The sequence below is a fragment of the Jaculus jaculus genome, chromosome 1, assembly GCF_020740685.1.
Source record: "Jaculus jaculus isolate mJacJac1 chromosome 1, mJacJac1.mat.Y.cur, whole genome shotgun sequence".
In the NCBI taxonomy this organism is placed as follows: Eukaryota; Metazoa; Chordata; class Mammalia; order Rodentia; family Dipodidae; genus Jaculus; species Jaculus jaculus.
In genome coordinates, this window is record NC_059102.1 from 191,537,316 (window position 1) to 191,681,494 (window position 144,179).

General features: G+C 40.3%; 2 protein-coding genes and 1 pseudogene across 3 annotated transcripts; 1 reads left to right on the forward strand and 2 right to left on the reverse strand.

The window, feature by feature from the left end:
- Positions 1-763: 763 nt before the first annotated feature.
- Positions 764-21,755, reverse strand: Scrg1 (stimulator of chondrogenesis 1). Its single transcript, XM_004657132.2, has 3 exons — positions 21,617-21,755; positions 3,735-3,986; positions 764-984 (listed from the first exon to the last, which is right to left on the reverse strand). The coding sequence occupies exons 2-3, from the start codon at positions 3,971-3,973 to the stop codon at positions 930-932; spliced, it is 294 nt and encodes a 97-aa protein (XP_004657189.1). The 5' UTR covers positions 3,974-3,986; positions 21,617-21,755; the 3' UTR covers positions 764-929.
- A 3,252-nt stretch (positions 21,756-25,007) lies between these two features.
- On the forward strand, positions 25,008-99,459 carry LOC123457658 (annotated as a pseudogene).
- On the reverse strand, positions 27,910-28,533 carry LOC101612754 (synaptosomal-associated protein 23-like). Of its 2 annotated transcripts, XM_004657131.2 has the most exons (2): positions 28,282-28,533; positions 27,910-28,122 (listed from the first exon to the last, which is right to left on the reverse strand). In XM_004657131.2, the coding sequence occupies exons 1-2, from the start codon at positions 28,531-28,533 to the stop codon at positions 27,910-27,912; spliced, it is 465 nt and encodes a 154-aa protein (XP_004657188.2). The 2 variants fall into 2 exon arrangements, with proteins under 2 accessions (XP_004657188.2, XP_004657187.2); XM_004657130.2 differs by having other exon boundaries at positions 27,910-28,533.
- Positions 99,460-144,179: the final 44,720 nt, after the last annotated feature.

Consider the following 144,179-nt stretch of genomic DNA (forward strand, 5'->3'; position numbering starts at 1 on the left):
AAGATTAATCCAGGTTGGAGAGATGGCTCATCTGTCAAAAGTATCCACAGGAAGCCAGATGGAGAAAGTTGCACATGCATCTGGAGTTTGTTTGCAGGGCCAGGAGACCCTGGACACCCATTCTCATTCTCCCTCTCACTCTCTCAGGTTGTTGATCCGGCCTTGATTTCCCTGCTATGATGGACTGTATTCTGGAACTGTAAGCTAAAATATACTCCTTCTATATGCTGCTTCTGCTCTTGTATTTTGTCCCAGTGACAAAAAAGTAGGAACTAAAAATGCTATCTTAAAAGATTTTGCAGCCAGACATGGTGGTACACACCTTTAATCCCAGAACTTGGGAGGCAGAAGTAGGAGGATCTCTGAGAGTTCAAGGCCACCCTGAGACTACATAGTGAATTCCAGGTCAGCCTTGACTAGAGTGATTATCTACCTCAAAAAACAAACAACAAAAAAAGATTTTGCAAAACTGTAAAATAAATAGTACTAAAATTACTTGGCACACATAAAACACACTTAATAATTGGTTCTTTTCCTTTGTAGAAAGTTCCTAGTTTTCCTTCCAAAATGTTCCATTTGTACCTAGTCCTTCTCAGTAACTTTGTATAGTTAAAGCCTGTCAACCAACAAGTGTAAGCATTTTCTGTCTTTGAGGCAGGATTGTGACTATCCAAGAGGGGATGGTATTCCTTTATTCAGTATGGCAAATACCCCCTAAATAAAAATTCTCTAAGCAATAATATTAATCAGTATTGACATTGTCCACAGTGAAAAACTGAATTAACTTTTATTACTGCTTGCTAAGCACAGGCTTACTTATCCTACACAAAGCTATAGAATCTGCTTTCTTGCACTGTATAGAAATGAGAAATACAGTTTAATTATACTGATAGTTTGTAGGAAGCAAGGGGGTCACATTCTCCAGATTCTCAGTGGTTGTTGCAAGGGATTACAAAAGAGATCTTCGGTCCAAAGAAGACATCTCTGAAAGAAAGTAGAACATCATTTAATTCAGCTGGAGATAGGACATATGTGTCTTCATCTGGGTTAAAAATGGGTACAAGTCATTCCCATGATTTCCAATATGAGTATAGTTTACATACAGAAAGGAGAAATGTTTATCGAATAATGTGTATAGGAAAAATTATTTCATGGGATTAGTGACATAAATTCTTGGTATCATCATTTAGTAGTGATTCTGAAACTTCATCATGCATCAGAACCTGGAAGGTTTGTTAAATAGAATGAGGCCCAAGGAGAGACAGGCATTTTTAGCAGGAACTCAGGTGACTCTGGAGCTCCTGTTCTAGAAGCTGCACTTGGTCTATCTAGTGAGTTGTAGACCAGCTTTACCCAACTATAGTTGAGACCTTATCTCACTTAAAAAAAAAAAAACAGAAAAAAAATTAAAACAAGAGATTATAATTGTAACTGATGAGTCTATTGTGAGGATGAAATTTTAATGCCTATAAAGGTTTTACTATAGGCACCAGCACATAATAAACATTCAGTAAATGTTACATTTCTATAATATTCAAAATACCTCAGTGGTTAAGGTGCTTGCCTATAAAACCTAACAACCAAAGTTTGATTCCCCAGTGCCTATGTAAAGCCAGATGCACAGTGACATATGCATCTGGAGTTCATTTGCAATTGCTGGAAACTCTGGTGCATCCATTCTCCCCGCCTCCCTTTCTCTCTCTCTCTCTCTTTCTCTCTCCGTATCTCTCTGCTGGGCATTGTGGTGCATGCTTTTAATCCCAGCATTTAGGAAACTGAGGTAGGAGGATTGCTGTGAGTTCAAGAATAATTACTAAGAATATTTCCAGGTCTGCTTGGGTTAAAGTGAACCCTTACCTCAAAAAAACGAAAACAAGGACTGGAGAGATGGCTTAGCAGTTAAGCACTTGCCTGTGAAGCCTAAGGACCCCGGTTCAAGGCTCCATTCCCTAGGACCCACGTTAGCTAGATGCATCAGAGTATGCACGCATCTGGAGTTCATTTGCAGTGGCTGGAGGCCCTGGTGTGCCCATTCTCTCTCTCTCTCTCTCTCTATCTGCCTCCTTCTCTCTCTGTTACTCTCAACTAAATAAATAAAAATGAACAAAAAAAAAAACAATAACAACAACAACAAACAGACAAACAAACAAACAAAAGCCAAATAATGTATCTCTGGTACACTTATATCATGCTAAATAAAAATATGTAATAGAACTTCATAGGTGAATATGAAAAATGTAAAAATATGTTAAGTATTGCTGGAGAAATAGCTCAATTGGTAAAGTGCTTGTCTTGTAAGCATAAGGAACTGAGTTCAATCCCCAAGAACCGCTCCCCCAAAAAAGGAAAAAAAAAACAGGCAAGGAGTGGTGGTACCCACTTGAAATCCCAGTGCTGGAGAAGAGATAGGCATATCCTTGGGCTCACTGGCCAGCCAAAGTACTTAGTAAATTCCAGGCCAGTGAGTGAGCTTATCTCAAAATAGGTGGACAGAGCCTGAGGAGCAACACTCGAGCTTGTCCTCTGACCTCCATATGCATGCAAACACACATGCTACTGCTCACACGTAAGGATGCATACATGCACATATATAGACAAAAATAGGTTAAGTAAAAAACACCAATTGGGGTAAGGCTGGGAAGATGGCTTACCAACTGACAGCACTTGCCACGTGGGCATGAGGGACTGAGAGAGTTTGAGACTGCCCAAGTTCGATTCCCCAGAACCCACATAAATCTGGGCATGGCCCCACACATTTGTGACCCAAGTCCTGCAGGGGCAGAGACCAGGGAGTCACTGGGGCTCATGTATTGAAAATGCCTCACTCAAGGAGAAAGGAATGATGGACTTTATCTCAAGGAAATACATGGACAGACAGAAGAGGACACAGACCTGTGTACATCACACACAGCAGACTCATACATACTGTACACACTCACATACACACATATAAAATAAGAGCAGGCTGGAGAGATTGCTCAGTGGTTAAGGTACTTGCTTGCAAAACCTAATGACCTGGGTTCAATAACCCTGTGACAACATAAAGCCCGATGCACAAAATGATGCATGTGTCTGGAGTTCATTTGCAGTGGCTAGAGGCCCTATCATACCCATTCTCTCCTACCCCCATTTGCTTGAAAACTAATAAATAAATAAAATATTTAAAAAAGGAAACAAAGGGCTTAGGGAGATTTCCTAGCAGTTAAGTGCTTGCCTGAAAAGTCAAAGGACCTAGGTTCAACTTCCCAGGACCCACGTAAGCCAGATTTACAAGGTGGCACATGTGTCTGGAATTTGTTTGCAGTGGCTGGAGGCCCTAGTGTGCCCATTCTCTCTCTCTCAAATTAATTAATTAAAGCATTTTAAAAAAAGATAAAAAAGAAAGCTAGACATGACATATGCAGCATAAATATGTATATATATAACATATATATACACCATATATATATATATATATGTATATATATATATATATATATATATATATATATATTTGTGTAAATTTTTGATCTATATTTTGAAAATTTGTGTAGGCAAATAAATAGATTGAGAAATTTATCTTTATACTAATACTTCCTGGAGTAGATATCTAATTAAAAAGTATCACTTTGGAAATCATAGCAAATAAAGAGCACCAAGTACTAAAAGAAAAGAAAAATTTCAAGGCTTATTCCACATACATTTCATCTTTTTTTTTTAACATTTCATCTTAATACATTTTGTAGTTTCCTTACTTTGGGCAACAGAGCAACTCGCTGAAATTGCAGTAACAAATCATCTCACATCCCTTCCCATCCCAGAAATGATCCTGGACATTTTCATCAATCTGCGTAAGATGGGCTGCTCCCTCTGGAAGGCTGTGACAGTTGCGATCTTTTAGTATCTTTCTGTAGCAAGAAAGGCGATTTGAAGGCATGGCATGGGTTCCCAGCAGCAAAGTTAAGCTGACAGCAACAAGTACCAAAAATTTCATTTTGGCTTTTGGCCTGTGAAATAATAATTAAAAAGTCAGTATAATCAGAAGAGAATAATCAATTTTTTTTTCAAGGTAGGGTCTCACTCTATCACAGGCTGACCTGGAATTAACTACTCAGGGTGGCCTTAAACTCACAGCAATCCTCGGACCTTTGCCTTCTAAGTGCTGGGATTAAAGGTCTGCATTGCCATGCCCCACGAGAATAACCACTTTTTTTGGTTGGTGTTGAGAATAACCACTTTTAAGATCATATAAGATTATAAAAATTTCTAGGACAGATATCACTTAACACAATGAACTTGACCTTGAATTACTTTATTATTTATGTGTTGCCTGTGTGTGTGTGTGTGTGTGTGTGTGTGTGTATGTATGTATGTATATGGTAGGTATGTGAATGTTTGGGTGCACACAAAGAAGTCAAACAACCTGGGGTGTTTGTCCTTTCTTTCCACCTTTTTTTTTTTTTTTGGTTTTTGGGGGTAGGGTTTCACCCTAATCTAGGCTGATCTGGAATTCACTATGTAGTCTCAGGGTGGGCTCAAACTCATGGTGATCCGCCTATCTTTGCCTCCTGAGTGCTGGGATTAAAGGTGTGCACCATCATGCCCAGCTCCACCTTTTTGAGACAATGTCTCCCTTTTTGTTTTTGCCCCTGAACATGTGCCTGCAGGCCTTGTGTGTTTATCATCATCAACACAGCATTCTTAAAGAACTTAGGACCCACCCTGACAGAAACAAAAAACAAACATGCTAATGTTAACTAGTAATATCATCTGAATATATTTGTAGTTTGATTAAGTATTTGCCTGGGTAGTATTATGATTCTAGGATCATTCTTAGGACCCATTCTTATTACAATTTTCTTATCTTTTTCCTTTTTTATCCACATAGAATACTTCATCTTAGTTGCAGTTGAAAATGGTGGTTTGAATGCTCCCTTACATTCACCTAGCCTGGCTTCAAACACCTTCTAGGATAGAAAACTCACTATAGACTGAGTCAACATACTCCATTGATATACTTCTAATGTTTTTCTTATTGAAAAATATTTTTTCCTTAGCTTTACTCATCGGTGCTGGTTTGAACCAACATGTTATTCCTACCATGGAAGGAGGGAAAGTCATTTGAAGAGTACTCTTTGCTTATTATACATTTTTATATATGTTTGTATATGTATGTATGTATATGTTTATTTGTGTGTGGGTTTGAGTACATGTGCATGTGTGCGTGGGGGACAGAGGTTGATGTCTTTCTACTTTATTGTTTATTTTTAAAACTTTTATTGGGAACTTAATATTTGAACATATTATACATTGGTCATATTCCCATAGGATTATCCTCTTACAGCCCCATTCCACTGAGGACCCTCCTTAGTGAGGGTAATGGTAGTCACTGTGGGATAATGGATATACCAGTCAGTTCCTGAGAAGAGGGTAATGTCTCCCAGTACACCTCACCTTGTGGTGCTTATATTTTTTCCACTCACTATTCCTCAGTGTTCCCTGAGCCATAGAGGGCATGATAAAAATCTATTTTTTCACTGTTTTTTAAATAATTTTTTTTGTTTTTACTTTTATTTATTTATTTGAGAGTGACACAGAGAGAGAGAGAGAGACAGAAAGAGGCAGATATATATATATGGAGAGAGTGGGCAAGCCAGGGCCTCCAGCCACTGCAAACAAACTCCAGATGCATGCACCACATTGTCCATCTGGCTTACGTGGGTCCTGAGGAATCGAGCCTTGAACTGGGGTCCTTAGGCTTCACAGGCAAGCGCTTAACTGCTAAGCCATCTCACCAGCTCTCTCTTTGTATTTTTCAAGGAAGGGTTTCACTCTTGTCCAGGCTGACCTGGAATTCACTATGTAGTCTCAGGGTTGCCTCAAACTCACAGCGCTCCTCCTATCTCTGCCTCCTGAGTGCTGGGATTAAAGGTGTGTGCCACACCTATTTTAGTGTTGAGTTCTTAGCAGTCTCTAATTTTCTGCTTTGTTGAGTTTTGAGTCTCCTCAGCGTCTACCACTATTTTTCTGGAGAGGATTCTCTGGCTAGCCATGAAAACAGCACTCATATTTAATCTAACATACCCTCTTAACTCTCTACCTTATGTTTTGAGACAGGTTTCTCACTGAATCCAGAGCTCATTGATTGGGTTAGACAAGCTGCATAGTAAACCTAAAGATCCTCTTGTCTACCTCCCCAGCACTGAGAGAATACATGGGAGCCACCATGCCTAGCATTTTTATGTGGGTGCTGGGAGTCTGAACTCAGATTCTTATGCTTGCATGGCAAGCATCATACCTACTAAGCCATTCCCATGAAACCATGAAAATCAAGATATTAAGCATATTATTGTCCCTAAATTGAGTTGTTTATGCTTTACTCCTAAGAGTTTAAGTTATCATTAAAAATTAACCCACGTTTAGATGAATGACTTGCAAATATTTTTTTGTTGGTTCATTTTTTTAAGTGGTTTTTATGGTTCGAATGTGACATTACCCCATAGGCTCATGTGCTAAGTAGTTGAGTTTCAGATGATGGGGCTATTTTGAGAGGTTCTGGAAACTTTTAAGAGGTGGGGCCTAGTTGGAGTTATACTTTTGAAGGTTGTGCCTGTTCCCTTCCTCTTTCTCTGTTTCCCGTCTGCCAGAGGACTAACAGTTTTTTTTTTTTTCCTTCACACACTTCTATTGCCTTGATGTTCTGTTCAAATACATTAGACCAAGTAACCATGGATGGAACCCTCTATAATCACAAAGTGAAATAAATTCTTTTCCTCCAGAGCTGTTTTGTAAGGTGCTCTGTTCTAGTGACAAGAAAAGTAACTCATAAGTTGCCTCTTTAGTCTAGTGACATTTTATATGCAGAAGCCGTTTACTTTGATATAGTCCCACTAGTCTATAGTACATTTATTGCCTATGTTTTTGGCATCACATCCATTGTCAAGATCAATGTCAAGAAGCTATTCTCCTATAGTTTGTTTTAGGATTATTATTTTTAGTATTACATCTAAACCATTTTTGTGCTGATTTTTTAAAATTTTATTTGGGAGGAGAGAGAGAGAGAGAATGAATGAATGCCAGGCCCTCTTACAGTTACAAACTCCAGATGCATGCACCACTTTGTGCATCTGGATTTGTGTGAGTACTGGGTAATGCAACCTAGGTCAGCTGGCTTTGTAGGCAAATACTTTTAACTGCTGGACCAACTTTCCAGCCCCTAAGTTGATTTTTGTGATGGCATGGAGTTACAATTTCATTCTTCTGAGTGTAGACATCTAGTTTTCTCAGCCCATTTGTTGTTCCTCATTGCATATTTTTGGCAACTTTGTTGAATATCAGTTTGTGATGTATACCTGGATTTATGCTGTTCCACACTGATTTATAAGTCTGTCTTTATTTATTTTTTAAAGATCTATTTTTATTTATTTATTTATTTGAGACAGAGAGAGAAAGAGAGAGGGAGAGAATGGGCACACCAGGGCCTCTAGCCACTACAAACAAACTCCAGATGCATGCATCACATTGTACATCTGGCTTATGTGGAAACTGGAGAATTGAACCAGGGTACTTAGGCTTCATAAGCAAGTGCCTTAACTGCTAAGCCATCTCTCCAGCCCTCTGTCTTTATTTATTTACAAGGAGAAGAAAAGGGAGAGAGAGAGAGAGAAAATAAAAATGGGCATGTGAGGGCCTCTAGCCACTGTAAATGAACTCCTGACAAATGTGCCACTTTGTGCAACTGCTTTTATGTGGAAACTGTGGAATTGAACCCAGGCCTTTGTGCTTTACAAGCAAGTGTCTTAACAGCTGAGCTGTCTTTTAAGCTCCTTAAATGTGTCATTATGCCATTACCACATGATTATTAAAATTGTTATTTATTTGCATGGGGAGGAGGGACATGGAAAGGTCCTATCTGAGTTCCTATCTGAGCCTGTCACAGGGTTCCATGGGAAGTGAAGTCAGGATAGTCCATGAGAGGCACCAGCTCGCTCTTCATGAGACCACAATGAATGCTAGAATGCTGCTTAAGTAGGATGGGGGAAGTGTGCTCTTCACCTTACTTTGTAAGACAGGTTCTCTCACAGAGCCTAGAGTTCATCAATTTAGCTAAAATAGATGGCCAGAAAGTCCCAGGCATCCCCTGTCTCTGCCTCCCCAGTCTAGGACTACAGGTACTTGTGGCTACATTGAGCTTTTATATGGGTGCTGGGGATCTGGGTTCAGGTCATCATGTTTGGGTAGCAAGCACTTTACCAACTGAGTTATCTCGCCAGACTTTTTAAAATTTTAATTTGAATTTTATGTCTTTGATTTACTTTGTTCATTTCACCATTGGATTAGCAGCAATCCTCTTGTCTCAGCCTCCCAAATGCTGGGATTACTAGTACCACCTACCTGGATGGTTTTTTTTTTTTTTCTTTCTTTTTTTGTAACATCTGTAGAAACTTCTTTATGGTTACTATGCAACTTACAAAATATTTAAAAAAATTTTAGAGTTGTGTATTTTAAGGCTATAATTTCATATCAATTGCACATAAAAAAGGTCAACATGTTCTAGGGTTTTTTTTTTTCTCTTGAAACTGAGTTTTACTGTGTAGTTCAAGTTGGTCTCACGCTTGAAATCCTCCTGCCTCAGCCTCTTTAGTGCTTGGACTACAAACATGAAATAATGCTTGGCTAAAAATTCTACATGTTTAAAGGGATAGAGATAATATTTTCTGGTTAAGGTACATGCTTGCAAGGCCTAAGGACCAAGGTTCAATTCTCTAGTACTTATGTAAGCCTGATGCACAAGGTGGCACATACATCTGGAATTCGTTTGCAGTGGCTAGAGGCCCTGGTGTGCCCATTCTCTCTCCCCATCTCTCTTTCTCCCCCACTCTTTCTATGTAAATAAATTAATAATATGTATTTTTAAAAATTAATAAAAATTCTACATGTTTAATTTCTTCCATATTCTACTTATTATTGATGCCATAATGTGTATCTATTTACATTACATAGACATAAACTTTTTTAGTTATATTGATTTTTTTTTTTTTTGGATTTTCAAGGTAGGGTCTCACTTTAGCTCAGACTGAGCTGGAATTCACTATGTAGTATCAGGGTGGCCTTGAACTCATGGTGATCCTCTTACCTCTGCCTTAGTTATATTGATTTTTAATAATATTATCTTTGAACTTCCTTGCTGAAGTTAAAAGGTATTTACCTACCACTATTATAGCAGTACAGTATTCCATATGTGTCTATACATCTACTTTTATCAATGCCTATTGTATTTTCATATGGTAGCCTTTCATATTAACTTGAGCAACTCCATTTCCTGAAAGGCAGATGTAGAAGTGAGGAATTCCCTTTTGTTGCCTAAGAGAGTCTTCATCTGTCATTTTGAAGGACAGTATGAGAAACTATATTTGTAATTTTGGTTGCCAACTCTTCTATCCTCATCCTTTCAGTACTTTGAATATGTCATCCCATGTACTTGGGGTTTGTAAGGATCCTGTTGGAAAAAATTATGATAGTTATAAAATTTTCTTTATTTGTAACAAATATTCATATTGCTTTAAAATTCTTTGTGAAACTCTTGACAATTTGATTATAATGTATCTCATATATTTCTTCAAGTTCATCTTATTTTGAGGTCCTCTTGGACTTCTTGGTTCTGGCTGTCCATTTCTTTTTCCAACTTTAGCAAGTTTTCATGTTATTCTTTCTTTTAGTAAGATTTCTAGCCCTTTCTCGTTCTTTTCCTGTGACTTCCACTATGCATGTTTGATTATCTAGATGGTTTCCTATAAGCCTTTCAATCTATTGATTTTGGATCTGCGGGGAGTCCAGGAAAGTTCCTGAATCTCAAACCCTGAGTTTGTGTTTGAACTTAACCAAAGAATAGAACAATGAAGCTGAGAAGTATAGTTATTAAATTATTGTATTTATTCAGGGAAATCCAAGACCAAAGGAAGGAAAATTGATACATCCATGTGGTCTGAGAGCCCATGTGGTAGGCCTGGAAGAAATGTAAAAAGAGGTTTAGAGAAAAAAAAGAAAAGAAAGTGCAGAGAGCTCTGCCATGTGGAGGGCAGGAGGGAGTGGAGAACGATCAATGGGATTCCACCCTCCTCTTGGCCCATGGAGGGGAAGAGTTACAAGAACTGAATGTACACCCAAGAGACAGAAGCTTGTTACCTGGCACACATCTATTTATAACCTTATTGTTGTGAGTTTCATCTTCTGGCTCAGGTGAGGCAGAAAGATAGCTGATTGGTCTGGGCTAGGGGCTGGCTCATGAAGAGGCCAACCATGACACCAAATTCTGGGGGATGAACTTGACCAACCACAATGTCAGGATTAGATTTAAATTCTAGGAGAGGGAACTCTCCCTCCCAGGAGGGGGCTCTGGTTGTTTGTGGGAAAACAGAGCTTGGAACTTCTTTAGATAAGAGGTAAAGAGAAGCCAGCTTCTCTGATCTGTAGCAAAGTGGAGACGGCAAGACCAGACATTCTTGCCTTTATTTTTGGTGTCCATTCACCCTAAACTATCTAACAAAGCTACCTGACTCCCTCTCACTATCTTCACTCTTTATATTTCTTCCTTATTTTTCTCTGAGTGGAGGATTTCCAACAACCTTTCTTTGAGTATCCCTATTCTCCTATTTGCTCTCATCTATAGTTGTCTTTTATTGAATTTTCAGAACAATCATTATGTCCTTCAGGTTCAAGATTTATGTGTTTGGCTATTCTTACATTTTTCTATCTTTCTGGTGAAATTATTTATACTTTGTTATGAACTCAGAGGTTTGTTTTGTTTTGTTTGTTTGCTTGGTTTTTGTTTTTCAAGGTAAGATCTTACTCTTAATCAGGCTGACTTGAAATTCACTGTGTTGTCTCAGGGTGGCCTCAACCTCATGGTGATCCTCCTACCTTTGCCTCCCAAGTGCTGGGATCAAATGCTTGTGCCATCACACATGGCATCTCAGAGTATTTTTACTGTGGTTACTTTTCATTCTCTGTCAGAGAATTTACATATCTCCATATCATTATTGTTGCAGTTACATTTACATTGCTGGGACAAACACCTGACCAAAAGCAGCTTATGAGAAGAAAGTGTTTATTTTGGCTTACAGACTGCAGGGGAAACTCCATGATGGCAGGGAAAATGTGGCATGTGCAGAGGCTGGACATCATCTCCTGGCCAATATCAGGTAGGCAACAGCAGCAGGAGAGTGTGCTAGACAGTGGCATGGGGAAATGGCCTATAATATCCATAAGACTTCCTCCAATAACCCATCTCCAGCAAGACTCCAATTCCCAAGTTGCCACCAGCAGGAGACCTAATATTCAGAACACATAGTTTATGAGGGACACCTGACTCTAACCACTACATTCTGTCCCTGGCTCCCTTATAGATGACCATCCACAGTGTAAAATGCAGTGCATTCAGTTCAACTTTAAAAGTTCCCATAGTTTTTTTTTTTTTTTCAGTTCCAGTACTATTCAAACATCCCTATGTACAAGGTCTCTTAACTGAGCTGTAAAACTAAAATAAAAACATGTTGGCATAGAATAAACATTCATACTACAAAAGATGGCATTGGGCATAGCATGGAAAGACAGAACCAATACCAAATCTAAAAATATCAGGGCAAACAATCAAATTCCATAGCTCCAAGTCCAATATCTCTAACCAGTGATAAAGTCTTGAGGCCCAATTCTGCCCCTCAAGCTGGCTGCTTACAACCTGAGGAACAATCATTCTAAGCCTGCAGCACTCCTTGAGGACCTTCTCACAGTCCTGGATTTCCATTGCAATCCATGATTCAGCCTCATATCTCCATCAGGTCTCCATGTAGGGACTTCAACATCCCTGCCATACATTGCTTATGACCATTTCCAAAAAACAAAACTGCATTGCTAACCCAATGACCCTCTGTTTTCTGCATTTGTTATATGCCAGAATATCAGATGGGTTAACAAATTTGTCAATCCAAGGGGAAAAAAGCCCTCTTTGAAGAGAAAAACTCCTTCATCATTCAAACTATTACTTTCAAAAGAGTCCATGTTTTTCCTACTGTTCCAATGCAGAACAGCTGGCCCAATCTCAATGGTTATTATCTCTTAAACAATTGCAGCTGAACTAAGCTGCTGTCTTTACCCAGACCTTCATTTCTTTCTGTGCTATATCCATCTGCTCATACCAGCCCATTTCTATGTAATGCAACACTGCACAAGTTCTCAGGACACAGGCAGGCAAAACACAGCAAACCTCTCACCTAAAATGCTTCTAGCCAAGTTCCTAAAACATTGTTTCTTCTCCTCATAAACCAAATCTCACAGTCCATAGTTCCTACTGTATTCAGGTCTTTTAACTCTAGTCAAAATGGTCCATGAAATTGTTACACTACAAGGCATCTCTTGGACCAAGGATCTTAATCCTTCCATATTCCTTCAACAAATCAGTTCCTCAAGGCCAAAAGCCACACAGTTAGGTTTTTAGCAGCAACAACCTCAATTTTTTTTTTTTTTTTTTTTTTTACGTAGGGTTTCACTCTAGCCCAGGCTGACATGGAATTCACTATGTATTCTCAGAGTAGCCTAAACTCATGGTGATCCTCCTACCTCTGCCTCTTGAGTACTGGGATTAAAGGCATGTGCCATCATGCCCAGTTTAACAACCTCACTTCTTGGTACCAGTTTTCTGTTACAGTTACCTTTGCAGTGCTGGGACAAACACCTGACCAAAAGCAGCTTGTTGGAGGAAAGGGTTTATTTTAGTTTATAGACTTTAGGGGAAACTCCATTATGGCAGGGGAAAGCATGGCAGGACCTGTGGCTGGACATCACCTCCTGGTTAACATCTAGTAGACAACAGCAGCAGAAGAGCATGCCAAACACTGGCAAGGAGAAACTGGCTATAACACCCCTAAACCCACCCCCCAACAACACACATTCTCCAGCAAGGTTTCAAGTCTCAAAGCCACCAGCTGGGGACCTAGAATGCAGAACACATGAGTTTATGAGGGGCACCTGACTCAAACCACCACATCTGTGGTCAACTTTCATAGTTTGATCTTATTCTTTTATTTGGATGGTACTTCCTTGTTTCTCTCTCTCTCTCTCTCTCTCTCTCTGTGTGTGTGTGTGTGTGTGTGTGTTTGTGTATCTGCACAATAGAAGAAAACAAAAAAACTACTGCCTTTGTCAGGAAAAAAAATAAAAAAAGTCCTTGATTACAGGGTCCCAGTTTTGTGCTAGTTTAACCCACTATCTTTGGTCTTAGCTATCCCCAGGTATCATCCATATTCCTGTCAGTGCAAGACAGGTACAAAAGAAACCAATCTCCTTAGTGGCTCCTAGCAAAAGTAGGGTATTGGATATATCACCCAACTCTTTCTTCTTCAGGAAGAAACTCAGTGATAGATTTTTTAAAAAATTTATTTATTTGAGAGCTACAGACACAGAGAGAAAGACACATAGAGGGAGAGAGAGAATGGGCGCACTAGGGCCTCCAGCCACTGCAAACGAACTCCAGACTCATGCGCCCCTTGTGCATCTGGCTAACGTGGGACCTGGGGAACCGAGCCTCAAACCGGGGTCCTTAGGCTTCACAGGCAAGCGCTTAACCGCTAAGCCATCTCTCCAGCCTGATTTTTTTTTCACTTACTTTTTGTGTTGATCTGGGAATAGGAGCTGTTTTGATGCACTCTTGTTTCAATTTCTACTTTGATCTTTGTAGTCATAAATGTAGAATATGACAAGTTCTGTCAGTGCTCAAAGACCAGCAAAACAAAAATCAGCCAGTCCATTAGGTAGCACCAAGGAAAAATGAAATGTTAATTAGGTGGCCTGACTCCTGTGCTCTCAGTTTACTTCCTGTTTTCTCCGTGCTGAATTGGAAGGAGCTATAATGGCTGACTTTATGTTAGCACAGACTGGTGCTTTGTTCTCTGTAGTCCCTAGAACGCTTGTGCATGCTGGCTGTCTGAGGCAAGCATGATAGAAGCCAGTCCCTGTGTAGCATCTGGGAAAGTTAGGATACTAGATTAATGGTGCAACACCTTCCTTCACCCATCAATAAACAGCTCAGCTGAAATTCCCTCTGTGTGTGTGTGCGTGTGTGTGTGTGTGTGTGTGCCTGCACATGCACATGTGAACATATATTTATGGTATTTTATAAAGTCTACGTTAGGGTTAAAATGAACATTAGGGTTAAAACAACAAGGTCAGGAATACTGGGAAAGGTAAATAAGAGAGTTTGCAGCCATGATGAGAAAGTCTAGCTAACTAGACGCGTGAAATGACATTGCTGTAGAAAAACAATGAAGCCAGTTTCCCCAGATTCTGTACTTCTCCCATAAAACCCTTCTTGAAGGCTGGAGAGATGGCTTAGTGGTTAAGCGCTTGCCTGTGAAGCCTAAGGACCCCGGTTCGAGGCTCGGTTCCCCAGGTCCCACGTTAGCCAGATGCACAAGGGGGCGCACGCGTCTGGAGTTCGTTTGCAGAGGCTGGAAGCCCTGGCGCGCCCATTCTCTCTCTCTCCCTCTATCTGTCTTTCTCTCTGTGTCTGTCGCTCTCAAATAAATAAAGAAATAAATAAAATTTAAAAAAATTTTTTTATTTATTTAGAGAGAATGGGCGCGCCAGGGCTTCCAGCCTCTGCAAACGAACTCCAGACGCGTGCGCCCCCTTGTGCATCTGGCTAACGTGGGACCTGGGGAACCGAGCCTCGAACCGGGGTCCTTAGGCTTCACAGGCAAGCGCTTAACCACTAAGCCATCTCTCCAGCCCTAAATAAAAATTTAAAAAAAAAAAAGAAAAAAAAAAACCTTCTTGAGAAACATGCTCAAGATACCATCACCCTTTCCCTTGGTAAACTTGTAAGTTGATGAGTTTGTTGTACCTCTGTATATATTCTTGCTTCTAATTGTAACATACTGAATTGTGGTTTATAAAAAGGGCTTACAAGAAAACTTTTGCCTATTCCAAGAAAAGAACTACCCCAGACCACCCCAGAGATGGGCAAGTGGAGTGAAAATGGTAGCTCAAGACTTGTAAGTCCTGATACTAGATGTAGCCTTTTGCTGTTGCCCTTAGCCTAGTATTCCCTTCATTATGGATTGAATGCTATCTATCTATTTTTGCTTTTTGCTAACATAAACCTTGATGATGTGCTTGTCTACATGTGCTCTGTTGTGAATTCTTCTCTTCAGGAGCACAAGAACTAAGAGTATTGCTGTGAATAGGATGGAAGGGAACATGGAAGAAGACATAATCCCCTCTCCATTACTGCCTATGGTATGCTGTCATTTTTGTTTAGCCAGTTATATTTTAGAGATTTCAATAGTGAATGTGTGTGTATGTGTGTGTGCGCAATAATTTCAATTTCCAGTGCTTTTTCTTGCTCTGTGTTGATCCATAGTTTCATCTTCCCCTATAGCTAAAGACTACCATTTAATGTTTTTTTTTTTAAAGTTTCAAAAAATGTTTTTCTTTATTTGCAAGGAGATAAAGAGAGGCAGAAGGGGGAATAGGGAGATAATGGGAGTGTCATGGCCTCTTACTGCTGCAAATGGCAAATAGGTGTATGTGGATACTATAGAATTGAACCCAGGTTATCAGGTTTTTCAAGCAAGGATCTAAATTGCTGCCATCTCTCCAGCCCTCACCCTTTAATGTTTGTATAGTATAAGTTTGCTACTGATTAGTTCTTTTAACTTTTGTATGCGTGAAAATATCCAGCCTCTCTGCTCAGAGTCCAGCAGACTCCCTGACTTAAGAAAATGGAGCTGAGATCCAGGAGACCAAGATGGGTAGAATTTATAGAGCAAAGTACTAAAGAGTAGACAAGCAAGGAAGGAGCACTCTGGAGTTGTTATAGCTCCACTTCGACATTCAGCAGAAAACTGCTCTGCATATGTAAATTCTAGAAAATTTATCAGTATATATTACAGCAAATGAGAAAACTAAGGTTAAGGGAAAACTTTCAAACTTTCAAAAGTATTAGAAAATAGAGTGTGTCACAACTCACATGGGGTACTGAGAAGAATACTCAGGCATGTTTGGATTCAGTAATGAGGAATAATTAATCCTAGACTGAATCCTATCTCTGGAACCATCTACCAAATCATAAAAGGCAAAATTGTTTAGTTGTTCCCCTGAACAAAATATAGGTTTATAAGAATATAAAGATATATGGCCGGGTGTGGTGATATATGCTTTTAATCCTAGCACTCAGGAAGGAGAAGTAGGAGGCCTGTGAGTTCCAGGCCAGGCTGAGACTACATAGTGAATTCCAGGTCAGCCTGGGATGGAGCAAGAACCTCCCTTGAAAAAAAAAAATATATATATATTATCCAGTAAGATAAAATCTTTCATACTTATTTATGCAGCAAGTGCTTTAACCATTGAACCATTTCCCCAGCCCTTCTTGTATTAATTTTATAAATTAATTTATATTTTATTAGAAGATAGCCCATCTTAGAGCCATTTAAATTTGCAATACAGATTTGTAGAGCATTTTCTGGTATTAAAAAAATAAATCTTGGGGTTGGAGAGACAGCTTGTCAGTTAAGGCATTGGCCTACAAAGCCAAAGGATCCTGGTTTTGTTTGATTCTTCAGGACCCATGTAAGCCAGATGCACAAGGAGGCACATGTATCTGTAATTAATTTGCAGTGGTTAAAGGCCATGGCATGCCCATTCTCTCTCTTAAATAAATGAATAAATAAATAAATATTTTAAAGAAGAACTCTTTCTTCTCTCATTATGATATTTCTATGTGTTGCTCCCTCTGTCAGCAATGCTCTTTCCCAGTTTGGCTTCTGGGCTCTGGGGTCTCTGTTTTAATATGAAACCTTCAAGCCAAGCATGGTGGCATACTCCTTTAATACCAGCACTAAAAAGACAGAGGTCAGAGGGTCTCCATGAGTTTGAGGCTACCCTGAAAGTACATAGTGAATTCCAGATCAGCCTGAGCTAGAGTGAGACCCTAATTCTCTCTCTCTCTGCATAAATATATATATATGTCATCTTCCAAGGTCTTTCAGCATAATAAAATTTAAATGTGATTCTTTCTGAGTGCACTTTACTTTCTTTTGTCACTAATCACTTTCTTTGACTATTATTTTTAACTTATTATTGACCACTTCCATACATATAGAGAATATATCATGACCGTAAGCCCCTCCCACGACCAGCCATTTTCCCCCTTCTGGTCATTCCCCCCCCACACACTGAATCCCTTATTCTCTCCAAGTCTCCTATTTTGATGTTATCATTTTTTCCCTCTTATTATGCAGATCTTGTGGAGGTAACATCAGCTACTGTGAGGCCTTGAATATCATGGCCACTTCATGCCTGGAAAATAGCATTCTTCCCTTTCCTTTGGCTGTTACATTCTTTCTGCCACCTCTTCCACAATGGACCCTGAGCCTTGAAGGGTGTTATAGAGATGTCTCATTTAGTGGCATTATGATGGCACTTTAATGGCAGTTATGAGAATGTAAATTACATATTTGTGAACTTACTTGTATTTGTTATTCCTATTACACTTAAAGCTCTGAGAGCAGTCTGCTTTGTTTATCACTGAATACCCAGTGCTGATATAAAGTTTAGGTCATATTTATTGAACTGAATGAATGATTCTCCAAAATCACATTTTTATCATGGGTAGGGTCCCAGAGAGGTTTCCTGTTATCTGAAAGACTGTATGAATATCTTAGGTCAATCCTAAAAGCTTCCTTCTACTTGTCTACACCTATCATCCATTACTGTTGAGATAGCTCAAAGTATGGCCAGTCACCTCTGTAATCCTATACAAGTGTTTTAGAATTGTTATTTGTGCTTACCTTTCTCTTTCTTTGATGTTACTTTATCATAAAGCATCCACTAAAGAAAAGCCTCATAGTCTTCTAAAAAGCCTCTCTGATCCAGTTAGAACCCTTCTCATAGCTCCTTCTCTTTGTTTTCTTAGCCCTCGTGTTTAATCTATGTTATAAGAACTGTGAATTTGACTAGATGTGCTTCATTATCTCATTATTGTCAGCATGTTGCATAATCCATTTAACCATAGGAGGTCTTTATTTTGTTTTTCAGCATGAGAGATTGAACTCAGGACCTTGTGCATGATGGACATGCACTCTACCACTGAACTATACTTCCAACCATAGGAGAAAGTGGCTCTGATTGGTTATGAGCCATCAGGAACCAAATACTCATATAATAATTTGGTCATTCTGTTATTTTAATTATATGTAGAAAGAAAGATCTGGAACCATCAAGAGCTTTTCAAGATATTGTATAGCATTCAGATGGCTATTGAGGGCTGGAGAGATGGCTTAGCGGTTAAGCGCTTGCCTGTGAAGCCTAAGGACCCCGGTTCGAGGCTCGGTTCCCCAGGTCCCACGTTAGCCAGATGCACAAGGGGGGCGCATGCGTCTGGAGTTCGTTTGCAGAGGCTGGAAGCCCTGGCGCGCCCATTCTCTCTCTCTCTCCCTCTACCTGTCTTTCTCCCTGTGTCTGTCGCTCTCAAATAAATAAATAAAAAATATGAACAAAAAAAAATATTAAAAAAAAAAAAAACAGATGGCTATTGAGTATATTAGGAAAGTATTGGAAAGAATAGTGACATCATCTGATTTATAACTCAAAAAAATACCCAGAAAAATTTGGCTTGTGGTTGGGCAAGATTTGAGGTAGTAAATGTGAAGTTTTGTTGAGAACTGATGGAAAACATGAGGCAAAAAAGAAAGATTCAACGCTGATTCTTAGGTTATTGGTCTGAATGGTATTTCCACTTACTGAACAGGAAGAATTAGAAGAAGCCAATTTTAGAAACTTTTGGGGATAGTTAAGTTTAAGATGATAATTAGACATCTCAGTGAAGATGTTGAGTAACTCAGCAGTTGAACATGAGCTTGAAGGTCAGGACTGGAAATACAAATTTTAGAGTAATCAAGATGTTTATTGATTGTAGCTTTTCTATGGACCTGGTAGAACAGAGAGTATAGACCAAGAAAGGAAGAGGTGAAGGATGGAAGCCTAGAGGGGGCTGCCATTCAGAAAACAAGGATTTTTGGTTTTATTTTTAATCTCTCAGGACACCTGCCTCAATGCTGGGCTCATAGTAGGCTTTTGAAGACATTCACTGAAGGAATGAATAAATGCATCTCTGTGAAAGCATATGTTTCCCTACCATGTATGTCACATCCATACTGGAGCACAACACAGTGTTTCTGCCCAAGTCAGTCTCCAGCGATGGAGACTTCCACACCTGGCAAGTACCTATGGCAGTTTTTTTTTTTTTTAAACTTTATAAATTACACATTTTAACTGAAACATTCTCTTCTTCCTTTACTTAGGTTAAAGATAAATAGCTTTAACTCTCAGCAAATGGAAAAAAATGCCCAAACCAGTATGTTCCTGGGATTCAAAACAAAACAAAACAAAAAACAAACAAAAAAACCCACCAATTTTAATCCTTGGCAACCCATCAAAATTTTATGCTTTCAAAGCCATGTGTGGTGGCACATGCCTTTAATCCCAGCACTCAGGAGGCAGAGGTAGGAGGGTCACCACTGGGAGACTACATAGTGAATTCCAGGTCAGTCTGGGCTAGAATGAGACCCTACCTTGAAAAACAAAACAAAACAAAATTATGCTTTCAGGGCTGGAGAGATGGCTTAGTGGTTAAGTGCTTGCCTGTGAAGCCTAAGGACCCCGGTTCGAGGCTTGATTCTCTAGGACCCACGTTAGCCAGATGCACAAGGGGGCGCAGGCATCTGGAGTTTGTTTGCAGTGGCCAGAGGCCCTGCCATGCCTGTTTGTCTCTCTATCTGCCTCTTTCTCTCTCTCTGTCCATCGCTTTCAAATAAATAAAAATAAAAATAAATATGCTTTCAAATGCCAAGCACAGTGACTTTGGTCAATCAGAAGTAAATTTTCTCTCTCTCTCTCTCTCTCTCTTTTAGTTGAAGTACATGCACTTAAAATTCTCCCTGGAGTACATTCAAATTACAGACGAAAACAAAATAAAAAAACTGAAGATCTACAGAAAAAGTAAGAAAACCTTAATTGGGTTATACACCAGGGTTTTATAAATTCAATTTTGTGACATTAACCTTGCTCCTAATGTATAATACTATTCATATCCCTGCATTGTTATATTTTTGGGAATAAATCAATGCATACTTATGAGCAAGACATTTGTAAGTAAGCAATAAATCATTGACACTGTCATTCAGTAAGGAATTGCAAAGTTTGGTTCTGTCAGAGTCTTTGGCAAGCTTTTGAATGGCTGGAGTTAAATGAAGACTTAAAAGAAAAAAATAAGCGATTTAATGGCCAAAACTAACAGGTCCATGTAGCTTAAGTATTCGGACATTTATGGTACGGGGCTCATCCAGGCAGCTGATGCCAGTTCTGGGAACTGGACATAAGAGCAGTGGGATGAAACCGACTTAATGAGTTAGACAGAAGAGCCATCCATTTTCAGATTTCTCTCAACAAGCTCTAAGAGAAGAAAAGCTGGAAAACCAAATGAAAACTCCAGCCCCAAACCTGGCATTTGAAATATGAAAATTATACTTGGAAGAGATAAAAGTTGTTGCCCAGGCTGTATACCTTTCACCCATCTCTCTTAGAGGATGAAAAATCAATTATTTTTTAGAATTCCTTTCTTTACCTTGTTTTTTTTCCTTAAGCACCTTAGAGGAAGTTTGTATTAAAATGCCTGAAGTAAAATTTCTCAAATCATATATAAGGGAACATAAGTCATATGTGAATATGGATAAGCCTTTCAGAGATCTTTGTAACATAGCAGCCTGAATACTCAAGATACCTTCACCACATATTCACTAAAGGTGATCTGTCTTCAGGCCTCTCAGAGCATGCTACAAGATGATATTACCATCTAATCTTGAAATCATTTTAATAGTTTTCCTGGCCACAAGCAGTCATCATCACAGGAGTAAAGGACCAAGATGGGAGAGAGTTTCCACAGCCTGAGTAAGTAACAAAGTTAAGAAATTTTAAAGAGCCATTTTTCTAAGCCCCAGAGTGAACAAGTCTTCCCTTTATCTCAACGGTACAAGCTCTGTGTTGTGTTCCATGGTAAGAACACCAGGGATGAATTCAATGAATTCCCTCTTTGTGTCATGCACTTATACCAATTTCTTTTCAGGAATCAGTTTCTGAAAGCAAAGGCATTCATGCAGTTAACTTTTTTTTTTCTCTTGACATTGCAGTTAGCTTCATGTAGAGCATACCATAGCTCTCGCATTCAAAATAACCTTATGCATACTTCATCACCTACACGTAATTCCAAGGGGCAGGATAAATCCTGCTGCAGAGGACTAGATTCAGAGCTAATCTATACATGAGCTGAAGTGAGAAATATGTCTCTGCTTGAAAGTACAGGTAAGTGACTTTTCCAGTCAAAGGTTTACATTTTCTATCTTCTTAAGATTCTTTTGCTCTTATGTCTTTTTTCCAGGGAACACATCAATCTCCCTAGAGGATTTCTTTGTCTCTTTGTTTTTTCCCTGACTCAACACACATACATATTTTTGCTCTAATTTGTATAGCAATTTGGAGTAGAATAAGCAGCATAAAATGTATTCTTAAAGAGAAAAAAATTGCATACCCTTTTCCTTCCTTTGGTCTCACTGGCAGAAGAATCTTCTTAAATGCTCCAACTCACTGGGTAGTTGGAGCAAAAGAGAGGAGGTTCTGGTAGGATGCTCTTTACAAATGAACCTTTATGTGCCTGGTCTCCTGCCTAGGAGTGACAGACTGCCTGCTCCAGCCAGGACTGGAGGAGGAGAGGAGTGTAAGGAGACAGGGTTGTAGGGACTGCCTCCCATAGGCCCTTCCAAATTAGGCAAGAAAGAACGAAACATCTTCTTTACAGAGGGAAATAAATAGTCTGTATAAGGACCTCAGAGGACAGAGTCTTAGAAACCTGAAGGAGTTTTAAAAGGGAACAAGAAATGATTTTTATCTTAAAAGAAGTTTGTGGGAGAAGAGTGGAGGGAAGGAAGGAAAGCAAAGAAAGGGGATGGTTAATAAAGGGCTACACACCTCTTGTCCTTTCAGAATATCTTTGTGGTCTACCCTCCACCATCAGGTTTCCCTCACTATTTTCACATTTTAGAATATATATATATATTTTTTTTTTCGAGGTAGGGTCTCACTCTGGTCCAGGCTGACCTGTAATTAACTCTGTCATCTCAGGGTGGCCTTGAACTCATGGCAATCCTCCTACCTCTGCCTCCCGAGTGCTGGGATTAAAGGCGTGCGCCACCACGCCCGGCTTTAGAATATTTTTTAAAAAATTATTTTCAAGCAGACAGAGAGGGGAGAGAGAGACGAAGAGAGAGAGAGAGAGAGAGAGAGAGAGAGAGAGAGAGAGAGAAAGAGAGAAAAGAATGGGTGCACTAGGGCCTCTTGCCACTGCAGACTCATTCCCAGATGCATTTACCACTTTGTGCATCTGGCTTTACATGGGAACGGGAGAATTTAACCCAAGCTGTCATGCTTGGCAAGCAAATAAATGCCTTTAATCACTGAGCAATCTCTCCAACCTTAAAATATTTTATTTTATTATTTATTTATTTATTAGTTAGAGAAACAGGGAGAGAGAGAAAGAGAGAAAGAGGGAGGGAGGGAGAGAATGGGTGCATCAGGGCTTCCAGTCACTGCAAATGAACTCCAGACACGTGTGCCCCCTTGTGCAGCTGGCTAATGTGTGTTCTGGAGAATTCAACCAGGGTCCTTTGGCTTTGCAGACAAACACCTTAACTGCTATGCCATCCCTCCAGCCCTAAAATATTTTTATAGAATATATAACACAATCCATATTCCATTTCCCCAGCTTCTCAGATATTTAATCAATGGAAAGTAGAAGTAACTAAAGCCAAAATCTATTTTGGAGCTCAGAAATAAGTGCTCAAAAAAGGAATTTTACTCTGTATTGAGCAACCAGTATTAAATTCTAGCATTTGTATCTCTTTTAGGGTTTATTATTATTATTTTATTTATTTGAGAGAGAGGGAGGGAAAAAGAGAGAGAGAAGATGGGTGCACCAGGGCCTCCCAACACTGCCAACAAACTCCAGACACATGCACCACCTTGTGCATCTGGCTTACATGGATCCTGGGGAATTGAACCTGGGTCCTTAGGCTTTGTAGGCAAGCACCTTAACCACTAAACCATGTCTCCAGCCTTGGAGAACTTTCTTTTTTATAATAATTTTAATTTTTTATTGACAACTTTTATACTTATAGACAACAAACCATTATATTTCCCTCCCCTTTTCCACTTTCCCCTTCACAGTTCTGCTCTCCACCATATCCTCTCCCTCTCTCCATTAGTCTCTCTTTAAATTTGATCTCATCATCTTTTTCTTCTATTATGAGGGTCTTGTATAGGTATTGCTAGGCACTGAAAGGTCATGGATATTGAGGCCAATTTCCATCTGGATAATTGCATTGTAAGGAGTGGTACCCTTCCTTTGGCTCTTACATTCTTTCTGCCACCTCTTCCGCAATGGACCCTGAGCCTTGGAGGGCATGATAGAGATGTTTCCGTGGTGCACACTCCTCCATCCCTTCTTCTCAGCACTATGTTGCCTTTTGAGTCATCCCAGTGATCATTACCATCTGAAAAGAGAAGTTTCTCTGCCTAGAAGTGAGAGTAGCATTAATATATGAATATGAACATTAAGTGTGGTGCTTTCAGAGCAGTTTGGTGAGAATAACATATACATTTATCCAGACAAGAGCAGGCTTTATACCCCTAAGGCTCATGACCTCCTATGCCATAGGTTTTTGATTAGGTTTTCAGTATTAGGCATGTATTCCCTCCCAAAAGTGGGCCTTCAGTCCAATTAGAGAGCTGTTGGTTTCCCCCAGAGCAGACATGCTACTATTGCACTCGTTTGGTTGTTTGGCCTGTCTGGCCAAACTTGAGGCTTCCAGTGTCCACTGTTTTCACCACTGATGACTTCTGTCTCCCATAGGGCTGCACACACTGCAGCTTTTTCCAGCTTTCAGTTGGCTGATCTACAGGGAGAAGGTTTTCTGCTCAGTACCAGATTGATTTTTCAGTGACTTTGCCTCTCAGGCATGTGAAGTCTTTAGCAATAGGGTCTTCAGCTGTTTCTCAAGGGAAGCCAAGAGCCTTAGCAATAGCCTGTGATGTTTTGGAGGCAACAAGGACCTCCCTGGCCAACAACTCACTGGAAGGTATCATTTTAGGGTTTTTGTCTGTTTGTTTGCTTTTTTTTTTTTGGAGAGAGGGTCACACTATGTAATCCTGGTTGGCCTGGTATTTGCTACGTAGACCAAACTAGCCTGGAACTTGTGACACTCCTGCTTCATCCTCCTGAGTGCTGGGATTACAGGCAGATACTACACAGCCAGGTTTCTTTTAGAATTTTATAATTCAATTAGGAAGCCTGGTGGGGTGACTCATCCTTTAATCTCTGTACTTGAGAAGCTGAGTAATGAGTTCAAGGCCAACCTGGAATACAGAGTGAGATCTAAATCAGCATGGGCTAGAGTTAGATCCTGTCTAAAAACAAACAAAAAAGAAAACAGAAGAAGAAGGAGCAGGAGGAGGAAAGAAAAGAAAGAAAAAATTCATTTAGTTGTAGTGTTCTGGGAACTAGAAATATCATAGTAGATTAAGAGTTATTTAGACAGAATGGAAAAATGGATATCCCAGATTATATTAACAAAAACATGATAATGCAGGTAGCTTTTTCATGGCTAGATCTAGGCAATGAAATTAGAAAAACAGAAAGTAACAAGTGGACAAAATACCTTAAATGCCAATACTAAAGTGTTGGGAATGTTTTTTTTCTTTTTTCTGAGGTAGAGGCTTGCTTTCTAGTCCAGGCTGACCTGGGATTCATTATGTATTCTCATGGTGGCCTTGAACTCACAGCAATCCTCCTACCTCTGCCTCCAGAGTGCTGGGATTTTTATCCTGAAAGATAATACAAGCCTATTAATAAGAGTGAATCCAATTGCAGTATAAATGGATGATGATGTGAAGGGAAGACACTAACAGCAGGAATTGAAGAATTGGAATGGCCTCAATCCATAATCCAGAAGAGAAGATTTTAAGAAAGGCAAAACTGAAGGTACTCAATTTGACCCATCTCCTTTCCTATAGTCCACACCACTTGTTCCAACTTCAACAAAATGCAACTCAGGGAGATATGATCTCTCTCCCGCAGGATTAGTAACTGCTTCTAGTTTAGTGACCCTCCCTTTGCTTGACCTATCTCCATATCAGGGTGGGCGTGTAGTGTACAGCTTCCTTCAAACTATTCTCAGGTGCTTCCACTTATCTTCAGTGTTCATGAAATAGTCAGTCCCCCTTTGGCTTCTATCCATTCTAATTTTTCTACTTTTCTTTTGCTACTTCTGGTCCTTTCCTTCTCAGCTGTCTATCATTGAGAAGCTGGTAGTCCCTAAGATACTGATCCCAGCCCTACTCTTTCCTCTGTCATCTATTTATTATCTATTTATACCTATACTTATTTATTATCTATTTATACTTATTATAGCATAGGTGAAAAGCAAGGATGCTAGAAATTGCACTGGTCTTACTATTTTCTGGCCTTGTGCTTTTTTTTTTTTAAAGTTTTTATTTATTTATTTATTTGAGAGCAACAGACACAGAGAGAAAGACAGGTAGAGGGAGAGAGAATGGGCGCGCCAGGGCTTCCAGCCTCTGCAAACGAACTCCAGACACGTGTGCCCCCTTGTGCATCTGGCTAACATGGGACCTGGGGAACGGAGCCTCGAACCGGGGTCCTTAGGCTTCACAGGCAAGCACTTAACCGCTACGCCATCTCTCCAGCCCCTTGTGCTTTTTTAATTTGGAGCTCAAACCTGGCATGCTAAGTCACACCTGCAACTTTATCATTTGATAAACTGAGGTAAGAGGATCTGCAGTTTGAGGCAAGCTTGAGCTATGTAGTGAAATACTATCTCCAAATAAAAAAAATTAAGGGTCTAGGGAGATGGTTAAAGGCGCTTGATTGCAAAGCCTGTCAGCCTGGTGCAACTTCCAGCACACACATAAAGCCAGATGCAAAATGGCACATGCATCTGTGATCTTAAGGCACCTACAACAATGGGAGACAGAGATAGGAGAATCTGAAGCCTGTAGGCCAGTGAGTCTGACCTTTTTATACAGTCTGACTGTGGCAGCAAAGAACGCTGCAGAAGGTAGAGCACAGACATTTTGAAGTTGTCCTTTGACCACCGCGTGCACACTGTGGTATGCACACACACACATACACACACACACACACACACACACACTAAATAACATTTAAATCACTATTTGTTGCTTTATAAAAAAAGCATTAGGCATTTTATTTTTTTATTTTTATTTTTTTCATGGACATTTACTTTATTCAATTTGTTAAAAGCTGTTGGAATTATTGCCCACAAAATAAGTCATAGAAACAAGTTTCCTATTTGAAAGATTACAAAATTTAATAATGAGAATCAAGCAGTGGTTATTAGTCACAGCAAACTACTTTGATAACTCTGGCGTGTACAGATGCTAGTCTTTAAAGAAAGGTGACAAATACCAATTCAACTTTGATAACACTGTTCAGGATCTATATAAACCCAATTCTAGACATAGTTCATCACACAAGGCAAAGAGGATGACTGTAATAATCACCAATAATTAAGCCAAAGGCAGATTTTTTAAAAAAAATTAGTGACAATAAATTGTAGTTTCAAGTGTCTAATACTACATAAAAAAGTAATCTATTTTTCTACCTGAGACCAAAATTAAGTTTCCTTTTTCCTATCTAAATCTACTCTGTAGCATTGAGGTAAATCTGAATTCACGTGATATACTCTTCCAAAACTTCTTTAATCCTGCTTTAGAAATTCTCATGTTATACTCAGGAATTATTTACAGTTTTTCTTCAGATAATTTTATTAGGTTAACAGACCTATAATGGGGCCATAAAACTACTAATAATGTGAAAATAAAAAGGTACTCATTGTACAAAGTTCCTGAATGTGCAATATGTAATAGGATCACAGAATCTATGTGTGTGTGTGTGTGTGTGTGTATATATATATATATATATATATATATATATATCAATCACTGAGATTTAAGAAATTAAGTTTACTTTAAGAAAACCCATTCTATTCTCTTTGGAGCAGAGGTTGTAAAATAACAATGTATCACAAAAAATATTATGTATAAAAGCTCCAAAACACAAAGCATTAGCCTTACGTGACAAAAACTGTAACTTAATGTAAAAAATATCTGGGTGTAGTGATGCATGCCTTTAATTCCAGAACTCAGGAGGCCAAGGTAGAAGGATCGCTATGAGTTAGAGGCCAGCCCGAGACCACATAGGGAATTCCAGGTTAGCCTGGGCTAGAGTGAGACCTGACCTCAAAATAAAAATAAAAATAAAATAAAATAACCCAACTAGATCATTATTGTGACCATGTAACTTTGTGTTGGGGTGGGGGAGTGGGTTTTTGCTGAGGTGATAACCATCTCACTCCTTATTCTTGTCCTTTACCAAAGTAATCAGAAAGCCACTCCCAAAGCTGCCTTTCTTGTGGTTATCTTTGGCAATGCCTCCAAATCTCGAAAGCAAAAGAGCCCACTAAAGTGAAGAGGATGAAGACACTGTGCAGATGTACAGTAGCAGTCGAAGAGCGCATAACGAGAAAGAAAATAGTCTAACGACAGCTGAGCAGTAGTCTACCCTCAAAAGACACAGAAAATAAAAAGGTTCGGAGCACTCCTCTGGTGCTTCTTTCACACTGTCTTCCATTAGAAGACTGTGGGAACAAAATTTCAAACTCTGAAAAGTTGATGACAGGAAGAGAAGCAAGAAAACTGAAGAACTGGTAAACCAGTACAGCAGCAGCTTTAGTTGTCCATGAGTTTCTTTGCTCTTGTGTTGGCAATGTCTATACGATCTTTGTTGGTGTCGGCCTTTTCTGTGATCCACTGTATTTGTTGATTTTTAGCATCAATTTCATTGTCCATATCCAGAGCCATGTTCTTTAGATTTCCAAGGATACTGCCCACTTGAGTCAGGTTTTCTTCCATCTCATCTTCTTTAGCATCATTAGTTATGCGTTTAATGTATCCACCACTAGCTGCTCCTGTGGAGGTCTGCTGAGGTTGACCATTGGTTACTCGGCCTGGTTGCTTCCAAACAACACTGTTAGGTGAATTGCCTCCACCATCTCCCCACGTTGCCTTATAGGCCTTTCCAGACTCAAAGTTCTTTGTTCGATTACAAGGGCATAGGCAGAGTCCACAGCACTTGTTGAGTTCTGTCAAAGTCTTCACGGCCTCTCTCATGTCTTTATTTATTTGGTCCATGCGGTTTAATTGTTCCCCCTGCTCATGCAGTAGAGTGATGGTCTTGATTCCTGCATCCTGAGACTCAATGGCTAAACCCAGGATTCTCCTCGTACTTTCCAGAGACTCATCAGTAATTTGGTGAGCCCTCAGCTGATTTTCTTCTGGTAACAGATTATCCATGATGAATCAAAACTCTACCAGGCACAGAAGTGGAAATGTAGATGTTCCAGCGGTTTCTTCTGGTCACTGCTCTCCCGCCCGCCCGCCGCTCAGTCTCTCCCAGACCGCAGCCGACCTGGCCGCAGGGTGCTTGTTGCGCCTGCGCGCCACATTAGGCATTTTATTTTCTTCCTAATGAGCCTGTTTTCAGTTTTCTTGTTGAACCCTATTCATTTATTTAGTTAATTTTATCTTTTAAAAATAGTTATTTTGTTTTATTTATTTATGAGAGAGAGAGAGAGAGAGAGAGAGAGAGAGAGAGAGAGAGAGAGAGATGGGGCGGGGGGGCTCCAGCCACTGTAATCAAACTCCAGATGCATGAATCACCTTGTGTATCTGGCTTTATGTGGGCACACTGGGGAATTAAACCTGGGTCCTTTAGCTTTGCAGGCAAGCAATTGAACTGCTAAGCCATCTCCCCAGGCCCTTATTTATTTATTTATTATTTTCTAAAAAATATTTTCTTTATTTATTCATGAGAGAGAAAGAAATGCATAGAGAGAAAGAGAGAATGGGCATTCCAGGGCCACTGCATATGAACTCCAGATACATGTGCATCTGGCTTATATGGGTCCAGGGGAATGAAACCCGGGTTCTTAGGTTTCACAGGCAAAGGCTGTAACCACTAAGCCATTTCCCCAGTCCCCCCCCCCCCCCGCCCTTATTTAATTTTTGAAGTAGGCTGTCACTTTAGGACAGGCTGATCTGGAACTTACTCTGTAGGATGGTCTCAAACTCACAGTGATCCTCTTACCTCAGCCTTTCACTTTATGTTGTTCTGGAAATTGACCACCTGTCTTTGAGATAGTCACAGGAGAAACCTGCCAAAGTGAACATCTTTTTTTTTCTTAATTATTTTTAATTTATTTGTTTGAGAAAAAGAGAAAGCGATATCTCAGCTACAAATGATTTCAGCATCAGATATCTTAATTTTGTGAAAACAATGCAGCATACATAAACTCGTCCTCTAATTTCCACTTGGGAACTCACATGTATGCCCTGACTTAGAATCTGCTACTTCTCTGTTTCATAATTGACCCTTTTCTCTCATTTCCCTCAGGCTCAAGTCCTTCTGGAATCTCTGAGGTTGGCAACACAGGGGGACGCAGCAACTGGTTTTGGCCTTCACAGTTCAGAGTCTCCCAGGAGAAGGCAGGACTTAGGCTAGTACTCTTGACAAAGGAGTCCCAAAATTATTCCACAAATTGAAAATGAATTCACAATATGTTTCTTGAAATATAATGAGCTCTACAGATAAGATTACTTTTTTAAAGTACCTCATAATCTTTCATCATTTAAAAAGAAATATGCTGTATTAACTCAATTATTTTTCAACTCTGTACAAGAGTTTTCTTTTTGATTAAATCTATTTAAAAGTTTCCCTTAAGACTCCTGCAGAATCTGGAACATTTGTGCCGAGAATGATTTTTGCAACTGGGTTGAACAACATAACCTCTATTACTCAAACTTAGTTTCATGCCACTGAAGTAAAACTTATGCAAACAGACTGCCCTGAGGAGTCTCCAATGAGGCCCTAGAGGGGAGGCAGAATTACCAAGTAGTTGGTAAGGTCAGATGTTCAGCTGATGGTACTACAATATCAGGAGAGGACTGCTATCAAGAGAAAATTGTTTTGATATGTTTGCACCCAGGCATGTGTGTGGAGGCCAGAAGCTAATTTCAGGGTATTGGTTCTCTCCTTCTACCTTGTTTGACACAAGGTCTCTTTTGTTGTATTTTACCACTGGGAAGGCCAAACAAGATGGTCCATGAGTTTTAGGATTCTCCTGACTCTGCCTCTCATTGTCTTAGGTGTTTTGGGAGTGCAGACATGCACGCCATGGCACATAGAGCTTTACCTGGATGCTGGGGATGTGAACTCTGGTGGGCAGGCTGTGAAGACACCACCTGTAATCACTGAGCTATCTCCCCAGCCTTGGGATGCAATTTCAAAAGTGTAATATATTGGAAAGAGCCTGCCCCAGCTGTAATAGTAATAGTGGGAGAATCTTCCCAATCAAAGGCTATTATAATAGCAAGCATAAACTCCCTTTTGCCTGGGCAGAGAGACTTAGTAAGGCATCTTCTGGGAGGGATGGACTTTTCACAGAATTTATATTTATATGTCATGAGCATCTTGAGTAACATGATCTTTAAATGTAATGAGAAATAAAATCAGATAAATGACCATCCAGAGAGAAGCGTGCTGAGATAAACAATCTAATTTAGGAGCCCATGGAACATTTAGAATGAATGCTAGTGTGGGAATAAACTTTGGCAAAAGGCCCAAAAAGAAAGAAACTTGCAAATAATGCCTAATTTAGTTCCTCAGAGCTCTCCAAGGGTGCTCTGTAGCAGCAAATGAAATAATATTGCAGGTCCCAGCAATAAGTTTGTAGTTTGTTGGAGAAAATCCTATACACTTAACAAACCAGAAAAGATTAGGTGTTCTGTGATAAGCCCCAAATTATTGCCCTAATCTTTTTTTTTTTTTTTAAACAGATACAAGCATCTGCTTGGTTGATAATATTAATAACAACACCAGTAATGGTACTAGTAAAAATAATATTGTCATTGCCAAGTGTGGTAAACCAGTGATATGAGCATTTGATATATAAACCTCTGCTATGAATAACTTACTTTTTTGAGGTAACTTTCAGATAAAGAAGCTGCGGTTCAAAAGAATTGAGTGACTTGGCCAAGATCATACAGTTGTTGAGTCATGGAATTCAAACTAAAAATCAAAATGTAGGGCTGGAGAGATGACTTAGCTATTAAGGTGTTTAAAGCCAAAGGACCTAGATTCAATTCCCCAAGACTCACGTAAGCCAGATAAACAAGGTAGCACCTAAGTCTGGAGTTCGTTTGCAGTGGCTGGAGGCCCTGGTGCTTCCATTTTTTTTTCTCTCTCTCCCTCCATCTCTCTCTCTCTGCCTTTCCCTCTCTCAAATAAATAAATAAAACTTTAAAAGTCAAGATGAAGTTACGCTTTTAAGCCTATGTTCCTCGGTAAAGAGAAAAAGGAATAGAATAAGAAATTGAAGAGTATAAGATAGGGTTATTTTTTTTAAACTCTTAGCCCATAATTTAAATGTGAATGAACCACGAATGATCTCTGTGAACCACAGAACCAGCACTGTTACCAGTCCTTGATCAACCTACTTTCTGTTAATGCTTGCCTTGAAATGATCACTTAAATTAATTGAACAGTCTTCTGCAAGTCAGAAAAAGAAAATTGCTCAGGTGTCAGGTCTTTCTAAGTGATTATAATTCTAGGATTAAAATTATACTGCCAGACACTCAGTGTATATTTGTTAATGTAGATGATGGCATATCATCACTAAAGGAGGCCTAGCCAATGGCCACTACTTTTCTCCTAAGGTCCTCTCCAAAAAGTAAGTTACTTACTAGACATGACTATTAAACCCCATTTCAGTTTCCTTTCTGATAGAATATGAGATTAAAGAATTATTTTAAAATATTTTCATTGCCAGGCTTGGTGGCTCACACCTTTAATCCCAGCACCCAGGTGGCAGAGGTAGGTGGATCACCATAAATTCAAGTCCAGCCTGAGACTACATAGTAAATTTTAGGTTAGTTTGGGTTAGAGCAAGACTCCAAAAAAATTTTTTTTAACGTTTTTATTTATCTGTGCTGGGGAGAAAACGAATGAGCACCCAGGGCCTCTTGCACCTACCTGCAAAGGAACTCCAGATGTATGTGCCACTCTGCATGTGGTTTCTTGTGGGTACTGGGGAATTGAATCTCGGCTGGCAGGTTTTGCAAACAGGAGCCTTTAACCACTGAGCTATCTCCCAGCCCAAAAGAATCATTTTATAATCTTTTCCATTTCCTACTTTCTGTGATTACTTAATACTATATGTCTTATTTAACTGAATTCATTTACTTATTATTGTGTGTATGTGTGTGCACACAAGTATGCTCATGCTCATGTGCCAGAGTCTCTTGCCACTGCAAGCTTGCCCTACTTTATGTGGGTTGCTGGGGAATTGCACCCAGGCTGTTAGGTCTTACAAATATACATATACATACATACGTACATACATACATACATACATACATACATATATATATATATATATATATATTTAAACTTTATTTTATTTAAATCAGTTTAGATTTATAGCTGTCTCCTTTACCAAGCAGAAAGGCAACATCACAGCCTAATAGACAGCAGCAGTATGAAAGCATGTGGGACATGGGCAGCTGGAGCTTTCAAGAGGTGGCTGGGTATTATCAAATGAGGTCAACTTAATGCAATTTGCATTGACTGGCCAGCTTATTGAGGGCCAGCAGTGACTGGGGAGAAACCTCTGAACATCCCTGTACTCTGACTATGCAGAGGATCACTTCTGAGACAGCTCTGCCATGCCTCAGTGGCTGCATGGTGCCAATCTGACCGGCATGCTGATACCCAGTGCCTTAAGCTCTCAGGAACATTGCAGCCACTTATGTGGTGGAGTTCATGCAGAAGAAAGCATGAGTCCACACTCCAAAAGAGATATCCAATGGGTGTATCAACTATCCTTGGAAGGAAACACCTCAGGCCAAGGTGGCATACATGACAGCCTTGCTCCTGGACCAGTACAAGAAGAAGCCCTAACTGTTTTGAAAAATGTTCTCCATTGGGCAAGAATTTCCAATATGACAATCCCCAGGACATGCCTAGATTTTCAACTACCAGCAGCAATTTTACATCCTCATCCTCAGCGGCAAGCCTGAGGACATCTGGGACATCCACATGTACACCACTTCAGCATCTTCTATCAGTATTTTGATGTTCTGTACAAGAGGAGGGAGGTGGAGACAAGAGTTGCTTGTGCTAAGTGAGGATTTTTTTCCTTTGCCAGTCAAGAAGACCATTATTGGAAGATGTGGTAGTATGAATGTGAAGTGTCCTCCATAGCATCATATGTTTGTAATTAACCTTCACTTAATCCCCAGCTGGTAGAGCCTTTGGGAGGTGAAGTCTTACTGGAGGAGATGAGAAACTGGGAGCAGACCTTGTGATTTATTAGCCCAGCTTGCCAAGACTACCTAGCTCACTCACTCTTGCTACTACCTCACAGCTGATGTGACAAGGTGTGATGCCTAGCTGTGATGTCTGCCATGTCTTCCATGCCAATGTGAAACTTCCCCTCAAGTCGGTAAGCCAAAATAAGTTCTTTCCTTCCACCAGATGCTCTGGGTCGGATATTTTGTCCCAGAAATGAGAAGGTAACTACTAGAAAAGGTTGTTATACTTCCCAGCCTTTCTACAGGAAACCAAGTCCTAGAAGTCTACCTGTCTGATGATGAACAGTGAGGTTGGGGATAGAGATTCTGTACAGCCTGGCTGTGGCTTATGCCTCCTCTAAACTGGATGGTTAGTACCCAATGCCCTTCTGATTGAAATTCAGCGAGGCTCTTACAGGACCATAGTTTCACCAGTGGCATTGCTAAGGAGACAGTAGTGGTGGACTACAGGGTCAGGCTTCCTTTTGTACTCCTCTTCATCCTGAAGCAGGCCACTCTCTGGTGCTGGGGACAAGAAAATTTATCACTTTGACTCTGATGCCCCCTTCCTCCAAACAGGTGACACTTACTTTTAAATGATAATTTGCTACTAACCAGTGACCCAGTTGTGTTCCTCATCCATGTTTGTGATGCTTTTCAACTGCTTAAACAAAAGTGGCTCAGGCTGGGCATGGTGGCACACGCCTTTAATCCCAGCACTCAGGAGGCAGAGGTAGGAGGATCATCATGATTTCAAGGCCACCCTGAGATTCCATAGTGAATTCCAGATCAGCCTGGGCTAGAGTGAGATCCTACCTCAAAACACAAACAAACAAAAGTCTCAGTGGGGTGTCCCTGCTGGTCATCATACCCTGAGGACATGACCTTTTAAAGGAGAGTCAGCCTATGTATGTACAGAAGAGCATCTACAGGAGCTCTGCAAATTGTCTCTGGCATCTACCAGGCGTCTGTGTCCATCTGCCTGTCAGCACTAGGCCTAAATGGGCACCTGCATGGCCTGAAGCTATTCATCAGCGGGCATGAAGCATGCCCTGTCCACATCACTGACTTGAGCATTGTTGAGTCCACTATCAGTAATCACTAAAGGTAGGTCTGGTTCTCAGGCCTTACTAGGCTTTCCTGGAGCTTCTGAGGGGTGGATGAGGAACAGGAATAGCAGGTGGACATGAAGTTTTTTTTTTTTTAATATTTTTATATTATTTTTTGTTCATTATTTATTTATTTATTTGAGAGCAGCAGACACAGAGAGAAAGACAGAGGGAGAGAGAGAGAATGGGCGCGCCAGAGCTTCCAGCCACTGCAGACGAACTCCAGACACGTGCGCCCCCTTGTGCATCTGGCTAACGTGGGACCTGGGGAACCGAGCCTTGAACCGGGGTCCTTAGGCTTCACAGGCAAGCGCTTAACCACTAAGCCATCTCTCCAGCCCAGACATGAAGTTTTTTGTCTATGGTTTATACAAAGTTCCATACAAAGACAAGAGTGGGGCCTATCTCTTCTTGACTGATGGGGATTCCAAGTACCACACCCCCAGCTATGCTGAATCACTGAAGACCCTTTCTTCTCAGAGGTGGTGATTATATACCACAAGCATACTCACCAGGTGGTGCAACTTTACAACCTGCCCGGAGTGGAGAGGCTGTATTTGGATACATCATTCCTGGTGGACATCCAGGACTATGCCAACAGAAGCTAACTCTGCACATTCATACAGATATTGACATTCAACATGCTTTCTTCACAGACATCAAAAGAATTTGGGGCACATACAGCCCTAGAATTACCTAAGGAAGTTGTCCTTACAACCCAACTTCTATACCATTCCAGTCATGGCCTTTGTTCACAATGTGTAGAAAAGCCTCATGATACACGCTGTTCAGGCTGTGGTTATTTTAAACCTCAGACATGGCCAGCTGCAGGTGATCTTGGACCAGTAGCTAATGCTAGATGCTAACTGTGGCTTAGGCCAAGGGCTCAATGACAACATGGAACTGCTTTCATATCATGTTAGAATAGCAGACTATAGGCAGTCATTCTGGCCTTTTCTCCAAACTGGAAGTTATCACTAATAGCTCAGATCTTTCCCAGCTGTGGGATTAGGAACACAGAAGTCCAAGATGACTGTTCTGCTACTTATCTATCCCTTCTCAGCCACTTGACTTCCATGTACCAAATACCCCAGCTTGTGTCTGCCTACAGCCAAGAGGTAGCTACTAGACCATGGTCTGTGTTCATTTCATCCCCTAGTCTCTATACTACCCTGTGGTTTCCACCTGATTAAAACACCAACTTCCCTTTGCAGACACAGGGCTCATCTTACACTGCAAACATTTTGACTGTGGTCTTTAGTCCAAGAACTTGGGCTTCCAACTATACCACAAGCCAAAGTAAAGTAGCCCTGGAAAGTCTTTCACAAGGCCTTCACATGGGATTATTATAGCTGGCTTCCTTAATATTAAGACACTCTGGTAGAGCTTGGCTCATAGGTGAAAAGCACTTGCTGCACAAGCCTGACAATCAGAGTTTCCCATAACCTTCAAAAAGCCAGACATAAGTAGTGCACATCTCAATATGCTGAGTGCAATGAAAGGCAGAGTCAGGAGAATCCTGAAGCTCACAGGCCAGCTAGTTTGATGTTTGGAGAGCAAACAACATGAGAGAGACTGTCTCAAACAAGATGAATGTACGTTTGTATAGGTGCCATGGTGCTCATGTGGTGGTTAAACAACAACCTACAAATTGGTCCTCACTGACAATGAGGACCGACATTTGTAGTTTGTCCATGCATTCCCTCCGCCCCCCACCCCCCACAATACTCACTGGCTTCACTTTCAAAAGGCATCACTATTGATTTGGAGATTGCCAACTTTCACTTCAACTTCTGTTAGAGCTTCCTGTGGCCTGAAGAGAGAGTGCACCCACAGACAGCCTATTAGTCCTAAGGTTGGGCTAGACAAGCCACAGTGGGTATCCCCTTCAGATTTGTGGGTGATAGCTCTAGGGAATTCCTGTGGTGGTACAGAGACCCCAGGCCCTGGTGTGAGGAACAGGATCAGAGTGATTTTTAGAAGGAGAGGGATGGGGACCCACAGTTGACAATGAGGTTGAGGAATAGGAGGAATCTTTACTTCTTTCAAATTTTTTAAAAAACTTTTGTTTATTTATATGAGAGACAGAGGGGGGGAGACAGAGAGTGAGAATAGGTGCACCAGGGCCTCCAGTCACTGAAAGTTCCAGAGGCACGTGTCACCTTATACATCTGGCTTACGTGGATGGATACTGGGGAATTGAACCTGGGTCCGTAGGCTTCGCAGGCAAACACCTGAACCACTAAGCCCCTATTTTTTTTTGTAATTTCTCAAGTAGGGTTTCACTCTAGCTCAGGCTGACCTGGAATTCACTATGTAGTCTCCGGGTGGCCTCAAACTCATGGTGATTCTCCTACCTCTGCCACCCGAGTGCTGGGATTAAAGGTGTGCGCCACCGCACCCGGCCCTATTTTTGTTTTTATGAGAGAGAGGGGATTGGCATGCCGGGGTCTCCAGCCACTGCAATCCAATTCCAGACATGTGTACCACCTTGTGCATATATATGTGACCTTGTGTACTTGTGTCACCTGTGCATCTGGCCAATAAGCCTTCTTCCCCCGCCCCACTCACTTCTTTTAAGAGCCCAAAGGACTTGCTGTAGCTTTCTGTAATGATGCCTTTTCAAATGTTGCTTTGGCTGAATGCCCTGGCTAGGTTCTACAGGGTGGAAAGGAAGGATTTGCCAGAAACTGGCATGGCCAAATGTCACAATACACTTCAGATACCCCTTCCTCAATTTCAGATTGAGGGGAGTGTGTGTGTATGCATTGATTTGTAGAGTGGAGGCAGAGGTGGGTGGGATTCTTCTACCTTATCAGATACCAGATTTCTCTTTACTCCATGTACCATGTTTCCAGGAGCACCTTCCTATGCCAGCATATTTGATCCTTGTAATTTCCTGTACCTGGAAAGGTAGGAGAGCCTCCAAGACGCCTGTTCTTGACAAGGCATTCAGTCCTGTGGCCTTGATGCTGGACAATTGTTCCATGTACAGAAGTATGCCATCCCTGGCATCTGGGATGAGGATTATTCAGACTAAAGAAGAAGGCAGTGGGCTACTCAGGAACTTTCATTTCAGCTTTGATTAAAAGGAAAAAGTTTGTAATAGTCTCTATAGATGCTGAAAATGATATTTAGCAAAAGTTTAAATTCATCTTCTTATGAAAATTTGTAGTCAATTAAGACTAGAAAGAAATATCCTAATCTAGATAAAGGTCTCTTTCAGAAAACATCCATTGCATTTTAAAAAGTCAGACAGAAAAGGGATTTCCACAGGGTTCAGAAAGTAGCCCGGGTGTTCACCCTACTAATACCACTGTCCTGGCACTACTATCCCTGCTATCATAAAGTAGAGGGAAGTAATAAGGAAGAATTATAATTGCCCTTAATTGTAGATAAAAGTGTATCTTACCTGGGAAATCTGAAAGAAATAGCTGTAAGTTGTCCCAATCTGTACATGATCCTATAAAAATTTCTGTTCTCTTCAGTCGATAAATTCCATGTAATTATAATAAATAAAAATAAAGATGCTTGCCATCATTTGGATCTGAAATGTCTTCTAAAGGCCTGGGTATTAAAGGATTAGTACCCAGTCCACAGTGGTACTGGGAAGGCGTAAACCTTTAAGAGATGGGGCCTACTTGAAGGAAGTAAGGTCATTGGTGGCAAGTCCTTCAAGGGACATAATATGACCCATGGGCCTTCCTGTTTTGCTTCCTAACTGCAGTGCAGTGAGCTGGCCTCATCACACATTCCTGTTATGATGTTTGGCCCAAAGCAACAGAGCCAAACAATCTTAGTTTGAAACTATGACCCCAAATGAAACTTTTCTTTATGTTGGTTGAAGTATTTGTTACACTAGTGGAAAGCTGACTCCTGAATTCTTATAAACATCTGTGCATATGTTTTATGTGGACATACATTCTCAATAAAATTGTTAATATCTTCTGGATAATTATTTATTAAGTGGATTGAAGTTGTTGATTTATATGGTTTCTCAAATGTAGCTATTTAAATATAATACACATGTTAATTTAATAAATCCACTCAGAATGAAGCATAATTTTGTATAACAGGATAAGCAAAGAAATCAACTTGTTTTTGGAATAAGAGAACTTTAACTATAGGGTAATTTAGTATTATTTCCATTGCATGAACTTTAAAATGTGAGCAGACTGGTGGTCTGACAAGGTGATTTCTTTTACATTGCACATATGGAAATATATAAGCATCAAATTAGCTGCAAAATTGTGCCTTTACCATTCTCTCACTAGTGAAGCATATTACTTACATGTTATTTATCCTTAATGCTGAACCTAGATAAATAAATATTACATTAAAAAGCCCAAGCCAATTATCAAGAAAACACACGAGAAATGTTGGCAAGGATGCAGGGAGAGAAACCCTCATCCATTGGCAGGAGTGCAAACTAGTACAGTCATATGGAAATCAGTATGGAGAATGGATGTATCTCCAAAAGTCCGAGCTTCCCATAGGACCCAGCCATAACCACTTCTGGGCATGTGCCCTAAGGATTCCACACTCTACTACAGAGATACTTGCACATCCATGTTTATTGCAGCTCTACGTACAATAGCTAAGAATTGGAACAGCTACGAAGACTATCAGTAGATAAGTAGATAATGAAAATGTGGTGCACATACACAGTGGAATTTTACATTATAGCATGAAAAAATGAAATTTGTAGAAAAATAGATGGATTTTGAAAGAATCATATTAAGTGAAGTGACTCAAACTCAGAAAGATCAAAACCACATGATCTCTCTGCTATGCTGGTCTTAACATTTAACATTTATTAAGTATGTATATATAGGGAACAAATAAAAATTAAACCTATAAAGACAGAGCCATCACCAAAAGTGAATACAAAGAGGTGAGCTAGAAGAGAGAGTAGTGAAGGGCAAATGGATACATGTGATAAAGGGGAGAGGAGAATTGGAAGGAAGAGGTAGGAGAGCAGGAGGGTGAGGGGAATAAGTAACTACACTTGAAAATGCCAGACTATATGATACCTAAGTATCTCTATGTCAATTAAATATATATATATATATATATATATATATATATATATATATACATATGTGTGTGTGTGTGTGTGTGTGTGTGTGTGTGTGTGTGTGTGTGTGTATTCTGAAAGAGACCTTTATCTAGATTAGGATATTTCTTTCTAGTCTTAATTGACTAAGAATACACACACACACACACACACACACACACACACACACACACAAACTCCAAACTAGAAATCAGGGGAAGGAGGAGAAATCCAGGACTGGTGTAATGGCTGATGCCTTTGATCACAGCTTTAGAAGGCTGAGGTAAAAGGATCACAGTGAGTTTGAGGCCAGCCTAGGCTACAGAGTAAGTTCCAAGTCAACCTCGGTTAGAGTGAGACCCTGCCTCAAAAAATCCAAATAAGGGCTGGAGAGATGGCTTAGCAGTTAAGGTGTCCAGGCTAGATTCCCTAGGACCCATGTAAGCCAGATGCACACGAGGCACATGTGTGTGGAGTTCGTTTTCAGTGGCTAGAGGCCCTGGTATGCCCATTCTCTCTCTATCTGTCTCTCTTTTCTCTGTCTCTCTCTCTGCTTGCAAATAAATAAATAAAATTTTAAAAATCCAAATAAAAGCATTTGCATGTTGAAATAATAGGTTCAACAAAGCTAAAACTAGGTCTCTTTATGTACATACATATCAGAGAAGACATAAAACACAAATAAATAGTAAACAATGGAAGTATTTTCCCTAGATCATTCACCTCTAAATACATGATATGAATTACATGCAGTATACTCCTATTAAAACATATTTCTTAGAATGTGTATATGTGTTAGAGACGCAAATATGCCCCTAAAATCTAAAACACATTAACAATTCTCTAGAAATAAATAAAGGAAGGAGAGAAACTCTTGAGACAGGGTCTCATGTAGCTAAGGATAGCCTCATACTCCCTATGGTCTTGAACTCTAGATCCTCCTGCTTCCGCTTAGGTTATAGGTGAATGCTACCTTTTCTGGCTTAGAAAAACAAAATTGGGGATGAAAAGATGGCCTAGTGCTTAAAGTGCTTACCTGTAAAGCCATAGGACCCAGGTTCAATTCCCTGGTATCCACGTAAAGCCAGATGCACAAGGTGGTGCGTGTGTTTGGAGTTTGTTTGCAGTGGCTGGAGGTCCTGTTATCACTGTTATTCACTGTTATCTACCTCTGTCTCTATCTCTCTCTTTCTAAATAATGAAATAAAATATTAAACAAAAATAAAAATGAAACAAATCAATCAACCAAATGAATAAATACCCCTTCAAAGAAACAATCAAACAAAAAACCTATCTATAACACCTATCAAATGGCAAGTGTGTTTTCACCTTTAATAGTTCTATGGAAGTCTTCTTTTTAGGGGTTAAGTTAAAAAATTTGGCCCAGGTTGTGACTCATTTACAGAACTTTTGCTATATTGCTCCACTGTGGCTTGTGTTGTGTGGCTCAATCAGGCCCAAGTGTAAGAATCTCAGTATAAGAAAGCATTTAATAGCATCAAATGCTGGAGTTTGCATATTTATTAATTTTGTGTCTTGTGACTTATGTTTTAAATTAGTTGATGTAAAAGTCAGAGAAAATAAGAAGGTCAATTGTCAATGAGAATGAGGGCTTAAAAATATCATACTGGGCTGGAGAGATGGCTTAGCGGTTAAGCGCTTGCCTGTGAAGCCTAAGGATCCCGGTTCGAGGCTCGGTTCCCCAGGTCCCACGTTAGCCAGATGCACAAGGGGGCGCACGCGTCTGGAGTTCGTTTGCAGAGGCTGGAAGCCCTGGCGCACCCATTCTCTCTCTCTCCCTCTATCTGTCTTTCTCTCTGTGTCTGTCACTCTCAAATAAATAAATTAAAAAAAAAAACAGTTTAAAAGAATATCATACTAGCCAGGTGTGGTGGTACAATCCTTTAATCCCAGTAGCATTTGGGAGGCAAAGGTAGGAGGATTGCTGTGCATTCAAGGCCATCCTGGCGCTATAGAGTAAGTTCCAGGTCAGCCCTGGGCTCAATGCATTTCTCCTTTTTGTGGAAATCATGACCTTTTAGTGTCTGGAAGTTAGTAAATTTAAAACCATTTCATCCAATGCTGATAATTATTTTCCCTGACGTAAAAGGTCCTAAGAGGATGGGAGAGATGGCTCAATAGTTAAAAGCACTTGCTGTGCAGGCATGAGGGTCTGAGGAAGTCTGAGAGATGGCTTGATCCCCATGAGCCATATAAACAGCTGGGGATGGCCGCATTCATCTGTGACCCTAGTCCTCCAGGGGGCAAAGAATCACCCGAGCAAGCTTCAGTATCAGCAAAAGACTTCAACTCAAGTTACAAACTGGTGGAGGGGGCGGGAGAGGTGGCTTTGAGGTTAAGGCATTTGCCTGTGAAGCCTAAGGACCCTAGTTTAATTCTCTTGGGCTCCCGCAAACCAGATGCACAAGGGGGCGCCTGCATCTGGAGTTGTTTGCAGTGGCTGGAGGTTCTGGGGTGCCCATTCTCTCTCTCTCTCTCTCTACCTCTTTCTCTCTCAAATAAATAAATAAAATATATTTTAAAAAGAACTGGTGGAAGGCCAGAAGTGGCACTTGAGAGGCAGAGGTAGGAGGAGCGCCAAGAGTTCAAGGCCACCCTGAGACTACATAGTTAATTCCAGGTCAACCTGGGCTAGAGTGAAACCTTGAAAAAAAGAAAAATAAAGAAACTGGCAGAAGAGCAATTGAGCAGCAGGACACCCAACATTCAACTCTAGCCACTGCATGGGTGCTGCATGGGAACACACATGTGCATATGTCATGCCCCCCATAAGAAAAAATTAAAAGGTTCTGATTTATCCATTGATAGCTTCCTCAGTATGACATGAAAACTAGCTTACCAAGAGCTCTAAAAGTTTGTAAGGATTAAAGAGTGAGTTTACAAGAAGAAATTCAGGAGCGAATTCCTAAGAGTCTAATTCTCTCTGAGCTGACTAGACATTGCAATACATTAGATGGGTGCTTTAAGTAAAAATTGTATCCCTTTTAATATGCAAAATAATAACAGAAAAATCTTTCGTGTTCCTTTCACCATATGATAGGGACACTTTCAGGAGTTTAGTTGCCTTCAATATCTTGCAACCCCCCCCCTCTCTCTCTCTCTCTTCTCTCTCTGTGTGTGTGTGTGTGTGTGTGTTTGCATGCAGTAAATGCACATTTGGTGCAGATATGTGCAATCCATCACTTGCAGAGGCCAGAGGAGAATGCAGGGTGTCCTCTATTGCTCTTCTGCCTTATTTCCCTGAGACAGAATCTCTTACTGAATGTGGAACTCCTCATTTTTTCGTTAGACTGCCTAACTAGTGAGCTCCACTGATTCTTTTCTTTCTGCAGCTCCCCCCGCCAGCACAACTCTGGGGTTACAGGAATGTGGGACCATATCTGGCTTTTTTTTTTTTAAATTTTTATTTGTTTATTTATTTGAGAGCGACAGACACAGGGAGAAAGACAGATAGAGGGAGAGAGAGAGAATGGGCGCGCCAGGGCTTCCAGCCACTGCAAACGAACTCCAGACGCGTGCGCCCCCCTTGTGCATCTGGCTAACGTGGGACCTGGGGAACCGAGCCTCGAACCGGGGTCCTTAGGCTTCACAGGCAAGCGCTCAACCGCTGAGCCATCTCTCCAGCCCCATATCTGGCTTTTTACATGGGTACTAGGAATTGAAGTTAGCTCCTTGTGCTTGCACAGCAAGCCCTGTTTCTACTGAGCCATAAACTCAGCCCAGAATACAATCTATTTATATTATTTGCTTTTTCCCTTTCTTTCCTTTGTCCCCACAATTTACTATCACTATGCTTTATATCATCCAAAACTTAGATAACTCTCAAATAAAAAGAAATCTGATAAGCAGCCTGGGACGAATTATTTGTAATCAATGATTTAAAAGTCTATTATCTTTCCAGAAACATTTGTAGTAGTTTGAAACCCTTTGTTTTTGGTGGTGCTGGGGTTTGAGCTAGAACCTTGTGCTGAACCCAGGTAGGCAAGCACTCTACCACTTAGCCACATTCCCAGTCCCAAGTCAATGTTCTTTAATATAACTGTGCCAACTTTTTTGAATGCATATATGTATGTGGTAAATATGTTTATATGTGTGGAAGCACACATGTGTGTATGAGTACATGTGCATGTGTGAGCACATGTGTGATGGTCAGAGTTCAGTGTTGTGTGTCTTTCCTCAATTATTCATCACCTTATCTTTTGAGACAGATTCCTTCTCTGAATCTAGTGTTCATCTATTTGGCTAAACTAATTAGCCAAAAATCATATGGGTCCTGCTGTCTCCTCCTTCTCAGTACTGAGATTACTGCTGCTCACCACCATGCCTATTTTTTTAAAAAAATTATTTATTTATTTGAGAGATCGAGAATGAGAGAAAGAGATATGGCTGGTTTTTATGTACATGCTGGGGACATGAGCTTAGGTCCTCCCACTTGTGCAATAAAGCACTTAGCTGTTAATCCATCTCTCCAGCATGATCTTTCTCTTTCTTTCTTAAAAGTTGGAAAGGCAAGAAAGACATTGGCTCTTTATATCTTATTTAATAACTCCTGGAATAACCAAACTTTTGGCCAATGTAGAGTGGCTATAGATACATGGCTGTGGGCATGTGGTTAAGGAACATTCTATTGGTTCACAAAGTTGCATTTTCCAGTATTGCCCTGATATACCAAACTAACACTAAGGGCCAAAGGTCTTCCACAAGGAAAGGGATTAAGACCTTATCTTCTTTCCTCTTGACATCCAACAAAGCTGGAACTTCAGAGGGCTGAGATAGTTCTGATTTGAGGCCCCCAGGGAAGAAAGCGGGATGCTGGGATTGTAGAGGCTCAATGCCAGAACCTTGAGGTTTGTGGGGGACAGCTTGTTCTAGGTTCTGTGTATGACTGTGGTTTGAAACCCAAATATACCTAACCTCCTTGGCGAGGCAGTCATGTTTGGGAAACAGTAGCTGATTGTGCGACTCTTGTGAGCTCTCCTGTTGTGCTTCCAGAAGCACAGTGCTACCCTTCTTCCTGCCTAGAGTTCTGCAGCAAAAATAGCATCCTTACAGTAGGACAAGAACTCACTGGGTCCTGCTGGGACCAATTTACAAATATACAATAGTGTATGTATATGTGACTGAAAGCAGAACTTGTGGGCTGAGGGTGTAATGCAGATGCATAGCATGAACAAGGTGCTGGAGTTAATCCCCACTGCCACAAAAGCCAAACCAAATCAAGGGCTAGAATATAGCTCTCTGGCTAATGGCACTTGCTTGCAAAGCCTGACAACTGGGTTCAATTCTTTAGCACCCATATAAAGCTGGACATAAAAGTAGCACATGCATCTGGAGTTTGTTTACATTGGCAAGAGATCCTGAAAAGCCTACAAGTAGGCACACACATATGTAAATAACTAATAATAATTATTAAAACAAAACAGAAAATCGCTTAATAGACTAGTTTTTTTTTCCCACATGTGGTGCTGAACCAAAACCAAAAAAAAAAATTTTAATTTTTTCTTTTTCTTTTTCATTTTTTATTAAAAACTTCCATGATTATAAAAAATATCCCATGGTAATGCCCTCCCTCCCCCCACTTTCCCCTTTGAAACTCCATTCTCCATCATATCCCCTCTCCTCTCAATCAGTCTTTCTTTTATTTTGATGTCATCATCTTTTCCTCCTATTATGATGGTCTTGTGTAGGTAGTGTCAGCCACTGTGAGGTCATGGATATCCAAGCCATTTTGTGTCTGCGGGGAGCACGTTGTAAGGAGTCTTACCCTTCCTTTGGTTCTTATATTCTTTCTGCCACCTCTTCCACATTAGACCCTGAGCCTTGGAAGGTGTGATAGAAATATTGCAGTACTGAGCACTCCTGTCACTTCTTTCCAGCACTATGATGCCTTCTGAGTCATGCCAAGGTCGTTGCCATTTGAAAAGAGAAGATTCTCTACTAAAAGTGAGAGTAGCATTAATATAAGGTATGAACATTAATAAAAGTGCTTACTGGGCAGTTTGATAAGCATAGTACATACATTTAGCCAGAGACCAGCAGAAGTTATACCCCTAGGGCTCATAACTACCCCTGCTTTAAGTTTTCAGTATCAGGGATGTATTCCCTCCCATGGAGCAGGCCTCCAGTCCAATTAGAGGGCAGTTGGTTTCCACCATGACAGACATGCCATTATTGCACCCGTTGGCTCATTTGGCTTGGCTTGCAGTGTCCACTGTTGAATATCTTCACTGGTGATTTCTATTTCTCCCATGAACTGCATGCAGAATTGCTTCTTCTAGCTTTCTGTTAGCTGGTCTACATGGAGGAGGTTATCAGCTCAGTTCCAGCAGGATTTCTCAGTGGGCTTGCAGCCCAAGTATGTGAAGTAGTCAGCAATAGGGTCTTACCATCTCTTCCTGGTGGGAAATCAAGGGCCTCAGCAATGGCCTATAATGTTTTGGGGGTATCAATGACCCCCCTGGCCAACAACTCACTGGAAGGTATCCCATCCCTGGCACTGAAAAATTTCTAGCAACAATCTATAGCTCCTGAGTGTTCCATTGTCCAAAAAAGTAGGTTTCCATTTGATTTATTCATATCCTCTTAGATTTCGATTAGCCCTTTCTCCACCTTTCCTTCACTCAATCTCTTCCCCTGACCTCACTTTGGGCCTTTTTACCCCCATTAATCTATTCTTTTACTTACATATATACAATACCATCCTATTAAGTACCCTCCTCCCTTCCTTTCTCTTCCCTTTATGTCTCTTTTGTAGCTTACTGGCTTTTGCTACTGAGTTTTCTTCCTATTCACACAGAAGTCCAATCATCTGTAGCTAGGATCCATATATGAGAGAGAACATGCGATGCTTGGCTTTCTGGGCCTGGATTACCTCACTTAGTATAATATCCTTTCCAGATCCATTCATTTTCCTGCAAATTCCATAACTTCATTTTTCTTTACTGCTGAGTAGAACTGCATTGTATAAATGTGCCATATCTTCATTATCCACTCATCAGTTGAGGAAAATCTAGGCTGGTTCCACTTCCCAGCTATTGTGAATTGAGCAGCAATAAACATGGTTGAGCAAGTATCTCTAAGGTAATGAGATGAGTCCTTAGGATATATGCCTAGGAGTGCTATAGCTGGGTCATATGGTAGATCTATTTTTAGCTGTCTTAGGAACCTCCGCACTGATTTCCACAATGGCTGGACCAGATTGTATTCTCACCAACAGTGTAGAAGGGTTCCTCTTTTTCCATATCCTTGCCAGCATTTATGGTCATTTGTTTTCATGATGGTAGTCAATCTGACAGGAGTGAGATGGAATCTCAACGTAGTTTTAATCTGCATTTCATTGATGACTAGAGATGTAGAATATTTTTTTAGATGCTTATATGCCATCTATATTTCTTCTTTTGAGAACTCTCTATTTAGTTCCTTTTTTTTTCTGGGTTTTCGAGGCAGGGTCTCACTCTAGCCCTGGCTCACCTGGAATTCACTATGGAGTCTCAGGGTGGCCTCGAACTCATGGCGATCATCCTACCTCTGCCTCCCGAGTGCTGGGATTAAAGGCCTGCACCACTATGCCTGGCTCCATAGCCCATTTTTTAAATGGGTTGTTTGGTTTCTTATTATTTAATTTTTTGAGCTCTTTGTGTATACTAGATATTAGTCCTCTATCAGATGCATAGCTGGCAAAGATTTTTTCCCATTTTGTAGGTTGCCTCTTTGCTTTATTCACAGTGCCCTTTGCCGTACAAAATCTTTGCAATTTCATGAGGTCCCAGAGGTTAATCTGTGGTTTTATTGCCTGAGCAATTGAGGTTATATTAATTTTAATTTATTTGTTACAGAGGGAGAAAAAGAGAGAGAGAAAGGGAGAGAGAGAGAATAAGTGTGCCAGGGCCTCTAGCCACTGCAAATGAATTCCAGATACATGTGCTACCTCATACATCTGGCCTATGTGGGACCTGGAGAATCAAAGCTGGATCCTCAGGCTTCATAGGCAAGTGCCTTAACCACTAAGCTGAAGTAGGAAAGTCCCTGCCACTGGTCTGAGTGGTCCATGGCTACCAAAGCCACCTTGTTCTCTTTGTCACTTGCTCTACTCCGTAACCCTGAATTTTTGGATGACTCTCACAGAAAAACTTCAGTCCACTGGTGCTTCCCCTAGTTTACCATTCATGGCTTAATTTTGATTCTCTTCACAGGGTATTATTTTCCTTTAGTTAGCTTGGGGCCTTAGGAAAGAAGTGTTTGATCCTCAGTGGCTTAGGGGAACTGCTATCATCATAGCTTGGCATCAGAAGTATCAAGTTGGATGGGACAAAGGCATGAAGACTAAAATTCTCATAGGTGAATGGTATCTGCATTCATGCAGGGTCAAGAATCAGGTTTAGGAGCTCTATTTGGGTATTAAGCAATCACTCAGTTTCTGCTTCCATCTTTCTGGCCTCCTACCAGATCTATACAAATGTGCAAAGAGATCAAATCTTAAGAAATTCAAATTCTGAATGCTCCTATGGACATGAACACACAATTTCCTTGAGGTTGAGTCCATAAGTTGCATTTCAGGGGAAAAAAAAAAAAAACAAACCCAGATCTGACATGAGAAGGAAACCACTTTTAGTTGCTTCATTTCCTAAAGCCTACAGCTGGCAAAATGCCTAGGACAAGATGTATTCAATTCAAGTAAAAGCACTGTTGTTAGGAGAAGCAGATGGCCCACCTAAGGTGAAAAAATTACTTTCTTGTGGGGAAAGGCTGGTGGTTTATTCACCTCTTCTCTTGGAAGGTGGGAATGTGCAGAGGCAAAATAAATAAAACCCATTACAAATGCATTCCACAGATGAACAGAATAATTGTTGCTGAACAAGGCTGTGGGAGGCATCTTCCTGCCTCCAGGCAGGCTGGAGGAAGTTGTCACATGTGTATTAAAGTGCTCCCAGAACTTGAAAACTGTTCTGTCAGAGAAAAAAAAAAAAACCTAGTAAGAACCAACATATAACTAAAGAGGCAAACCATCAATAATGCTCACTGAGGATTGGTAACAGAAGTGAAGACTGGTCAGCTAAGACAAAGCAGGACAAGTACAGGAAAATGACCTTATATGTGACCCAGCAAGAGTCAAGCTCTTTCTGCAAAAATAAGGGATTAACATTGGTGGAAGTTGAGGAGTGAGGTGAGCTGCATTCATTTAGGTAAGGGGAAATTAGCAAGGATTCCTTGCTGAGTATCTAACCCTTTTCCAATTAGAGATGATTTTTCCTGGGAGTTACTTATGCTTAGGTCATTTGGAAAGCTGTCTCAGTTCTTCAAACTTTGAAATTTATTTAATATTAGTATTTGGACTCTGACTCCAATTCATTTGAGTTTTGAAAGATCACCTCTCGGGCAATACACTAGAAACTAACTGGTACTCATAAATAAGAGGGGGCATTTCTCAGGTCCCAGGCCACTTCTTGCTCAGCTCCATCTTTTCAGATTTGCTGAACACTGGACCCTAATGAGGCTTCCATTCATTTGTTTTTTATTTATTTATTTTCATAGAGAAAGAGAGAGAGAGATCAAGAAAGAGAGAGAGAGAAAGAGAGAGAGAGAGAGAGTGAGTCAGGGGAGAGAAGAGACAGACAGAGAAAATGGGCACATCAGGGCCTGTAACTACTGCAAACGAAGTCCAGATGCATGTGCCCCTTGTGCATCTGGCTTATGTGGGACCTGGGAAATTGAATCCTTTGGCTTTGCAGGCAGATAGATGTCTTAACCCTAAGCCATCTCTCTAGCTCCAGTTTTTCTAAAGTCCAATTCTTTTACTCGTATTCTTTGCTCACAAACAATATTCTGATTATGAATTTGAGCCCATTGTCCCTTTTGATGGGCAGGATATAGATTGCATTAGAGAAACAGGCTAGGAGGTCACTGCAAAAGTTTATTTATATATATATGTTATAAATAAATAAATTTGTGTCATATTTGATCCATCAGTTTCTTGAGGATTGGTTTTCATAGGTTAGTCCCACAACCTAGTCACTCAGAAACATGGACTGAACCATCTCTTTGGAGCTGCAAGTGAAGGTCAGAGCTCAGAACACTAACCATTCCTCCTATGGCCATCTTATGAGGCTCCATCCCAGCAGCTCTTGTTGTCTCTCTTCACATGCTAACACCAGTAACCAAAGAAAGACATCCACCTGCTAAATTCTTTACAGTCAGCAGAAGTTAAGTTTATATTCTTTTCTTTTGATTCACTCTGGTGTCTCATATCCCTGAGTCAAGGAAGCAAGTTGCATTTCACAGACTGCAACCATATAGTTTCACCCAATAGCTAGCTTACAGCTTTCTGCAGTGATCCTCCTTGAGAGCCTGAGCTGTATGCAGGCCACACAATGGTACATAAAGCATCATTAAGCAAGTAGAGGGAAAGGAAGGCCTGGGCTACCGATTATAACTCCTGTCCAGAGATGTCCATGCCCTTTCAGCATGTAACTTGAAAAGAGGGTAAATTGGGGATAAGGATGTATCTCAGTTGATAGAGTGTTCACGTGGCCTGCACAAAACCCCCATCATCCAAGAATAGTACACACCCATAATGTCAACACTCAGGAAATGGAGGGAGTAGTATCAGAAATTCAAGGTTATCCTTGGTTACAGAGTGAGCTTGAAATCAGTCTGGTATACATGAGACCCTGTCTTTAAAAGGGGAAGAAGCGCCAGGTGTGGTGGTGCACGCCTTTAATCTTAGCACTAGGGAGGCAGAGGTAGGATGATCACCATGAGTTCGAGGCTACCCTGAGACTACATGTGAATTCCAGGTTAGCCTGAGTCAGAGTGAGACCCTACCTCAAAAAAAAAAAAAAACCAAAAAACCAATAAATAAATAAATAAATATAAAAAAGGGAGAAATAATTTAGGTTGTGAAGAAAATTTGGAGAGCTCTCATCCCCAACAATATGATACATGATACGTTTTTGCTGCCAGCTGTGTTCATTGCAGTTATGCATGAGGGTACTGATCTGCCAGTTTCCCAGTGTGTGCTTCAGAGGCTCACCCTGGCATTCTCAATACTGGTCCTTGTTAAGCACTTCAAGTACTTTCATTTTGTTGTCATATTCCTTGGCAGTCAATACTGACCCTGTGCATCCTTCTGTGGATGTCACATGGTTGTGAACTACATAGCATCTATCCTCTTGTAGTGTGTGTGTGTGTGTGTGTGTGTGTGTGTGTGTGTAGTATATGCATGTGTGTGCTCAGATCCATGTGCCCTCTGTATGTAGGAGGCCAGAGTAGAATGCTGGATGTACTCTTCTATGCTTCTTATCTGAGTTCTTCAGATGAAGTCTCTTATTCAAACTGGCTGAACAGTGATCAGATTTTCTAGTATGTGTGACCATGCCCATCTGATTATGTGGGTGCCAGGGAATTGAACTCAGGGCAAATCAGGCCCTTATGCTTGCACAGTGTCATGCTTTATACTGTTTGCCAATTTTCCAGGATCTAGAATTATCTGTGACAGATTAGGGTAGTCGTTGGGAACATTTATAAGGATTATTTTGAATAGGTTAGTTAAGGTGAGAAGGCCCATCTTAATTGCTATGAATGATACCATTCTGCATGGGCCAGAGTCCTGTGCTGTTATAAAAAAGAAAAAAGCTGGCTGTTCACCATTGTCTATCATTGGTGGCTTCCTCACTGTGGACTGAATGTGACCAGTTGCCTTGAGATTTGCCTTCTGTAACCTGGAACTGTGAACTGAAATCAACCTTTCTTCCCTTAAACAGATTATTGCCAGGTTTTTGTCCCAGCAGGGAGAAGGTAACTAATATATAAAAATGATTTTGAGAAAAGGGGCCATTTCTGTGATAAAACTAAGCAGGTGGTTCTTAGGCTTTTAAAACCAGTTTGTAGGAGGCATGTGGAAGGATTTGGAACTTTGGACTAGAAAAATCTCACAATGCTGCAGGCAGAGTTTAATAGGGCTAATCTGGTGTGAGTTTGGAAGACCAGAAGGCTGAGAGAAATGTGGACTGTGGTGGTTTGACTCATGAGGTTCCAGAAGGGGAAAAGGACTTTATTGAGAACTGAGGCAGAGTTTGTGTGATATTCTGACAAATAAGCTGTCTGTATTCTTCTTGCTTTCCAAGAACTTGAACAAAATTGAATTTAAATGAACTGATTTGTTTTGCAGAGAAAATTTCAAGACAGAAAAGCACTTAGTCTATGGAATGGTTTCTCTTTGCTAACCTGTTTCAGATCTATAATGAAGGAAAGAAAAATACAGAACAGAAAAATATGAGAATATAATGTTTGACACAGAAAGAAATATGAGTAAATTTAAAATCTCAGGCCCATAAGCTTCACATTCTGTTTTTTAAATTTCATCTATCTATCTTCCTACCTACCTACCCACAGAGTGAGACCGAAGAAAGACAGAAAGAATAGGCACACCAGGGCCTACAGCCACTGCAAACAAACTCCAAATCTATGTGCCACTTTGTGCATCTGGCTTTATGTGGGTACTGAGAATCAGACTCAGGTCCTTAGGCTTTGAAGGCAAGTGTCTTAGCAGCTGAGCCATCTCTCCAGCCCAGGCTTCAGCTTCTTTGTCTTTAGTCGCTAAAGGGATTACCACTATTAAAGGGACTCTACTGCTATGCTCTGGGACAATAGGAAGGATACTCTGAGGATAAAACCCATCCAATCGAAGGATCTAGGTGGGAAGAATGAAAATTCTTTTGAAAGGAAAAGGCTGGCTGCTTCTTCTGCATTCTGTGGGTGCCAGGCTTCATTCCAATCTGATAGAAGAATTTGGCAGCATTGCCCATGTGGTACTAGTTTTAGAGGAATGAAAGGTATACGATGTAGGGGGTCATGAAATATTTTACCACAGTTCCAAAGATCTGTTGAGGCTAAGTACTGCAAGGGGAAGAGTGTCTGCATGCAGGCCATGAGAGGCCACTTCTTGAAGCTGTGAAGATGAACTGTAAATTGCAGTGGAGAGTGGAGATTCAAAGATGTTAGAGGTGCTAGGATCATGGGACATCTGCCAAGAAAAGCTGTGGGCTTGGGGCAGATTCAGCCCATAAGAAAGTCTATATTCATCACAACTGGAGGACAGAGCTACCTAAGCCTTGTGGAGCCCAGGTGATCTCAGCATGCGTCCCATATACTAGACATGGAGCTGCAGGATTTTATGTCCATCCTGCTGGGTTTTGGTCTTGCTTTGGATGACCATTCTAACTTTGGCCCCATGCTGACCTTTTGGACTGGGAATGTTTACTTTATGCCTGTGCATGCTGGAAGCATATAACTCATTTTTTAATGTCCTAGGATCTCACAGTTAAGAATTTGGCTGAGTCTTAGAAGAGATTCTGCACTTATACTTTTAGTAGTATTGGAAGTGTTACACACTATGAGAACTTTTAAAGTTGAACTGAATGCATTTTGCATTATGTGATGGTCATGAACCAATGGGGTGAAGGGGTGGAGGTTATAACTTAATTATGATATGTTTGAGTGTAAACTTGACAGGGGGTAGCCTTGTGATGGTTATATTTATTGTCAAACTGACAGGACCTAGATTTACATGTGAGGGATTAGGTTAGCCTCTTGGCATGCCTGTATGGATTATCATGGTTAGGCTAATTGAGATGGGAAGATCCATCTTAATTTCTGTGGAGGGTACATCTCAATGGGCCGAGGCTCTGAACTGTATTAAAAGGAGAGGTTTGGTTGGGCAGCAGCATTCATCATTTTCTGTTTCCACACTGTGGGCTGAATGTGACCACCTGACTCAAGCTCCTGCTGCCTTGCCTTCCCTCTATGATGGTTGTGACTTGGAACAATAAACTCTTCCTCCCTTAAACTGATTTTTTTTGTCAGTTATTTTCCTCCTGGCAATGAGAAGGTAACTAATGCACACCGCGAGAACTCTTATCTTCTGAGAGGCCCGCCACTGATATTTTAGTGGCCAGTCTATTATAAACTCTACATAACTGATGGAAGTAGCAGTGACCCAACTCTGGAACGTATTTTCCAGCCTCATCTTCCAGAAATTGTCCTGTATCTCTTGAAAAGAGAAAATTATCTTTCCTTTCTGTGCAAAATAGAAATATTAATATCACATACTAATTTCTCCTCCTAATTTATAGAATTTACAGAAAGACTAATAACAATGACCCTTCTGAGTATTTTCTCAAAATATTTACTTCATAAATAAATAAAGTTGGCAACATATTTGCTGCCACTGAGATTTATGAAAGCTCTGTGAGGTAGCAACACGGGCTTTCCAACTCAGGATGTGTATTGCTCTTGGGCTGCAGCTAATGTCTTGTGAAGCAAGGTTTCAGTTGGGGAGAGATTGAGTAACTGGAACAGATGCATTGTGAAACTGCTTGTTCCCTTTACTCCTTGTAGATCAATGAATATCATAAGTCAGGCTGTACACCAGCCTAACAGATTTAATTTTTTGGTATCTCATATAATAAGACCTCAGCATTTCTTGTAAAATGTGGTCGCAGATACTTGAGGACATTGTGTTTATCTCTGCTGATATTGACCTTGTCTGACCTGTTGACATAAAGACATCCTACTAGCCAATTCTCTAAAAGGGGGGAAGATATGTGGCACTTACCGATGGCTTTTTGCTGATTTCCTAATCATGTAGCCACAGTACCTTTATTTCTCATGGCAAGTTTCTGACAGGTATTACTTTCTGTTATGTTCTAGGTGGGATAGAGTTTCTGAGTAATTAAATAACTTGTTCAAGGTAACTGAAAACTTAGCAGCTTAAAATGAACAAGTTTCCTTCTGAATTTGTACATGGAAGCAGCAAGGTGGTCATACTGGAGAGCTGGCTGTTAGTTGCCATGTAAACTTCAGCCTATCTGCCCCCAAAGCCACTGTCCCTTTCACGGCCTTGCTGTGGCTCTAGCAGGCAGGAAACTAGAGAGCTGCAATAGGATTTCAAGGTACCACAAGTAAAATCGTATGTGAGGAACATGTTTGAAAAACTTTAGTTCAACTCATGTGTTATAGCTGACTAACATGCACTCTCAGGAAAAGTAAGAGAGAAACGCTTGTCTCTTGAGCCTCTGAAACAAGACTGGCTGTCACTCAGGAGACCCCATCCTCTCCACCACAGGCCGGTAGTTGGGAGCCTTTTAAAGTTGGGCCTTGTGCACCAGGACCAAAGAGATCCTTCTCAGTATAAATGAGCAGCTCAGGAAAAACTGCAGGGCATACTGCCACCCTAAGTCACTTTCCGTTTTGTCAGTGGACCTAGTTGTCCATGGACCTCCTTCATAACACGTTATCTAACTCAAAGCTTATCTTAAATATGCCGGGAGCCTGTCAGGACAACAGCTTACCACTTTTGTGCTTATTTCCACTGCACTGTCAGCCCAGTGTGTGCGGCTTCTGATCTATTGTAAGTCTCCTGAATGGTTCCCTTCCTACCAGCCTCTTAGCTCCCACCACAGGATTACACTATAGATCTATCTCTATCTCTACTCAAAAAGAGAGAAACTTCCAAGTTTCAATGACAAAGGGGAGAAACTGCCTCTGAAGGCTTTCTCTTCTAGTGAGGTCACAGGATTAAAGTGCTCACTTTGTTTATGGATAATGTTTGATGAAAATAGTGGTTTCTGAATAAATATCTGATGCAAACATCCTGCTGTATAACAACATATAGCAAGAAAGTAAAAGAATTAAAACTCCGTTTGCCCCATCTTTTTAAAAAAGCCAGTTGTTTTCCATTAAGTTGTTGTTTAGCGCCACCTGGTGCTCAAACTAAATAGTGGCTTATCATGATTAGACTTTTTTTTCAGAAGTCAGGGTTTTTACAGACTCCATATTGGCATAAAGAGAATTCATTTCGAATTTAAATTGAGAGAAGAGCAAAGAATTAGATGGTGTAGGATAACATACACAAACACATCTTTCTATACACACACTTTTTTTTTGACAGATCACCTACTTTTTCAAAAATAGGATCTATCAAGTACCTACATGGTGCTCCTGCATGTATTATTGCCCTTACAGTGCTAAGGAATACTTAAACGATTGATTCAGCAGGATGAATACTATGACTGGAGTGGTATCTGAGAATATAGGAACACTTACCAGGAGGAAATAGTTTAGAAATAGGGGACCTCTCTGAACAAATTTTAAATATGTTTAAAAATGTTATTCTTTTTTAATTTTAAAAATTATTTATTTATTTATTGGTTTTTTGTTAATTTTTAGTTATTCATTAGAGAGCGACACACATAGAGAATGGGCGCCCTAGGGCCTCCTGCCACTGCAAACGAACTCCAGACGTGTGCGCCCCCTTGTGCATCTGGCTAACGTGGGTCCTGGGGAATCGAGCCTCGAACCGAGGTCCTTAGGCTTTATAGGCAAGCGCTTAACCGCTAAGCCATCTCTCCAGCCCTTATTAATTTTTTTTAAAAATAAAAAGACTGTACTCTTAGACCTCCTCTTCCCCATCCCAATTCTGCTGAGGGTCTTTTTCATTGGGGCTATTGGCATGCATTGTGGGAACCAAGAGGTCTCAGTTCGAGTTGGGGAGGGGGGCACCTCCGTGCCTCAGGTTATTCCCACTCATCCCAGGGTCTTACAATCTTTCCACTACCTCTTCCACAATGTTCCCTGAGCCTTGAAAGGCAAGATAGGGATCTGATTTAGTGTCACTTTCTCTGTAGCCTCTGGGTCTCTGTTCTGATGAGGTTTGATGAGTGTGGCCCTGTGGGCCACTCTAGAGATATATTTTTGAAAGTGACTACGATAAATTTTTATCCCAAATCAAGCACTGGGAAGAACCAAGATAATCATTTAGACAGCAGTCCCATTTTATGGGTTAGTAAATTATTCAGGCCTAAGAATTCCATTTCTTTAATCCCGGGTTCCTCAACTGTCACGGATGTCCCTGTTATCTCTTAAGCTTCTAAAGGAATTGAGCTAAAATTATACCACCTCTATAAGACCTTTATTAGCTTTTAAATCGTTATAGTCTTTGTATGTGTGTGTGCTCATACGTGCTGCTGTGTCTGTGCTGGTGGACGTAAAGTCCTGGGAGTCCTCACCTGCCATCTAGTTTGAGATAGTCTCTTGTTTACCACTGTGTAAATGCCTCACTAGCTGGTCCACAAGCCTCTAAAGACTCTCTTGCCTCTTCTTCCCATGTTGCTGTTGGAGGGCTGGGATTGCAGACACTCACTACTGAATGCTTTATAGGGATTGAACTCAGATCATCACATTTGCACAGCAAGCACTGTTACCTACTAAGCCATGTCCCAAGATCATAGTTTCACTGCTGGACACAGTATGATTCAAAGACCTGCCATGCCTTTTGGATCTGCCTCTTGCCACTAAAAGCGAACTCCAAATGCATGTGCCACTTTGTGCATCTGGCTTTACCTCAGTACTGGGAAATAAAACTTGGCCAGTCAGGCTTTGCAAGCAAGTGCCCTTAACCACTGAGCCAGCTCCATCTGTAGCCCCCCCTTTTTTTTTCAGGCAAGCCCAATACATGGACCTTTTTAACGAGATAGAGAGAGAATTGGGGCTCCAGAGCCTCCAGCCATTGCACTCCAATTCCAGACATGTGTGCCTCATTATACCCATGTGTGAACGTGCATGCTTGCATCACTTTGTGCATCTGGCTTATGTGGGACCTGGAGAGTGGAACATAAATCCTTAGGCTTTGCAGGCAAGTGTCTTAATTGCTAAGTCATCTCTCCAGCCCCCAATTTTTGGGAGTTTGAGGTAGAGTCTCTCTATAGCTCAGTCTGACCTGGAATTCACTATGTAGTTTCAGGGTGGCCTCAAACTCATGGCAATCCTCTTACCTCTGCCTTCTGAGTTCTGGGATTAAAGGTGTGCGCCACCACACCTGACCTCTAGCCCACTTTAAAAATGTTTTAAGTGGGGTTGGAGAGATGGTTTAGCAGGTAAGGTGCTCACCTGAGAAGCCTAAGAACTTATATTTGATTCCCCAGTAGCCGCATAAGCCAGACTCACAAGGTGGTGCATACATCTAGAATTCAATTGCAGTGGCTAGAGGCCTGGCATGCCTATCCCCTGTCTTTCTAACTGCCCTGCCCTCTCTTTCTGATAAATAAATTAAAAATTTTTTTGAGGTAGGGTCTCATTCTAGCTCAGGCTTACCTGGAATTCACTCTGTAATCTCAGGGTAGCCTTGAACTCATGGCAATCCCCCTACCTCTATGTCCCAAGTACTGGGATTAAAGGTGTGCACCACCAAGCCCAACTTAAATAAAAAATAATTAATAAAAAAGTGTTTTAAATGTAGTAAAACACACAAATTTAAAAAAACTACCATTTTGTCCATTTTTATGTGTACAGTTCATTGACCAAGCACATCCATATTGTTGCGCAGTCATTACCACCACCCATTTCCATAACATCGCATTTTGTGAAACTGACTTTGTTTTTTTTCAAGATAGGGTCTCACTCTAGCCCAGGCTACTTGGAATTCACTATGCAGTCTCTGAGTGGCCTCGAACTCATAGTGATCCTCCTGCCTCTGCCTCCTGAGTGCTGGGATTAAAGGCATACGTCACCATGCCTGGCTCTTTTTATTTTTTTTTTTTCTTGAAGTACTACTTATTGAAGCCAGGCCTTATGTGTGGTAAGCAATACCATGGGGCTGCACCCAGCCTGTGAAACTAATTCTGCATGCATTAAACAATAACTACCTATTTCTCTCTATCTCTGACACCTGATGAACATACTTTTTACTTTCTGATATCAGTTTGACTGTTCTAGATACCTCTCATGAGAGCTATGGAGTACCTGTATTCTTGAGACTCGGCACTACAAGCCCTTTTGGGTCATCCCAGTGGTCACTGCCATCTGAAAAGAGAAGCTTCTCTCGCCAAAAGTGAGAGTAGCATTAATATATGGGTATGGATGTTAAGTAAAGTGCTTACAGTAGCCCAATATTTTAAAAATTTGTTTTGTATTTTTTTATTTGCATTGGGGAGGAGAGAGAGAGAGAATAGGCATGCCAGGCTCTCTGGCCTCTGCAAGGAATGAACTCCAGATGTACTTGTCACCTTGTGAATCTGGCTTTACTTGGGGAGTCATACCAGGGTCCTTAGGCTTTTCAGGTTAAGCGACTTGACCAATCATATTTCCAGCCCAGTACTTTTTAAAAAATATTTTTATTTATTTATTTGTAAAGGTGTGGGAGAGAGAGAGAGAGAGAGAGAGAGAGAGAGAGAGAATGAGAGAGAGAGAATGGGCACACCAGTGCCTCTGGCCTCTGGCCTCTGCAAAGGTCCAGATGCATGTGCCACTTTGTACATACAGCTTTATATGAGTACTGAGAAATCTAATCTGGGTCATTAGGCTTTGCAGGCAAGAGCTTTAACCTCTGAGCCATCTCTCCAGCCCTCCTTAGTACTTTTGATTCCCTTGACCTACTTCTGTTTCTCTTTTTAGACGTCCTTGTTAGACCAAGGTTAGAAGTGTGTGCCTGTAATCTCAGCACTCGGAAGGAAGAGGCAGGAAGATCAGAAATTCAAGAGACCCTCTCTCAAAGAAACCAAAAATAAAATAAAATACATTTCTTACCTTCTAAAAAACTATAATTTGGGCTGGAGAGATAGCTTAGTGGTTAAGCACATGCCTGTGAAGCCTAAGGACCCTGGTTCATGGCTCAATTCCCCAGGATCCACGTTAGCCAGATGCACAAGGGGGCGCATGCGTCTGGAGTTCGTTTGCAGTGGCTGGAAGCCCTGGCGCGCCCATTCTTTCTCTCTCTCTCTCTCTACCTCTTTCTCTCTCTGTCTGTTGCTGTCAAATAAATAAATAAACAAAAAAATTAAAAAAAACCAAAAAAATTATAATTCAACCTTTATTTATAATGTTTACAGCTTAAATGTTTCTTCTGACAAAATGTTTTCTATTTTTTATTTGTTTGTGTATGTATATGTACATATATGATGTGTGCATGCATGTATGTATGTGACGTATATACATGTATATAACATGTGTATATATGTATGTATATGTATGAGGAGTGTGTGTGGCTGTGTAAGCATGCTCTTGCCACTGCATGTATGTGGAGGTCAGAGGAAAACCTCTCCTCTCCTTCCATCTTTCTTTTCTGGTTTGGATAGGGAGAGTGTGGTTATAAAAACTTTTTATTGACAAACTCCATTCATATACACAATTTTTCCTGGTCATGATTGCCTCCCACAACCGTTTTTTTTTCTCCCAACCCCCACCACTAAACCCCTAGATCTCTCTTTCCACTGCTGCTTCCAGATTCTCCTGGTCTGACCTCCCTTATGAGGATTACAGTTGTGTGTACACTGAGGAAGACTGAAGTCAGGTGAGCAGGCTTGTGAACAAGCACCTTTAACTGCTGAGCCATCTCCCTAGCTCCTCCTCTGAAAAATTTTAAGAAGGCAGGGCTTTGTAGATTATCATCTCTTACCAAGGCCTGATAGATGGTAAAGATAAAAAGTATTTGTTAAGTGAACAAATGATGATGAACTATCTGGGAGGATGGGAAGGAACCAGTTAGAAGGGGCAGGGACCATAGGAGAGGACAACGGGAAAGGGGAATCTATGAGAAGAAAGCATAATGCACATATGTATGAAAAGGCCATAGCAGAACCAATTACTTTGAATATTAACCTAAAATTTAATTGAAAATAAATCAATAATAAAAATTCAAAAAATTAAAATGAATGCCTTGAATGAGACTTTTTCTGAATGCTACCTGTTGTACTTTAGGAGAATGGCCAGTAGAGGTCAGAAATGAGTATTTCAAATACCTTGGGATTAATTTCATTTCTGAGGTATACAAGTATCTTTCCATTCTAGGTGATGTCTGCTGATCTGCACACAATACCACATAATCAACTTTATGGGGGCAATTGTATTTGGCCATTACAAATGCTAAAAGGTATATAATGATGATACCTCAGATGGGCTGTCTTTTCCTTTCATATATGACCTGGTCTTGAGACCTAAGAAGGTTGGGGGGAGCAATTTCTTTCTGAAAAACCACACAAATGCAGTTGATTTAAAGTTAAACATAACTTTATATTATTACTTATTTATTTATATTTTTTTTACTTGAGAGAGAGAATGGTGTGCTAGGGCCTCAGCCACTGCAGTCGAACTCCAGATGTGTGTACCGCTGAATGGACTAATGTGCAAATCTTGTACTTGCTTCACCTTTGTGCATCTGGTTTACGTGGAATCTGGAGAGGAGAGTAGAACAGGGGTCCTTAGGCTTTGCAGGCAAGCAGCTTAAGCTCTAAGCCATCTCTCCAACCCATAACTTTATGTTACTATATTGGATTGTAAACAAAAGTTAAATTCAAACAAGCGGAGAAAACAATAAATGCTTATGTTCAAATACAAAGCTATTCATGCATTAATACCACCTCTCCCTAAGTGAGTGACTGTGTGTTTAAATACAACCCATTGTGGAGCTGGGACGATGGTTCATTGGTTAAAAGTACTTCCTCCCTAAACCTGAAACCAGAGTTCATATCTCCAAAACCCATGCAAAGTTAGATGTAGTATCATGCACATGCATCCCAGAACTCCCACTGGTAAGATGGGAGGTGGAGTCAGTCAGGCTGGTGTACATAGCTGCAGGCCAGGAGAAGAACACCCCTGGCACATTAGCTAGGGTCCAGATGAAACCACAGAGGAATTGGTAAGATGAGCAAGAATACTGCTACCATGGTGAATCTGACAACCTGTGCCAGAGTGATGGAGTCAGACACTGAGGATATTCAAAATGCACGAAAGCAGAAATCCAGAAGTTGCTGAGAGCTCAGCATTAAAGTAGACTTAAACTACACACACCAAGCTTAGGAAATTTCGCAGAAGAGGGTGGGGAAAGATTCTGAGAGCCACAGGGTGGGAGGGAATATCCAGAGGCATTACCCACCCCCCACAATCACTGACAATTGCTCTCACAACTCAACCCACAACCCTATAGTGAATACCAGTGATCCCACTAAGGAGGGCTTTCTGTGGAATGGGGGTGGGTAGAGAGGAGTGCAGTGATGCTACCAATACACGATGTGTCCATGCAAAGTTTCTACTTAATAAAAAAACAAGAAAGAAAGAAAGAAAGAAAGAAAGAAAGAAAGAAAGAAAGAAAGGAAGGAAGGAAGGAAGGAAGGAAGGAAGGAAGGAAGGAAGGAAGGAAGGAAGGGAAGGAAGGAAGGAAGGGAAGGAAGGAAGGAAGGAAGGAAGGAAGGAAGGAAGGAAGGAAGGAAGGAAGGAAGAAAGAAAGAAAGAGAAACAAGGAAACAAAGAGACAAAGAAAGAAAGAAGGAAAGACTGTCTCAATTAAGGTGGAAGTGACAGGCCAATACCTCAAGGTTGTCCTCTGGCCTCCACACATGTGCCACAGCAAGTGTGTGACCATACACACAGAAAGAGCAATACACATGTGTGAAAATGTATTGTGAGGGCTATCCTTTGTTGTTGTTGTTGTTATTTTGGTTTTTCGAGGTAGGGTCTTGCTCCATCCCATGCAGACCTGGAATTCAGTCTCAGGCTTGCTTCAAACTAACAGCAAGCCTCCAACCTTGGCCTCCTGAGTGCTGGGATTAAAGGTGTCAGTGATAACTAATCTTGATTGACTATCAACTTGACATGATCACCTAGGAGACATCCCACGTGCCTGGGTCCATTACTGAATAAAATGGAGAATGGTGATGGGGGTGGGAGAAGTAACATTAATCTCCTTCTGCCTCCTGAGCGCAGATGTGGTGTGACCAGCTGCTTCATGTTCCTGCTGTAACATCTTTCCTACCTAGACGAACTGTGCCTTCCAACTGTGAGTCAAAATAAACATTTCCTTCTCATGTTGGTCTTTGTTAAGTACTTTGTCTCAGCAAGGAGAAAAGTAAATAATGCGCCTAATAACACTAGGATACTTCAGTGATCTTTCCTCTCCTTTTTCACAACACAATAAATGGCAAACCAAGGTCACAAGCCACAGTTCTACCTGAATGGAGCTTATTATCCCTGGCTCAGTAGCTCATGCTTAAATGTCACAGTATATAGTGACTAATGGAGAGGGTCTAAAGAAATAATGGCAATAGATAAGTAGTGGATTATTTTGTTTTGATCTCATTTTTGCACATGTATGTATGTGTGGTGTGCATACATGTGTGTATATGTGGGTGAACTTGTGTGTGCAGGTATGCATGAACATATGTGCATATGTGCCAAAGGTAGATGTCAGGTGTCTTCCTTGATTACTTTCTACCTTATTTATTGAGACAGGGTCTCTCAATTAAACCCAGATTTCACTGATTCTGCTAGTTTAACTAGTCAGCTTGCCTCAGGAAATCTCTGCCCCTGTCTTCCCAGTGCTTGAATTATAGGACAGCTGCCACTTCTGCCTGGCATTTATCTGGGTGTTGGGGATCTGCACTCAGGTTCTTACACTTGCAGAGCAAATAGTTCTTTACTGAGCCACGTCCCCAGACTCTACATATTGGTTTTGATTGATTAGTTCAAGGGTAAATATTTGAGAAACAAAAGGAAGTGTACTTTTGCTGATTGTTACCTACACATCAGACACTGATACTTTGTTTAACCTGTTACCTCACTCCTTGAAATGAGCAATGTCAATCATAGCATCTAGAATTTAGTGGGAGCTCAGTGATTATCAAGTGAATGAATGGGTGAGCAAGTAAAGAACTATTAGGAAAATAATTTGTTTCTAGAATTTTGTTTGAGGGAGTTGGCATGTTTTATTTTCTTAACAGAACTAACTCCAATTTAATTTCAGAATGTGGGTACATTTTATGTTCAACAATTAAAAAATTTTTATTATTATTATTTTTTATTTGACAGAGAGAAAGAGTGAGGAAGATAGAGAGAGAGAGAATGGGTGTGCCAGTGCTAATGAGCTCCAGACACATGTGCAACCTTGTGCATCTGGCTAATGTGGGTCCTGGGGAATCAACCCCGGGTCCTTTGGATTTGCAGGCAAATGTGTTAACCACTAAGCCATCCCACCAGCCCAGCAATTTTTATTCATCAGTTCACCACAGGTGTTTTATACTGAAAAGTATACACAGAATATGGTATCTGTCAGGAAACACTGAAAGGTGGGCATGAATAGCAAGGGTGTTGATTCTGGCCCTGCTTTGGCAAGTGGTCTTTTCTTTTGATTCTGTACAATTAAAATACTAACAATATAGTTCTTCCCACTTCACATGTCATGGGATAAATGTAAGATGCTCTATCTGAATTTTTTTGAGTCAAGTGGGTAACTTAGTTCATAAATAAGAGTTTAATGCAAAGATTTCAATGATGCCTATTGGGAAGGAAATATGACTAAGTCAAAAACTCTAACCATGGCTAGAAAGATGACTTAGTGGTTAGGGCACTTGCCTATGACACCTAAGGACCCAGGTTCAATTTCCCAGAACTGATGTAAATCCAGATGCACAAGGCAGCGCATGTGTCTGGATTTCATTTTCAGTGGCTAGAGGCTTTGGCACAGCCATTCTCTACCCCCCCTCACCCCACCTCCATACTATCTACCTCTTCTCTCTCTCTCTCTCTCTCTCAAATAAGTAAATAAAATATTTTTAACTCCACTCAATGTCACACATTGCTGTGGTTGAAAGTGTGGACAAACGAAACAGATCAGCAATCTTCATATCATGTGCTTCCATATCCATTCTGCTGCTCTGGATGGCGTGTGTCTATACTGGGGAACTCTGCTGCGCTGGAATGTTAGTGGTGGTTGACTTGAGCTTACTTTTGGCAAGGAGCCAGATAACATAGTTTTTACTCTATACTGAGGCTTTTAGCCAGGCAAACACAAGGTTAAATTCTTTTGGGATAGTGTGAGAGAATATGCAAATGACTTAAAAAGATTCTCTCAGTGTGGAGTAGGATGAAAGGTTGGGGAAGATCACTATGGCAAAACAGATCCCAGAGGAGCTCACAGAAGTTCATTCCATTGTGAACACAAGTAAAACAGGACTTCTGTCTTTCTCTCCTCTTTCTTCTCCTCCTTCATCAGTGCTTACAGCTTCAGTCAGCTGTGAGACATATAATATATAAATTTTAAGCATAATCATCACATAGAATGTAAAGATGCCAAGTGCTTATGAGCAAATTAGAGGTTCTTAGTCAAATCCAAACAAATATATACCTGATAATGGTTTTGGCTGAAATATATTTTTATATTTTTCAGCATGTTCACATTTGCCTGTGGTTAGTAAAGATTATGCTTGCCAAATTTTAATGTGGTACAAATGCCATGTTTAAGGCAAAGTCAGCAGACTGTTAGAGGGTCTGCAAGTCAAAAGCATTATCAACATCTGCGACTTTCACATGCTTGGGAGACTGAAATAATAAAATCATATGCATTTGAAGTGGGTGCAAATTCTCCCACTTTAAAAAAAATAACATGATCACTGGTAACTTCACTTGGTGTTATAATCAGCTTTGTATTTTATTAAAGAATAGGATAATGACCCAAAGACAAAAATTTAAGAACCTAATTAACTAATTAATGATTTATTGAATGACTCTTCTATTAGTGCAGACTGTAGGCAGTTGGTTCATGTCCTTCCCCAGAAGGGACAAAAGGGTAAATTTGACTCTTCTGTTTTTCCATTTACCACAGCTTTAGAAAGGAAAAGTCAAAAGGAAAGAAAATTGTGATAGGAATGGTGAAGAATAGCAGTGTTGTGGTACTGAAAACTAAGGGAAAGGTGACAGAAGATTGACATTTTTTTAAAGAATATTTTTGTTTATTTTTATCTGTTTATTTGAAAGCCACAGACAGAGAGAGAAAGAGGGAGAGAGAGAAAGAATGGGTACGCCAGGGCCTCCAGCCACTGCAAATGAACTCCAGACACATGCGCCCCCTTGTACATCTGGTTAACATGGGTCCTGGGGAATTGAGCCTTGAACTGGGATCCTTAGGCTTCACAGACAAGTGCTTAACCGCTAAGCCATCTCTCCAGCCCCAAAATTGTCACTTTTTAAAAAAGTTAGTAGCTTAAGTTGACCGTCTTGTAAAAAGGAAATATGTCCACATATGACATAAATCATTATTTTCAAAAAAATTATTTATTTACAAGCAGAGAGAGATAGAAGAGAGACAAGTACAGGGAATAGGTATGCCAGGGCCTCCAGCCACTGCAAACAGACTCGAGATGCATGTGTAACTTTGTTCTCCTGGCCTTGTGTGGGCACTGGGGAACTGGACTTGGATCATTAGGTTTGCAGGCAAGTACCTTAACCACTGAAAAATCTTTCCAGATCTTAAATAACTATTTTAGTATTTTGGCTTTCCATTCTACATTTTAAAAGTCAAAACCATTTATTTATAATTCTCATCCTGAAAAATCAATTTAAAATAGCCTCTTTAGTAGATATAGAAAGAAAAAGGGGGAAAATGGCCAATGGGTGATTACCTAAAGTCCATATTTTCTGTGTAGGATCAGCATCTACTCAGTTTTCTGCCAAGAGGTCTCAGAGGATCATGCTGGATGGCAGTATTGTTTCCTGTTGCCCACAGCACCTAAGAGATTCATGACTCACCTGCTTTGCTGTGCACAGAAACTGCTACCAACCTCCCAACACTGAACTGATAAGAAAGAAAAAAATCCCAATTATGAATTATGAAAATCTCCAAATTGTAGAATTTTGGAAAATGATTTCATTAGTTTCAAATTCTTTAGCAATACACTTGATAATTCCAAAAGTATTTTAACACTAACACTGATGCCTATTGGAAGTCCTTTAAATATTTTTATGTGTGTGGGTTGCTGTGTGTGCAATTGCACTTGTGTGCATGTGGAGGCCAGGGGACAACCTCAGGTTTCCTCAGGAGTACTATCCATTTCTGAGACAAAGTCTCTTCATTGTGTTGAAGCTTGCCAATTAGACAAGACCAGCTGGCTAATGAGCCCCAGGGATCTTCCTATCTCTTCCTCCTCAGCACTGGGATTATAGGTATGTGTCACTATGTCCAACATGTTCATGTGGATTCTGTAGATCCAACTCAGGTCCTCATGCTTGTGACACAAGCAATTTACTGACCTAGCTATCTTTCTGATTCCAAAAGATGCTGTCTAAAACACATGAAAGTGGGTCTGGAGAGATGGATTAGTGATTAAGGCGCTTGGCTGCGAAGCCTAAGGACCCATGTTTGACTTCTCAGTTCCCACTTAAGACAGATGCACAAGGTGACTCATGCACAAGTAGCAAATATGCACAAGGTGGCACACACACCTGGAGTTCCATTACAGTGGCTGGAGGCCCTGGTGTGCCAATTCTGTCTGTCTCTCACTGTCATTAAAAAAATGTCAGTCTATAGGGCTTGCCTCACAAAACAAAAAAGACATGAAAGTAGGAGGGGGACTATTTTGAAGGAGGAAAGACATCAGTGGGAAAAAGAGAGGGACAAGAGAGGGTAAAGGGAGGTGACTATGATAAAAGTACTTTGTATACAAATATAAAAACATCATACTGACGCCTATTATTATAAATAATTAATAGATGCTAATAACTTTTTAAAATATTTCAAGAGAGAGAGAATGGGTGCAACAGGGCTTTTCAGCCACTGTGAACAAACTCCAGACCCGTGTGCCCTCTTGTGGGTATGCGACATTGCATGCTTGCTTCACTTGCAGATGGTTACATGGGATCTGCAGGATTAGAACAGGAGTCCTTAGGCGTTACAGGCAAGCACCTTAACTACTAAGCCATCTCTTCATCCCACTAATAACTATTTTTTTAAACTTATTTATTTATTTAAGAGCGACAAACAGAGAGAGAAAGAGGCAGAGAGTGAGAATGGTCACGCCAGGGCCTCCAGCCACTGCAAACGAACTCCAGACGCGTGCGCCCCCTTGTGAATCTGGCTAATGTGGGTCCTGGGGAATCGAGTCTCGAACAGGGTGCTTAGGCTTCACAGGCAAGCGCTTAATCACTAACCACCTCTCCAGCCCCTAATAACTATTTTTAAGTGAAAAACCTTATATTAATCTCTTTACTGTTAATGAAATATCTTCATATGTTTAATTCTTTTTCACTTGAATAATATTTTCCTTACAGTGTTTTACTATGACAACCAACTCTCTAATGTAACCTTGGAACATAGTGAGTTCATATTGGTGGAGGATCTTAGGAAAAAAAAAAACAAAACTTCAGCAAACCACAAAAGTTTCAGATATCTGAACACAAAATGAATGGTTTATTTAGCTGTGCTGTGTGTGTCTCATTCTATCATCACTTAGCTATTTGGTTAGCCTCATATCTTAAATAAAAATAAAATAAAATAAAATAAAAATAAAATAAAAAGTGTGTCTTGGGTGGGAGGGATGGCTTAGTGGTTAAGGCGTTTGCCTGCAAAGCCAAAGGACCCAGGTTTGATTCCCCAGATCCCACGTTAGCCAGATGCACAAGGAGGTGCACACATTTGGTTTGTTTGCAGTGTCTGGAAGTCTGGCGTGCCCATTCTCTCTCTCTCCCTCTCCTTCTTTCTCTGTAAAATAAATAAAAATATTTTTTAAAGTGTGTCTTTTTTTTCTCAGAACAACAAAAAAGTGACAGAAAATCTTATAGGGCAACAATTTATTATGAACAGAAGCCTTAATTTTCTATCATCATATCACTAAAAAAATTAAAATATATATTATTAGCGTTTTTCCCCTACTAACCTAGAGTAGCCTCATTTAAAAGTAAATGAAGCTGGGCATGGTGGTGAATGCAATAGTTTCAGCACTCCTGAAGTGGAGGGAGAAGAATCATGACTTCAAGGCTAGCCTAGATGACAATTATTCCATACAGAATATGCTTTGCATGTTGATTCAGTTTTGGTTTATTTTAAAGTGCTTAGTGTTACTAACTTGTGAGTGGTTTTCCTAGTTAAAACAAAACAAACCAGTTAGTGTGTGTGCATGACTATCAGAGACAGTATGCAAACTTAATTTTTTCTTTTTTTACTTAAAATACAACTCAGTTTAAGACTAGTTTTAGTAATTTTCTGGAGGGTATGGTGGTAGACATCTGTAATCCCAGCAACGTGGGCAGTGCAGGCAAGAGGATCGGTAGTTCAAGGTCATGCTCAATGAGATAGCAAGTTCAAGGCCAGCCTGAATTACTGTCTCAAAAAAAAGAAAAGATTAAATAAAATTATAATAAATAAATTAAATAAATTAAATAAAGTTTCTGATTTTTTGGCATGACATTGTTTTTTATTTATTTTTAAAATTTTTATTAACATTTTCCATGATTATAAAATATATCCCATGGTAATTCCCTCCCTCCCCACCCCCACACTTTCCCATTTGAAATTCTATTCTCCATCATATTACCTCCCCATTACAATCATTGTAATTACATATATAGAATATCAACCTATTAAGTATCCTTCTCCCTTCCGACATTGTTTTTACAAACAAAATAACACTCGAGCTAAGCAGAATATCAATAAGTATTAATATTTAATATTTATTAATTAGACAAAAAGGGACTTGTATGATATCTATAGATTACACTTATTCTGGAAATGGTATTATGCCCTAATAATCAAGATTTCTAAGAAGACCTTATCTTTGCACTTTTTTATACCGACTAGTGAAATTTTATTATGCACATACATATTATTGTATATATTACTCCACAAATTTTTAGTTTGTAAGCAGTTTCATCTTTTTAAATAGGTGATAATTCATGGATTTTTCATTTTAAAAACGCAAATACCCAACAGGCAAATTTATTGAGAATTTCAAGACTAATCTGGAATAAGGTGTTGATCAATGCAACTCAAATTACTGAGCAGTTTATTCATTCTAATGTTAAAAAAAGAATTTAGGTGACATTAAAATCTTTCTGGTTAATGAAAGCCTATTTTTATCAAAAGGAAAGAAAGAATAGCTGGGTGTGGTGACGCATGCCTGTAATCCCAGCACTCGGAAGATAGAGGTAGGAGGATTGCCCGAGTTTGAGGCCACCCTGAGACTCTGTAGTAAATTCCAGGCCAGCTTGGGTTAGAGTGAAACCCTACCTTGAAAAACCAAAAAAAAAAAAAAAAAAAAAAAAAAGGAAAGGAAGAAAAGGGAGGCAAAGGAAGAAAAGGAAAGGGAAAAGGGGAAAGGAAGGGAAGGGAGGGGACTGAGGAACTGAGGTAGCACAGTGGCAAAACACTTGCCTAGCACACACAAGGCCCTGGTGCCCATCACCAGCTTTACAAACACACAAGCCCCAGCCAGTGATGTTATCCTTGGATTAGTCAGCCCAGTATGCATCTGTTTGGCACAAAACACTGTTCTAAAGAGCAACTGATTCTGGTGTAACCTTCTGGACCATTAATACTCAAGACCATTTTCTATAGCCACTGAGTTCTGAGGAATGTGGGCTGCCCATCACCTTGGATGATTTTTACAAACGGAAGCAGACAAGGTGCTATGTAGAAATTGTAAGTCACCTTCTATTTCTGTCAGCTTTCCAACTTCCTGTGCCAATCATCAGGGAGAAATTACATACACTCTTAACACTTCTTAGCTGACAAGACTTCGTTGTTGTGAAAATACTTCTCTCATGGGTGTGTAACATCACTTTAGAGTTTTAAGGCTGAGAAACCTAGAAGTAAAAATAGCTTTTTAAAGAGGAAAAAATCAGAATTACCAGTAAGTTGTCAGTTTCATGACCAACATTTCTATTTTTTAATTTGGTGTTATGATATCATGCTCATTTTCCAAAAGATTTTTCTTACAAATTAGAAGGATTTAGTCATAAATTCAGAAGGTAAAGTTGTTCAAAAGGAGTACTGTGTGTTTTTCTTGAGTTTGATTCAGCAGCAAGGAATTTGGGGTTGTTTTAATTGGTAACTGGCTGTCCAACAGTTTTCCAATGCAGTAATACTATGTCACTCACTTAAGGAACCAGGATTGGAATGTTGCTCAATTGGTTGAGTGCTTGCCTAGTATACATGAAACCCTGGGTTCGAGGCCCAGTACTCCATAAACTTGGCAAGGTGGCACATGCCTGTAATTCTAGCACTTGGGGTGGGGAGGCAGGACGATCAGAAGTTCAGGGTCATTCTTATCTACACAGAGAGTTGGAGGACAGCCTGAGATACACAACACCCTGTCTCAGGAAAATCTATAAACAAACAAACACACATACATACACACAAAAATGCTGTCCACTAATTTAGAGGAAGAGGGGCCGGAAAGATTGTAAGAGTCACAGGTTGGGACATCATAGCCAGAAGCATTGCCCTCCCCACTAATAACTGATGGCTGCTCTCACAATGCAAAACCCACAACCCCATGGGGGTCATCTGCAACCCCACTGCGGAAGTCCATTAGTGGAATGGTGAACAGGGAGGAGAGAAAAGATGATTCCTACAGATGATGTATCCATACAAAGCATATTCTTAATAAAAGAAAGAAAGAGAAACAAAGAAGGGAATAAGGGAGAGAGAGGAAGGAAGAGGGGAGGAGGGAGAGAAGAAAGCAGGACGCTGAAATAGATCCTTGTATAGAAACATTCTGGAAGCACAATTCACAATAGTCAGAAGGTAGAAGCAGCTAAATGTTCATCAAGAGTTGACCTTGGGATGACTCAGAAGACATCATGGTGCTGAGAAGAAGTGACAGGGGAGTGCTTAGCATTAAAACATCTCTATCACACCTTCCAGGGCTCAGGGCCCATTACGGAAGAGGTTGCAGAAAGAATGTAAGAGCCAAAGGAAGGGTAGGACTCCTTACAATGTGCTCCTCCAGTCACAAAATGGCCTGGGTATCCATGACCTCACAGTACCTGACACTACCTACACAAGACCATTACAATAGGAGGAAAAGATCATGACATCAAAACAGGGACTGATTAAGAGGGGAAGGGAAAATGATGGACAATGGAGTTTCAAAGGGGCAAGTGGGGGGAGGGAGGGATTTACCATAGAATATTGTTTACAATTATGTAAGTTGTCAATAAAAATTTTTTAGTAATAAAGAGTTGAATAGATAGTTTTTTACATATATGATGTAATGGAATAGTATTCAGCTATTAAAAGGAATGGAGATATATATGAGCCAATAATAACTTGAATAATCCTCAAAAACATTTTGATTAGAGAGAGACTCCAGGTATAAAAATCATATATTGTATGAGTCTCTTATCGGAATATTTAGAATAGCTAAATCAACAGAAACAGACTCAACATTTTGTTGCAGAAAGGAAAGAATAGAAAGTAGTTGTTTAATGTATATTTTAGGGGACAATAAAATTTACATTGAGCTAGGCAAAGGTGGTGGTTATACAGAAATGTGGTAAATGTTGCTAATTTTTTTTTGCTTTAAATTGGTTGAGTTTACATGATGTGAGTTTTATCACAATAAAAAAAGAATATTAAAAGAAACTGTCTACTTCTTTGTCTCATACATCTACTGACTCTCATCCTTTTTCCCCTCAGGAAGAAGGACAGCTGACTACTGTATCTTGGGCTTGATGCTACTGCTCTCTATTATTTTATTCCACTGGCCTCTGGATCAATTTTGACTCTTTGATCAGTGAGAGGGCTGAATCCTGAATGCTTGATTCTGAAGCCAGCATGCTTCACTCATCATTTATCTAATATAAACCTTGTCAGTGTCAGTCTGTTCCACTCTTGCCTGTGGCATTCCCTTCTGTCCCTTGCCTCCAACTCTTCTCCAGGACCTCAAAGAGTGTTCCATTAAGGGCTACAATGATAATAATAGGTCATCTCTACCTAGCACTTACTATTGGCGAGGCAGTCCAAGAACCTGAAGTATAGGACAAGCCCCAGCCACCAACACTTCTGCTGCCACTTCTACGCCACCACTCTCATTCAGCTGTACTGAGGCCCCAATCTAAACAAGTCGCCATATTCAGCAAACACAAATACAAGAAGTCTTGTTAAATTTAAATTTCCAACAAAAATATAGAACACTCACTGTTTGTCCTAAAAAACTTTAGTGAATATACAGAAGTTACCTATAATAAAAATAATTAGTTGTTGATGTGAAATTCAAATATAACTGAAAATTTTTTAATATATTATTTTTATTTACTTATGAAAGAGAGAAAATGGCTGCACCAGGGCCTCTAGCTACTGCAAATGACCTCCAGACTCATGTGCCACCTTGTACATCTGGTTCATGTGGGTGCTGGGGAATTGAACCTGGGTCCTTAGGCTTTGCAGGCAAGTGCCTTAACCACTAAGGCATCTCTCCAGCCCCTTCACTGGAACTTTTGTAGCTTATATTCCTGTCTGTCTCTGTATACTCAATGTGTGGATATGAGAAACAAACATTGTCAATTTTTCCTTTCTCTTTGTCAGAGCCACATGTTGGGTCATGATATGCAGAGACATTTATCATACCAATAACTGTGGGCTAACTCCACAATGCATGACCCATATACCTCAACAAGGAGGGTCCAAGGGGAGGGGGTAGGTCACAGATGAGCCTAATAATGGCACCAAACTGACTGTATTTGCTGAATACAAAACTAACTAATAAAAAAAAAATCTAAAAAAAAAAGATGACAGCTTTTTCTGAACAGGTAAAGAACTGAGCAGGAAGAATGAAGGCTGAATTTCATCTCCAGTTGCTGCCTGACCAGGCTCCTTTCTAGACTGAGCAGTCTATAGTTTTTTGGGTCACAGTCACTTTCTTAACATATCTGACACCCAGACCAGTATGTAGCCCATGATAGCTGTTAAAATTCAGAGATTCTGGGCTGGAGAGGTGGTTTAGTGGTTATGGCACTTGCCTATGAAGCCCGAGGACCCAGGTTCAATTCCCCAGAACCCACATAAGCCAGATGTACAAGGTGGCACATGTGTCTAGAGTTCGTTTGCAGGGGTTGGAGGCCCTGGCGTGCCCATTCATTCTCTCTCTCTCATAAATAAATAAAATATTTTTTAAAAATTCAAAGAATCTTTCTTTCCTTCAGGTCTTTACCTGTTTTTATCTATCTGTTCTCTAAGTGTCTTGATACCTTCTTCCCAATTCAAGCTGTTTTAACACCCACTGAATCTTCTTCCAGGGAAACAATTCCATTTCTTTTTCTCTCCATAGCAGCCTGAATAAAACAAACCCAAAATTAATCTCCAAAAGCCCCCACACTTGTGTCTGGTTCATGATCCTAGTTCTTACTCATTTAAGGCAAAGTGGCACCAGGGAAGAACTTGTCCTCACCAGAGTAGGTAAGTGCTCCAACTACTTTTTAACTTTCTATAGTAGCTAATTTTCAAAGAAAAGGAGTTTTCAGAATCCGCAGTATAATAATACCTTGACTGGGCTAGAGGATCACAAATTTTAGTCTAGCCTGAGCTAAGTAGTGTTCAGGTCAATCTGGGCTACATTAGAAGATTTTGACTCAAAAAACAAAAATACCTTAACTATACAATTCTACATAGACTCTCTAAGACTGTGTGATCTCTGTGTATGTGTGTGTTTTCTTACATGTATAGATGAAAAGAGCAGCAACTTAAGGCAATACAGTATGAGTATAGAGTCGCTATGAAATAATGAAAAGAACATGGGCTTTAAAAGAAAACAGATATGGGTTAAACTATAGCCCTACTGCTTACTATCCATGTGACTTGTGAAAAAGGTCTTTTTCCTTTCTTTGTGTTTATAAAAAGAGAATAAGACGTAAGTTGTAGGGCTGTGCATAGTTTTCTAGGGATGCTGTTGCAAAGTAACACAAACTGAAGGACTCAAACAGGACCTTTATTGTGACCTTGATCCAGAAGTTTGAAATCAAGGTATCAATAGGTTATGTTCCCCACAAGTAGCTGTAGGAAGTGTTGAGTTCCAGACCTCATCAAAGCCTCTCTTTGGCTTATAGTTGATGGTTTTCAGGTTCACTTGTATATGTTTGTGTGTCCAAATTAATCCTTTTCCTAAGGACACTAGTCAGTCTAGATCAGAGCCTATCCCTACAACATTACTTTTTTTTGTTTGTTTGTTTTTTTTGAGGTAGGGTCTCGCTCTAGCCCAGGCTGACCTGGAATTCGCTATGTAGTGTCAGGGTGGCCTCAAACTCTCAGTGGTCCTCCTACTACTTCCTCTCAAGTGCTGGGGTTAAAGGAATGTGTCACCATATCTGCCCAGTACTTTTTTTTTTTTTTTAAACACAATTTACTCTATAAAGACCTTCAAATAAGGTCACACTCTCAGGTATTGAGAATTAGGACTTCAACATACTTTTTTTTTTTTGAGGAACATTTTTCAACTAGTAATATACTACTAAGAGAATTAGATAACTTATATAAACTACCTAAAAAAAGATCCTGAGGTATAAGAAGTGTTTAAGGGCTGTGGAGATAGCCCAGAATAAAAGTGCTTACTTACAAAGCCTGCTGGCTCAGGTTCAAGTCTCCAGATTCCACTTAATGCCAGATGCACAAAGTGACAAATCTGTCTGGAATTTGTTTGCAGTGGTAAGAGGCCCTGGTATGTCCATGCTCTCTTTTCTCTGTCTTAAATAAACAAATAAGTAAATAAATAATGCTTATTTTTGTTTTAGAGAGAGAAAGAGAGACAGAGACAGAGAAAGAGAAAATTGGAGGGCCAGGGCCTCAGCCATTGTTATTGAGCCCCAGATGCTTGTGCCACCTAGTGGGCATGTGTGACCTTGTATTTGCCTCACCTTTGTGTGTCATATGTGGGATCTGGAGAGTGAAACATGGGTCCTTAGGCTTCCCAAGTGCCTTAAGTGCTAATCCATCTCTCCAGCCCTAAGTAAATTTTTTTTTATTTATTTATTTTTTATTTTTTATTTTTTTTATTTATTTAATTGAGAGCGACAGACACAGAGAGAAAGACAGATAGAGGGAGAGAGAGAGAATGGGCGCGCCAGGGCTTCCAGCCTCTGCAAACGAACTCCAGACGCATGCGCCCCCTTGTGCATCTGGCTAACGTGGGACCTGGGGAACCGAGCCTCGAACCGGGGTCCTTAGGCTTCACAGGCAAGCACTTAACCACTAAGCCATCTCTCCAGCCCAAATTTTTTTTTTTTTTGTTGTTGTTGTTTTTAGGCAGGGTCTCACTCCGGCTCAGGTTGGCCTGGAACTCACTATATAGTCTCAGGGTGCTCTCGAACTCACAGCTATCCTCCTACTTCTGCCTCCCAAGTGCTGGGATTAAAGGCATGTGACACCATGCCCAGCTCCTAAGTAAATATTTTTAAAGAAGTGGTTGATAATTAGTGGCTATTGGACCTGTTAATATTTTGTCTTCTGGGTTGCTGAAATGGTCTAATGAATACATAGTTACTCTCTGGGAGCACATGAAGATAAAGCCTATTTGGAAAAAATGCAATTGAAAAAGTAAAATATCAAAATATGTCAAACACAAGAATTAACCATAAATGACAAAATTTTACTTTTCTATATGTATTTGGGGTGAAAGGGAAGGAAAAAGAAGAGGTGTGGGACAGGTGTGAACAGAGGTGATAGATTTTAATGATACAGGGTGATGAACACTGAATGAACGCTTAATTTTGGCTTTCCTTTGGAGACAAAGATGGAATCAGAGTTTGCCATTGAGTAATGTAATTTGTTCCAGAAACAGAATCTTTTTTTAAAGTAAAGGGGCATTGAACAATCAACCATTTGATTTTGATGACAGAAAGCTCAGACAGTAATTACTCCACAAATAGTGTTACTTGGAAAATGTTTTCTAGAATAGTGTTTTCAAGCCTCTGTGGGATTGAAAAGTGATACATTTTCCATGGCACCTTTGACTTCAATGTGTGATTTGGAGAGAAATTCTCACTGTTAATAAAACTAGAAAGGGGAAAATTACATTTGTTAGGTCATGAAGAGGGATGCTTGTTTGATCTTGAACTTTTCCCTTCAGGACATCCTCCATGACAGCCGGGAACCTAAGGCAATGCATGGCTGAGAGGGAGGCCTCCAGGAAGATGAAGGGTTAGTCCTAAGAATCTGGTCCCCATTAAGTATAGAGAGAGAGGGGAAATATGTTTGAGTTGCCGAAGGAAGAATTTAGACTAAATCCAACTATTCTCTGTGTTGGCAATTAGTAAAATATATGTTCAAGAGAAGGGAAAACCATACAACTCCTAAGTAGATCTGTAAAATACTGGGAGATATTACATTGTTAACAGTTTTCAAAAATTACAAGACCTTCTGAATATTCTACATATGGAACGTGCATCACTTTACTCACTTTTCTAATACTACCCTTATATTTCCTAAATTATTTCTAAAGTGTTGGATCCCTGTTACTCAACTCAGTAAGATATTTTTATTAGTTATGTAACAGTCATTTTGGTACCATGGTTAGCCTCCTTCCCCCCTCCATAGGGACCCTCTTGTTGGGGAACATGGGTCATGCATTGTGGGGTTATCCATCAGTTATGGGTAAGAGGCAATGACTCTGTGCATAATGACCCAATATGTGGCTCTAACATTCTTTCCACCCTCTCTTCCACAAATTTCCCTAAGCCATGTTGTGTTCATTTTAGGTCTGCTTCAGTGATGAGGTGTTGGAGGCCTCTGTGTCTCTGGATATCTGGTTTGGTAGGAGCTAATTGTTCTCAGTGTTTATCTTCTTCATCCTTGTGCTGGTACCAGGTTCATCAAGAAAGCAGCAATCTTGCTTATTTCCCCAATTACTCTTTGTTTCAGTTCTGGCCCTTTTGAGGTGTGGTGGGCTGGTTTTTTCCTTAGGATCTGCATCTATCTGGAAAAAAGAAGCAAATTCTCCAACGGAGAGTAAAGTTAGCACCAGATAAATGGGATAACCATTATTTTTTTTAGAGATGACTTAATAGGTATAGGCTTTCCTGTAGCCCATGATTGGTGAGAGCTTGACAATGGAGAGTGAGCTCATTTTTGGATATGGTTCTGACTTGTTTCCCAGATCCAGCTATGGGTTCCATTCACTGAGCAGATCAGTTGTCCAAATCAAGAGCACTTGGTTTCCCACCATGGCTATGTGCCACTATTGCACTTGTGCATTATTGGGTGCTGAAGAGGTGGCTCAGAAGCTAAAAGCACTTGCTTGCGAAGCCTGCTGGTCCAGGTTCAATTCCCCTGTCCCCAAGCAAATCCAGCTGTACAAAAATGGTCCAGGCATCTGGAGTTCATTTGCAGTGGCAGATGGCCCATACTCACACCATTCTATCTATCTAATCTCAAATAAATAAATAAATAAATAAAAATTTAAAATTTTTTTTGTTTATGTTTATTTATTTATTTGAAAGTGACAGACAGAGAAAGAGAGAGAGAGAGAGAGAGAGAGAGAGGGAGGGAGAGAATAGGCCCGCCAGGGCCTCCAGCCACTGCAAACCAACTCCAGACACATGTGCCCCCTTGTGCATCTGGCTAATGTGGGTCCTGGGGAATTGATCCTTGAACCAGGGTCCTTAGTCTTCATAGGCAAATGCTTAACTGCTAAGCCATCTCTCCAGCCCAAATAAAATTTTTAAATGGACTGTTGAATTTGATTAAGTTGAACCATTAGAAAGTTAGTTTTGATGTTTTAAATATATAATCTTATCATTTTTCTCACTCCAAGATTTCTACTAGCCAAGCAAAAGAAAAATAGAAAGTGAAAATAATTGCAAATATTAGATTTACATCCTAAAGCTAATTTTCCTTTCAGAAAATAATGTCAGAATATGTTACAGCCTGATAACAATACAGGGCCCCTGATAAGAACAATTCAAAACCTTCTCCAGAAAGACCTATTTTCAACCCAGGCTGCACAAAATCTCTGTAGATACACTCCTACCAAATGTGAGTTCACAATTATAAATTTTATTTGTTTATTTATTTGAGAAAGAGAGAAAGCAAAGAGTGAGAATGGGCACACCAGGGCCTCTAGCCACTCATATGAACTCCAGACACATGCACTACCTGGGTTACCTGGGTACTGCAGAATTGAACCTGAGTCCTTAGGCTTCACAGGCCAGAGCCTTAAATGCTAAGCCATCTCTCCAGCCCCACAATTCTAAACTGCTAAATGCATAAACAATCTAGGATCATCAGGAATAATAATATGTTTAGTCCCTACTTTAGAAAGAGCCTATAAAATAAATGTTTTAAATTGTTGAAGACAAAAGGCAACCACTGCTGACGTACTTTTTTGGATTACAAAAGGGTTAATTTATACACTGTCCCTGAGATAGAATTTGCTTATGAAATAAATCAGGGCCAGAGTTCTGTTTATGGGCTTGCCATGTTACTGCTAGACTATTCCTTTCTATACTGGCTGGACTTGAAGGAGCGGAACTAAATAAGAGGTTGAGGGTGCTGCTGGCCTTCAGTGGTAGGCCACTGAGCAGAAGGAAGTTTAAAATTTGTGCTACAAATGTAGTTGAGTTAGCAAAGCAGAATGATTCATTCCAATAGGAAAGCAAGAACATGAATAAAACGAAAGGGAAGTAAGACAAAGCTAATGAGTTCAGAAGGCAGAGGATGTGGTAAAAGGGAAGCAAATGACAGTAAACACAAAGAACTGGTTACAAGTCCTCTTCCTCAGACAAGCCTGTGGCTGCAAGCTGACTTGGGAACATTGCTTTCTCTGTGAAGTGAAGCCAGATCCAATGAAAGAAATCTAATTTGTGGAAGAAATTTTTGAATTCTTTGGGGTGTTAATGAGCAATTTTAATAGGAGGAATGATTTTTAACTTGGTCTCTCCTGACTTTACCACAGGAACTTCTGTCCTTTGTTATGTGGGTGTTAGTGACAAGTTTTCCAGAGTCATATGTCTCAAGTGAGTACCTTCTAGACTAGAGGTTCAGAAAGGTTCTTGGCAAGCCTTGATATTTCATTTTGGTAAAATAAAATTAGTATCATGTCAGGTCTATAGCTTACCATGATGCAAAAAGAAGCACTAAGGTTGTGTGATCATGACTACTAGGAGTTTTTACACGTGCTTTTATTGTAGGAAATGAAAGTGTCAAATAAATATATAAAATCATCCAAAAGGCTTTAAATTAAGAAAACTCCAGCCAGGCATGGTGACCTACACTTGTAATCCTGACACTCAGAAATGGAGGCAGGAGAACCAGTTCAAAGTTATCCTCAGTTATATTATGAGTTAAGCCCAATCCAGGCTACACAAATAAATAAGTAAAACACATTCTAGATTTCTAGGCAGAAGTCAATTGTCTTTATGAAACCACATCCAATTCAGAGGTCCAACTTGATGGGCTACACTTGCATTAATTAAATGACACTGGGGTGTTATAAAAATGAAATATTCTACTAAGTGGGAAGAATTTAGGTCTGTTCTCCATGAGATCTGGAAAGTCATCCAACCAGCCTTTTTTCTTTCCTTCCTCCCTCCTTCCTTTTCTTCCACCTTCTCTCCTTCCTTCCCTTCCTTCTTCCTTTTATCTTTCTCTCATTCCATCCCTCATTTCTTTTCACGTTCCTTCTTTCCCCACGCCCATCCCTGATCATTCCTTTTTTTCCCCCAAGACCTGTCTTTGCAAATGACCTTTTCTACTCACTGTCCTGCTAAAAAGATAGCCTCAGACCCAGTGTCTGTTCAGCATTCCAGATCAGCTACAAAGTTCACAGTGCTCCCTCTGAGTTTCTGTTCTGTAGGTATCAGTGTAACACAGATATCCTTCCAACCTGAGGCAGGCATGGATGGGGTGGATAAAAATTCCAGAGGCTTAAAACTTACAGTATGGTACAGAGCAGTTTCTTCTTATCGCCTGCATAAAAGTAGAGCCTCTCTTGGGCCTGTAGGATGATGTGTAAGTTCCCATGTGAGCAGTACAGCTGGGCATCCTAGCTACTCTGAAAAGACATGAGCAAGTTTCTGTAATCCTCTGTTGTTCTGTTTTATGTGGAGGGTGGTTGCCTTTGTTGGAGCTTATGGCATGTCATCCTTCCTGCAGTTGAGGGAGGAATTTTTCCCTGGAAGCATGGTAAAGGGGAGGCAAGGAGCTGCCTTTTATCATGAAAGAGAAATAATTAGAAAGAGTACTTAATATGCAGAATTCTAGATTTCTTTCCAAATATGTGATTTTACTAGGACATATTGTTTTCTTTTTTTCTTCCACCTTTAGGAACTAACAGATAAAAATAAGCCATTTGGACTTATATAGCATGGTTTAGAATAGCATTTACAGGAGTTTGTGGATTGTATTGAATATTATACCTTAAAAACTTCACACTAAAGAAAAATTTTGCATGTGTGCAGGTATACATGCACATGTGTGGAGGACAGAGGACAACATCAGACGTCACTCCCTAGGTGTTGTCCATGTTTTTGTGATAGTCTCTCAATGCTTTGGAGCTCACCAAGAAGGCTAGCCTGGCTGTCAGGTCTGCTTTTCTGACTGGGACTCAATGTCCCCAACTGTAGAAGAGCTTCTGTACCACCTGCATGGCACAGAGATCTAGAAAAGGGTGGAAGAGTGTAAAGAGCCATCAGAGGAAAAGCCTTGGAATCTTGCCTTGAATCTATAGCAGTGTCTTTATAGCTTGAACAATTTAAAAAAACCCAGAAGAAATGAATTTCAAAAAACTCGACATCTGGGCTGGGGAGATGGCACAATAGTTAAAGGTACTTGCTTGCAAAGCCTGCCAGCCTGGGGTTCAATTTTCCAGTACCAATGTAAAGCCAGTTGCACAACATGGCACACGAGTTTGAAGTTTGTTTGTAGTGACAGGAGAACCTGGGGTGCCCATACTCACTTCCTCTCACTCACTTTTTCTCTCAAATAACTGAATGAATAAATACATAATAAATAAATATATACATATATATTTTTAATTCCACATCTTGAATGTTATAAAATAGAATTATGAATTTCTTTTTGACTTTAGTAATTATGAATTCTATATTGATATAAACTACCAAGTGACTTCAGAGAAACTGCGCTAAGAGTATCCTCCCACAGGCTGTACTTACTACAACCATGTATTGACCATGAAAAGACAATGGAAGGAAACAATGAAGTATGGGAATTGGGAGGCAGGAAGAAATAACGTATTCTCAGTAGAATCTCTGAAGATATATTTAAAATACTTGGTTTAGAAAAATCACTAAGCTTTCACTCTGAAACAGGGCTGATCATTAGAATCATCTGGAGCACTAAAATTATAGATCGTACAGCATGACCCCAGGCAAAAGCATTCAGATGCTTAGCTCATGATCCTAGAACTGGTGTTTCTTCGTTAAAAACAAAAAACAAAAAATCCCCTTATGTGATCAAGGGATTCTGATGATCATCAGGTTTAGGATCCATTGTTGTACAGAATGAAATTCAGCTTTTTCTTTCTCTCCATTAGAAGTATGCTCTTGGAGCGGTACAGTGTTGACAGTCCCTATCTTGGCAGGGGGCAGTCAGGAAAATGCTGGGCGGGAAAAGACAAAAGACAAGGCATCTTCCCGGGGAGGCTGGTTTTTGAAGAGCTTTTGATCATCTTCTACCCAATGTCAGAGTCAATCATGCATCCTCAGCACTAACTCAGTCCTGGCAAATTCTCTTGCGTGCTGCTGCTCATCTCCAGGTGCAAGGGCCCCAGAGTGGTGTCCTGTGTCACTCAACACAAGACTTTTTTGTTAGGCTGTTATCTTTATGTGATTTTAAGATACACTGACCAGTGACTTCTTAACAAAGTCCAGTATGTCCATGGAGACTGCCAAGAGCTTATCTAGTCAATAGAAGATGAAGTATATGAAAGAACCCAGCCAAGGTGAACCTCAAGAGAGACTTTTTCGATGTTAGCTGTGGTCAGTTTTCTTGCCATGTGACTTTGAAGTGAAATCCAGAGGGAATGGTTGCCTCAATGTTTTTTAGACCTTGTTGGAAAGTGAAAAAAGTCCAGGCTGCCTGGGAGACCTTGTCACCACACCTTGAAAAATTGAGGAAACCAACAGATTTTTTCTCACAGTCAGGTGACACGATGCAAAATCTGTCAAGATGAAGGAAAATAAGGATCAAGTGAAATTAAAAGTTTGATGCAACAAATACCTTTCTATCTTGTTATCACACACAGAGAGGAGGAGGTGGAACTAGTGTCCCTGTCCCAGAGCCGAAATGAACCAGTGACACTGATTGAACTGTATTTAAAAAATTAACTTCAAACAAACTGAATTAATTCATTCATTGTCTTAAAAAGAGTGAAAAAGCTATTTGTATCCTAATTGATCCAGTCGACCAAACACCCCATGGAGTCTGGTTTGAGTAATACCACTGGGTTACTTAGTGTTATTTGGTGACCTGGATTTGATCAGGAAATTCTCTAGGCGTGTGGCTTTTCAATAGTGGAATCTGTTGACACGAGAAATCCTCAGCACTTTGGGTGATTCAAGTGCACTTTCATAGTTTTACCCCTCTGTTATTTCCACATTCCCCAAGAATCCATCACTTCTGTCTGAATTATGTGCTGTTTAGAACCAGTGCTCATACCACCCACTCAGTGAGGGCAGCCTCGACTTCTTGAACTCACAGGCCCATTGTTCTGTCCCTTTCTTACCCAGTGCTGTCGCTGCAGCCCTGTACCTCCAGCCCAGAGGGTGGAGAAATTACTCCCCAGAGAGCCATTGATCATAGCAATAAATGCCCGTGCTTTACTAAGTTCCATCAGAGTTCACCTACATGCCAAAGCCAAACAATCGTCCTCTGTGTGTCCTTTTCATTCCTTGTGTGTAAACACAAATACTGGCCATAAGAGTGTATCAACCATTGGTGTTTGTGTGATGGGCATGCTTGGAGCTATGCAGCAGCTGTACACAAATTGTGTTTGATGTTTTGTTTTTCAGGAGGGTAGGGCAGGAGCCACCTTGATGCCTTGCTGAACCCCCGACTTTGTAGTCTTCCTCTACACTGAACAGCCTATACATTTGGATTTTCATTAATTCTCTTTTTGCGTTTTCATATGGGACTTCCAGAATTGTGGAATATGTTGACTTTAATTGCTTTACTCACTCAAGCATGTCCAAAGACTGTAAGAATTTAGTTAATAGTCCACATCTCTGCTGGCTTTCTGGCTTTCTCCAGTTTTCCTGGTCCTTAGCCTCTTTTGGTGCTCACACACCTGAATAAATTGGAAGCATCTACTGCTCAGTAATGAGGTTGAGGTTTCTGTACATGGACTCCAGGAATATATAAAAGGCAGCCCACTGGTCTTTATGCTAACGTCAATTACTGCTTTCATTGGCTTCATTCTAATCTATGCTTTCTGCTGACTTCTATTTTTGGAAAAAACCAACTATTATCCTTGTTTCTCAGGTTCTCACAGCATTGAGTGGTGTTATTGAATAATCTAAGACAGCTAGGAGAGATACCTAAAACACACACACACACACACACACACACACACACACACACACACACACACTGTGAGGGAGAGACTGACTCAAGACAAGACATTAAAACAGTTTGTTTATCCTTTCCTTATTTTAAAATTTTATTTATTCAACAGAATAATTACTAAAAGCATATAGCACTTGTTTTGCCTGGCTGTTTATGATGCCATAACATGCACAAAGAAAGGCACAAACATTTAGCCACAGATGTCATCAAATAAAGGTTGGCAATAATGGCATACAATTGAACATTCGGACTTTAAGAGATGTCCTGTTAAGAAAACAAAAGAACTTATTAATTCACACCCCTTAATAACTCTGTTTTTGAATTGACTGTGCAAACACCCAATTAGAGTGATAATTGATAGTGTCACACATTAGCAAGAAAGAAAAAGGAAAAGCTAGAGAAGAAGCTAGAAATTAGCAAAGGTTTACCTTATTTGGGTTATGTTATATTTCTGGCATGCTGGTGACTATCTATCCCTTTGCACATTAAATATAAACAGCTTAGACTCAGTATCTGCCTCTGCATCTCCTCCTTTTCCTCTTCCTTTTCCTTCTTTTACTGATCTTGTGCCAGGTTATGAATTCTGAGCTGGCCTCCAACTTACTAGTAGTTGAGGCTGGCCTTGAACTCCTCATGCTCCTGTCTCTACCAAGTGCAGGGATTTTACCATCTAGGTGCCACCCCTCCCAGTTTATTACATTCATCTTAAAGATATTTTATGTATTTATTTGAGATATAGATCAAGAAGCACACAGAGATAATGGGTTTGTGCCAGGTCCTCTTGCCACTGCAAACAAACTCCAAACACATGCACCACTTTGTGCATCTGGCTTTATGTGGGTACTGGAGAATTAAACCCAGGCCACCAGGCTTTGCAAGAAAATGCCTTTAACCACTGAGGCATCTCTCCATCCCTGTTACATTCAACTTAATTGCAGGAAAAGACACAGAACCAGAAGCAACAAAAAAATGAAGTCTAAGCTAGGCCAACTTGCATCAGGAAAGGACAGCTCTAAACATTGTGTTGAACTTAACTTTCCCTTCATTGATCCACAAGCCTGCTGTGATCACTGGACCTGGAGAGGTGTACTTCTTGAAGGCTAGTTCTCAAATGGTGGTTCTATCAGAGATGTGGAAACTATAGGAGGTACAGGCCTTGTTGGAGGAAGTAGGTCATTGCAGGTGTGCTCTTGGAGTGTATTTTAGGACCTTAGCCTTTTCCACTTTCTCTCTTTATTTCCTAATACATGAGTTGAAGGGTTTCCCTCACCATGTGCTTCCTGTCATGATGAATTGCCTCAACAAAGGCCTAAAAACAAAGTAAACCTTTCCTCCTTATGAACTGATGATCCCCAAGTGTTTTTGCACAGTGACCAGAACAACTGTTACAGCATTTTATTCCAAGAAACATGAAGGTATTAGGAGTTTGCTGTGGGTGCTACCAGAATGATCAATTGAGTTGATCAAAACTGGTTGTATAGACTCTGCCATTCTCAAGGCAAGAATAAGTAACCAAAGATTACAAAGAGGTCCTTTTTTAAAGGAATCTGTAACTTATGATTAAATCTCACATGACAATAGCTATTATTTATTATATCACTATTACACAAAATTTAAACTTTGAATGCCTCTGTGTGTGAGTGTGGTGTGTGTGCATGTACACGCATGCAAACATGTATGTATGTGTCCATATGTCTCCCCATGTGCTTGCCTGTAGCACGCTGCACTTGCCTGAAGTGGCCAGAGCAGATTGTCAGGTGCTCACTTTATCACTCTTCTGCTGCCCATCGTTCTTTGAGTCAGAGTCTCTTACTGACCCTGGAGTTTAACATTTCTTTTTATGATGTCTGGAAAGTTCATGCCTCTAATGGCTCCCATAGGGAACTAGGGTTATAGGTACATGTGGCCGCATCCAGCTGTTTGATGTAGGTTCTGGAGATTAGAACTTAGACAGTTTCAGCCCCCTCAGGCCCTCATTCTTGCACAGGAAATGCACTTAACTACTGAGACATTTCTTTAGCCTTGGGGTAAGAATGTCTTAATGAAATATTGGAACCTGACCAATATAATGATAAATCAATAACTAATATAGAATTCACGGGCTGGAGAGATGGTTTAGTGGTTAAGCGCTTGCCTGTGAAGCCTAAGGACCCCGGTTCGAGGTTCGGTTCCCCAGGTCCCATGTTAGCCAGATGCACAAGGGGTGCACGCGTCTGGAGTTCGTTTGCAGAGGCTGGAAGCCCTGGCGCGCCCATTCTCTCTCTCCCTCTATCTGTCTTTCTCTCTGTGTCTGTCGCTCTCAAATAAATAAATAAATAAATAAATAGAATTCACAAGCTTTCTAATAACAAAACATTCAAGGAAAATGGTATAAAACATCATATGCATGTATAGTTGTGTTCTAAATATCTACAGACTTTATTTTTATAAGAATCTTGCTATGTACCTCAGGTTGACCTTGAACTCATGATCCGTCTGCCTTAGATTCTTTTTTTCATTTCTTTTCCTTTCTTTATTTTTAAAATTTCATTATTTAGGGGCTAAAGAGATGGCTTAGTGGTTAAGGCACTTGCCTGCAAAGCCTAAGGACCCAGGTTCAATTCCTCAGGATCCACATAAGCCAGATGTACAAGGTAGCACATGCATCTGGAGTTCGTTTGCAGTGGCTAGAGGTCCTGGCATGCCTATTCTCTCTCTAATAAGTAAATAAATAAACAAGTAAGTAAGTATATAAACCTTTTAAAAAAAATTTTTGTTTATTTTTATTAATTTATTTGTGAGTAACAGAGAGAGATAGAGAGAGAGAGGCAGATAGAGAGAGAGAGAGAATGGGCATGCCAGGGCTTCCAGCCACTGCAAACGAACTCCAGATGTGTGTGCCTCCTTGTGCATTTGGCTAACATGAGTCCTGGGGAATTGAGCCTTGAACCGGGGTCCTTAGGCTTCACAGGCAAGCACTTAACCGCTAAGCCATTTCTCCAGCCCATAAATAAATCTTTTTAATTTCATTATTTATTTGTGGGTGTGTGTTTGTGCATGCATGTTCATGTGTATGTGTGCATGTAAGAGTGCAATTATTCTACACTGGCATTTGGAGGTTAAAGGACAACTTTTAGGTCAGCCCATGCCTGTCTACATCATTGGAGGCCAGTGTTGTCACTTTTGATGCTCACTTTGCTATGAGCTTCTCCATGTTCTTTCTTTCCTATTCTGCCAGGTTAATGCAAATAAGTTCAGTATTTTTAAAAACCAAGTGCTAAAACTGACACAACCAGAGGATGAATAGACTTGTGTCCCAAAAATTATCCTGTGAAAGAATATATCACAGCAGTTGGGAATAGCCATTTCTATGATCAAGAAAAAAAAATCGCATTAAGAATTTTTGTATGCTTATATGTGTATGTATATATATTATACAAATTTAGATTTGCAAAATAAGTATTCAAGCACATAAACATATTCCAACATATGTTTTATTACTTGAGGTAACTGTGTGGAGACAGGTCTTCACTTCCTGTAAGCGAAGGTGGAAAGAAAATCCTTGCTAGCTCCACACAATGTGCACTTCTAAAATCCTCAGTCAGGAGGCTGAAGCAGAAGGATCACCACTTCAAAGCCTCCTGGGCTGCAGAATCAGATTGTTTTTCAAGAAGTTAAAAAACAAAAACCACAAATAAAGAAAATTCATGTAGCCAGGGAGATGAGCTGGTGATTAATGGAGCTTCCTCTGCAAACCTGGAGATTGACTCCTCAGAACCCACAGAAAAGCTGGACACAAAGTGTCCATTAGCCTGTGATCCCAATGTGCCTAGGACAATGGGAAGATAGATGAGTCAGAAGAATCCTGAAGTCGTGGGCCAGCTAGTTTACTGTTCCCATCATCAAACACCAAGAGGGACCCTGTCTTAAATAAAGTGGAAGGAGAGGACCAACATCCTGAGGTTATTCTATGACTTTTATATATCCACTATGACATGGATGTGCATGTGTGCACACACACACAAACATATGTGCATATGTATATATACACATATATGTATTTATACCTATGCAAATACTTGTTCTGCCTTCGTAGCAGGTGGAGCATGGATGCATAGGCATGTGCCCCTAAGTGAACAATCCCCGCATTTGTTGACACTAGAGGAAGTAGCACCATTAATTGTATTTGTCCTTGTTCTGAATAAGGACATTATTTTCCTGTTGGATTCTAATATGGGTACTTCTTTTGTGACTCTTAATCCAACTAGGCAATTTATGAACATCGCTAGTTGAAGTTTCCAAGAAGCACTTCTAAGATGGTGGCTACATTTCTACCAATGTTGTGATGTTTCTGTCAAAATTAGGAGGCTCCAATTTTATGGTCTACTTAAGCAATATTTTCTATTTTTACTGTTTGGAAAATGATAAACCCTACTCTTCATTTTTTAACACACTATAGTGGAGGCCAGTGGACTTCAGCATGTTTATGATAGGAATTCCATTACTAATTTTTGCCCTCAACATGTTATTAGTAGGTTGGAAGGTTTTTGTTCTACTAAAGGCTTTTATTAAGTAGTAATAAGTTTATGCTTCCATATTTTACTACTTATGTCTTACTGCTCACCCTAGAATAAAGTGACAGATTGATATGACTTTGACATGGGTTAGGGGGAGTTTGGAAGTTTTGCAAGCATGGCATATTTGAACTTTGTTGGACATTTAGAATTGCTAGTGATACACCCATCAGTTTGTTTTAATAGCATTTATTTTTACACATAGTGTTAGAGATACCAAAATGAATAAGACATGCTTTACCTTCCAGAAATCATCTGGGAGGTGAGGCATGAATACATAAAGAACTTCCAGTAAGACACAGCAGTGCTGTGTGTGGGCAGATGGGAAAGTAAAGGGCTTTATGTCAATTTTCTACAGCTGTTGTGACAAACTGAATAGCTTATAATAGTAATTTATTCTCTTATAGTCCTGTAAATGAGAAGTCAAGATCAGTGTGCTGAAAAGGTATCATTTCCTCTGAAGGCTTTAGAGAAGCATCTTTCCGTACCTCTCCTAGCTTCTGATAGTTGCCAGCAATCCTGGCATTCCTTGGTAGATACATCACTCAACTCTTTGCCTCTGTCTTCATATGGCCTTCTCCTCCATGTGTGTGTCCAAAATTTCCTTTCCTTATATGGACCTTGGTCATATTAAATTTGGTGGCCACCCTAACTTCTTATGACTTCATCTTGACTTGATTTCATCTGAAAGAACTCATTTCCAAATAAGGCATCTTCACAGGTTCCAGGTAGATATGACTTTGGGAAGTATATTTTTCAATCCAGTATAGACATCTCCAGGTGAGATGGCCAAATGGTGTTTCCTAGGGAAGATCATGGCTGAGCTGCATCTTGAAGGGTGAATGGGAATTAAGACAGAACTAAGATGGCTCATCACCTCCACCTGTGTGATACATGGAAAGCAGGTTGAAAATGCTTCTATAAGGAACTCTTACCATGCTACTCATTGTCATCAAGCTTAAATTTAATCTCAAACATTTGCTTTCTCTTTTCATTATAACAAGGTCTCATTCACTGCTCTAATCCAGGCAATCCTACTTTATTTTCAGCTGTGAACTGAGCCCATGTACTAAATATAAATCATATTAACACTTTCTGGTGTAAGAACCTGTCTGTACCCCAGTCCACTTGGCCTGTTTATAACTGTGAGCATGGGACATCTGTAGGTCTCTCGTTTTTTTCTTTGATTTTAGGGAGTCATTCTTACTCATAAGGCAGTATAAAAGATCCCTGTGTTAGCCTCAAAGTTGACTTCCTTCATTCAGCCACCAGTCAGGTCATTCACTTATTTGAATAAATTTTTGGAGTATTTTTAACTCTAAAAGTCAGGAAATTAAGAGAGTAAATACAATATTGGTCTTGACCTTGAAAGGTCTACAGTCTAACTTGGAGAAAGAAAACTGAAGAGACAAATTCTATGACAAAAGAGATCATATTAACCTTGTTTATGAAGCTGTCCCCAAACAGTTCAATTTCTGGCCCACAAAAATTACTCAAAAATGGTCACTAAGTTGAATAACTAGGTATAAACATAATTGGACAGAAGAATATAATTTCTTTCTTTTTATATGATCTTATACTCTCTGAGTTAGATCCTGGTCACCCACTTGCCTGGGTCTTTATTATGTACCTGATTCTGCAAGCCTTCATCAGGTTTGGAATTCTGCATTTCACCTTCTTGGAATCTCTGCCGCTTCCACTTATTTCTTCTGTGATTCCCATTTGTACTTTAGGCTTAAAGTGATGATGTGTAACCTACTGGAAGCATCTACATCTCAGATGGATGTTTCAGAGTTTCCTGTTAATGACTTTGAGAGTCACTGGAAGGGCAGAGACAATCTTGATTATGTGGTAGGACACACACAAGGTTTTATTTTTGTATTTTCTTTCTTTATTTTTTTCCCCTTTGGGGCTGGGACTTGAACCCAGGGCCTCACGCATGCTAAACACACGCTCTACCCCTGAACTACACCCAGCCCCTGATGCAAGCTCTTTTTCTTCCCTTTAAACTACTACAACTGCTTCATATCTAGTTCTCACTTCATGAAACTCAGGAGAAATCTGACATCATCACCTCAACATCAAAACTCTGTGTTCCAAGGAGTCCTGGAAGGCAGATGGGATAGGAATTTAAAGCAGTTTCCCCACACTCTCCCATACATTCAAGGTTCATCCTTTAGCACAGTGCTGGGACACATTGGTGGACATCTAATGTGTTGGGTTAGGAAAGTACCTGAAAGTGGGAGGTTTTAGGTCACTAGAAAGAACCACTTATTCCTCTGAGCAAATTCAAGGAATTTATGATCATTTTCAATGTAATGCCTCAACTGGAATAGGCACAAAACAGGCTCCATGAATAGATATTATTGGTAGCAGTCTGCATAGTGGTTGTTGGGGACTGAATTGCTAAGTTGATGTATCATTCAGCTAAAGAGAAGATTAGAATTGCCAGCTTGTTTCAGCTAATTCAGGTTTCCTAAATGATCCAAAAATAGGTTGCCTATGAAGTTTGATTTTAACACTAAAACTCCTACATTCTAGAAATACTCTCAGATCCAAGCAAACCAGCATGTTGGTTACCTTCCTTTAGAGTGACCAAGTGGCATTTCTCTTCATTTCTATTTGACCTGGCCTCTCTAGCCAAACCAAGGATGGAGGCCTCTGTTGGCGCCACCATCTGACCTTCTAAGGATGAACATGTCAGAGGAGGGACGAAATGCCCAGAAATAATCGTCAACCCTGTAACAACATGGCTATAATTTCTTCAGGAAAGCCTCAGAATTTTGGCTTACCCAGCCACTCCTTTTTAAGAATGATTGCTTTTCAGGGTGAGTCATCACTTCTTATTTTGTCCGGTTACTTGCAGGAAGACAAAGCAACAAGCCTGAAATAGCTCTCCTGAGAACACAGTTTTATGCCATGAGTTGCTATGCCAGCAATGTTGTGCCCCTAGGGGCCTAAGGGAAAATATTCCAGTTTTATCATGAGCAAAATGAGGATTCCACTTTATTTTTTATTTATTTTTGTGTTCAAGAGAATAATGACAATTTCATTCTTTAGACACACCTCAATTTGTGAATTTTTTCTCTTACTGCACTCTCTTAACTGGATCAAAGTATGATGATTTATGGAACTCAGTTGTGCCAGGCATCATTTTAAATGTGCACAGCTGCTCAGCAGTAGTTTAACTTGGCAGATAGTATTAAACCATTGAATTGTGTCATGTATTTGTATATGCATACAATAGTCTCCTTGTGCAGGTTCTTCAAAAATCCTTGCAGGAATGGGTTGGAACTGGGCAGTTAAGAAGTCTCAGAGAGTGATTTATTCTCTTGGAAGATTGTCAAGAGTTTCCAGAATGAAGAATGGGATAGCACTTTGTACCACTGATAAGTTTCCAGGGAATCATGAGACAAGCGAACACAGAGTGAGGTTAACACAGGGAGAGGTATAGAGCTTGCATGGGGGAGCTCTGATTCCAGTGGTTGTTTAGCTACTATAGGACATGCTGCTGCTGGAAACAGTCTCACTTTCCTTATGATAGGTCTCAGTGGAGTAGCAAAAGAAGGGACTGACCTAATACAAGTTGCTACAGGCATAAATAACTTGAGAATCTCTGTTAACAATAAAAAAAATCTTGTATTGCAGTAGTTAACAATACTATCTTCAAATTCAAAGGGCTCCGTGATTTGTCACTGCTGTCCTCTGTGGGCAATGATGATATTGTTGACACCATGGTAATGCCTGTAGGAATGTGTGGCTAAAAATACCCCAGTGTAACAGATGATAAGGTGTTTCTGCAGAGTGTAGTGGAAAATCTTGTGTGTGTGTGTGTGTGTGTGTGTGTGTGTGTGTGTGTTGGCTTTCCGGGGCATAGCTTGCCACAAAATCATTATGTCTCTGCAGCAAATCCTGCTGCTCTGGCTATGGTCTCCTGGCTCCAGCATCCCACAAGCGATTGCTTGAATATCTCTCTGTTATGATCTTGGGACCATTACACCTCCTATCTGGTCTGCTTATTGTCATCTATACCTAAACCAGCCAGTGCTGCTCCACTGAGACCTATGCTGTAGCTTGTGAGAGCATAACTTTGAGTGGACCTCCATGTTCCCTCATGGCTTTATTTATTAATGATTTAATTTTGCCATTTGGAAGTTTTAAGTATTTTCCACTGCAATTATCTGAGGTGGAAAGAATCTCTCCACCTAGGCTCTAGGTTGAAACCCTAGTACTACAGCAATAGTGATAATAATAATATAAGTTGATTTTCAAAATTCTGACCAAGAACATATGAAGTCTGACAGACAACTGAGTCTCAGCTGAGTCCCCAATAGCCTTTTAAAATAGTGAGCAATGAACCTGGGTATGATGATGCACATCTTTAATCCCAGCACTTGGGAAGGTAGAGGTAGGAGTTTTGCTGTGAGTTGGAGGCTAGTCTGGGACTACAGAGTGAGTTCCAGGTCAGCATGGGCTACAGTGAGACCCTACCTCAAAACCCTCACTCCCCCCCCAAAAAATAGTAAGCAATAGTATTAATACAAGATGAACAGATAAAATGCCACTTCTGTTCTTGGGCTGTTTTGAAGATTTATTGAACAATTTGCTATTCTATGACCATTGTCAAGATTGCTTTAACTAATGAGTCTGTAGCAATTATCTTCCGTTTTCTTTTTTTTTTTTTTTTTTGTTTGTTTGTTTGTTTTTCAAGGTAGGGTCTCATTCTAGCCCAGGATGACCTGGAATTCACTACGTAGTCTCAGGGTGGCCTCGAACTCATGGTGGTCCACCTACCTCTGCCTCTCATGTGCTGGGATTATAGGTGTGTGCCACCTTGCCTGGCTGTAGCTACCTTCTTGTTGCTGGACAAAACACTGGACCAGACCAGAAGCAGCTTTAGAAAGAAAGGGTTTATTTTGGCTTACAGTTTCAAGGAGGAAGTTTTATCATGGAGGGGATAAAACAGCTTGGCATCACATCTCCATAACATGGAAGAAAGGACAGTGAACTAGTTAGTGAACACCCAGTGGGACTGGACTAATAAACCTCAGGAACTTGGGCTGAAAAGATGGCTCAGAGGTTAAGGCAATTGCCTGCAAAACCTAACAAACTAGGTTTGAGTCCTCAGTACCTACATAAAGCCAGATTCACAAAGTGGTACATACATCTGGAGTTCATAGTGCTTAGAGGTCCTGGGGTGCCCATTCTCTCTCTCTCTCTGCTTCCACATAAATAATTTTTTTTTTTATTTGAGAGCGACAGACACAGAGAGAAAGACAGATAGTGGGAGAGAGAGAGAATGGGCGCACCAGGGCTTCCAGCCTCTGCAAATGAACTCCAGACGCGTGCGCCCCCTTGTGCATCTGGCTAACGTGGGACCTGGGGAACCGAGCCTCGAACCGGGGTCCTTAGGCTTCACAGGCAAGCGCTTAACCACTAAGCCATCTCTCCAGCCCAAATAAATACTTTTTTTAAAAGCCTCAAGGCCTGCTCCCAATGACACACCTCTGCCAGCAAGGCTCCACTTTCCAAAAGCTCTGCCAGTTTGGGATTAAGTATGAATTTAACCATAAACAGATAAGGTTATGGGGGACATTTTATACCCATACCACCACAAAATCTTATTTAACTTGTTGAGTCAACATAATGTCCTTAACCTCCACTATGTGTGCTGGACAAGAAGTCAGGAAGAACTCATTACTTGGTGTTGCAGTCTGGTTCATATTCTGGCAGAAATCACCTGACCAAAAGCAGCTTGTAGGAAGAAAGGGCTTTATTTTGGCTTACAGATTCAGGGGGGAAGCTCCATGATGGCAGGGGGAAATAATGGAATGAGCAGAGGGTGGATATCACTTTCCGGTTGACATAAGGTAGACAGAAGCAATAAGAGAGTGTGCCAAACATTGGCAAGGAGACACTGGCTATAAAATCAATAAGCCTGCCCCAACATACACTGCCTCCAGGAGGCCTTAATTCCCAAATCTCCATCAGATGGTAACCTAGCATTCAGAACACCAAAATTATGGGGACACCTGAATCAAACCACCACATTCTGACCCTGACCCACATAAACTGATAACCATACATGATATAAAATGCAATGCTTTCATCCAACTTTAAGAGTCCCCATAGTTTTTGTTATTAATCCTAATGATGTTCAAACATTCCTATACTCCAAGGTCTTTTAACTAAGCCATAATACCAAAAAAGTCCCCCCAAACCCATAATGGCACAGAATGAACACACTGCCAAAGATGACATTGGATATAGCAAAGAAATATTCAACCAATACAAGAATTAAACAGAGAAAATGTCAAAATCCAAATCTCCAAGTCCAATAATTAGAACCAGCAACACGTCTTTGGAGTTCCAATTCTGCCCCTCCAGCTTGGCTACTCACAGTCCTGGAAAACTTCTTCCAGGGTCATCAGCTCTCCTTGGCAGGCATCTCATGGTCCCAGTATCTCCACTGCAACCCACAGTTTTTCCTCAAGGCTCCATTGGGTCTCCATGCAGACATCCAGCAAACCTGTTTCACAATGCCCATGGCCATTTCCAAAACACAAGACCATGTTGCAAATTCAATGACCCTCTCTTTCCTGCATTTCTTATACTCTGCAATACAAGGTAGGGTGCCAATTTGTTAATCCAGGGGGGAATAGAGCAGAGAAGAACAGGACACTCATTGAGCTCTCAGGCCCCTTCAAAAGAGTCTACATTCTCACTACTGCCCCAGTGCAGGTCAGCTGGCCCATCTCAGTGGTTATAATCTCTCATAATTGCAGCTGAACGGGCAGAAGTTTCAGCCCAAAGATTTCACTTATGTGCTATATTCCTCTGCTCATACCAGTCCATTTCTATGCAAAGCAACCCTGCACAAGTTCTCATGACATGGGTGTAACAGCAAGCCTCTCACACAAACTGCTAGTAGCTTAATCCAAGCAAAGCTCTTTCTCACTCTCATAAGCCAAACCTCACAGACCATAGTTCTTATTGCATTCAGGTCTTTCAACTTTGACCAGAATAGTCCATCAAGCTGTACTTATAGCACTGCAAGGCATCTCTTAGGCCAAGGTTTCAAATTCTTCCACATTCTTCTTGAAAATCACTTCCAAAAGGCCAAAGCCACATAGTCAGGTGTCTAGCAGCAAATGACCCCACTTTCATTACCAACTGTACTGTGGCAGTCAGGTTCACATTGCTGGCAGAAATCACCTGACTGAGAGCAGCTTGTGGGGAAGAAGTGTTTATTTTGGCTTACAGACTTAGTACATGGGTGGGGAGGGAACTCCATGCTGGCAGGGGAAAATGATGGCATCAGCAGAGGGTAGGCATCACCCCTGGCCAACATCAGGTGGATAATACAACAGAAGAGTGTGCTGAACACTGGCAAAGGGAAACTGGCTATAACACCCATAAGCCCGCCCCCAACAATACACTGCCTCCAAGAGGCGTTAATTCCAAAATCTCTATCAGCATTCAGAACACCTAAATTTACGGTGGACACCTGAATCAAACCACCACACTTTTGAGTTGATGGGCAACCAGAAGTTTTCAAATTATAAATGAAAAATCCTTTGCAAATTTATGAATGCCCCAAAGGCTTATTACATATGGGTTTTTCTGTTGAATGTCAAAGTGTCAGAAATCACTACCTTCATGAAATATGATAGAATGAGGTCCTTTAAATACAAAGTTCCTTCTCATGAACTATTTCATGAAATTTTATGGAAATTGTCTTTCTTTTGCTGACAGGTGAAGACATTGAAATGAGGCACAAACTTCTTTGAAAGTATCAAAACTAGAACTCAGAGTGAGTGCAGTTAGCATTGCCTGACTCACTTCCTTTTCTACATTTTGCAGTGTGTTGTGTAGCAGATTACTGTGTATTAAAATATTCTCTTTTGATGAGAGGAAGAAGGCTCTGGGGATTCAGAAAAATAATGTGGGAGACCTGAAACTTAAAGGTCTCACAATCACTCCCTAAGGCTATGCTAATTAGAAACTGAAACATAAAGACTCAGAAGGTCAACAAGTCTGAGAAAGGGTTGCAAGAACCCGATCTAAGGCTGTATAAAAGGGAAACAACTGCTTGGGAGGAAACTCTTCCATTGAGCTGCCTACAAATGGTGCAGTGTGCTTGGGACTCTGATGTAATGTGTTCAGGACTGTCTGATTTAGCAGCTTGCAAGTGGTGCTGTGTGTTCCAGAGGTGCAGCTTCACCTATGCTGGGGTGGACTTTCTGGTGATGCAGCTGCCTTTGAGGCAAAATAGCTATGGGGAGGTTGTCATCCAGGATGGGATGAGTCTTCTCATTGTGGGGCTGCGTTTGAGTAATTTATTGCTTTTGTAAGTAACACCTTACCTTGTTCTGTACGTAACCTCAATAAACTCAGTGGTTCACCAAAACTGGTTTTGAGATAATCGTCCTCTGGTCTGTCATCTGTGTCCTTTCTAGGGGGAAGAAGTGTGTTCATATACTCTGGGGAAATGTTTCCCACTACACAGTTTATTAAGAATTATACTCTTTTTTTGAGACAAGGCCTTATCTATCCTAGGCTGACCTTGAACTCAGCTATGTATCTCAGGATGGCCTTGAATCCCTGATCCTCCTACCTCTATCTCCTAAGTGCTTGGATTACAAGCACGTGCACCATGCTCAGTTTATGTGGTGCTGGGGATTGAACCTAAGGCTTCGTGCATACTAAGTAAGCACTCTACCAATGGAGTTACATCCCTAGCCCATGGACCATACTTTTGCATAGCACAGCCCCTGATAAACATCAATTAGCCATCTATTGGGTCTCATTCCAGTGGTAGGTCAAAAGCACTTTTTATATATATATATATATATATATTTTAGAGAGAGAGAATTAGCAGGACAGGACCTCAGCCACTGCAATCAGTGGGCAAGAGTGATCTTATGCTTGCCTCACTTGTGCATGTGGTTTAGGTGAGATCTGGAGAGTTGAACATGGGTCTTTAGACTTCACAGGTAAGCACCTTAACCACTAAGCCATCTCTCTAACTCAATATATACTTTAAAGCTTTTGTTGTTGTTGTTGTTGTGTGTAGTACTGCTTGCATGTGGTGGTCAGAGGAAAACCTAAGGATATTGGTCCTCTCCTCCCACCTTGTTTGAGACACAATCTCTCTTGTTGGCAGTGGGACAGGTCAGACTAGCTGGCCTGCAAACTTCAGGGTTCTCTGACCCTGCTTCCCATCGCTGTAGGGGCATTAGGATAACAGACGTTTGTGCAACTTTGCATCTGGATTTCATAGGGATCTATGGTCTCTAGTCTTATAGGGCAAGCACTTTAACCACAGAGCCATCTTCCCAGCCTAAATTTATACAATTTGTGAATTACTTGGTGACATTTTATTATAGCAACACAGAATATTGACATAGTAGCATTTGGTGCCATGAAACATTTTCAAAAATTTATTTATTTATTTATTTCAAAGAGAAAAGGAGGCAGATAGAGAGAGAAAGATAATGGGCACACCACGACCTCTAGTCACTGCAAATGAACTGCATATACATGAGCAACCTTTTGTATCTGACTTATGTGGGTACTGGGAAATTAAACCTGGGTTCTCAGGCTTTGCAGGCAAGCGCCTTAACTGCTAAGCCATCTCTCCAGCCCAACTATGGAGTATTTTTTGTTGATTAAATTTTTTTTTAATTTTTATTTATTTATTTGAGAGCGACAGACACGGAGAGAAAGACAGATAGAGGAAGAGAGAGAATGGGCGCGCCAGGGCTTCCAGCCTCTGCAAACGAACTCCAGACGCGTGCGCCCCCTTGTGCATCTGGCTAACGTGGGACCTGGGGAACCGAGCCTCGAACCGGGGTCCTTAGGCTTCACAGGCAAGCGCTTAACCGCTAAGCCATCTCTCCAGCCCTGTTGATTAAATTTTTATCCTCAAGGAATTCCATGAGTCTCTGACAGCCTTAGAAGTCTGATTTTCTATTTTTTTTTCTTTTATTTATTTTTTTTAGAAGTCTGATTTTCTAGATTGTCATGCAAGGCTTCCAGGCAATTCTGGCACCAAAATTTCAGCTTTAGCTTCAGCTTCAGCTTCAGCTTTTCCACTTAGCCATAAGAATATATTCAATCAGCACTGCTTGGTATCCTCCTGAACAAGATTTTCAAGAGGCCAGCATGCGTCACTTCATCCAGAGGTTTTCTCAAGCATCTTCAAGGATGTTGACATTCCCTCTTATAGAAAGTCTTAGAGCTGGCAGTTTCTCCCAAGGCATCTCTCCAGCAGAACTGTTGTCCTTAGTTTTCATGCCCTTGTCTTTTCCCATCATTTCAGGTGTTTATGAGCAAAGTGCAATGCTATCATACATCAACATGCAGCTCTAAGAAGAAACAGAAGCAAGTGGTTCTTCCTGCCCAGCCACCAGGTACCATCACTACTTTCTTGACAGCCCAAAGCCAGCAGCAAGTATAACTCCTTCAGGACTAGTACTGTTCGTTGCTCTATCACTAATCATGGTCACAACAAAGACTTATACACCCATGTTGGCTTTTATTCAGATGGCTTATGGAGCCAGTTTGTTAGCTTGCCTGGGAGAGGTCAGATTGGGTGTGACAGCACTCCAGCCAAACCAGACTACCTTACCTAACTAGTTAACACTGTGGGTCCTGTTGTGTTTATGTGGCTTGCTATCCTCTTTTCTGAATTCTATGAAGCCATCGTCACAATAAATATAGGTTTTGGAGGTAACATTATATATTTGCTTTTTCCTCTTGCCACATTACCCCAAGTGGCTCAAAGCCTTGGGGCCAGTAGTTACTTAAAAAGAAAAAAAGTAGAAGAGTAACTAGGTAGAAAGAATAATGAGTTCAATGGAAAGAAGGTGGAGGAGGGGAGACAAAATAAATAATGGGAAAGGATGATGATCAAACTATATTATGTATCTATATGAACATTGTCAATAAATAAAGATTTTTAATGAGAAAAAGAAACAGAGCTCAGAAGATAGGCTGTACAAAACTTTTGTGGTGGCTTCATTTCAGGGGCTCATGCTTTTCCTGTCTTGTATTTCACTATGTATGAATTTCATGGTCCAGCATGGTTGCTAGAGTGGTAACAATTTTATCTGAAACCCAGGAGGCGCAAAGAAAAGATGCAAGATAAAAGGCATTCTCTCTCTTCCACTTCTAGTTACAACTCATTAGCTAGAGCCCACAAATATAGCCTACCAAGCAGGTTGATAAATATATTGTTTTAGCTAGCTATAATGCTTCCATATTTAAAAACATAAAGGGTTTTTTGACAGAAGAAAAAAGGGAAATTAATTTTTAGAAGCCCTTAAGTGTCTTGGCCATATCTTGCTGTTACAGAGAGCTCTAAGGCCTCAGGAGGTCCTTTCTGGCCAGACAAGTGTTGTAGTTTGAATAGATGGCCCCCAATATATTCAGTGTTTTATTAGTTTGCAGTTTGCATCTGCAGCCACGTGGCTGGAGGCAGTGTCACTGGGCAGATCTTAAAGGTGTGGTGGTGGGTTTGAGATTTCAATCTAAAGATATACAAAGTGTGCCTAGCAGTAGTTCCTGAAGTGTGCTGTGCTATGTGGTTTTTGGCTTTTGCTTCTCTCTCTTTGTTTGATCCTGTGAAAGCAGGCAAACTTCCTCTGCCATTATGGAACTTCCCCTGGATCTGTAAACTTCACTAGATATTCCTTCCTCCATAACTGTGCCTGGTCTGGAAGTTCATCTCAGCAAACCTGAAGCTGTCTGCTCCAAAAAGGGAGGGCTTTGGTGTGGAGACAGATGAACATAAGAGACACACAATGTACATGAGAGATCAATTATAATGAATGTCAATTTTCAAAAAGAAACAAGCCAGGACAAAGGATATATACGCAAGGAAGCACAGGACACTAGGGATATGCTGATAAATAAATAGCTCTGTCTTTGACCTCCAGATTAGAGTTGAAATTCTTTGCCCTGTAGTGGTTTCCTTTTATTCTCATGTAATATTTAGTACTGGTTTCTTGGTCTTGTGAAAAATGTGGGTAAGTCATGCACCTGCTTTTTCATGATGAATCAAATAACACTATAAATGTTCTGCACTTTTACTTTTCTCAGGGGGACACTTGCAGTCCTAGGTGCTTAGCACTTCTGCAGTGAGGCCACCGGAATACCAGCGAAGCTTTTGGAAGACTACTAAACAAGCTGACTCCTAAATATTTATAAGAGTTCAAGTGTAAGAGTCAGAGAATTGCTGTAGAAAGACCCCAGACTCAAATAGTATGTAAAAACAAAGAGCATTTATTCTGCAGAATCAGCCACCATGCAGTGGTCAACCATTCATACAAAATGGCAACCCTGAGAAGAGCAGGCAGGCTCCTTTTAAGCACAATTAAGGGAATTTCAGGCAGGTTAGGTAACCTTCTGACATTATTGGCTAGGCAAACAGCTGTTACAGTTGTGTGTCTTTGGTTGGGGCAAAAGCACAAGAAAGGGACATATCTCCAGGAGCTGACTCAGCCCCCAGAGCACAAAATGGTGGCTATCATGCCCAGCCACATATCAGGGTCACTGTTGATTAACAGCCTGCCCTTTGTTTGTGATCTTTCCCAGAAGTCTTGTCTACCTCTTTGGGAAACTGGAACTTAGGCCTAGTTAGGGCAGCACCTTACTGAAGCCTGTCATGGCGTCAGTTTGGTCCCTTCATTCCCCCTTGATTATGGCCTCATCTAGGATCCTTGAGATGTATCCAAAGGCTCCAAAGGTTGGTACTGTTGTTTCAGAACCATTAATTGTATTGTGGCTAGGCGATCCTTAACAAATTTTATCAAAGCATTAATGATACAAGGTCCATAGGTGAGGGCAAGCAGTAAAAGAATAAGGGGACCAGTTAGGGAAGAAATTAAAGTTGTTAACCAATTGAACAAAGATTCATACCAGTTTTGGTTTTGCTGTCTAATTTTGGCCCTTTCTTAAAACTTTTTGTGGACCATGGCTAGGCTGTTTCTGACAACACCTGAGTTGTTGGTATAAAAACAGCAATGTTCTCCCAGGGCCTGGCAAAGCCCTCCTTGCTGTAGAAAGAGCAGGTCTAATCCCCTTCTATTTTGCAGTAGTACTTCAGCTAGTGAGTCCAGTGACCACTCTAGGTGATGGACAGACTTCTCTAATTCAGCAAGATCTGAGTCTATAAGGTTACTTAAAGTCTGATAAGTCTGATTCGCCCTAATTAAGGCTGTTGTACCAGTGCCAATTCCTGCAGCTATGCCAGTCCCAACCAACACTGTGAGAAGGATTGCTGAGGCCCCCAAATCTTGTTTTTCTCTGTAATAGTCTGGGACCATCTCCATATAGGAGCTGAATGGAAGGTAATAAACCTGAGGAAACAGTGTTACTAGAATGCACATGCTGGAATTCTGAAGTAACAGTGGGTGGATGCAAGGGGTTAAGCCAGTGGTGCATGCAAACCAGGTTCCATTAGGGGGCACAAGGTAGGGCGTACTAGCACTTGCAGTGACAGTATGATTACAGAGAGGTTTAAGGTGAGGGAGGCTATCTAGTTTTCCCTCTGTTCCTATCACACATAGCCCTTTTACAGTACAGCTTGAAGGGTAAGAATGGGGGACCTTCTCCAAGAGCATCTCAGTGGGATTTCTGAAGGAGTTGACAGATTTCCTGTGGTAGCCCAGCCAGTATAGTATGGGGACCTGGAGTCTAAGCAGAGCCAGCAGTCTTCTCTGGTGAGGTTAGTGGTAGAATTGATGAAAATAAAGGTGAAATTGAGTAACCCCCCCAAAATGGTTGACTGGGTCCATGGGGGAGAAGATGCCTGAAACTAAGACTGGTGCTGCAGGTTCTAGAATGGGCAAAGCTGGAGCTGCTGGCCCTATAGTATGGAGGGGAGGCCCTGCCAGGATAGCCTGTTTCTGGATCTGAAAGAAGAACCCCCTATCTCCTCCTGACGCATATAACCTTAGGCCTCATATTTTCCTGGCTTCCCGTCCTCTGGTAGTTTGTCCCTTTCTTGTCATTGAGATGGAGATGGGGTTTCTCTTTCCCTGTAATATCTGGTTTTTTTTTTTTTCTTCTACTGATCTGGATAAGATCTCGATATTCTTTATCCAGGGGGCATTGGTCTCACTCCCCATTTATAGCAAAAGAAACTTTCTGTTTCCCCCACCCCCAAGTCCCACAGTCTTTTGTCCCTGGGCAAACATAAAATTGCACAGTTGCAAGTTATTGTTCCTGACAGTCGTCTCCACAGGTCGCCACAGTATTTTGTTGGTCTTGATAGGATGGACAATTTCCGCCCTTTGGACTTGGCTGTCTCCACATGGAACTGGCCAGGGCACAAAGATCTAGGTGGAAGACGGGAAAAGTGTTACTCACCAGATCGCTTAAAGTCAAAGTCTGCACTTCTCTCCTTAAGTCTCGTGGGGAAGTCTCAGGGCCACAAAGTATCAATTTGGTAGTAACAGCTTGGTACAGGTTAGTGTCTGATATGGTCTGAACCCCAAGCAGGGCTATCACAAGGATCAGGTGGATAAAGTTTTCCTATTTTTCTTTTTTGGTTTCTAGAGTATGGCAGGAGGTGTAAGAGGTAAGGTAAGAGTTTTTGGATCCTCAGTTTGAGTGGGTCTTGTGGGTGGGTGACAGCTCGCCATAGTCTTGTCTCCTCTTTGGGTGTGTAGTCATCTGGGTCCACGTGTGAGTCGATAAGCTTTACATATGAGTGATGTATCCAGGCTGGGATTCCATTTACCTGACAGCCATTGGAGTGGTCAGGATCACGGTGTAAGGTTCCTTCCAGCCGGGTTCAAGAGTCTCCTTCCAGTGCCTTTTGACAAGTACTAGGTCTCCCTGTCTGAACCTGTGGGGTGTAGGGGTAGTGTCTTTTCATAGATGGCCTGCAGTTGGGGTCAGAGACGTTCTTGCACCTGAAATAAAGCTTGCAAGCAGGAGAGAAATCTCTCAGCATCAAATTCAGTTAACATTTCTGATTTCATATTGGGAAAAAAGGGTGGGGTCTTGCATACATGATTTCAAAGGAAGTCAGCCCCATCATATAAGGGGAGTTTCAAACTCAGAAAAGGGCAGGGCAAAGGGAAGGAGAGATACCAAGTCACCACCACTAAAGAAATTCCAGACATGTTAGGTAATCTTCTGACATGATTGGCCCACAGTTATTGGTACGATAAATGCCTCTGCATATCATGACCCAACATGTGGCTCCAACATTCTTTCCGCCCCCTCTTCCGCAAAATTTCCCTGAGTCATGTTGAGTTCATTTTTGGTCTGCTACAGTGATGAGGTGTTGGGGGCCTCTGGGGCTCTGGCCTTCTGATTTGGTAGGCGTTGACTTTTCTTTGTGTTGGTCTTCTTCCCCCTTGTGCTGGTATCTGGTTCATCAGAAAAACAGCACCCTTGCTTGTTTCACCAATTTTCCTTAGTTTCAGTCAGGGCCCTTTTGAGGTATGTTGGGGCAGCTCTCTCCTTAGGATCTGCATCTATCTGAAAAAGAGAAGCAGATTGTCCAACAGAGAGGGAGTTAGCACCAGGACAAATGAGATAACCCTTCCTTTTTTTATAGAGAGTTTAATAGGTGTAGGCCCTCTTGTACCCCATGATTGATGGTAACTTGATATTGGAGAGGAGACAGGTTCTTGTCATATGAATCAGGCTGACCTTGAACTCATGGAGCCAAGGCTGGTCTCAAACTCCAGGCAATCCTCCTCCTTCAGCTTGTTCAGTGCTGGGTTGACTAGAGTACATTACCATGCCTAGCTCAACAGTTTCTTTCTTTTTTCTTTTTAAAAATATTTTATTTAGACATCCAGTTAAGATGGATTAAAGACCTTAACATCAGACCAGAAACTCTAAAACTGCTAGAGGAAAAAGTAGGGAAACCCTTCAACATATTGGTCTTGGCTAAGACTTTCTGAATACAACCCCAATTGCTCAGGCAATAAAACCACAGATTAATCACTGGGACCTCATGAAATTACAAAGATTTTGCGCTGCAAAGGATACTGTGAATAAAATGAAAAGGCAACCTACAGAATGGGAAAAAATCTTCGCCAGCTACATATCTGATAGAGGATTAATATCTAGGATATATAAAGAACTTAAAAAGTTAACTAATAAGGGATCAAACAAGCCAATCAAAAAAATGGGCTATGGAGCTAAATAGAGAGCTCTTAAAGGAAGAAATACGAATGGCATATAAGCATCTAAAAAAATGTTCTACGTCACTAGTCATCAGGGAAATGCAGATTAAAACTACATTGAGATTCCATCTCACTCCTGCCAGATTGGCTACCATCATGAAAACAAATGATCATAAATGTTGGCGGGGATGTGGAAAAAGAGGAACCCTTCCACACTGCTGGTGGGAATGCAATCTGGTCCAGCCATTGTGGAAATCAGTGTGGAGGTTCCTAAAACAGCTAAAGATTGATCTACCATATGACCCAGCTATAGCACTCCTAGGCATATATCCAAAGGACTCATCTTATTTCCTTAGAAGTACATGCTCAACCATGTTTATTGCTGCTCAATTTATAATAGCTGGGAAATGGAACCAGCCTAGATTTTCCTCAACTGATGAGTGGATAATGAAGATATGGCACATTTATGCAATGGAGTTCTACTCAGCAGTAAAGAAAAATGAAGTTACGAGATTTGCAGAAAAATGGATGGATCTGGAAAGGATTATACTAAGAGAGGTAACCCAGGCCCAGAAAGCCAAGCCCCACATGTTCTCCCTCATATGTGGATCCTAGCTACAGATGATTGGGCTTCTGTGTGAGAAGGAAAAAACTCAGTAGCAGAGGCCAGTAAGTTAAAAGGAGATATAAAGGGAAGAGAAAGGAAGGGAGGAGGGTATTTAATAGGTTGGTATTATATATATGTAAATAGAATGATTGAGATGGGGAGGGTATATGATGGAGAATGGAATTTTAAAGTGGAAAGTGCATGGGATATTTTTTATGATCATGGAAAATGTTAGTAAAAATTGAGAAAAATATTTTTTTATTTATTTCAGAGAGACATAAGCAGAGAGAGAAAATGCATGCACCAGGGATCCTAGCCACTGAAAATGAATCCTGCATGTGTGCATCACCTTGTGCATCTGGCTTACATGGGTACTGGGGAATTGAACCTGGGTCCTTAGGCTTCACAGGAAGAACCGTAACCACTAAGCCATCTCTCCAGCACCCCAAAGTAATATTTTTAAAAGAATATCTGACATAACTGTCTTGGACATATGAACATACAGTTTTTACCCAAGAATAGTCCAAACATTGAATGCTAGAGAGTATCATGATCAAATAATGGATTCTGAACTGGAAATGTAGCCTATGGATTCCACAATGGATCCTTTAAGAGCATGGATCAAGTTAAGGCTACTTCCTTGCCTCAGCAGCTTTTTCAAGGGAAGTCCCCTGCCTACTTGCTGCCTGGGTTACATAGTCCACGGTCTTGGAACTACCACACTTGGTGAAGGAGCAAGGACCTCCAGTGGCCTTACTCAGACCAATCAGCAGGTTGTTCCTGGAAGTCTGGAGTCACATTGAGCAGCATAAGCCATCAGGAAGAACTGGAGGTAATGTCAGGGGTTCATATAGGGAAAAAGCAATCTGTGGTAAGTGAAAATCTACTGATGACGGGAACCAGGCATAAAGCACTGTGTTTGACTGTTGACCCCACTGCTTAAAAGGAATTTTAACCAAGAAATGAGGGCTGAGGCTCTAGCTTAGTGGTAAAGCAGGTTTTTTTTTTTTTTATAGCAGATATAAGGTCCCAAAAGCTTAATCCCATGTGAGAAGGAACAGGAAGAGGAGAGAAGAAAGAAGGAAGGAAAGAAAAAAGTGGATGTTGCAGTCAGGTTCACATTGCTGGCAGAAAACACATGACCAAGAGCAGCTTGTGGGAGGAGAGGTTTATTTTGGCTTAAAGACTTGAGGGGAAGCTCCAGGATGGCAGGAGAAAACAGTGGCATGAGAAGAGTGTGGGCATCACTTTCTGGCCAGCATCAGATGGACAACAGCAACAGGAGACTGTGCCAAACACTGGCAAGAGGAAACTGACTATAACACCCATAAGCCTTCCAAATTACCATCAACTGGGGCCTTAGCATTCAGAACACCTAAGTTTATGGAGACACCTGAATCAAACCACCACATTGGAGAAGGATGAGAAAGGAAAAAGGAAGGAAAGCAAAGGGAAGAAGGAAAGAAATGGGAAAAGAAAGAAGAAAAGAAGGAAGGAATGAACATAGGAAGGAAGGAAAGACATTCAGAGGAGAGTTATATTTAAGCCAGGCTGATAAGAGGTCAGAGTCCATGCCACATTGAGGAGAGTTGAAGAAAAAGAGTATATGTGGAAAGTAGATGGGAAAGGCATGGTAGTTGTCCTCAAATGCTTTGAGGGTCATGAAGAGGAAGATTTCCCCAGAGGCAGCAAGGCAGAAATAACTGACAAAAGTATCAAATATAAGCACTTGCCTGTGAAGCCTAAGGACCCCGGTTTGAGGCTCGGTTCCCCAGGTCCCACGTTAGCCAGATGCACATGGGGGCGCATGCGTCTGGAGTTCGTTTGCAGAGGCTGGAAGCCCTGGCGCGCCTGTTCTCTCTCTCTCCCTCTATCTGTCTTTCTCTCTGTGTCTGTCACTCTCAAATAAATAAATAAATAATTTTTTAAAAAGTATCAAATAAATGGCATTCTGCTAAGGTATTACTGATGCTCATGGTGATAGCAGCAGTAAAAAAGGTTTTGTCCCACTTCAAAATGCTCAAGGAAGGAGCCATTTCTTCATGTATCTTCCTTGTTATAAGGAGAAATATGCCTTGTTTTGTCTTCAGATTGTCTGTTTCCCACAGTCAAAACATTGGGTAAGCACCCTTGATCATTAAGAGCATACTTGATCCGGGGGCCTGGCAGTTCTGCATTCTCCCCATGCACTTCCCAGGGAGGTTTCTGCCCTCCCAGAAGTGGATTCAGAGTATGTGCTCTCAACATCAACATCTATGAGCTCAGATAGCAACCTACCATAACAAGATATACTTTCCCTCCACTTTAATGTAGCCTTTATCTCTATGATCTTGTCATTTGTAAGTATTTTAGGCATAGCATAGCATGACTATTAAAAAACAAAAAACCTGGCCATAATCTTGCAGCTAGCTAAGGAATGTGTGGAAATTATATTATGAGAAAGCTTGATTTGTAGGTTCTTTTCAGGTTGTATTTGAGCCCTGTTGTCCCTCCTCCCCACTCTTCCCCGCATCTTCTCCCTGAAAAGCTGACAGTATTTCCTTGTACCCTGAGTCAGAGCACCCTGTTAGTGTAAAGTCTGAGTGTATAAATCCATGGTAAGCTCTGGGCTGCTCTGGATTCTAAAGGTAATTGTGTGGCATGAGTGCACTCTTGATGGCAGGTCCTTGCTGGGCTAGGAATAGAATGTCCTCTGAATTTCCAGAATTGGGACAGTCTGCTCAAGATCCATAGCTGCTCTCAGGATGCCCACAACTGACTGAAGTAACTGGAACTCAGGGGTTGAATATGGACCTGATAGAGTCATTTGGGGGTCCTGGGCTGAATCAGGGTGAACTCAGCTATCCTGGTGGTGTCTGACCTAACTTTAAAAACATAAAAATTAGTGTCTGGGGAAATGGCTTGCTATGGAAACACAAGGTCCAGAGTTAGGCTGAATAACACCTATGTAAAAGCCAGTTGTGAAGAAAATAAAAATAAAATAAAATAAAATAAAATAAAATAAAATAAAATAAAATAAATGCTGGAGGGATGGATTAGCAGCTAAGATGATTGTCTGCAAAGCCTAAGGAGCCAGTTTTAATTCTCCAGGTTCCATGTAAGCCAGATGTACATGGTGGGGCATGTGTCAGGAGTTCATTTGCAGTAGCTGGAGGCCATGGTGTATCCATTCTCTCTCTCTCTCTCTCTCTCTCTCTCTCTCTCTCTCTCTCTCTCTCTTCTGTCCCTCTCTCTGTTTCTAATAAGTAAATATTAAAAAGTTTTTTAAGGACAGTCGTTATGGCACATGCCTGTAATATCTGTGCTGAGAAGGTAGAGATGGAGCATCCCTGAGCTTGTAAGGTAGCTCACTGTTGAAGTCAGCCCACCTTGCTGGGATGAGCATACAAATCAGGCACAGATTATGGGAGGAGGGATTTATTTCAAGCTTACAAATCCAGGAGAATTTCCATCAAATAGTGGAAGAAGAAGCGGCTTCCATACATCCAAACAGAAACCATCACTAGCCAGCAAATACCAAAAACCACAAGCAAAATAATGGCAGCAAGCAACAGAGACTGAGGTAGAGCTCAAACTGCTATGGTATACCTTTAGGTTGTGTATACCTTTAGGCTGGAAATCAGATCTGCCCCAAACACACCTTAGGGCTAGGCCCCAGGATCCATCCCCCAGTGACACCTATTCTAGCCAGGAGGCTGTAAGTCCAAGTTATAAGCTTTAATAAAACATCTAAGTCTATGAGGGACATGCATTCAAACTTCCATACTCATCTAACCAAAGTGGTAAGCTCCAGCTTCACTGAAAGACACTATTTCAAAAAAAAAAATAAGGTGGAAGGGGCTGGGGAGATGGCTCAGTGGTTAAATGTGCATGCTTGAGAAGCCTGATATTCTGAGTTTGGTCCTTCCTCCCTGGCATCCACACAAAGCTGGACACAAAGTGGCAGGTGATCAGTATGCCTGAGACAATGGGGAGGTGAAGCCAGGAGACTCTCGAGCTCATTTACAGTAGCAATACACCCTGTCTCAAAGAAGGTGGAAGAAGAACACAGATGTCTTTAAATTTTTTTATTTTTATTAGCTGTGAACTTAACTGTATGAACATATTGCATATTGGTCATATTCCCACTGAGTTCCCTCTCCCCACCCCTATTCCACTGAAGGTTTTCCTCAGTGGAGTTCTCAGTATTCACTGTGAGGTCATGAATGCATTAGTCTCTGTGAGAGGCATGATGCCTCAGCATATACTTTCCCACCCAGTGATGCTTACAAACTTTCAGCCCCCTCCTCCACAATAAGAACACAGACATCTTGAGGTTTCCCTGCAGTCTCTGCTACCGGGCTGTGGCACAGGAATACCCAAACACACACATACATACATACGTACACACACACACACACATACACACATGTATGCAAATAAATGAATTAACTAAAATGAAGCAAATAACTTCAATTTTAATTAATTTTATTTAACCGACATATGACAACATCATTTCAATATGTAATCCACATAAAATTATTCATAGTATATTTTACATTTTTATGCCACATTTCAAAAAGCTCTGGTGTATTTTGCACTTATTGCTCAGCTCCATTCAGACTAACCATGCTTCCATTACTTATTGACCACATTAGGCTGCCATATTAGAGTGTGAAGCTTTAGCCAAGAACCTATTTTCAGTTCTGTGGCCTGCATCTCCTCAGTAACATTGTTACTATTGAGTTGTTAGAATGGTGCCTTGGAGTCTGTACATATTCTATTCATGATTGTTCATTCCATGAACATTATTTCAGATGCTTGGTATACAGCCTTCGTGATCTTCACAGACAGGCCTCTACTTTCTTGGAGTTTATATTCTACTGTCTGCACAGGCAATAAATTAATAAATGAATGAGACCATAAAATGATTGTTGTTCATGAGACTGATATGAAGAAAATAAGCACTCTTGACAGGTTTACTGAATTCTTGGCAAAGATGAACATACCCTTGGCTTTGACATGTACGTGTTGCTCTAAGAAAGGCACTTGAATCAGACTTGGGGGGAAGGAATGGGTTGAAGGCCCTTCTTGGATGTGGAGTTACCACACACTTGCATTCCTGGAATACATCTTCATAGCTCTGTCCGGTATCAGTCATGGGTATGGTCACTTGCCAGTGCATGAAGACGTGAGAAGGAAAGACACCTGGCCTGAGAACCAGGAGCCATGACTTCTCATTCTTTTTTTTAAAAAAAATTTTATTAGCATTTTCCATGATTATAAAAAAAATCCCATGGTAATTCCCTCCCCTGACTTCTCATTCTTGAGCTGTTGCTCCTCAGGTCTGCATCAGCCTCTTAACCTATCGGGGCTTCGCTTTCTTCTGTCACCCCTGAACTTCTTATAATTTATAGTTTTGTGTTTATTCCAAAGAACTTTCTTGCCTTAGAGACCCTATGAAACATCACTGACAATGCACACTGAGGATTTGGGACACTTGAGGAAAAGGACAGATGTATGGACTTGACTTGTATACAATAATGCAGAGTATAAGGCTCATATTCTGGCCACATTATCAGCAGCACAATAGTGAGTAAAAGAACTGAGCTGGTGGTATAAATGGCAGCTAGGTCATAATTAAATGAGCATGAGTGGTGATTGCTGATTTGTACAATATTTACACAATATATATGACCAGATTTCAAAATTGTTGAAAGTCAGGGAGGAGCAGTTTGGGGAGTGGCCCTTCCAAATGATTCTGTAAGAATCTCAAACCGTTCTTCCGTTTAGACTCACCCAATCCCACAAAGTAGCAAATTGAAATTACTTGTAGAATAAAATAAAAATCATTTCAACTACCCAGGTATTTTATAAAAAAAAAACAATCTTTGGAGATGACCCATTCACCTTTTAATACTTATCACAAGGAGTGAAATCTATAGAGCCATTTGTCATTGTTATCCATAAAATGAGACTAGAAGGTGTTGCGGGGAGGGTAGATACAGATGGAAACATTATTACCTGTATTGTATCAATGAACCAAATAATCACCAGATTAACCACAATTAATAGTTTTAACAAATAATGTCAGAATAGTATATGTCTTCTGTCAAAGTGTAGTCTTCAAAAATGTCAATAGCATATGGCTGGTAAAGCTGAGTGTAGCTCAGTGGCTTGCAAGGCAGGCGTATGGTTCTGGGTTTGATCCCTTAACACTAAAATCATACATACACACATAAAACATGCATACATACATATATACATGTAGACAGACAGACAGATATACATACATAGTCATATACTACTTAATATAGCCCTAACTTTTGTTACTTTTAAAAATATTTTTACTTATCTATTTGAGAAAGGGACACATAGACAGACAGAGAGAATAGGCATGCCATGACCTCTTGCTGCTGCATACAAACTCCAGATGTGTGCGTCACTTTGTGCATCTGGCTTTACGGGAATTGAACCCAGGGTTAGGCTTTGCAAGCAAGCACTTTTAACCATCGAGCCATCTCTCTAGCCCCTATTTTTACTTTTATTGGAGACAAGTCTAACTATGGAGCCAGGCTAGACTTTAATTCACGATCCTTGTGAGTATGGCCATTATTTTTTAAAATATTTTTATTTATTTATTAGAGAGAGAGGCAGATAGAGTGAGAGAGAGAAAGAGAGTGGGTATTACAGGACCTCTAGCCACTCCAAATGAATTCCAGAAGCATGTGTCACCTTGTGCAGCTGGCTTACATGAGTACTGGGGAATCCAACCTTGGTGCTTAGGTTTTGCAGGCAAGTGCCTTAACTGTTAAAGCATCTCTCCTGTTTTTTTGTTTGTTTGTTTTTGTTTTTTTGAGGTAGGGTTTCACTCTAGCCCAGGCTGACCTGGAATTCACTATGTAGTCTCAGGGCAGCCTTGAACTCACAGTGATCCCCCTACCTCTGCCTCCCAAGTGCTGGGATTAAAGGCATGTGCCACCACACCCAGCTAAGTCCCTGTTATTTTTTTAAACAGAAAATAATACAGAGAAATGAGAAATTTCATGGATTACAGCAGAATATGTAAAATTATGTAGCTGCTATGGAAAAATAGTTTAGATTTCTCTCAAAAAAGTTAAACAAATAGCCAGGCACAATGACTTATGCCTATAATTATAGCACTCTAGAGGCTAAGGGAGGAGGTTACCACAAATCTAAGTGCAGCCTGGCCTATTTAGCAAGTTCTAAACTATCTAGGGTTATATACTGAGACCCTGTTTTAAAAGAACTCCTAGGTAGATAGCCAACAGCACTGAAATTTGGACTTGAAAAGAAATTTATACACCAATGTTCATAACATCATTCACAAAGTCTAAAGAGCAAAACAATTCATATGTCGATTGGTATAAAAATAGATAATTAAAACATGTTATATACATACAATGGAACAATGTGTATACATATAATGTTATCCTAAATCAGAGGACATATGTTGATATATGTTTCAATAAGGGTGAATTTATTTTTGCTTCCTGTTTTCAGTGCTTCTTTCCCTTTACTTTCCCATAGCACTTTGAAAGCTTTTGTGAAGTTCAAGAACAAATGTCACAAGTGGCCACAGCCTCATCCAAGTCTTTTGCTACTTCCAGCATGCATGAATCTTGAAGACATTATATTAAGTAAAATAAGTCTTAACAAAAGGGCAAATGTTGTATAATTTCATCTATATGAAGTATTTAGATTACTTAAATTCGTAGAGTCAGAAGTTGACTCGTAGTTACCAGGGCTGGGAGGAGAGGGGAACTGGTAGTTATTGTTTAAGGGATTAGACTTGCTGAGTGTAAGTAGTACTTAATGCCATCTAAATGCACAGTAACAAATTATTAGAATAACATATGTCACCTATACTGTACCATGTGTGTGTGTGTGTGTGTGTGTGTGTGTGTGTGTGTGTGTGTGTGTAGATTATGCTTTTTAATGCATGGGCAAATAGTCTGTTCTTCTAGGTATAAAAGCAGTATTCTTTTCTTCCAAGGCTTAATACAAAGGAAAATTACCAGCAATAGGAGCAATTTGACACTAGCCTAGATTAAAGCTTACTTACTCTTGCATAAAAAAAAAAAATTTCTGGATGAAATGTCCAATTTGAATTAAGGAAGAAGAGCAATAAAAAGAGGAGGAAAGGGGAAGAAAGACAGGTTTAAAGAGAAGAAGAATCTTGTGAAACTTTAGAGGGCTTACACTTGTGGTCAATGAAATAAGTTTCTAACTCTTTCTCTCTCTCTTTCTTTTTTTTTTTTTTTTGATACATAAACTTGTAAGCAAAACACTCAGAGGGAAAATTCCCAAGCTACAGTGTTGGGTTTAGAGTCATCTGTCAAATTAATCATGATAGATTTTCTTGCCTTGAATACATCAGCTGGAATATGTTACATTCCATCCCAGGAAGAGAAGCTAAATGAATGATTCCCAACAAACAATTGCTCAGTCTACAGAAAAGTTAAGTCTCTTCATTGCTGTTCACTTGATCTTTCAATGATCTTCTAGTTGAAGAGATGTTACATGCAAGAATGAGGACTGGAACCTTATACAGAATTTTGAAACCAATGTGGTGCTGGTATTATGGGAGACCAAGATTCTAATCAAAAGGCATTGCTGGGTTGGATACAAGAGTCACTTAGGGAAAATGGGGGAAAAAAGCCAGTCCTGATAAATATTTCAAACAAATTTCAAGAAAGAGTCCAAATGTTTAGCTCAGTCTCTTTTCCTAGTACTACATCTAAACAAGTGTCTAATAGTGAAATTATAATATGTCATGTAATATTTGACACAGTTATGCACTTAATACCTAAAGTTGAGAAAGTATGCTTAATTATAATCAGTTTGAACATGATACTATTTTTTAAAACATATTTTTATTTATTTATTTGAGAGAGGCAGAAAGAGGAAGAGAAAGAGAATGGGTGCACCAGGGCTTTCAGCCACTGCAAACTCCAGATGCATGTGCCATCTTGTGCATCTAGCATATATGAGTCTTGGGGAATCGAACCTGGACCCTTTGGCTTTGTAGGCAAGTGCTGTAACTACTAAGCCATTTCTCCAGCCCCTTGATACTATTTTTCAATGGTGTATGTGTGTAATATGTGGGTTATATGCATGTGTAGTGTATGAACATGAACATGTGCATGCAGAGGTACACCTCATGCACATATGTGCAGAGGTCAGAAGAGGACACAGCTCTTGATCTTAATTTCCTGAAACAGAGTCTCTTGTTGAATCTGAAGCTCCCTGTCTTTTGGATAGACTGCTGACCAGAGAGCCATAGGATCTTCTTGTCTCTGTCCCCCTCAGCTCTGAGGTTGGAGGCATGGAAGGCCATACCCAGCTTTTTATATGGATGGGCGCCTGGCATAGAACTCATGCTTGTGCAGCAAGCAATCTTACTCTCTGAGTCATCTTCACAACCCCAGTATCATTTTTTAAATGTAGAAATTTATAATTCTGTAATGCTATGGTCATTTCCCTCGTTTGAAGTAAAACAGGGAAGTATGCTATCTGACTCCATCAATTTAGTGTATGTAGCCACCTTGCTCAGGAATGTTCATAGGGTCAAAATGAATTTGACTATAAACCAACTTCCCTAGGCTCTAATGTTATCAGATATGAGTTCTCCCTCTCTTCCAAATTTGAGCCTGACATTAGTGAGACAAGAAAACACACATACACACACACACACACACACACACACACACACACATAGTGGGAAAGTACAGTAGAAAATCTGTTTATATTATTTGGATTTAAACATGCAACTGAAGCAATATTCTTTTTTCATATTTTTATTTATTAATTTGTTTGCAAGCAGAGAGTGGAAGAAATAGAAAATAAGCACTATAGGGCCTCTTTGCCACTGCAAATAACTCCAGATGCATGTGCCACTTTGTGTATCTGGCTTTTTGTAGGTTCTGGGGACTCAAACCTAGGCCAACAGGCTTTGCAAGCAAGCACCTCTAACCACTGAGACATCTCTCCAAACTGAAGCACTGTTGTTAAAGAAAATTTATTTTCTTCATTTATCATGTCAATTTTTCCTATGCCCTTGGTTGAATATGAGTTAGAAAGTCTCTCTTTTATCTCTCTCTTGAGACAGATCTTGCTATGTAGCCAAGACTGTCCTAATAACATGATCTTCCTTCCTCAGCCTCCTGAGTGTTGGTATGACAGGCATGCACTACTCACCTAAGTTTTGTCTTTCAAGAAAAGGCATCTTCCTTGAGCTGGGTGTGGTCATGCACACCTTTCATCCTCACACTTGGGAGGCAGAGGTAGGAGGATCACTTTGAGTTCAAGGCCACCCTGAGACTACATAGTAAAATCCAGGTCAGGCTGGACTGGAATGAGACCTTACCTAGAAAAACCAAAGGGTGGAAAAAAGCATCTTCCTTTTGTAGTAAAGAATCACATCATCTACTTTCCTTATGTTGGTATAGATTTTATACACCATATTATGTAAACAAAAATAATAGAATTTAGTTTGTCTCTACTCAATACAGGAGAATTAAAAAATGAATTCACGCAGCAGCCCAGAGAACACAGGGACAAGATTGGTACTTAGCATGCTAACTGTTGCCTTTGGGGTTCATAGGAGCATGGGGAGTTTAGAAGAGACTGAACTTACTGACAAAAGTTGCTGTTCATTTGAGGACAGTCTTTTGTCTTGGAAATTGTTTTTAGAGGTTGTAGTTCTTTTCTATTATTATTTTTTATTAGTTATGTACACAGTATGTGTATGCAACCATATTGGTACCATCGTTAGCCTCCTGCCTGTCCTCTCCCCCTCCGCAGGGACCCTCTTCATTGGGGATTTTGGGTCAGGCATTGTGGGATTAGCCATAAGTTATGGGTAAGAGACAATGTCTCTGTGCATAATGTCCCAACATACGGTTCTAACAATCTTTGCGCCCCCTCTTCCACAAATTTCCCTGAGCCATGTTGAGTTCATTTTAGGTCTACTTCAGTGATGAGGTCTTGGGAGCTTCTGTGTCTCTGGATATCTGGTTTGGTAGGAGTTGAGTATTCTCTGTATCTATCTCCTTCACCCTTGTGAATATTCACCCTTGTGCTGATATCAGGTTTACCAAGAAAGCAGCACTCTTGCTCATTTCCCAAATTACTCTTAGTTTCAGCTGGAGCCCTGTTGAAGTGTGATGGGATGGTTCTGTCCTAAGGATTTGCATCCATTTGAAAAAGAAGAGCAAATTCTCCAGTAGAGAGTGAAGTCAGCATTAGAGAAATGGGATAACCATTATTATTTTAGAGAGAATTTAAGCCCAAGATTGGTGGTAGCTTGATAATGGAGAATGGGCTTGTTTTTTGGATGTGGTTCTGACTTGTTTCCCAGCTCCAGCTATGGGTTCCATTCCACTGAGTTCATCTGTTAGCCAAGTCAAGAACAGTTGGTTTCCCACCATGGCTGTGTGCCACTATTGCATTTGTGTGAACATCACATTAGGTTGTTTGCTGCTGAGTACCTTAGACCATGAATTGCTTGGACAGATGTTGGTCATTTCCCCCCAGATGCTCATTTAGCACCTTTTGGCACTAGTAGAAGACCTAACTGTCTAGGGACTGACTCTCTTTCAGATTCCAGCCAGGTCACTCCATGTTCTGTACCATCAGCATATGGTATCTTCAGCAGTAGGGTCTTACCACTAACCTTTGGTGGGTCATCAAGTACTCTGGCAGAAATCTGTCTTCTTTTGGGCCTTGTAGGTCTCTCGGTTCAACAGCACATTGTGGATGTTAAACACATACTGGTACTGGGAGTTACAGGATAGCACCAAGGAAAAGAAGGAAGAAGAAGATAGGTAATATAAAAGAGACAGAGAGAAGAGAGAGAAGAGGGGGAGAGAGAGAGAAACAAGAGAAGATTAAGGTTAGTCTTTGTCATGCCTTCTCCAGGGCCCTGTGATTCAGGTGTTCCCTCTAAGGACCTGATGAAGGTTCAGCCATTTTGTCTGTCTTTTAGGATGTAGAATTTTATGGTAAAATTGCCACTTGGGTCCATTTTTTTTGGTCCTCCACCCCACCCTTACCCTTCCCTCCCGCCCCACCCTCCATATTGTCCAGATTGTTTTGAAAGAATTTTGCCAGAATATTTGCGAAAATATGAGAACTGGAATATTTGCCTATAATTCTCATAACCCTCCCAGATGGAGCTAAGTATTAGTTTCATAACACACATATTTAAGTGGTCCTTTGAGATTTAGTGTCTTTAGAATGATCAAATCTGCTTCATCCCCATTTCACCTAGCTTCTAAAAGATCCATGTGTTATCATGTTCCAATTATGTTGAATCACATTGTGTTATGCAAGAAAGCAAGGTTTTGGATTTAGTGGAAGAAAATATTTTGAAATAAATTGGGGAAAATGTGCTTTTTAATTATTGGGGGAGGAATGAGGAGATTTTCTCCAAGTAATTAGACCCAAACAAAAATAAAGTGGAATTATTGAAAAATGTTGATAGAATGATGTCTAAGTCTGAGACAGTAGTTCCCTGACATGTTTTCACCAACTTAAGTCCACAAAATTCACACTCTTGTCCAATGGCTGATGGATACTTGCTGAGTGTTTGTTGTATATCAACTGTACAGCAGCATGTTATCACAGAAGTGTAAGGGAAATGAATTGTCCCCTGGCCTTGCTTGGAGTTCCATGCTCAAGACGGCCCCAACCAGCCTGCACAACTACTTGTACCAATTTTATCTCTCTGTTACATATGTTTTCACAAAGACAAGACTGATTCAGAATGATTTGTAGCATTTCATTGTTCTGTCTTCTGCAATTAACCAGCATCAGAAAAGGAACCTCACACAACTGAGTCAGGCACCTGAAGGACACAATGTGTGGCTTATAATCACTCAGCCTTATTTTGAAACCCATTCTTTTTATTTTAACCAAACAAACAACAAGAAAGCCAAAAAAAAAAAAAGTTTGCAAATACTCAAATCATGGGGCTTGAGGAATGGCTTAGTGGTTAAGATGCTTGCCTGCAAAGCCAAAGCACCCAGGTTTAATTCCCCAGAACCTATGTAAGACAGATACCCAAGGTGGCACACTTGTCTGGAGTTCGTTTGCAGTGGCTGGAGGCCCTGGCACACCTCTCTCACTCTTTCTTGCTTTCTCTCTCTCAAATAAATAAAATAAGACAAAATTCAAATCATGTATGCTATACCAATAATAGTAGTATGTTGCATCCGTTGAAACCCATTCTTGAAGTTTTGCTTCTAGAGACACAGTAATGTCACAACTTCAAAATCTATTACAATAGACTGGTAAATTGGGCACTTGGACCTATCCACCTTTGCATCTACTGTACCATGATACACACACACACACACACACACATATTTATTTATTTCATCTGGAGCAAAGGGAGTGAAAATCTTTTTTATTTATTTATTTATTTATTTGAGAGGGACAGACACAGAGAGAAAGACAGATAGAGGCAGAGAGAGAGAATGGGCGTGCCAGGGCTTCCAGCCTCTGCAAACAAACTTCAGACGCATGCGCCCCCTTGTGCATCTGGCTAACGTGGGACCTGGGGAACCGAGCCTCGAACCGGGGTCCTTAGGCTTCACAGGCAAGCGCTTAACCGCTAAGCCAACTCTCCTGCCCGGGAGTGAAAATCCTTGACAGAATGACATCTGAAGTGTTCTCAGAAGCAACAAACATATTCAGAGGTTCAGGAGCAGCCCCAGCAGTGATCCATGTAATTCAATTTTACCCCTATGCATAAGCACAGACTGCTAAGGCATTTTCTTTTTATTTAGTTTGGAAGTCACTCAAGGCAGACTGCAGAATTAAAAAATAGATCTTGGATATTGGTGATGGGCCATGGAAAATAAATTAGATCCTTTATTACTAAGTATAAAAATCTCAGGGGTTGTTGAGAGAATAAAAGACAAAGCAAAATTTTCCAATATATTTTTCTGCAATTAATCAAATATTTGAGGATTTAGACAATATAACAGACTCATAATTTTGTCATAAAACTGCCGAAATAATAATATAAAATAAATGTAGAATACTTCATTGTTATAAATGTGTGTTTTAAAGAACATAGAGACTTTGCCAATTTATCCAACAATCTTCCAACTGTGTAAAGTATTAAAATTACATATGCTACTTAAAAATTATTAGGAATCCATTAAATTGGCAAGATATCAGATTTCATGCATTCAAAATTTTGCGTTGGCAGGAAGTAAATTTTATAAACTCCCTATTGGAATGAAGTGTTATGGGAATTAGGTAATTTGTGAATATAAGCAATAGTTTTTGCCTAGCTGAAGGGAAAATATTGTCTGAAGAATGTGGATGTGGGGTACATGCCTATAAGCTCAGCACTCAGACAGCTGAGGCAGGAGGATTGTGAATTGAGTTTGCACAGTGAGACCTTATCTCAAAGAAAATGAAAGCACAAAAAGTTTGGCACACAAAACTATGAACTGAACCAACATTCTCTCTTGTCTTCCTTGTTGTTATAGCTAAGAATTTCTTTCATACAGATACAAAAGTATATTGATTGTTGATAGTAATTATAAAATGAATGAATAATAAATGCTCATGGACTGAATTCTGCCCTTAGCCTAAGGCACCAACAAAATAACCCTCAGGAAAGGAGGGCTAATCTACCTCTATAAAGGAGAAGTGAGATCAACCGGAAGGGGCAATGACTCTCTGGCACATCAGAATTTTTGCTGAATCTGGGAAGCTTGTTGCTGCAGTGCCATTGTCAGGACAAGAACAGAATTCCAGCACCTCTGCATGTGTCCCAGAGGGAGCAATCAAACCAGGCCCGAGGGTCAGATTTTGAAAACAGAGTTACTGCATGAGGCTCCAGGAGGCTGTGGGATGTGGGTGCTGCTTCAGAAGGAGAAGGATGCAGCTCAGGAGCTTGGTTCTCTCAGGTCTTCAAACTGATTTCTTCCTTCCTTCTAATTTTCTTTCTTTTTTTTTTTCTTCTTCTTCTTTTTTTTTGTTTTGCTTTTGCTTGTGTGTGTGTAGGTGGATCGGGGTGGCACCTCATAAGCTCTCCTGTAGCAGGGGGCATTTGCCTGTGGTGGCCAGAGGGGAACTTTGGGTGTTCCCCCTCTACCACTCTTTTCCCTGGTCTTGTTTTGAGCTGGAATCTTTTTACTGACTACAGAGTTTGGTGGTGTCCTATGATTCTCGAGTCTCTGCTTCCTACGTGGTATCTGGAGATTTGAACTCTGGCAGTCACTCTTAGGCTGGCACAGGGATTCATGCCTATACCAGAAACATACTTATTGGATGAGTCATCTCTCCAACCCCACTCCAGGGAGCTCTGCCTTGTAGCTGCCCAAGCCCTGGTTGTGCACATGTACTATTCCTCTTCTCAGGAAAGCATGATAGCTTTCAAGGTCCTGCCTTCTGCTGGGGGAGCCGAGAGCATCTGTAGGCCAGGTAGGAAACCCAGATCAAGTGGATATAGAGGAAAACAACAGGTCATCCTAGTGATCTGCTCCCTTCCTCTGGTTTTCCCCTCTGAGTTTTTGGGTTTGTTTGCAGATATCATTGGTAAGCATCTCAATATGTGTTTTCCAGGTTACACTGTTACAAAAATGGATTAGATAACAAGACTTTTTTAGGTACCTACAGTGGGCATCTATTATATGCAGCAGACCTTGTAAATCAGGTGGGATGATGATTATCAGAGCTGTGGTCTCTGTTTAGAGTTTGCAGTCTAAATGACTAAAATCACCTCATGGGTACCTGGTATTTTAGGCACATTGATATGTCTAGTAGTCTGCTGTTGCTGAGCATGTGATCAGAATGTCTGTGAAAAAACAAATCACTCTCCCACCCAAGCCAATTAAATAATGAAGACCCAAATTGAATTTACCATTTGTTGTTTTAAATGTAATTTATAAAGACATTTGTGTATGACTATGAGTTTTTGTTTTATGTAACATTAATAAAGGCCAAATGGCCCATTTTATTGTTTAATATAGTTATGGTTTAAAGTAGTTATCTCTCAATGAAATTATTTGAGTTAAGTACTTTTGATTCATTTTTTAGCAAATTTTTACAATCATTCTTTAATAATGATTGAATACAAATGTATTTACTAGTTTAAAAATGTTACATAAGTTGATAGTTGAGTATTAAAAGTGACTAAAATTAAGCTGGGTGTGGTGGTTCACACCTCTAATCCCAGCACTCAGGAGGCAGAGGTAGGAGGATTGCCGTGAGTTCGAGGCCATCCTGAGACTACATAGTGAATTCCAGGTCAGCCTGAGCCAGAGTGAGACCCTACCTTGAAAAACCAAAAAAAAAAAAGAAAGAAAAAGAAAGTGACTAGAATTAACAAAACTCACAAAAGATCAGTGGATTCTAGAAAACATTTTAAAAAATCCTCTGCAAGCCATGTATTTTAAATTCATTTTTCCAATCATCAAAGGGATGAGTTGATATGAAACAGAAAAGTTCTGTTTGTTTTTAATTTTTAATAATTAGGTACTTAAGAAGAAATAATAGCTGAAAATATAACTTTTTTTAAAATTTTTTTTGTTTATTCTTTTTATTTATTTATTTGAGAGTGACAGAGAAAGAGGCAGGTAGAGAGAGAGAGCGCAAATGGGCATGCCAGGGCCTCCAGCCACTGCAGACGAACTCCAGATGTATGCGCCCCTTTATGCATCAGGCTAATGTGGGTCCTGGGGAGTTGAGCCTCGAACCGGGGTCCTTAGGCTTCACAGGCAAGTGCTTAACTGCTAAGCCATCTCTCCAGCCCTAACTTTTTTTTAAAAAAAGAAAGTTGTAGCAATTCTGCTTCTGGGTGAACTAGTAATGTGTACACACAAGGAACTTTAAAAATTTTTAAATGTTTTTATTTATTTATTTTATGAGAAAGATTAAATGTGTGGTTGTGTATGGCCTCTTGCCACTGCAAATGAACTTTCTTTTTTTATCTTAATTTTTCTAGGTAGGGTCTCACTCTGGTCCAGGCTGACCTGGAATTAACTACGTAGGCTCAGGGTGGCCTCGAACTCACTATGACCCTCCTTCCTCTGCCTACTGAGTGCTGGGAATAAAGGTGTGTTCCACCACACCCAGCTTCAAATTAACTCTCAATGTATGTGTCACTTTGTGCATCTGTCTTTATGTTGGCAATTGAATCTAGGCCATCAGGCTTTATAAGCAGGTTAGTTTAACTGCTGAGCCATCTCCCCAGCCTTTTTTATTTTATTTTATTTTTATATTATTCAAGAGAGAGAAAGAGAAAGGGAGAAAATATCAGATTTTTGCCTCCAGCAAATGAACTTCAGGTGCATGTGCCATCTTGTGCAACTGGTTTATGTGGGTATTGGGGAATCAAACCTAGGTCCTTAGGCATCACAGGCAAGCACCTTAACTGCTAAACCATCTCTTCAGCCCTATTTTATTTTTAGTTGGCATACAGTGACTTAAGTATCATTGATTCTGTCATTTGTCTCAAAGACCATTTATACAACGAATTTAGTTTTTCTCCAATCCTGAAGTGCAGTAAATGTACTGTAAGACACAGCTGACTAACTTACCTGACAAAAGGAAATCTAATTTTGACACGTTCAGTCATAAGCTACTTCCTGCAAGGCTTCACATAAAAATAAAGTGGTTGGGCTGGAGAGATGGCTTAGCGGTTAAGCGCTTGCCTGTGAAGCCTAAGGACCCTGGTTCGAGGCTCGGTTCCCCAGATCCCACGTTAGCCAGATGCACAAGGGGGCGCACGCATCTGGAGTTCGTTTGCAGAGGCTGGAAGCCCTGGCGCGCCCATTCTCTCTCTCTCCCTCTATCTGTCTTTCTTTCTGTGTCTGTTGCTCTCAAATAAATAAATAAATAATTTAAAAAAAAATAAAGTGGTGCTGTGAACTTTTATCCAAAAATGTCCTACTAGAGGTTCAGTTGAAAAAGTTGCCCAGTAGACACTTGCTTTCCCCATGGATATTCAGAACAGTGAGCAAAGCTCCCCAAATTAAAGAACAGCTTAGCCCTGAACATCACAGACTGTGACAGAACTTAGAACTGCTATAAGGAAGTTTTAGAATGTGAAGCTCGTCTATTATGTAGCTAAGGATGATCTTGTACCCCTGATCCTCCTGCTTCTACCTCCTGAGAGGTAGGATTATAGGAGTGTGCCTGGTGTATTAGTTGCTGCTTCTTACGGATTGAATGATGGTGTAATATAGAGACCTGTGGATGAGGAAGCTGATGCAGAGAGATTGGATCATATAGACGTTTCCCCCACAAGGCTCTTACCATTTAGAAAAGTAGATTATTTGAACTTTAGAGGGTTAAACAATAGAAAATGTATACAAAAGTTAAATTAGGGCTGGAGAGATGGCTTATGGGCTGGAGAGATGGCTTAATGGTTAAGCGCTTCCCTGTGAAGTCTAATGACCCCAGTTCGAGGCTCGATTCTCCAGGACCCACGTTAGCCAGATGCACAAGGGGGCACACGTGTCTGGAGTCCATTTGCAGTGGCTGGAAGCCCTGGCGCACCTATTCTCATTCTCTCTCTCTCTCCATATATATATATATATATATATATATATATATATATATGCCTCTTTCATTCTGTCACCCTCAAATAAATAAATAAAAATGAATAAAACCCATTATGCAAAGGGAAAAGCCTTTTTTTAAAAAAAAAAAAGTTAAATTAAAAAAGGAAAAATACACTTTTAGAAAAGTTGGCTCCTCTAAATGGTATGTGAACCCTTGGGGTTTAGTAATTTGACTCAATTATACTGTTTTTAGGAGATGACAATGATCACTAACTGAATCTTCTTGATTTCCCATTAGAGTTACCTGAGGTCATTAGACATCAAAATACCTGACATGTCACAGCCACTGAGAGACAAATCACTAGAGAGTATAATAGTCTAGGCAGGACTTACATTCATCACCAAAATATATTTTGTTAATATATTTCATTCTGTCTTTGAAGGATGTGTTGCAAGTCAAAGTCACTTTTAGAAAAACTGAATTGATCTGAAAAGAAAAAAAGATTACAAAAATGCTTAGTTACCCAAGAGAAGAAACACATAAAGAAATCCTGTGAGTTAAGTTACTGTTTTGAAATATTTCCTCTCCTTCCCCTCTCATCTTCTCTTTTCTTTCTCCTCCCTTTCTCCTCCTGTCTTATTCATTCCTTGCCTGCTGAATCAAGGAAGCGATGTGACAACAGGAAAGAGAAAAGGAGAGCCATAGAATTCTTATTTTACCAAGATAAGGCCTTAAAGCATCAGAAATTACTCATGGCACAGACTGAGGTCTAATTGGCAGCTTGCGTAACCCCCCTCTTAGGAGACATTTGGAAATGCACCAGGAAGGGGGAAGTGTTTTTCACTGACAACTGGCAAGCATTATTCCATTTCCTAAAAATAGCCAGTGGGGCCAGGGAAGCTAAGCTTTCTTCAAAGAGTAGAGCAGTCGTGCAAAATAAGAAAGGGGAAAACCCAAGTGTCAAAAGCAACCTGTTAAAAACCTTGGTTGGGGGTGGGTAAGGAAGAATAGAGGAAATGAAATCCTACATATGGCTAGTTGAAATGTACAAAGTGGAAGTGCTGTGAAAAACAGTACAACAATTCAACATTTATCATAAAATCCAACAGCTTCGCTTTTGGGTGTATGCCAAAAAAAACTGAAAGTAGGGACTTGAATAGAGCCTGTGCACATAGCATCACTGTGCACAAAAGCCAGAGGTGTGACCAACCCAAATGCCCATTAAGGGATGAATGACTAGACAAGAAGTGATACACTTCTACCATGGAATATCATGCAGCCTAAAGTAGGTGCTGCAAAAGAGGGGAACTCTGAAGACATCACATTAGGTACAATAAGCCAGTAACAAAGAACAAAATATTGTGCAATTCCACTTATATGAAGTACCTAGAATAATGAAATTCATAGAGACAAAAACTTAAAATGGGAGTTTCCAGGCTGGAGGAACAAGAGTTTTTTGGTTAGAGTTTCTGTCTGAGAAAAAGACAATTTTAAATATGGAGGGCAGTGATGGTCTCACCTGTTGTCTCTGAACAGCAGTAGTTAAAATGGAGCTGGGAAGCTCAACTGGTAGAATTTTTGCTTGTTGTGAATAAATCCCTGAATTTGATTCCCACCTTGTATACCCTGGGTATGGTGGTCCACCCCTGTGATCCCAGAACTCCAGAGGCAGAGGCAAGAGAATCAGAAGTTTAGGGTGTTTCTCAGCTACATAGCTGAGTTGAGGACTACCTGGGATACATGAGTCCCTGTCTCAAAATGAGAAGGAAATGAGGAACAAGGCTAACTGAACCACAGCTCTGGATTTATTTTTTTAAGCATTTAAAATATATATATTTATTTGGGGGGGGGGGGAAATGGGCACACCAGGGCCTCTAGCCACTGCAAACGAACTCCAGACACATGTGTCACCACTAAGTGGGTACTGGGGAATTGAACCTGAGTCCTTAGGCTTTGCAGACAAGCACTTTAACCACTAAGCCATATCTCCAGCCCTTAAGCATTTTTAATGAGTGAGTGAAAGACATACAGAGAGAGAGGGAGAAAGGGAACTGGTGTACCAGGGCCTCAGCCACTGCAATCGAACTCCAGACACTTATGCCACCTAGTGGGCATGTGCAACCTTGCATTTGCCTCACCTTTGGGCATCTGGTTTATGTGGGATCTGGAAAGTCCAACATAGGTCGTCGTTAGGCTTTGCAGGCAAGCGCCTTAACTGCTAAGTCATCTCTCTAGCCCAGGATCTAGTTTTGATACCTTCTGAGACCTTTGTGCTTTCATCTTACTTCAATTCCTTTACCTGACAGCAAACAAAGTATCATTCAGGCTGTGACTCTCCCTGGTTTTCCAAGAAATTTCATGAAATGATTCATAAGCAAGAGCTTTGTAAGTTAAAGGGTCCCATTGTGTCACATTTCACAAAGATGAGCTCTCCAATGCCTTGGTTCTGTGTAAGCCACGCCAAAAGTCATGTATGACACAGATAGAGGAAGTTCCTGAACTGACTGAAGGAAGGCTTGGACTAGAACTCAAGGTGTTACCATAACAGTTAATTTCCTGTCCTCTGAGTCTCTGGGCTGATAGAAGACACCATTATGGCATTCCTACAAGCTCTGTAACTGCTTCTCGGACACTGAAGGTCTTCATAACATTCCACAATAATTTTCTCACTCCAAAAAGGATTTTCATCATTGTGCCTTCAGTGAGCATTGCTGCATGCTCACCATGGGTTCTTTATTTTACCAGGAACAGAAGGAAGGAATTGGTTGCCCAAACTGAGAACTTGGTTGATAATGGGAGCACTGCACCGAAGTGAGAGGCATTTGTTCAAATGCTAGTAAGTAGAATACAGACACTCGGCAAACTGCCTTCCTTGGCTCTTCTGGCCAAGTTCCCTTCAGCAAGAGGAATGAAAACTGTATCTCAGTGCTTGTTACTCTCTTCTCTCATTTCTCATTCCCCTCAAAGCTTCCACAATGAAGAAACTTGCTGCAGTGAACTGCTGGGTAGTTAACAATTGCCTGAAACACAATGTGTGGTCTGAAATTTGAGCTTCATATAAAGGTGTGAGTTACAGCTTCCTTTGAAGGGCAGGGAGATGTACACTGCATGAGGAATAGGAAAATTTCTCTTATTATCTTTTATTTACTATTAGGTAGCACTTTCCCTCACACTGTTATTCCCAAAATGCACTGGGGTAGGATTATTAATATATCACATTCTGGAAGGAAAGCTGGACTAGCTCAGCCCATATGAAATAGTTTTCAAGTGTTGGTGACTCTTTTTTAATTGGGATTAGTGGAAGGAAAGTGAGTTGAATAAGCACAATTGAGCTACTGGCATGAGGTGCTTCAGCACATGATCTTATGTCTGGTTTTCTTTAAAGGGACGATGCTAAGCCCAATGGGGTTTTACCTGGGATTGACTCCCCAAACACCTGGATTTTAGTATCTAAGTTGCAACCTAATTGGGAAAACAATTCTTACCACTTTATATAGATTTCACCTGCTGAAATCAATTTAACATGATTATTCCCACTGTTAATTTCCACATCTCACTATTAGTCTCATGTAATTGGTAGTTTCCATAGGATCCTTTCTGTTCTCTTTTCTCATTTTATAGCAAATAAATGCTCCCTGGGCTGTTCAGGCAAATCCTTATAATCTTGGGAATGTGGTCCTTAAGTAAGAAACTTCTTGTTGGGGAAAAGTAGTCCTGGTCTTCATCACTTTCCCATACTGCACTGAGCTCAAATTTGGGAAGTTTCCAGTTTTCTGGTGTCTAGAGACTTCAGCTGCCTATATGACTTCCGACATTTCTTGTTTTCCTCATGTTTCTGTTGTGGGCCATCTCATAGTTTTAACCCTCCCTCCTCATTATTGTCTTCTTCCCTCCCTCCCTCCCTCTCTCTCTCTCTCTCTCTCTCTCTCTCTCTTCTCTTTCCTCTTCACCCTGGGAATTAAAGTTACATGTTCTGTAGTCTCAATAACACTGCCTTTTTCTTTCTTTCTTTCTTCTTCGTCTTTTTTTTTTTTTTTTTTTTTTTTTTGCCTTTTCAAGGTAGGGTGTCACTCTATCCAAGGCTAGATCTGGAATTCACTCTGTATTCTCAGGGTGGCCTTGAACTCTGAACAATCCTCCCACTGCCTCCCAAGTGCTAGGATTAAAGACTTGTACCACCATGCCCAGCTAACACTGGCTTTAAGTAAGTCTTCAGTACAAAATAACAAATGCGATTTTAATCAATGTCTGAAGTGGATGCAAACCATGCATTTCACATCTCTATGTTTCAAGACTGATATCCTTGCAGAAGCCATTGTGGAAGATGACAAAAGGCAAGTAAATCACAGATGAAGGTGAAACAAAAACAAATAAAATCAAGAAAATGAACACATATAGACTTTAAAATGATTCCCTGGGCTGGAGAGATGGCTTAGTGGTTAAGCGCTTGCCTGTGAAGCCTAAGGACCCTGGTTCAAGGCTCGATTCCCCAGGTCCCATGTTAGCCAGATGTACAAGGGGGCACACGCATCTGGAGTTTGTTTGCAGAGGCTGAAAGCCCTGGCATGCCCATTCTCTCTCTGTCTCTCTCTCTCTCTCTATTGCTCTCAAATAAATAAAAATAAAACAAACAAAAATAAATTTAAGATGATTTCCTATTCCTAATTAGGCTTGATACCATCATGTTTGGTTATTGGCATGTTTCTCACTCGTGTCTTTTTTTTAGTTCTATATTTTATTTTTACTTATTAATTTGAGAGAAAGATACAGAAATAGGCAGAGAGAGAGAGAGAGAGAGAGAAAGAGAGAATGGGTGTGCCAGGGACTCTAGCCACTGCAAACGAACTCCAGATGTGTGCGCCCACTTGTGCATCTGGCTTATGTAGGTCCTGGAGAGTTGAACCTGGGTCCTTTGGCTTTGCAGGCAAGCACCTTAACCACTAAGCCATCTCTCCAGCCCATGTTTTTTTTTTTTAAAGTTGCAGTATTTATTTATTTCAGAAAGACAGAGAGGCAGAGAGAGGGGGGATGAGAAAATGGGTGTTCCAGCGCCTCCAGCTGCTACAAACAAACTCCAGACACATGTGCCACTTTGCACATCTGGCTTATGTAGGTCCTGGGGAATCAAACCTGAGTCCTTAGCCTTTTCAGGCAAATGCCTTAACTGCTAAGCCATCTCTCCAGCCCATTCACTCATGTCTTTTGGATGAAGCAAAGAAATCATCTCAGGGGTGTCACATTTCCATCCCAGTGTGGCACAATTACCTCATAGTGAGTCTACCAGCCATCTACCAGGCTTCTGGATCAAGGCTTCTTCCTTGATATCATTTTGTTACCCATATTGTATTAGTCAGGGTTCTATAGTGGAACAGAATTGATAGAATGAGTATGTGCTCTAAAGAGAATTTATGGGATTAGCTTAAATGATACAATTTGAGCAGTCCAACAACAGCTGTATGTAGACTTGAGCACTGAGGCACCCAGTATCTGCTCAGTCCATGAAACTGGATGTAGACTGCAGAGTGGGAGAATCTGGTAGTTGTAGTCCACAGGTCTAGATGCCTCAGCAGTTCCAACCTGGCATGAAAGGCCTGGAGGATTACTGGAGAGCCACTGGTCTTCATCCATGTTGATGAAACTCAGTTACAATGCCCATGAAGGATGGCCAAAGCAGGGTAGATGTTCACATGAGTAAGTGGCATGGAACCAGACTAAAGACACTATGTTCATCATATATTATCCATCACTGGAAAGGCCAAACACTCTGGGGGAAGGTCTTTTATCCTTTCTTAAAAAGCATTCATAGACCTGCCCAAGAGGTATGTCTCTTACTTGATTCACAGTCTGGTAAATTTGACAACAGAACTTAACCATCACACATGTCAGTATGACATTTACTTCCATAGTGAATATATAAGGAAACTACAACACCTAGTTTCTAGAATGCACTAATGCCCAATTCACTAGCCTAGGTTTGCACGGTGACCACTGTAAACCAGAATGATATCTCAAACACACACACACACATATATGTATGTATGTATGTATGTATGTATGTATGTATGTATGTATGGGGGCTGGAGAGATGGCTTTGTGGTTAAGCGCTTGCCTGTGAAGCCTAAGGATTCTGGTTCAAGGCTCGATTCCCCAGGACCCACGTTAGCCAGATGTACAAGGGGGCACACGCATCTGGAGTTTGTTTCCAGAGGCTGGAGGACCTGGCATGCCCATTCTCTCTCTCCCTCTCTTTCTCTCTCTGTCTGTCGCTCTCAAATAAATAAAAAATAAACAAAAAAAATTTTTAAAAAGAAAGAAAAGGTTTAAATTAAACATTAGTTTATTTTCATAAGTTTATGTTGAATGTACCCTAACCATCGGACTGAGGCCCTGGATTTAATGCCCTGTCGCACAAAATAATAATGATCATAATAATCAAAAGCATAATGTTTTTTATAAAGAATTTAAAAAAATTCACTTTAGAGAACTATATTTTTGCATGGCACCAATGATCACCCCATTGATGACTAAAATATTAAGAAGGGAAAAGCACATCTTGATAGTGAAGATAGCAATAGATGCTGTCACCTTAACCTGAGCAGCGTACTTGGCATCACTGGTAGTTCATGTGACAGCTTCATGAGCCCCTGACATTGTATTCTATGAAGCCAGCCATTTCCCTGTTAAGCATTCTCTGAAATGTATAACTGGATCCAGTCAGGATTTTATATGTATGTATTATATCAAAAGCAGCAATTTAAAGCACCATGAAGATAGAATTAAAAAAATCTAGGATTAGAGCATCCAATGGGACAATTAGCCTGGCACTCTTTGATTATATTCTAAATTGGAAAAAAAAAAATGTAAGTCAAGGTAATGATTTAAATATGCACTGAATTTTACATGGTTTTAAGGAATTACTATTAATTGAATATATTGGAATTTGGTTATGTAACTAATAAGCTGTTCTTACTTTTGGAGATACATTCAGAATTCTCAGGGGTGACTAACTTTAAAATGGTCCAACAAGAAAAAATTACAGATAGATGAAGCAAAGATGGTAAAATGATAAATGTTGGGTAAAGATTTTGGGTTATGGTGTTTATCTTGATGTTCATTTGCCATTTTTGTACTTATCTTCCTGGAATTCACTATGTAATCTCAGGCTGGCCTCAAACTCACGGCAATCCTCCTACCTCTGCCTCCAGCATGCTGGGATTAAAGGTGTGCGCCACCAAGCCCGGCTTGTTTGAATACTTTATGATGTAAGTTTTCTTTTTTTCTGAGATAGGGTTTCATGTATCCCACCCATATTAGCCTTGTTATCTATGTAGGCTCTCAGGGTAGCCTTGAATTCACAGCAATCCTCCTACGTCTGCAGCCCAAGTGCTGGGATTAAAGGCATGAGCTACCATGCCCGGCTAACTTCTTATCTTCTTATCTCTACCTGCTGAATACTGGCAGTACAGTTATGTCCTACCACACCCCAGTCTGATAAAGATTTTTTTTTTTTAAGATCTTACTTTTTCCGGGCATGGTAGTGCAAGCCTTTAATCCCAGCATTCCAGAGGCTATGAGATCAAGGCCACACTGAGTCTACAGGGTGAATTCCAGGTCAGCCTGGGCTAAGGTGAAACCCTACCAAAAAATAAAATATCTTTCTTTTAAGAGTACTTGGACAGAATGTATGAGGCCATGGGTTCTATTTTCCAGTATTGTAAGCAAAAACAGAGGGGAAAAAGGCCACTGTTTTACTTTTCTCATTGCTGTAATCAAATACCGGACAAGAAGCAACTTAAGGGAGGCATTTTTTTTTCTTTTCAAATTTTTATTAGCAACTTCCATGATTATAAAAGTTATCCCATGCAATACCCTCCCTCTCCCCATTTTCCCCTTTGAAACTCCATTCTCCATCATATCTGGTCCTCATCTCAATCAGCCTCTCTTTTATTTTGATGTCATGATTTTTTCCTCCTATTATGATGATCTTGTGTAGGTAGTGTCAGGCACTGTGAGGTCATGGATATCCAGGCCATTCTGTGTCTTGGGGATCATGTTGTACGGAGTCTTACCCTTCCTTTGGCTCTTACATTCTTTCTGCAACCTCTTCTGCAATAGACCCTGAGCCTTGGAAGGTGTGATAGAGATATTGCAGTACTGAGCATTCCTGTCACTTCTTTCCAGCACCATGATGCCTTCTGAGTCATCCCAAGGTCACTGCCATCTGAAACGAGAAGATTCTCTGCCAAAAGTGAGAGTAGCATTAATATAAGGGTATGAACATTAAGAGAAGTGCTTATTAGGCAGTTTGATAAGCATAGTATATACATTTAGCCAGACACCAGCAGATGTTATACCCCTAGGGCTCATGACTACCCCTGTTCTAAGTTTTCAGTATCAGAGATGTATTCCCTCTCATGGAGCAGACCTCCAGTTCAATTAGAGGGGAGTTGGTTTCCACCATGACAGGCATGCCAGTATTGCACCTGTTGGCTCATTTGGCCTGACTTGCAGTGTCCACTGCTGAGTATCTTGACTGCTGGTATCTCTTTCTCCCATTGAACTGCATGCAGAATGGCTTCTTCCAGCTTTCTGTCAGCTGGTCTACATGGAAGAAGTTATCAGCTCAGTTCCAGCAGGATTTCTCAGTGGGCTTGCAGCCCAAGTATGTGGAGTCTTCAGCAATAGTGTCTTACCATCTATTCCTGGTGGTTAACCAAAGGAAGGGAGGCAATTTTTGATGGCTTACAGTTAATGAGAATATAGTCCATCACAGTGGTGACATAGCAACAGTGGCATGGGGCCACTAGTCACATTACATCTGCAGTAGGTTAACACAAAGTAGACAGGAGCTGGGTTAGGCTATCAAACTTCAAGGCCTACTCCCAGTGACTTACTTCCTTCAGCAAGGCTCCAGCTGCTAAAGCTTCCAAAGCTTTCCCAAACAGTGCCAACCACTTGGAGAACATATGTTCAAACACATGAGTCTATAGGGAACACTTCACATTCACATCATAACACCTACCAACAACTTAATATTTTGTCAATAATGTATGAAAATCAGATATTTCAACACTAATTACTCTCCATCTATTTAGATATCAGCATGCTAAATCAACCTCTAAATTAAAAATACAATGACTCAACTGATGAGTGGATAATGAAGATGTGGCACATTTAAACAATGGAGTTCTACTCAGCTGTAAAGAAAAATGAAGTTATGAAATTTGCAGAAAAATGGATGGATCTGGAAAGGATTATACTAAGTGAGGAAACCCAGGCCCAGAAAGCTAAGTGCCACATGTTCTCCCTCATATGTGGATCCTACCTACAGATGATTGGGCTTCTGCATGAGAAGGAAAATACTTAGTAGCAGAGGCCAGTAAGTTAAAAAGGAGATATAAAGGTAAGAGAAAGGAAGGGAGGAGGGTACTTAATAGGTTGGTATTGTATATATGTAAGTACAATGATTGAGATGGAGAGGTAATATGATGGAGAATGGAATTTCAAAGGGGAAAGTGTGGGGGGGGAGGGAGGGTATTACCATGGGATATTTTTTATAATCATGGAAAATGTTAATAAAAATTGAGAAAAAAAAAGTTTAAAAAATATTTATTTTTATTTGTGCATGTGTATGTAAGATAGAAAGAGAGAAAATAATAGCAGCATGGCCTTTTGCTGCTGAAAACAAACACCGGATGGATGCACCACTTTTTTTTTCTTTGCAAACAAGAGCCTTTACCATTGAGACATCTCCTCAGCTCCGTTATGTATTTTTTTTTTTTAATCAGTAAAACTAAGCACACACCTTTAATTCCAGCACTTGGAAGACTGAGGCAGGGGAGTTGTAAGTTTGAGACCAGACTGAGTGACATAAAAGCCTGTCTTAAAAGACAAGTAATTACACAATAGCAGCAACAAAGGAGAACCTGCAGCTATCCAATGGCAACAGAAACTACTCCAACACAAAGGAAATGACTTAAACTAAATCACATCAGATTTCCTTTTGTAATTTTCATCTTAATGGAGGAAGAACAAAATCTTGAATGGAGAACAGTGTCTGGTTTCATGTAAGTTAAAATAAATACATTTTCTTGTTCTTATTATGGTATGACATTTGTTTTTAAGGTTCACAAGATTTCATTAGATTATAAGTAGGACTTAAGAGAAGGAATAAATGCAGTGCTCATGTCCAAGAGAAAGCTTGATCATGGTTTCTGGAAACAGGGAAGCCCAGAGATTAAGAGAAGGAAGAAGTGCAGATCTCTCTCTCTTTTTTTTTTTTTTTTAATTTTTTTTGGTTTATTTTTATTTATTTATTTGAGAGCGACAGACAGAGAAAGAGGCAGAGAGAGAGAAAAAGAATGGGCACGCCAGGGCCTCCAGCCACTGCAGACGAATTCCAGATGCATGTGCCCCCTTGTGCATCTGGCTAACGTGGGTCCTGGGGAATTGAGCCTCAAACCGGGGTCCTTCGGCTTCACAGGCAAGCGCTTAACCGCTAAACCATCTCTCCAGCCCATGAAGTGCAGATCTCTTGCCCAGGGGAATAAATGAGGGTCTGAGAAGCCCACTTAGAAAGCCAGATTGGATCCTTTCCCAGGTTCTGGATGGGGGCTGAATTGATTAGCCAGGGTTTGTGGGTGGTGTGGTAAGATTTTTTAAATAGATTACAACCCATAACAAGCAAACATAGGGGGAATACCAGCAATCTCATTGAAAAGGAGCCTCAGCAGAATGGGGACAGGGAGGAGGGAATGATGGTACTAACATATGATCTATCCATACAACTTTCTACTTAATCAAACAAATTTTAAAAGTCAAACCTGCTAATCATAAATTATTTGTCATAATCAACTTTCCCTTGTGTGTTTTGAAGCACAGACATAGTACCTGTCAGTCAAAAGACAGCTATACTTAAGGACCTGCCCACATCCATGCCAGTTTGAAGATTCACAAGATCATTGTTCCTTAATATATTTTTTACCAGCCTACTTTCCTATCTGGATGTAGGTATAGAGTATGCCATTCCAATAAATACTTATTTTTTATTATAGACATTTATTTACTGTATTTCCTACATACCTTAATTTAACTTGTCCTGATGTGATTAATTTTTAAATATATATATATATAATTTTTGACAACTTCTATACTTACAGGCAACAAACCATGGTATTTCCTGCCCCTCCCCTGCTTTCCCCTTTATAACTGCTATCTGTCATATCCCCCCCCCAATCCATTAGTCTCTCTTTTAATTTGATGTCATCATCTTTTTCTCCTATTATGAGGGCCTTGTTTAGGTATTGCTAGGCACTGCAAGGTCTTGGATATTGAGGCCAAATTCTGTCTGGACAGTTGTATGTAAGGATTGGTACCCTTCCTTTGGCTCTTACATTCTTTCTGCCACCTCTTCTGCAATGGACCCTAAGCCATGGAGGGTGTGAGATGTTTCAGTGCTGGACACTCCTCTGTCCTTTCTTTTCAGCACTACGTTGCCTTTTGGGTCATCCCAGTGGTCATCACCATCTGAAAAGAGAAGCTTCTCTAATCAAAAGTGAGGGTAGCGTTAATATATGAGTATGAACATTAAATGTAGTGCTTTCAGGGCAATTTTGTGAGAGTAATATATGCATTTAACCAGATAAGATCAGGCTTTATACCCCTAAGGCTCATGACCTCCCCTGCCACAGGTTTTAGTTTAGGTTTTCAGTACCAGGCATGTATTCCCTCCCATAGAGTGGGCCTTCAGTCAAATTAGAGAGCAGTTAATTTCCCCCAGATCAGACATGCCACTATTGCACTCATTCAGTCATTTGGCCTGTCTGGTCAAACTTGAGTTTTCCAGGGTCCACTGTTTTCACTGCTGACGACTTCTGTCTCCCATAAGACTGCATACGTGCAGATTTTTCAGCTTTCAGTTCACTGCACTACAGGGAGAAGCTTTTCTGCTCAGCACCAACTTGATTTCTCAGTGACTTTGCTGTTCAGGCATATGAAGTCCTTAGCAATAGGGTCTTACCATCTCTTTCTCATGGGAAACCAAGGGCCTTGGCAATAGCCTATAATGTTTTGGAGGCAACAGGGATCTCCCTGGCCAACAACTCACTGGAAGGTATCTTATCCCTGGCACTGCAATTTTACTAGTAACAATCTATGGCTTCTGAATATGCCATTATTCAAGGAAGTAGATTTTCATATGTCTTATTCAGAATATCTTGAATTTTGATTGACCCTCCCCCCACCTTTTTTTTATACAATATCTTCCCTTGACCTCACTTAGGCCTTTCTCTTCCATTACATGTTCTTCTACTTACATATGTACAATACCATCCCCTTAAGATTTTCCCTCTCCTCCCTCCTTTATAGCCTTTTTCTAGCTTATGGGCCTCTGCTACTGAGTTTTGGTTCCAGATCACACACAAGTCTATATGTTTGTACTTAGGATCCACATATAAGAGAGTATATGTGACATTTGGCTTTCTGGGCCTAGGTTACCTCACTTAGTACATTCCTTTCCATATCCTTCAAGTATTTTTTTTTTTTTTGAGATAGAATCTCTTGTATCCCAGGCTCACCTTGAACTCACTGTGTAGTCAAGCATGACCCTGAACTCCTGATCCTCCTGCCTCTATCTCCCAAGTGATAGGATTATTGCTGTGTTCCAATGTGTGTCTGATTTATGTGATGGTGATGATAGAGCTCATGGATTAATAGACAAGTATTCTACCAACTGAGTTACATCTCCAGCTCCCTTAACTGATGATTTATTTATTTATTATTTGTGTGTGAAACAGACAGAAAGAGAGGGAACACATGTGTGTGCATGTGACAATGGAGACCAGAGGACATCAACTTTGGGTGTTCTTTCAGATTGTTCATCTTTTTTGAGAGAGGATCTCTCTTGGGCCTTCACTAGGCAAGACTGGCTGGCCATTTAGCCTCATGAATACTCAAGTCTCTACTTCCCTAGTGCTGTGATTACAGGCATAAAATTTTATAAAATTGATTAAATTCATTTCTTGAAATAATAGGGTACCGGGTGAGCGTAGTGGAAATGGTACGAAACTGTGAATTATGAAAACTGGGTGATAGGAAATGTTTACAAATATCTATTTGGTCAACTCTTTAGCCTCTATGAGCTTTAGAATCCTCAATTAAATATACCCATCATTCAAACTGATTAAAGGATATTTTCTTTGTTTGGGAGGATATGTGAAGCTCCTGAAGTTAAAATATTCCACATGTATTAATGTGCATGCTTTTTTCTGAGAAAGGGTGTAAAAAATTAAATTGGTTTCAAAAAAATGTGGGGCTGGAGAGATGGCTTAGCAGCTAAGCACTTGCCTGTGAAGCCGAAGGACCCCGGTTTGAGGCTCAATTCCCCAGGACCCACGTTAGCCAGATGCACAAGGGGGCACATGCATCTGGAGTTTGTTTGCAGTGGCTGGAGGCCCTGATGTGCCCATTCTCTCTTTCTCTCTCTCTCTGCCTCTCTCTCTCTCTCTCTCTCTCTCTCTTCTTCTCTGTTGCTTTCAGATAAATAAATTTATTTTTTAAAAAGTGCAACTGCCATCTGAAGGTGTTGTCTATTTCCCTGTCAACTGATATGGGCTGACTCTGTAAGTTGTTTCTACTAAAGAAAGAGGCAGAAATAATATTATAAGGCTTCTAAGCCTTGACCTTAAGAAGTCTTGTGGCTACCAGACAGCAACAGCACCAAACATATAGTGAGGGCTACCTGACACTTTAAGCCTCACGGAAGCATCAGTTGACTAAAGGTACCTGAGTGATTCTAGCAAAAGTCAGGTGAGGAACCAGAAATGTTGGCCCAGTACAAACTGCAGATAAATAGAACTATTATATTCCATCCAAAATGTTTTGGATCAAAAGTTTGCCAACATGAGATTGGTTTTTTGCTTCGGAATATTTTCATATGCATAAGGAGATAGCTCAAGGGTAGAACTCAAATATAAACATGTTCATTCATGTTTCATACATATCTTTAAAAATTGGTGTATGTGAATGCACATATGTGTGTGGAGGTCAGAGGACAACCTTGGGGTATTTGTCCTCTCCTCCACCTTCTTTGTTTTTTCTTTACTATTTATTTATTTACAAGCAGAGAGGGAAAGAAAAGAGAGAGACACAGAGAGAATGGGCATGCCAGGACCTCCAGATACAGGCATCTGGCTTTATGTGGGTATTGGGGAATTGAACCCAGGTTGTGAGGCTTTGCAGGCAAGTGCCGTAACTACTGAGCAATCTTTCTAGCACCACCTTTTTTGGAGATGGGGTCTCTCCTTTTTCCACTGTGAGAGTCAGCATGGGAATTCTTTTGTCTCTGCCTTTCACTGCTTTAGGCCAGTTGGGATTGCAGATGCATGTCCCACTTTTTGTCAGGCTTTATGTGGTGCGAAGAATTAAATTCTGAGTGGGCAGGTTTGCAAGCCAGTGCCTGTAGCTGCTGAGCTATCTTCCATTCCTCACACAGATCTTATACGTATAGCCTGAAGGTGATTGTACCGACCATTGTGAACCTGTCTCAACTTGACTGCTATTGGTCACATGAGATCAAGCGTGGAATTTTCCACTAATAGCAACATGTTAGTGCTCAAAAAATTTTGATTTTAGAGTTTATGGTTTTGGATTATGAATGCCCAACCTATAGTTGCTTTAAGTAACTAAATTTTGGGATGGTTTCTTATGCCTTAATATCAAACTACTTCAAAAGAACTTTTATCTGATTCTCAAATATTATGAATTACTGTATTTGCATTAACTTATTTAAAATATCGTGATTTCTTGTCTGTACTCTTCATAAACTATGTCATAGTTTTGTTTCAAAATTTAGCAAATCTTTTATTCAAACTGCAGTTTGAAGTAAATCCAAAAATTTTTGAGCTGATGAAGCAACAGGTCCTTAAACCTATATTTGTTCTAAGACTTTTCCTACTTTGCTCTCAGAAAACAGAAATGTGGGGCAGTATCCTGAAATCCCTCTCATTCTCCATATTTTTCAAAGATTAAATCAATTGCACCTGAAAATTCTACTAACACTCTGGTTTATTATTTCTAGGCCAATGTTTGAACTTATTTAGGAGAGCTGGCATTTCATCATAAGTGTTCTTGTCCTTCCATTCCTTTTTAGCAAGTATCACTTCTCTAGTCTATAGGGTAACTAGCACCTGAAAATGCTCCCCTTGTCTCTTTCACTTGGAACATGTCAGTAGAGCTGTTCATGGATCCTACATTTTCTTGCTTTTGATTCAGAGGTCCTCTTCATCAAGTAACATATTTGCTACCTTCTGTATTTAGTCAGAAAGACTATTCTCTCCCATATTCATGACATATCTCTTATATTGATGCTTTTTTTTTTGCTAAATCACCTTTCACACTTACACACATGATTACAGATATGATTAATCTCAGCACAGTAGCATCAGAGTTTTATTTTGAGGATTATCTTCTGCATGTTTTGGAAACTCACAGCAGCGTGTGAAAGTCAGGCTTTTATAATTTCCTTAAGCTCAGACAAACAGTGTGTGCCTGGTAGTGACTACATTCCTCTGGAATTTTTTGATGGCCAGGTGGGCCTCTTCCAGAGTTCCTGTCACTTCTGATTTTCCATTCAAAGCCTCTTAGTTGTCCAGAATTAGAAGCAGGGTGTTATCCTCCTCATCACATCCCCTCCCTTCTGAAGGTTAAATTACCCTGGAGGTTAGTCACTGTCAGCCTGGCTACATATCTGAATCATGTGGGGTCACTTAGCAACTACAAGATTTGGAGCCCCATCCTGAGAAGTTCTGCTTTAATTAGTATGGGATGTATCTTTCATGTCATTTTTTTCTTTTGATTTTTTTTTTTTGAGACAGGAAACTGCTATGCAGTTCAGAATGGCTCCAAACCCTCCATCCTCCTGCCTCAGCCTCCTAAATGCTGGGATTACATGTGTGTACCACTACCCCAGATTAAGAAAAATGATCTAATTCATTTGGTTATTTTTGCACTACTGGGTATCAAACCCAGTTCATGGAGGCAAACTTTCTACCACTGAGCTACATACCCACCCTCACTATTTTCAATTGCAAATGCAGAAAATATCCTAATGTGCAGTCAAAGCTGCAAACACTAATTGAGGAAATCATGGATTTATCAGATGTTCTGAATTTAGGGAATAGGACATCTGCCAGATGCCTGAGTAGTCAGAGCCTCCATCATTAAGATTTTTGAATGCTTCTCTTCTCCAGTCCATTAAATTTTAACACAGGCAATCTAGTATCCAGCATGTCTAAGCAGGATAATGACAACCAGAACCATGATATTACTTTCTGATTGTTGATATTAATCTCAACATAGCTCTAACATCTTTAAACAAGATGAAGCTAAAAAGCAAAAGCCCTCGGAAACGTTCAAGAAAGCATGGTTTGGAATGCTAGCTCCTCTGAAATTCCAAATAAAGATGAACCACGTTGCTTTTGAGGTTTCTCTTATTAAGATAACAACTAGACAAAACAAGCAAATTTCGATAAGAAAATAAAACAGTTTTTTCTCTTAAAATAACTTTGGTCAATTTTCAGGTTGCTAGTTCTGTCTTGGTCAAAAGGCAACTGATATGTTCAATATATTAGATGCTTGGAAAATTATTGCTTGCCACATCCTGGGTTCAATTTTCCAGTACCCACATAAAGCCAGATTCACAAAGTGGCACTTGTATCTAGAGTTCATTTGCAATGGCAGGAGGTCCTAGCACCTCTCTCTCTCTCTCTCTCTCTCTCTCTCCCCTGGCAAATAGATTTTCAAAAATATTTTACATGTGTTTTAAGTGATTTTGGCCCTGTCTTGCTCTTCTGCTTTCTAAAGTTGGATGGCACAGCACAAGGGCCTTCTCCAATGCCAGTGCTATGCTCTTGGAATTCTAAGCCTCCAGAGCCATGGGCCTACTCATTATAAATTATTCTGCCTAGGTATTCTGTTACAGCAAAGCAAAACAGACTAGGCCAGTTACCAAATATGCCAATTCCATTGACCATAAGACTGTTTTTCTCTTTTCTCAGAAGAAATGACCTTGTTTCTGGTCACTGCCAGAGCTAACTTTGATGTCATTCTCAGAAGCAGAGTAAGTGTTGGGTAAATTGGTACATTTTGGAACAAATGACAAGTTCATCCTAGAGACACATGTCATGAAATAAACATCTTATCAAAGGACCTTGAGGACAACATTGCTGTATCTTGGCAACCACCAGCCTATTTGGGGGATAGCCAAGTATGATTATGTGATTTGGTCTGTGTTATTGGACATGATAAGCATGAAGGAGGAAATAAGCTTCCTATGGATTATAGATGACCACAAAAGAACATGAAGATGCACTTTTCCTGTATGCTAACTCAGGGAAGAAAAAGCCTCCTGAAGCAGTACATTCTAAAACTCAATTTTTAGTCTGTTCTGAGTTAGCTATGGAGACTGCTGTCCAGGAACAGTAGAAGTTCAGAGATAGTAGGGTCTGAAGGAATCCACAAACACACCAACAGAAAGGAAATACAACATCCTCACATTGAAATACTGTAACTGCTTTCAATCAAGCAGGGCCTGTTGGAATTAGAAACATTTTGTCAATAATTTAGTTTTGCAAATGTTTTGCAATCTGACAAACTCTCAGTATAAAGCGCATGTAGAAAAATGGTGTCAAATTACATTAAAGAGTATGTTTTGAAACTGTGTACATTAAGAAAACCAGTGTTGGTTCTCTCTCCAATTCTAACTCATGCCATCTTGTGCTAGGATTTTGGGAATTTAAAAACAATGGGAAGATGGTGGCAAGAAAAAAGTTTGACCAAACAAGACAGAGTTAACAGCAGAATAAAGACAGTTGATACAGGGTTTCCTAAAACTGGTCCGTTTAGACTAGACTGTTATTTTAATATCTTGCACATTATATGTGGATAGACTTTCCTAACCACACAAAAATATTTCATCATCCTCTATCAAACATCAACACAAAAACAATGTATATATTTTTGTTTGCATTAGGGAAAAAAGCATAGATTCCTGAATAAACCTTTAAAGACATTTTAAAAATCAGGTTACATTTCTGCTCCTACAAAACTTAGAGCCTTCCTTCCTTCTACCCATGTCTCTATCTCCATTTCCATTTTTGTACTGGGATTTGAAACCAGGGTCTTCACAATATGCAAAGAATGTACTGTACCACAGAGCTACATGCCCTAAAAATGAAGTCTTGCTAACCAATCTTCTGAGAAAAATGAGAAGATCCTCTTTGTTTCAAATTAAGGTTCACATATTGGTATAGATGTTATTATTTATGACTACTTGACAATAGATTATTTATTTTATTTAGAAGTATCCAGGGTTTGGCTGTGTAACACAGGGGTATGTGCTTGCCTAGAATGCATGCTTCTCTGGGTTCAATCCTTATTACTGAAATATTTTTTAAGTATTCATTCTATAGTTTGCCCTAAGAAAAAGGATCATGATCAAAAATAGGTATATATCATTAATTGCTCTTTTCATTTCTTTCCTCAGCAATGCAGAAAAAAACAAACAAACCTATTTAGCACTTACAATGGTTGCTTTGGTTTGGGTTTTGGTTATGCAAGCATTATAATCAATTTCCCCAGTTCATCCTAAAATAGTAAGCATTCCAACTTTGGTGTAATCCAACCAGAATTGCACAAATGCTGGGATCAAAAGGAGAAGACATTTTACCTCATCTGAATTGCATTGATGTGAATTAATTTAAAATGTCAAAATGGATTTAGATAAAAACACTCTAGAAACACTATTGTTTGGTTAAGAAAGATGTTAATGAAAAAAATGTCATCCATACTCAAATGCCATTGGAATGCATAGCCACATTTATTTGCATGTGGTATTTGTAAAAGGTCCAAGAAATTTTGTTTTGGGTTTCTTGAATTGTTTATAATGTATTCTCTTTTTATTTCCATCTACTGACAATTCCCAGAAATGATGGAAATCAAAAGACAGAAAAATATAAATGAATTTGGTTCTAAGAAAATTACCAGTTGCAACACCAACTCTAGCCACAGTTCATAAAGCAGGTGATTATGGGGACAATAAGGAAACATGCCATTAAATCAGTAAAAAATCCCTCAGCTCTTACCGACTCTGAAATAGCGCCTAGAAGTCTGACACTTCGAAATAGTCCATGCCAAATTTTGCAACAAAATTTCACCAATAATGATGCTCATTTGCAGGGATTTGGTTTAGATACTTCAGTCTGCTGAACATGAAACAAACCGGATAATTTTTTAGGCTGTTATGTTTTATTAAATCATTTCAAAAGTGTCAAATGAAACAAGTCTATTCTTTTAAAAGTAATTCTGGACAGGTCAACAACTTTTCAACAGAATGATTTCTCATCTCACTTTTAGGCTATTTCCTTGTACATTTCAGGTTGATGAGTTGCTTCATTAAAAACAGCAGATTTCACAACAACCCTGTTTTCCTTTGAGATTCACCAGCCAGAGCAGAGCCCGAGGCTGGGAAGCCACAGACCATCAATTCACAAAGAGCCAGGCTCTAGGAGCCATGGGATGTTCTGGCCGACAGTCAGTCACATTAATGTCAAGCTACAGTTTGCATTTAATATGGAATGGCTACTCAGTTGTAGAACCATGGTAAATGTTACCTTTAATAATAACAAAATTATCACAGATTAAACTTTTATTTTATGCCTTGATCTGTAAATTTAGTCATTCCCCCCCCCAGTCTTTAAAGTATACAGAATAAAAATGAACAAAAAAATCAACATGTTTAGGACCTGTTAATTTTTTCTATTTCTGGAAAGTTCTTTTACATGCATGGAGTGATATGATTCTATTATATCAAAATCCTTCTGAAACCTCTATTCTCTTTGACTAAAGTTTTCAGTGGACAGAACCACCTTCCCATTGCACATTCTTCTTAAGAGGTCATAGAACAATGGTTCTCAAACTATGTTCCTGGGGCCAGTCTTAGCATCACCTGAGACATTATTAGAAATAAAACTTCCTCAGACATGATGAATCAGATGATGTGTGGATCCCAGTCATCTGTTTTAACAAGCCCTGTAAGTAATTCTGCTACCTCCTACAGCTTAATAATAAGTGTTACAGTGGACAGTACATTTCTAGAATACTAGAATATGTGAGTTATTATCTTCTCTTTTAGTCTTTTTTTCTTTCCAAGCAGGAGAGATAGAGAGAAAAGAGACAGACAGAGA

Excerpts from the sequence above, each read along its gene's own strand:
- Scrg1 (XM_004657132.2), bottom strand. The coding sequence starts at position 3,973 with ATGAAATTTTTGGTACTTGTTGCTGTCAGCTTAACTTTGCTGCTGGGA. Across the intron at positions 985-3,734 it reads GAGTTGCTCTGTTGCCCAAA|AGATGTCTTCTTTGGACCGA; the intron begins GTAAGGAAACTA and ends ACTTTCTTTCAG.
- LOC101612754 (XM_004657130.2), bottom strand. The coding sequence starts at position 28,533 with ATGGATAATCTGTTACCAGAAGAAAATCAGCTGAGGGCTCACCAAATT.